The sequence below is a fragment of the Nipponia nippon genome, unplaced genomic scaffold, assembly GCF_047370975.1.
Source record: "Nipponia nippon isolate SJK-2023a ecotype South Korea unplaced genomic scaffold, ASM4737097v1 scaffold_3, whole genome shotgun sequence".
Classification (NCBI taxonomy): domain Eukaryota; kingdom Metazoa; phylum Chordata; class Aves; order Pelecaniformes; family Threskiornithidae; genus Nipponia; species Nipponia nippon.
Window position 1 is genome coordinate 4,184,536 of NW_028262347.1, and position 144,179 is coordinate 4,328,714.

At 43.6% G+C, this 144,179-nt stretch overlaps 1 protein-coding gene across 8 annotated transcripts; it reads right to left on the bottom strand.

Annotated features, from left to right (window-relative positions):
- Window positions 1-4,620: 4,620 nt before the first annotated feature.
- MKLN1 (muskelin 1) lies at window positions 4,621-104,612 on the bottom strand. 8 transcript variants are annotated; one of them, XM_087766955.1, is made up of 18 exons: window positions 104,499-104,611; window positions 90,330-90,399; window positions 82,945-83,087; window positions 81,439-81,527; window positions 75,320-75,429; window positions 70,993-71,185; window positions 63,321-63,398; window positions 62,030-62,095; window positions 53,693-53,805; window positions 37,172-37,384; window positions 35,109-35,330; window positions 32,976-33,105; window positions 21,616-21,763; window positions 20,419-20,533; window positions 17,613-17,752; window positions 14,878-14,980; window positions 6,696-6,750; window positions 4,621-4,936 (listed from the first exon to the last, which is right to left on the bottom strand). In XM_087766955.1, exons 1-18 carry the CDS (start codon window positions 104,588-104,590, stop codon window positions 4,815-4,817), a joined length of 2,202 nt encoding a protein of 733 aa, XP_087623081.1. In that variant the 5' UTR covers window positions 104,591-104,611; the 3' UTR covers window positions 4,621-4,814. The 8 variants fall into 8 exon arrangements, with proteins under 8 accessions (XP_087623081.1, XP_087623085.1, XP_087623083.1 ...); XM_087766959.1 differs by lacking the exon at window positions 104,499-104,611 and adding an exon at window positions 104,285-104,303; XM_087766957.1 differs by lacking the exon at window positions 104,499-104,611 and adding an exon at window positions 97,623-97,696.
- Window positions 104,613-144,179: the final 39,567 nt, after the last annotated feature.

Below are 144,179 nucleotides of genomic sequence, written 5' to 3' on the forward strand. Positions count from 1 at the left end.
GCCACCCTCCTGCATTTGAAACAAGCAGCATTAATGCTAATCTTTCTTACAGTAAGAGCAGCAAACAAGTTTCAAGTGTTTCTCAGAACACTGCTCTCAATTTATCACTCGTTGCCTGCAGCACTCACGAGTGCAAGCTTGCACAGCAGGGCAAGAGCGGTGTACAATTTTGTGACAAAGACGACTCCCTTCTACAAATTTGCACGCATCAGGAAAATGATTCAGAAAACAGCTGTTCCACAAAGCCCTATGGAAAACACTCTTCCAGAGTCATTACTCTGCTTTGGAAGGAGTCTCTTCTGGAAGAAGAAACCGTTAATGGAGACCCTGACACTTACGACTGCTGATTAAAGAAAAACACAGATAAAGCTATCGCGATCCCTTGCCAGTAGCCCCAACGCCTCTACAAAGAGCCCACTCTCCTCCAAATAAGTGATCCAACTCATTTGCTCACCGACTCCTCAGTCATTAAATTTTCAGGCTAGGCTATTATAATCGATGATCAAAACATGTCAGCCATCTAATTTAAGCCTCTCGCTGCATCCTTACTCCAGTACCATCTTCATGCAGGCAAGCTTTAGTATGTTCTTTGGGAAAGTTCTCTAATTTCACTCTAGTTGCCACTGCACAAGGCAAATACCTTAGAAAAGCCTTTCCAATCGGGTCTTCTCAGACTGATCTTCCAAAATGAGAGCACAATTTTGCTAATCGATCTTCTGGTAGGAACCTCCAGCTTGACCCCTGAGCTAGCGTGTACCAGGTGTGCACCCAGAGCCATCCTGGGCAAACAGAACCAAATCCCAGATATTTATTTACACGACTGGATATCGCTACCTAAATGACACATATGGGATGCTGTCCAGAAAAAAGGGGAAACTAAACTTTTCCGAGACAAAGTTCTCCTTCCTCATTCTACTCAGCAAAAGGATGAGATGTTTAAGAATAAATACCTCACAAATGTTATCTTTCAAAGAGCCAGAAGAGAAAAGCTGCGACTAATTTCAACAGCTACTTTGCATCACCCTTCGAGTCTCCCCTGGAGCAATATCAATTAATGGGACCCTCAAAAAAAAAGGGCAAGGAGGTGGCTATAGTCTCCTCATGTGTAACAACAACATCTAAGTAGGTTCTTCTGCCAGCTGCCACGTGAAAATGTGTTAGGTCACACTGCAATAGCAGTACTTGCTCGGAGAAGTCATTTTGGAAGAACTCTTAAGGACTTGTGCCTCATGACTCCTGTGAGGGCCTGTACGAGACAAACATTAGGAAACTCACTTAATTCTGCCTAATCCAAGTGACCAAAAATCAAATCCGAAGAGTTTTATTTCTCTAGGAAAATGTGTCACTTCATAGGAACGACTTTACTTAAAAAGTAATTTCATGTTTTCCAAAGAGATGATCTACTGAATAATATTGTAAGGGCAACTATGCTGAAGGCCAGTGTCAGCGAAGAACCAAACTCATGGATCTCAAAAGGATTTTTTAAAAAAAGCTAAATCAGGACTGAAGTCTTGATGGCTATATCAAGTTTATTCCACTCTGACTTCCTACAGCTTTAAAAAACATACCAGAACCTTGTAACTTTGGCTTTAAAGACCCTGGTCATCATAAATGAATCCCCTCTGACAAGTAACGATGCTTTCTTTTGCAATACCTTATTTACAAGTTAACACATAATTTAGCAATAAACTACTGTAGCACAAAGATTATGCGGTGTTAAATCCATACAGAAAGTCACCTTATAATATAAGGTAAAGGCAAATATAGTATTTTTGTCTTGTCTAAGCTAAAAAGCCGTCTCTGCTACAGCCTGCAAGTAAGGGTGAGGCTCAAAGACTTCTCACGTACAGCTTGTGTATTTGTAACATGGCAGGCACATTTTCAGGTGGCCTTTTTCAGATCAAGGGGGTCTCTCTTCTGTTTGTACTTCAGTATTTCTGTAATGCTCACATCTAACGCTTTCCTGGAATATCACCAGTATCTTTAAAGATCTGCATGTAATTAAATTCAATCTCTCCCTGTAACTGCTTGTCTATAACCGGCTTATTTTGAAAGGAAATTTATACTTCACTGCTCAGAATTTTTAATTAGTTTTTAAATCAGGTAGTGTAGCATACATCAATGCAAAGAAATCATTTAATTTTGAATCCTAGCTTTAAGGACACAGAACCAGGCAAAGCCACAAGAAACCTTCACTTTGGATTAACCTCTCTGGCCACAGGGTGCCTCTGCTGCTCAACAAATACTCCGAAGCCGAGCGAAGTTTCTGCTGGTTAATCACCAGCTGTAATCCATAAACTGTACTCGTGCGAGCTGAAATCGATCTGCTCAGGATAAAGCTAGGTCAATATTTGATCATCCTGAAGTGCTCTCATTAGCTGGGATTGTCAGTCCTGCAGAAGCAATGTTCACCTCGCTCAGACAAATCATCCATTTACGCTATGCTACGAAAAAAAAAAAAACCAACAAAACGCCAGGCTGTCAGGCTTTGCATGCACCCCCGACGCAGAGGACAATGAGTTTTGATCAAATTTCTATAACACAAACCAAGCCTGGCACGATGCACTGCTCACCAGCAACACCATCCACAAAGCTACTGGCATTCCTGAACTGCCCCTGTGTGCTTGCGAGGCTCGTCCGTCTGGTTGCGTCTTTTGGGTTCAGCCTGACATGTTGTCATCAAAGGTGTATGCCTAAAAGTTTACAATGAGCGTGGTTGATTTAGAAAACTGTCAGAAAAGGCAATTAATCATCCGACTGAAGCTGGAGATACACAGGCAATGAGATCAAGTGATAAGGGAGCACAACAGCACTAAAATTTTAAGTACTGGAGGGCTGCAGCATTTTGGCTGGTTGCATTAAAAGTGCTCACTTCAATCTCAATGGGAACAACGCCTCAACTGGAATACTCCCCTGGTAGAGCACTGTCGGTATCTACATTTGTACCATACGAGCTCTACTTTAACTAGTTAACAAAGCGCCAACAAAGGTAGCACATTGTAAAGCCCAGCAGTGACGTAAAATTTTCCATGTCACTGGAAAAAAAAAAAAAAATTGCAATGTTTCAAGGAAACAATTTCATCAGATTTCATTTACTGCACTATGTACTGAGTGGATTCTTCCACAGACATCTGGTTTGCCATCCACTGAAGTATACAATGTCTAAACAGTCTCAAGTTCCAGGTTACTTAAAAACACTGTATTTGTATAGTCCTCCCTGAAGACAAAGAAAAGCCTAGCCTCTAACATATTGTTCCTTTCTAAGTGATTAAACACTAGTATGAATTTTTAAATTTATTTCTAACGTACCAGGACTACAAAAGTCACACAAAGAACGTGATAAAGAGGCAATACAATGCAATCAAAGCGAGCAGACACTCGAGCTCTGAAAAAGACACTTCACTAACTCTTTATTTCAAGAGTTCAGATCATCTTTGCACACACAAGACTGCCATCAAGTTCAACAGGAGTCGTGCAGCCACAGCGGGCGCAGCAATGATACCCGACTGCCATGAACACTTCTGGACGTAAAGCTTTGCAGTCTCATATAAATATTTACATCTGCCAGTTTGTACTGAATGCTCACTGACACAGAATGCGAAAAGTTTCTAATGCTGGGTATGCGTATCCTTCGTTCCACCTCATAGTGCAGCACCGAGCCCTTACCTTATTTATAAAGAAGGCTTTCAGCGAGGAAGCATATATTTTCTATACATATGCATCAGCTTGCTTTCAAATAGATTTATGCTAAAAAGGCCTCCCTCACATTCAGACTGAGGTCAAAAATGCATTTAAAAGTGAATGAGCTGCACTACACAGGAAGGAGACAAGCTGTTCGGAGCAATCCTCTTTACATTTACACATCGACAAACACACACAGAAGCATAGGTGCATGTAAATGAAGACAATCTGCTTCAGAAATCCTACACCCAACCCGGAGTCAGGTTGCAGAGGTTGGGCGTGCGTCTGGTGGAAGACCCAGTTCTGCTGGGCTCTGCGAGGACCTGCGTGGTTTCTCGTCGAAAGAGCACAGCAGTGAAAACAGAACGAACCCTGAAAAGGGGCCTGTGCAGATGATGGCTGCACTCCCGTTTTCCAGGGGTTTCTCTGAGGTTCCCACTTGCCTCTCAGGTCTAAGTGGAAGGCTCCAGAGAACGGAAGATAGGCTTTTAGGTTTAGACCAGATATCAGATGCAATTAGACACTACTGTCAGCCCAGTTCTGGGACGACGAGACAGGTAATTTGTAACATGTGCTCCCCTTCACATGACACACTGCGATTACAAGACTCAAGACACATACGCTACTATTACCTCAACGCGTGCCAGTGTCCTGCCGCCAAGTTATTCAGCTGCTGAGGATGGAGTTGTAGGATAAAGCAATATATCGTGACTAGCTACAAATGAGCAAAGAACAACCTCCTCCCCTTTCTCACGAAACCCAAAATAAAACCCATCATCTTTAATTCCAGACAACCCGCAAATCTCAATTTTCCCCTACAGGCAAAAACGATCACCGCATGATTGGGTTTTATTTGGTTTTTTCTTTCCCCCACCTTTTCATCTTACATTTGCTAACTCAAAATCCAAAGTCAGAAAAAATATATATATTTAGTCGGAAGTACGTCAGTTACGTTTTATTAACCTACTCCAAGGGAAAAGCTTCAGGGATTCACCATACAAGTATAAAACCCCTTTCAAACACCTAGGGGTTACTATATTACTTCATCCCAGCAGTCAACCAATGCAGTAAAAAAATTAAAATACTGAAAATGGATGCTTTTCCCCTCTTCCACGTGTCCAGTGATTGCTCCGTTACAGCGTGATGAGGTCTACCAAGTTGCCTTTAGGAGGGGTCATGTTGTCTGGAAAGAAGTTGACTAGCGTATCAAACAGCTGAGTTCTCTGCGCATACGTGTGGTCAACATCTGAAAATCCTGGGGGAGAAAGAAAAGGGGAAAGCAAGTCAGCGCTCACTACTTTAAATGCTCAGTTGAGCTGTGGAGTATGCCAGTTGTCCATTTTGGATTGATGTTAACTATTTGCTACTGCTGCCTCAACTAACTAACAAGGCTGCCAGCTCCCTGTCCCACTACTATGTGCTTATACACACAGAGATCACATCATCCCAAGCCAACGCTGCAATCAAAATGCCATAAAAAGTAACAAGCAAAACGGCTGTCAAGCTCATTGACAGTCCTGAAGAAGTGGGGGAAGCAAGAGTCCTCAGGGGACTCGCTCTGATGTCCCAGAAAACAAAATCCGTGTAGCTATTTTTATTTGGTGCCTCATTTCTTCTGTCCTCAGGCTTTCCTCATTATCTTCACTACTGTCTTAACCAGAACTGGTACTTGGATTGCTTGCAGTTTTTCTTGAGACAAGCTCTGCTGATGGTGGGAGTCCCAAGTCAGAGTTGCTATTTAATGACTGGACTTGTACCGAAGACCCAGGCTGCACCTTGGCACAAGGGTGCTCTGCAAACCAGTTTTGTGAAGTGCAGCCTCCCAACAGGGGAGGGTTTAGTCTGCAGCAGAAGCATTGTTTCTCCAAATCCCCATACTTAAACCATCAACAGCAAGAACAATAGAGCGGGCATACAACGATTTCCTCTGCTTTGCATTACTTCAATCACTGGTATCTCAAAGGAATGCTTTTTAATTCAGTCAACTCACTCTTCAGTTAATCAAAGTCAACCAAGTTAATCAAATCAAGGAGGGGGTGCTTTTTTTTGTTTTCTTTTAGAAGCACCACTTGACATATGTATCCTCCTATCTGTAAAGCCAACCTCTGAATAAAGTATTGTATTGTGTCAAGAAGTAATTCATCTTTTAGAACACTTAAAACGAGGGAAAAAACAACTTTCTGAAACTTGGGTTTTCTTCCTTTAAAAAATTCCTCTTACAGCATGAACTAGGTAACACCTTCCAAACCACACAAGCTCAGCAGAGCTTCCTCATCCAGCAGGGCAGACAGTGCAGGGGGCTTTTCCTTCCCTCTATTCCTTAGGTTGGGAATTACGCGTCCGTCAAAAACTGAAGTCATCCATGCCCCTAGCGAGAGCTCGGTAACTTGAGGACAAGACATCATTACAAGAATCTAAGTTATGCCTATAGCCTTCCTATAGCTTGCCCAGGATTAATCTCTCAACTGTTTAAAAGAGTTAACTGGACAGAATAGTGAAACAAATTATGGCTTTGGCTCAGACCTCCTGTTTCCAGCCCTCCATGCCACTGTTTTCTTCGCTCTTGACATTCTGCCCAAAGAACTAGTTTTGCAAAGAACAGAGCGAACCAAACTACTCCAGGAATTGCAGTTATCACAGCAAACAGAGCCGTAGCCATGCTGTGAGATTCCAAAGTGACATGACAGGAGGTGCTTTTTTCTGACCAAAGCTTCTGTTTATTTGGGTAACAGTGAAGCATCAGATGTAATAAGAGACAGAAAATGATCCCGGGAGGCATGGGTTTAAAACCACTGGTGACAGATGTTTTAAATATGGACTTGAGGCATTGGACACTGGTCATTATAAATAATCTCTCAAATGTCTAAGTAGTGGCACTTTGCACATTCAAACCAAAAAGGGCCTACAACACTCATACGAATTATAACATTTGATATAAAAAAACAGTAGAAACTACTAGTAATGATCTTTATCGGAGAGAACATAGTATAATTCTTCTGATACACAATACTCACCAAGAGTGGTGAAATCCGAGCCAGACTTAAATAATGCTGAGGCAAGAAGCTGAAACTGCAGAAGAGGAGGTGGAGAGACAAAAAGAAAGGAGAAAAAAAAAGTGTTAATAACTGCACAGGGAAAAAAACCCAAAAGATTCATAGAGGTCCAAGTGGCTTTAGAGTTCCTGGGTTTTCTTTGCACAATCCTTCAGAACTACTGTGCCATACGTATGAATAACAGCAGCAGACACTTTCATACCAGCAATGCAATTTGTCACCTTGGCAGAGCAAGCTGGGTAGTTGTTCCTAGAATTAGAGCAGCGTTGATGCAATGAAAGGTACTTGACTGGGAGCCCTAAAACCCAATTTTTTTACATATACTTTTTTGCCTCTCTGGCAGATATCACAGTGCAGAAGTAAGGTAGAGCCTCTTCCACACAACAGCATTCCCAGGGATGAACATGGTATGGTCTCAGCGAGCAAGGATTAGGTGGCACGAAAACAGGGTAACTGCTACAGAACAGCATGAACTTCTTGAAGGCAGAGAAAGCTTTAAATGGCAACAACCTTTCTGAACTGCCAGAGAAGCTCATATCACAAGTTTAAGGCAATGTCTTTTTTAACTAAAAAAAAAAAAGTTCTTTGCTTGGGAACGTCAGAATCATGACTAAAAACGTTTTAAGTAACACATTCACAGTCTTATTCTCCCTTAACGTCTTACTGATAGACAGTGAACGCAGTATCTTCCTCTGCTCCCGGCTGCTGTTTTCAGTTCCCCACGTCGTAGCAAGGCTCAGTGCTTTGTCATGTTTCCTTCAAGAATTAGTGGATCCCTTAAAGGCTTGTAATCTTTTGTCTCCTGTCTGTGTCTCTTTACAGCACACAGCCCGAAGGAAATAAGGGGGGGACCGAAGAGAAGCAAATATGTTCAGGGAAGGAGTGGGAAGAACAGCCAGGAATTACATGCCCATCAGTTTAATTTCAATTTCAAGAAAAAATGGGAACACAGACAATTTGCAGGCATCTAGGAGTGGAGAAGGTGATGAGCAGCAGCCAATGGGGATTTGGCAACAACAAGTTGTATCACATCAATCTGATTTCTTCCCTAACAGGGCACCAGGCCCTATGGATGGGACCTGGCAACAGACATTGTCCATTTTGACTTTCATAGGATTTCTGATACTTTTACATGATATTTAAGGCAAATTATCGAGGCATCACCTAGATTAAGCCAACAGGGAGTGGCAAATAGGTCAAATAACTTTAGTGTGGGTAGCCATCAATGGTTTGACATCAAAATGGAGCCATGCATCAGAAATGATTCATCTGTGCCCCAGGGTCAGCATCATTCTGGGTTTTCAGTGAAAACCTGCTTGACAGAACAGGACACGTTCACTGAGTCCACAGACCTTATTACACCACGCTCAGACAGACTGCCAGCTTGCTAGCAGACAGGCTTCAGACTGTTTTTCCGTTTCATCCAGCTTATAATGACGGATCAAGGCACAATTCACTAGGGCCAAGTGCAAATCAAGATAAAGAGGAAAAGTCAGCTATACAGAACAGGTCGGGGTACATAGGCCCTGTGAAAACGCATTTAGGAGTTGTAACAGCTCAGTATCATCCTATTGCAAAAATGACAAATGCATAGAAAATGCATGAAAAGGAGTAGGATCTTCAAATAAATCAAGTACACCTGCTGTTATCAAGGCTCCTAAGTCTCATCTACAATAAGGCAACCACTTTTGGATGCCCTTTATCAATTAGCCACATATGAGGAAAGCACTAGAAAAAAATCAAGTGGTCTGAAAATCAAGCTTTATAAAGAAAGTTCAAAGGAGTCAGGGTCGCAGAGCCTCCACAGAAGAATACCCAAGGATGAAACTGCAAAAAGTCACAAACGTAAAGGCTGCTACAAATAGGTAAATCTACAACTAAGTGCAAGAAGCCACAAAAACACTTCAGCAAGATCAATTTCAACATGATATCAAGGGGTAAAAGGGGGGGGGGGGGGGCGGACACAATCTAAAATAAGGACTGTAGTGCACTGCAATAAGTTCGCATCTTTTGGGGAGGCTAGCATGGGAAGCTAGCACGGGAGGTATTTAAGAACAGGTTAGAAAGATCAGGATTGACAGACTGCAGAACAAGAGGAAGAGGTTGATTAAGTACCCTCTTGAGTGAGTGGTCTGGTTATATGAAATCAAAAGGGACTGCAATGCTATATGTGTTATTTCACCGCTAACGCAACTTGTAAGGGTTGTTTGGCTCCGAATCATCAACGTACTTAAACAGATGCCCAGCACAAATAGCTCCAAAAATTCCAATAAAACCGGTGGCTAAATCCATGCTGCTCCTGATCGCGAATGCCATGTCCTGGCCATCTTTCCCTCACACACAACTGCCTTACAGGCCTGCTGCCGACTGCCTGGTAGCACATGAAGCCGGCTATGCCGGGACAAAGCGGATGCCATGTGCTTCGAGGGGTTCCCTTGCCTCCCCCAGCAATACCAGCAGCCATCCTGCTGTAAACAAAGCAAGCTGTGCTTGAGGCTGGGTCTCAGGATGCTCAATTAAGAGACCATATTAAGCAGGATCCAGCAAGTAACTTGCTGAACTGAGACCAAAACAGCATTGAAAAGATCCTCTGCCAAGTATTCCAGCCTCACCTGCACTACGCATGATGGATTTTCATGGCTACAAGTTTCTTACCAGCTTTGTGGGGAAGGAGTATCTTCTCTCCTTCTTCACAGATGACAGTGCACTTCAGCTAACCTTGAGGTTTGTTGTTTGTTTTGAAATGATATTTTATGTATCATCTCACATTTAAAAAGCACTTTCTGATAGAAAATCAAGCACATCTGTTACAGACAGCACTGCGCCCAAGCTGGTTCACTCTGCATTTGCATTACAATGCCAGCTAACCCTACGATGTTCTCCCAAAGGACCCCTACTTTTTTCCCAATGCATAGGACAGTTACTGCTTACTCAAGAGCAGGTCTCCTACACCCCATTCACAGCATATATCCAATGCAGTATTTTATTCATGAAGTTCAAACTCTGCTCTAAAGGAGGAATTAATTTCTTCATTAGTTTTTTCTATCATAGTAATTGTTACCACAACACATAGCACTTCAAATTCTGATTAATTTTGGGTCCCCTATTTGAAACTACCAGAATCTGATTTTTCAAAATACTTAGTATTATGCAGCTTCTCCTGAATTCACTTGCAGCCAGAAGAGCAAAGCCCTGAAGCAAATCACACCTCAGATCTCTCCCATCAGGCACCAGAATGAAAGACCCAATTAATGACCATCTAGGAAAAACAATTTGCTTAAGGTGACATAGCAACTTCATTACAGAGGCAGGACCAGAATTCAATTATCCAGCAGAAGCACCCAATTGCTTTAATCACACCACCACCCATTTTCTTCTGACAATCCCTCTGGCTCACTGGCTTCATCCACTCCAAATTAAGCCTCCATTCAGAAGACAACAGTTCCCTTCGTTATACAATTAACTTCTCTCTTGGAGATCCAATCCACCTTCTGAACTGAGGCAGGGGCTCCTTAGAGATATATTTATCTGGTTAACTAATATAAGGCTGTATTAGTTGTATATCTGGTGCATTAGTTACATATATCTGGTTAACTAATATAATCAACCACATTCAGGGAGAGGCCAAATTAAGACTACATGGGTATTATTAATTCTGGCATTTTCCAACTTATGACCTTCATGTTTCCAACATTATTGTTCTTCTATTGGTTGTGTGTACTTCACCTAGGTTTCTACCTACAGCAAAAAAGCAATTCTGCCATGTGGCAACCCATACAAATTTTAGTATATTTGCTGCACGCCTCTGCCTTTTGCACAAATGAAACAGTTAAGACTAAGGGGGAACGTGTAACTCCTGTTTGGGACACCCGGCAGGTTGTATGAATCAGACGTAGCTCCTCCTTGGTAATGTCTGCACAGCCAGTGCTCAGATCACGGCATAAAACAGTTTCTCAGCTTTGACCAGTTCTGTTGGGATGGTGCCTTGTAGTGTAGGCTCAAAGCAGCAACAAGAGGCTCAAATTCTTTGAGGACAGAGCCGTCACTAGCTGAAGTTGGGAAGGCTGAACGCTGTTTTTGTAAAGGCTCCTTAGCTCCAAAGCCTCTGCTCCTGCAGCACTCAGACTCTGAGGCTTTACAAAGAATCACAGCAGGACACGAAGAAGAGAAGCATGCTTTTCTTAGCTCCTTCCTAGAACTATTTTTCCCATTTGGGCTTCAATTTTCCCAGAAATATCAGCCTAATGCAGACTCAAACAATACTTTTGGGCCCCGCTGGCTTTATCTGGCAAATTTATTAAAGACAAGGTCTTAATAATGGAAAGTATGAAGCAGCCTTGAACAGGGGCCTCCAGCCTCAGTCTATAAACCAGTCAGGCCTCAAATTGGCCTCCAGATCCTTGCTCTTTCTCCTACCATGCTCCAAGAAAAACATACTGGAAGTTTTACTTGCATGTTGTATCTGTTTTACAGCAATCATGGGATTGAGCTTCACCAGTAGTTGAATCTCAAACTCAATGTACAAAATCATCTTACTCTCCTCTTCTTGGGCAGCACTGGCCATTTTTTGTATTGTCTTGATTTCTTCCGTAGCCTGTTGAGCAGCTGCAAAGTTCTGGGTATGATTACTCCAGCCTTCAAAGAACAACACCTTTAGCCTTATCTGTGATCTACTGATGTTTTGATGCTTTAATAGCACCTGTCTTTTCCTTGATGTAAGTATAAAACTTGGAATTCATTTTGAATTTTCTATTTTGACCATTCTTTTATCTTTAAAAGCCTCTACTTCCAAACTACTGCCAAATGCACATCTGTGTGTATATGACATAAAACACCCACGTCACCAGAAATGGTTATACCAACAAATGCCAGTCTTTTATACAACTTTACTTTCTCCATGAACTAGAATACACGGACAAACTTCCATGTGCTCTGGGGATCTACCTTCCTCTACGTACAGTGTCAGAGCTATGAATCCACAGCCAGTAAAAAAAGATTCACTGATCTGGAAACACTGAACTAACTTCAGAGGTTTAAGCGACTTCAAGCAGAATCACAGTTGGAGAGAACTGGATCTGCATTTGTGGGCAACAGCAAAGACAGAGCTGGCATATAGCTTGTGGCTACTAAAACAAGCACCCATGCAATAGCTGTTACTTGCAAGCATCTACTTCACTTTAGAACAATAAAAAAGAAAATAAAACTATAATCCTATTAACATCCCTAAAATTCACAACAAATGTATGAAAATCTGGGGGTATATTCCTACTGTCAGTCATTCATGCTACTTTAAACAAAATTGGTTACTAAGGACAAAGTAAGTTTCGAGAACAGTCTGTTTATTTTCTTTGGCATCCAACTCAAAACAGCTGAAGAGACTTGCCTAACAAAGTTAGAAGAAATTACTTCTATTATAAAGCGAGTAAGCCTTACCTCAAAGTGAAATTCTGTTTGTAATATTATAACACTACCCATATCTCAATCCATAAAACATGAAACCATATAGATAAGTCTCTAAGAGAACTGTAGCACAAAGCCGGCGATAAATCTATTCGGCTTGGTCCTTCCCAAATTTAACAGTCACCCTGGAGAGAGGGAAAAGAACAGGGAAAAACCAATTCCCTTAAGATTTGCCACACTAAGAAGCCTTACAACATTCAGTGGCTGTAGCCAGCACAGAGCAAACGGATCAGATACGTAGCCTTTGATGTTAAGACGATCTCAACTACAAATAAAGACAGAGTATGTAGGTGTCTGGGCCGAGATACACAATCAAACTGGTGGTTGATATCTGATATGGAATCCAAAAGCCTGCATCAGTCCTTTGGAAAGCACAAGAGCTATTTGAAGATGTAATGCCAGAGCGGAAAGCCAAGTCAATGTGATAACCAGAAGGTAAACTGACGTCAACTGGAAATACACCCAGTCAGTACCAGCGCAGTAGCTGGCTCTGTACCATATACCTGGCAGACTGTTCCAGTGTAAGCGGCTTTGGAAGTTCAAGCTTTTTGAGCAGCACAATTTGGAAAAAAAAACAAGCCAAACAAAAAAACCCCACCCAACCCACAAATAAAAAAGCCTCCCAGAAATTGTTAAATGATTTTAGGAGAGTATTAGAACAAAGCTTTAATTCAGCTGAATGGTATCCATTGATCCGATGGACCAGCACGACGGACAGAAGCTACTGAATTTTGTTGGGATCAGGCATTAGGCTTGCAGAGAAAGGATTCACAATATTCACAGCTCAGTCGGCCCAAGCCTACCTAAGCTCATACACTAGATCTTTAACCTGCAGAACAGCAGTACGCTCTGTGAAAAGGGCTATTTTTTTTTTTTAAACATTTTATTCTATTTCTAGCTTGTATGATAAAGCTACTACTTTTCCCCAAAAATCTCAGAGAAGTCCATGCAGTCAGGTAAATTCTTCATTCTTACAAGGTGGACAAGTTAAATACTACACACTGAACTGGGAATATCAAATGTAGAATATTAAATGATTTCCTCTGCCAGATGTGCAAAATGTGCAGCCTTTATGGCAGTTCCTTTGGTCTGCTGGTGACAGGAGGCAGCAAGACCTAAAAGGAGAGGTGCTTGCTGATCACACCACAGATGTTTTCTCTTCAAGCAGTAAAAAGGCACAGCCAGCCATGAGATACAAGATCTCTTCAGGAGTAACTGGCCAAGGAGAGACACGGCCTTCACAGGCATGATGGGGCTACCAGCACACAGGTATGACACGGAGAAAAAGGGAGATCAGAGAACACAGGACACGGTCTTACAGTGTGTGGGAGGGAAAAGGGGAGAAGAGAGCACCAGAATGGTTGTTGCATGTTACAGGTTATTACAGGTTCAGTTCGGAAGAGGAAAGTGCTACCACACTGGTAAGATGGGGTATCATTGGGCTGAGCCCCCTTGAAGCACACTGCATGGGAGAAATCTCCTCTTCCAGCTGAAGAAAAGCAGGATTATCTGTTATTTGTCTTTCCTATGGTAGAAATGGCTAGAATGGGCTTGATATGGGACAATTTCAGTGATAAACCATCTAACGGAGAACTTACAGGCAGAGCACTTAAATGTTTTATTGGACCAGATGTTTATAAAAGGCTAACCAGAATTTATGACAAATGTGATCAGTTCCAAGATCCAGATATCAGTAAATATTTTTTCTTAGTTCCGCTAACCCTACAATTCTATACTGCGCATATGCAAGAAGGATATTCCCCCCCAAAAGCTTTTAGTGCCTGTATAATGATCTTTTCTTTATCTAAAGTAATGAGTTAAAACGAACAGATTAAGTGATTTAACCCAGAGACTCAGCATGGAATAACAGCGCCCATTCTCCTATCGCAGTTTTATAAAAGGAGCTGTCGAACCGCTTCCAAAGTCATTAACTCAAGAAGAGAGCAAGAACCACAGTCTCCTCTTCCTCAGCCACCCGTCAGGAGCTGAACACTTGTACATCCAGCTGGCTGCCCCAAGTTCCACGTGAAAATTAATGGCAGAGTCAAATCAACCACCTTATCTGACACTTTTCACTATGACTTTAATCCTTTTTGCAAAGTGAGATGTACTGCGGTAATGGAATCAAAACAGGAAATGGGGACAAATTCCTGGAACAAACACAAGAACATGCCTACTGGATAGTATTCAAAACGCAGAGGAAATAAGAGTTTAAGGTTAGCAAGCAATGTATATATACAATCTTCTTTCAGAAATACTTATCACCTAGAGAAAAACCTCTTTCCCTCCCCCAGAGCTATTTAATATTGACAAGCGAAAAGGCAGCGTGAATAAGAGTTTCTATTCACTTTCTATCACCCAACCAACTACAGACTTGTGACATTTCAGAGAGTTTACATTTCAATTAAAGCTCCCAAAATACACACAGGTACGGTGGAATTAAAACAAAGGCCTAGTCTTCACTATTACAAGTACAAAAACTGTTTTACCTGGAACTGCAGTTGTAAAATGACTGTTTCTAAAGCACTATGATCTTTAGTGCAGAGAAATAGATGATATAGCAAAGTGTCATGCACTGTAGAGCTTTTTCAAACTGAATAAAAACAAGGTTTAAGAGGTTTAAAGCTTCTACGTGAGAACACAGGTTACATTTCTTTGTAAGAGAAAGATCATTCATCGCTACCTCTTTTGTCTCCTCGGGGTCTGAATGATCCACAGTTACATACAAATCATTCTGCAGGTACTTCAGTGCACTAAGAGGGTCAGTCTGAGCTTTTTCTTCAAACCTGCAAAGAAGAGACAGAAGACATGAGTGCGACCATTTCATTCAGGACTAAGTACTACTATGTCTACAAAGAGCAAAACCTATCAAGCGAAACTTGCAGTGAAATATTTCCAAATAAAACAATGGTAATGGCAGCTCGGCCTCATATTTGCTGGACTATGTGCTTTCAAGCCAGACTGAAACACAGAGGAGGGTTTTTTGGGGGCGTACAGGAGTTACAAGGGCAAAGTACTATGCTCTTACTAAAAATGTTCAAAAGCATCTGTACAGCAACTTTGTAATACATAAATATAAAACATTCAGTACTGTTGATTTTCCACAAATAAAGTAAGGTATGAGTAGCACCTCATGTGAGGAGCACGGTTCAGATACAGGGAAGCCTTGAGCACTCCAGTCCCAGGGCTATTTACATTCCTGACTGCGCAGAAGCGTAACTGGGAGTACAGGGATGGAGAATGCTCCCTGCTTCTCCCAGACAACAGAAAAAGGGACGATGGGGGTGAAACCCCCTGGATTCAATGAATACTGTGCCTTAATATCGCACCTTTGGAAAGAGCACATGTATGTAAAAATCCTGTGTGCCACCACCACTATTTTCTCGTTTTCTTATAGCGAACAGAAACTGTAACTTCTGTGAATTCCCTGGAGAAGTTAATATAGCCCTCAGAAAATGATTCTGGGCTCAGCAACCTCAGTGAGCAGAGCTACTTCCCTGCAGCACTGAGTCAGGTGCAGAAGCCTAGAAAGGATGAGGTTTAAAATAATCTATTTTTCCCCCCTATCACCTATCCGCCAAGTGCAGTATCACACTGTTTGTCATCTTCTGAATCACCAATACACAGTATTAAGCCTCCCCACGAAAACAGCTCAGACAGCTCTGGATTCCAGACAAGAGGACCCTAAAAAACATGTCCACAGTTACTTAACTGCCTTGTATCAACTGCCTTGCAGGAACACAAGATATTTTATTCATAATAGATTTCAGTTACTTTTAACAGGGTGTAGCTTGTCAAACCAAAAGAAGCCACACTGAATAGATTTAATCATATTGTTATTTTTTTATTTGGGTCATCTACGTGGTTATTTATACTGTAGTGGACATTTGTAGCCCAAATTTTGAAACTGTCTAAAGATGCAAGTCATTGAGCCAGCACGTGGAGCACAAAGACTATGTCTGTTACCTGATGTGCACAACATTTTGGTAATTAGGCATGATTTCTTCCAAGCATTCATGTAGATTTTCTTAGATAATATTGCCATCGTCCAGAGAACTGAAGTACCTTAAATAAGTGGCACCATCGATACCTTGCTCTTCTATGCTTGGCCAGCGTGGCTCTGCTACGGCTGACGGGTACTAAACAAGTTAATAGGCCAAACAGGACTCCAGCTGATGCAGTGGATTTGCTGTGTATGCAAGCCAAGTACCTGTTCTGGTACCTAGAGCTGGAGGGAGTGCAGATAATGGGCAGCCAAGCGACTCCACAGCAGTTCAGCTCCAGCCCTAAGAGGCATGTGAACTCCAGCAAAGCACCCATCATACCAGTCCCTGGCTGGTCACGTTCGGCTCCTTATAATGGACCCCAATAAATGGGAGCATGGCGCATAAACCCCAGACCTCTGCCAGACGATATGCAGCAATATTTCCTTTGAGTGCAATTTAAGCAAGTAAAAGCAATCCAGAGCTGTCTCTGGAGGCTGTACAGCTGCATTTGCATACAACCACACATGGGTTTAACAAGCCTCCCAGATTACTGGGCAAGACCTTTATTCGTTCCTGTAGGTGTTCACATCTATCGCATGGCTAATCTGCAAAAGGCCTCATCCAACCACAGTGATTGTGAGTTAAGCACAGCAATTTGCTGCCTCAGAAGTAAAATACCATCAGTAAAAAAACTACCTCCAGCTCTTGGCAGAACCTGATAACAAAGTATTCTCACCAAGAATGGAGAAGGAGTTATTTATTGGCTTCAAATAATTTGCTGGGTCTTGAAAGGCTGCCTCACTGCTGCAATTTCTTGCCTAAGGCAACACCATAAGCTTGATTTTGAAAATCTCTTGCCCTAAATAGCAAATACAAGGCAGCTCTGAAACATCCAGAGTGCAAGAAGCATCACAGTGTAGCTGAATTCTGCATAAGTGAGATCTTTTCAAGTGATTCTGAATGAGAAACTCTGATGACCTCACCACGGTTGAGTCTCAGATGTGCAAAGGAATCCAGCCCCCAGACTTCATTAGCATCCTTGCGAGCTGTTACTATCTCCTACCACAGTGTTTCAGAAACATACTCCATTTCCTTGGGAGGTGACAGTACCAAAACACATGCTGATGAGCAGCAAGAGTGAAAAGGGAATCTAAAAATTCCCCATGACTCCCCACACAATAGCCAGATTTTCCTAGTTTTAGAATAACATAGTAAAACCAGAATGAAGTTAATTTTGTAGTTTAGCCCTGCCCCACTGCTTTTTATTATTATTTTTTTTTTAAATTAAAAATAATCAAGAAACACGCAGACCATCATATAACCAACAAAGTGACATTTCCCAAAACAGTTTACAAGATATTCAAGTTCTAGCAACTTAAAAAAAAAGGACACTTTGGAAAAGAAAATTGCAAAACATCTTTTGTTTCTATACCTGTGCTTTCGTATGAGGTATTTGCAGTGTCTTAGCAGGTATTCCTTTGAAGGTCGACAGAGCTTCAGAGACCAGAAATCGTCTAATCTCATCTTTGGAGAGCAGGACTTACCAGGATTCCCTCCAAATAAGTAATGAACCTAAGCAAATGAGAGGCAGGTCAAAAAGTTGATTGTTTGTGTACATCCACTAAACAAAGACTAGTTACTATGTCAGCATCTTTGGAGAGGTTTATTCTGGAGGGAGAAAACTCTGCCTTTTAGACAAGCTGCTGCTTCTTATTAATAGCCTTACTTTGTCCCCCAGGAGATGAAGAAAGTTCTCTTAAACTGCTTACATTTTAAGATAATAAAAAAAGCTGCAGTGTTAGAACCTCTCTCTAGCAGATTCCCGAGATATTTATAAACAAACATCCACAAACCATGTGATCTTTTTCTTTAGGAAAAACCTATGAACATGATAAATCCTTAAGCATGTAAGATACAAGCAGAAAAGAAAGATCTGAGCCAACTCTTGCTGCCCTGTTCAAAATACTTGATGCAAACAATACTCAAACTGATGGATTACCAACCTCTTCTCCAATCTTGTCCTCAAAGACTCCAAATTCTCACTGTCATGAGAGATGCTAAATTAAGGCACCTGTATTAAGCCCTTCTCTAATTTGGGGATGAGCAATTATACCCATATAATTGTGAGATGACTCCATCAATCACACATTTTCTTTGAAGAAGAAACATTTATGCTTGTAAGGAAGACTCGGGAAAAGGGACTTTGTAGACTAATGCTCTGGCACTGTCAGACCACTGTTGGTGAAGCTGCACTACTAAAGCACCACAGTTCAGATGCGCAGCCTTTTCCTTGAGACGGTGAAGACCATTATCTTCCCCAAAGACAAGGGCCACTGGCAAAGTAAGTGGAGAAGTCTTAAAGATGCTCAGAGTGACAACAAGCCCGGTCCAGCATAATCTTGGGAGATGACCAACAGGCCTGAGTCCCCACATGTCCCATAAACTTTATAAGGCCTTAATTTGACTTGCAGAGAAAAATATTTCCATGGTCTTCAGAAGGGCAGATTTGTCTCACCTCAATACAGCAGCCTACCTGCAAGACACTCAATACACTACCTGGGCACAAAGGAAAGAGCTAATTGAATACAGAGTAAAACAAAAAGCCAAAACTGTAATCCTAAGAAGAACTGAGAAAGAAAACACCAATCTTATTTAGAATCAGAAGTCACAACCATTACTGTGATTGTCTTCAGAAAAGAGTTCTAGCAATCCTGAGATGCCAGGCATGGAAATACTGAATATACCTGTATGCAAAGGTCTTTTTTTTTGCTCAAGGTAGCTCAAATGAAGTAGTCTTTAACAGCCATTTTAACAGCTAATTTCAGGATAAAACACCTTTGAAATGCAAGGCTAGACTTACAGAGAGAGGCAAATCTCAAGAAAAGTGGAAGTGTTAAAAAAAGGACTGTTTGTTTCTTCACTTTTTTTTCTTCACATCGTTTGGCATTTCAGACTCTGAACTGTTGATATTTAACACATCACAAAGGGTCTTCAAATACTGAGGTTCAAGAATTCCAACAGGCTACCTTTCTCCACAGCTTTAAAAATAATCACTCAAAACAACGTATTCTGCATCCCACTGATGTAGGCTCTCCTTATTTATATCAGAGGAGTTTAGAAAGGTCGTTTGAACAGAGGTTTCTAAAAATAAGACTCTTCAAAACAAGTACATCAAACGGCTCTTCAGATAAAGCTGGGCAACTGCCATGACTTAGCAACCTTCACAGTAACTTCTAAAATACTACTCTCGGTCTCATGGTACCTTACACTTAGAAGAAAGCCATTAAAGGCAGAACAGTATTTACTATCCAACATTAATGTCCATGATGAAAACAAACCATGCGAGTTCTCCATACGGAAGTTACACCTATTCCTCCTTAAAATCCCCCTTATCCCCAAACTTTTGGGCCAGTTGTGTTTCCCAAATATGATTAACATCCCATGGAATGATAACACTAAAGTATATTTGTCTTTTTCAGTTCAGGCTGTTTCAGACGAAAAATTTTTAGAAAAAGTTTATTTTAATTGCAAAATATCCATGAAAGGTTAAATAAGTGTGCCACAGTAATTTAAATTCATTGGTTAATGAAGGTATGGTAACCTAATCAATGGGTTTGTGCTCTATTGTTTAATATGCACAAAGCCCTAAGTTTACTGAGCAGTCATGTATGCTACAAACAATTTTAAGTATATTTAAGCATGAACGTATCCATTAAAGTCAGATAGTGCTAAAGAATGACAGCTGCTTCTGACATGCAGGGCAAAGTAAGGCATCTCTGTCAGAGCAGATTCTCTGTTAGGCATCTCTGTTAGAGCAGAGTGATTAGTCCATTCAAACACACTTTCTCCTAGAAATGTTTATAACTATCTGTGACCATTTAGTCACTAACGAGTTGTGAGATTAAGTCCCAGAAGGCAATAAACAAAGCTTCAAGTTTTCTCAAGTATGAGAACAGCTAGGAGCTAGCCGCTTGACAACTTTGTAGAGGTTTAGTATATCCCATTGTCTGCATTTTGATTTCATCTAGGAGTTACCATGTCTACTTCACATTGACACAAAAAGTAGTTAGCACCTTATTTCAAAAGATGATAATAAGTTAAATGAAAGTTACTCATTAACCCAACATTAACACTATACAAAAAGCTATATTCATTGTACCATCTTTGAAGAAGCAACTACACTGGAAGAGCAATACGGCTAAATAAAAATCACCGTATATGTATCTGGACCCTCATACCTTGTGCAACTCATCGTACACCAGTTGATGAGCAAACCTTGGGCAGGGCTCCTCTTCCTGAAGACTTTTACCTGGATTCTCTTTTGCTGCTTGGTCATTCTTGTAGACACAAGACCTGAAATACAAGTCAGTAAGTAATGATTAGTAGTACCTACAGGAAGTAGAAAAAGTTACTGAAAGGCTATAAGGTACAAATGACAATTTTGAACTGTTTGGCATATAAAACCAAAGATATATATTGTCCTCCATTACCCCATCCCCATTCTCAGCTCTACAAAGAAACGCATCAAACAATCAGGGAAGGTATCTTGGCTGAACACAGTCCTCAATGACAAGCCAAACAGGAAAATATTCTAGAAAATTTTATGTCATGAGCTTTGGAGGTATCTTTAGATGTTGCAGTATTTGCTAGTAGAATTGTCAGCGTGAAGTATTTTTTCATTATGGAGAATACCACCTTGGACACAGTAGAACTATAGGCCAGAAACTTAAGCAAAGCTAGTATTTCAATCACTGATTTCCAAGCAGACTTAAGTTGTTTCTTCCACCTGAAACCCCATTTTCAAAAAACAGCATTCATACCCTTCAAAGTGATTGGCCCCACATTAGAAGAGACCTTGAACACAAAAATGCAGCCAGCTCCGGGAAGGGGCAGTGGCCACCAGCTACCAAATACCGTACAGCAAATAGATGAGGAGATATTTTCTCAGAATACTGGCTCCAGCAGCTACCTCAAGTACCACTGCATGCAGCCTGGAAAGAGCTGATAGATCTAGCATGAAGCCTTCTTCATCACTGTTCATACAGCAGACCAGTTTCCTTAGTTTCTAATAACTAGTACCATGTACGCTGCTATTAACAACTTCTATTTGACTGAATTTGCTGCAGTGATGATGAATCCTGGTCTTGAACATTTCCTACAAGAAAAACTTCTTATAATGGCTTACTTACCCTCATCCCCTCCACCTGCCTCCAATCAAGAAGGTCACATGATTTCTCTCATTTGGCTTATTGCCGTGGTGTCTTTAAAGACTATGGGAAAAAAGAGGTGCCTCAAGGGAACTCAGTTGTCTTCAACATTACCATTCCATGGTTATAAGAGGTTACAGAGTTACCTGGGAGACAGGATTGTGTAGGATTGCTTTCTAAAGAAAGTCAGTGTGGATGTTAGAAATAGTACCCCTTTCATCGACTTACCAGCTGTTCCTCACAATGTCATAAATCCAGAAGGAATTCCTTACATTCTCTTCCCGCTTCTCTTTGTCTTTACTGAGCCCTGACAAGACATGGATTTCATTCAGTTCTGGATCAATGGTAGCCCTTTGAGTGAAACCTGTCATTGGAACTGACAAAAAAAAAAAAAAGTTACACACTGAACACAACAGAGCATACAGAAAGGGATCCAAGCATCAGACAAATGCATTTCCCTTGCCTAGCAATTCATCAGGTTTTCTACTATCCACGGTACAAGCATGAGATTTCACATAACTACCTCTTAAGTAGTCTCGGATAAAGAGCGCCTTAAGTTCAACATCCCTACCCAGTTTGCCCATTTTCTTCCTTTTAATTACTTTCACCTCTTCATTTTTCATATAAACCCAAAACTTGGGACTGAGTGATCCCAAACTGGTATTTTCTGTGACCTCTCCTCCACAGCGATCCCGTTATTTACCACAACTTAAAACTGAAATGGCACATCTCAAAACAGGAGGCGTGCAGAAGTCACCAAGCAATTTCCTTCTTGCACGTGCCATCCAAAGCAGGGTGAGAGGGAGGAGGAGAAGACACATCACCCAGAGGCTGACTCTTTCCCTGCTACGGACAAGTCCAATGCAAATTCTCTTCTTCCCTTCCGATTTGTGACTTCTGGAAAGCACAAAAACCATTCTGAGACCCACTGTTGCCTAGGGAAAGGCACGGGCAGAGCTGTTTGGGAGACCACCAGCTCAGAAATGAGGATTAAACTGGCTCAAGATAGAGTTAGATGATCCTTGTAGACATGAATGGAGTGATTTCGTTATTATCTCATCCGTAAAAGGAAGCACCAATTCCAGAAAGCTTAATTGCAGAAGCTGGGAAACTCAAAAAGATTCAAGATGAACTCAAGATTACATAGCTCACAATCTTGCATTGCTGCCTTTAGGACAAAGACGTCAAGGAAGTTTTTTGTATTTCCTAAATAGTTGTGGTGTAATTACCAAGCTATTCTTCTGTTCCACCTTCAGATTTAGAAATATGGTGAAATACTGAGGATTCCAGCAGTTTTCATCATAATTCCCCGAAAAAAGGTCAGCAAATTTGTTTGGCAGCCCTTTTTGTTTGTTGTATAATTCCCCATTTCCTGTTTCCCTAGGCAACCATCCTTCCAAAATGTATTTGTGAAGAGCACGTGATCTTTGTTTACAGATCCTGTTTGTCTCATTTCTCTTTCTGGGTCAGTTCACAAAGGCTGGTAAAGGTTCCTGGCCTTCGATCAAGATTTTGGCATGAAAAATTCTCAGAACTCTTCTATTTTGCAAATTCTTCCCTGCAATTAACTATGAACTGCACACACGGCCTAGAAAACAAGCCCTACACTAATAAACCATTTAATATTACTCTTTAAGAACACCCAAAACGTTATTTTGCAAGCCCACTCTGTAATAGGTTTCAGTCTCCTACTTCAATCTTCTCATTTGGTAGGCCAGGAAAGTAATATATATCAAGTAAAAAATTCTAGGCAGCATTTAGTTTTCTACAGTTTAAGCCCTTACCGTAATGTTTAGCAACACCAAAAGAACCAAACATTTCTTAAAAAAAAAAAAAAAGTTAAATTCTTACATAAACTTAAGTAGAAACTGAAATATATTCAGACAATTCTCAGAGTCCTGTCGACAATGGTTTTACGGAAAAGCAGGAGATGACAATATGGTTTTACGGAAAAGCAGGAGGCGATAATATGGTTTTACGGAAAAGCAGGATTTGGAGCCCTCATCAGCATAGCCTTTGGAGCCCTCATCAGCATAAGCCCACCTATTTTGACCTCCAATTTTGCCACAGAGTTTCAAATGAAAATTAATCCAGTTTATAAGCAAATGGGTGGCAGAGCAGAGAAAAAAAAGCAGGGAACAATGCTGGCACAACAACTACATAGCTCGTCTTAGCTGCAAACCACAAGGAAGTTTTTAAATAAGACTAATGAGTACTGTGAAAGTCACCCAATAAGGAAACTGAGAACAAAAAGACAATTGTATACTAAATATCATTAATTTTTTAAAAGTATCGTGTAATTTGTGTGCTTGCATAGTTAGGGACTGAATCATTGACTCAAAAGGATTAAATTCAAGGCATATTTGAGACATTTCTGGCAGGAGAGCCATCTAAATTTGATCAGCAATGCTAATGTACGTGGAAAATGTCTTCGCAACCCTATCTGCTGCTTTGAACATTCGAGACCATGCCGGGTTTTTAGAAAAAAAGCATGCAAATCTTCAGAGCATTAATACCTCAGGCTCATTGAAATGAAAATTATTATAATCATGAGGAATACAGTTGCTATATTACCACTGATACAGAAAGCGTATGAAACTTGTCTATGGAAGTCCCATCCCTCCTCCTGAAATGTTGTTAAATAAATGAATTTTGTATCTAGTTTATGCTCAATTTCCTGAAGCTGAAATTATTATTTAAATAATGAAGGAGGGAAAAGCTGCCAAAGTTCAGTGCCTCTCTTTTTTTACTCTCGATAGTAAGAATAGGATTTAACCGCAGCAACTGCAATCAAAACCAAATTCCAGTCAAGTAATTTCAGGCTTCCCTCAGTGGTACATCAATCTCTTCTTGAGACTGTTTGAAATGCAGAATGCCTAGAAAAATAATATATCCAAAAATATATATCCCTACATTTAATAGGGGCCTAAGATGAGGAGCAACTTACATAACCTCTTCTACCTATCTAAGCAACTGTGTAGAAACCATATTTAAGCAGTGCCTTCGGCTAGACAAAGTTGACACCTAGTCTTTTGCAGAGGAAGACCAAACGAGAAAGTTAGATGTAATATGATTAAAAAAACCCACAAGACAACACAAATTTGGTAAACAAGTCCCTGAAAATAAAACAATGAGGAAATAAGGCAAGGCACTACACAGTAAGAGGGAGATGCTGTGATATGTTAAACACAAGAGAAACGTCAAAAAGATGTTTACCAAGGAAGTCTGACCCTTGACAGAGAAAAAGGCTACAAAAAATCCTCGTGACTGACAAACACTTCCACTAGGGGGTAAGAGAGCTTCATGATCTGCAAGTGCAGCAGACTTGCAGTAAATGTTGGATATAATTCAAATGATTGCGGTCAGCATATTAGAGAGGGACACAGGCTGTAAACTTGTGAAGAGTACTTGTGATATTTACCTAACAAAATGTACATTGGGAAGGAAATTTAATTCTCCATGGGAGACAAAATTGAACCTGTGACAGTAACCGATTACTTAGGATGTATTTTTTAAAATTTTAAGACTCAGGAGTAAAAAGTCATAAACAACAAAGGGTCAGAATCAGACATGGTAACACCAGTGCACTTCAAGAACTATTATTTGCAATGTAGTAGATCCAAGGGGTGCATAAAGTAGTAAGGATGGCTCCATGGAAGTTCCCTTGCTCTTCTGCTTCTTTGCATAAATGTAGATGTAGATCAGCTTTGGAGCAAATCACCGATTTCACACCATTCAGGGTGCCTCTCAGGCCCGGCGATCGCTCAGGGCAGCTGTGGGCAGCCAGCTCGAAGGACATAAAGCAGCGACTGAGGACTTAGCCCTGGTTGTTTTGAACACGGCACTGGCCTGTCGCTATGCAATATTAACTTGGCAAAGGGAGGGTCCCCTCTACACACCACGCAACTGATGCTACATGGAGTAAGTGGGTCACACTGATCACGCAACAGGCTCCAATAGGAAAGCCCAGTCGCCCAGGAATCTTGGAAGCGATCATGGACTGGCCAGAAGGCAAAGATTTTGGAACATCACCAGAGGAGGAGGTGACGCGTGCTGAGGAGGCCCCACTGTATAATAAACTGCCAGAAAATGAGAAGCAATATGCCCTGTTCACTGATGGGTCCTGTTGTCTTATAGGGAAGCATCAGAGGTGGAAAGCTGCTGTATGGAACCCTGTACCACAAGTTGCAGAAACTGCTGAAGGAGAAGGTGAATCAAGTCAGTTTGCAAAGGTGAAAGCCATCCAGCTGGCTTTAGATACTGCTGAACGAGAAAAACGGCCAATGCTCTGTCTCTATACTGACTCATGGATGATGGTAAATGCCCTGTGGGGGTGGTTGCAGCAATGGAAGCAGAGCAACTGGCAGCGCAGAGGCAAACCCATCTGGGCTGCCACTTTGTGGCAAGATATTGCTGCCCGGGCAGGGAACCTAGTTGTAAAAGTACGTCACGCAGATGCTCACGTACCCAAGAGCCGGGCCACTGAAGAACATCAAAGCAATCAGCAGGTGGATCAGGCTGCTAAGACCGAAGTGGCTCAGGTGCATCTGGACTGGCAACCTAAGGGTGAATTATTTCTAGCTCCGTGGGCCCATGACACCTCAGGCCATCGAGGAAGAGCTGCAACATACAGATGGGCTTGTGACCGAGGGGTGGACTTGACCATGGACACTACTGCACAGGTTATCCATGAATGTGAAACATGTGCTGCAATCAAATAGACCAAGCGGTTCAAGCCTCTCTGGCATGGAGGACAATGGCTGAAATATCAATATGGGGCGGCCTGGCAGATTGATGGTATCACACACCCGCAAACCCGCCAAGGCAAGTGCCATGTGCTTACAATGGTGGAAGCAACCACCAGATGGCTGGAAACATATCCCGTGCCCCATGCCAGCGCCTGGAACACTATCCTGGGCCTTGAAAAGCAAGTCCTGTGGCGACATGGCACCCCAGAAAGAATTGAGCCAGATAACGGGACTCATTTCCTAACAGCCTCATAGACACCTGGGCCAAAGAGCATGGCATTGACTGGGTGTATCACATCCCTATCACGCACCAGCCTCCGGGAAAATTCAACAATACAACGGACTGTTAAAGACTACACTGAGAGGAACGGGTGGTGGGTCATTCAAACATTGGGATACACATTTGCTAGGCCACCCAGTTAGTCAACACTAGGTGATCCGCCAGTCTAGCTGGCCCTGCCCATTGAAAACTCTCACATACTGTAGAGGGGGATGAAGTCGCTGTAGAGCACATAGAAAATATGGTGGGGAAGACAGTCTGGGTTATTCCTGCCTCAGACAAAGGCAAACCCATCTGTGGGATTGCTTTTGCTCAAGGACCTGGGTGCACTTGGTCGGTAATGCGGAAGGATGGGGAAGTCCAATGCGTACCTCAAGGGGATTTGATTTTGGGTGGGAATAGGCAATGATTTGAACTGTATAACGTTAATTGCTACGTAATACTGTATGTCATCACTACTGTAGTTGTTACGTACCATATAATGGTGTTACAGCACGAATCACCCAGATTAATGAAGAATGAACTTTGAGGAAACTGAGCAAAGTGCAGCGGTGATGGAACCAGAACTGGCTTCAGCATGCAACAATCCAACACCACACACCATCTCTCCTGCCCTGAAAGACTGTTGAGACAGATGGAGCCCAAAGTCATGGATAAATGAACTCAACAGACACTCTAGAGGGATGGCTCATGGAATAAGGGAACTATATCTGTGTGTATGTATGTAAAGACAGGAAAAGTGGTGGTGATTAACTGGGATGTATTGGAAAGTGTGGGACCTGGGCATGATGTAGATGATATAGAGTAAGGGGTGGATATTGTCCTGGTTTCGGGTGGGACAGAGTTAATTTTCCTCCTAGTAGCTGGTATAGTGCTGTGTTTTGGATTTAGCATGAGAATAATGTGATAACACATGTTTTAGTTGTGGCTAAGCAGTGCTTATACTAAGCCAAGGATTTATCAGCTTCCCATGCTCTGCCAGCGAGGTACACCAGCAGCTGGGAGGAGCACAGCCAGGACAGCTGACCCAAACTGGCCAAAGGGATATTCCATATCATATGATGTCATGATCAGCATATAAAACTGGGGGGAGATGGTCAGGGGATAGTGATCACTGCTCGGGGACTGGCTGGATGTCAGTCGGCAGGCGGTGAGCAGTTGCATCGCTTGTTTTTCCTGGGTTTTGTTCCTCTCTCTTTGTTGTTGTTGTTATTATTGTTGTTGTTATTATTATTATTATTTCAATCATTAAACTGTTCTTATCTCAACCCATGAGTTTGCTTTCTTTTGCCCTTCCGATTCTCTCCCCCATCCCACCGGGAAAGGAGGGTAAGCAAGCGGCTGTGTGGTCCTCGGTTGCTGGCTGGGGTTAAACCACAACAGCTCCTGTGACGATACATTACTGATTGAAGAGGAAAAGCTGTACAGAGACATTACTAAACACAATACAATCCCAAAATGTCTAGTAGATGGTGAATGCTTTTCTTGTGCCACTGAGTTTTTTCCCCCCATAGTCTCATTAACCAGTCCAAGGTAGAAGGGCAGTAACTAATTGAAAATAAGAGGTCTGAATCCTCTCTCCAGAACTTAACATTTTCATTTATTTTTATATAGCAGAAATGAAAAGCTCATGGCCTCAACATCTGAAAACAATATTCAGCCGCACAGGCCTTGAGTTAGCAGCCAGTTACATAAACAAGTAGTAATTCCCGAGAAAGCTTCGATAAGATGCTGTGTAACCCTGTACAATATAATTTCCATTTAAATATAATGCATGGGAAAAGCTTTTGTAGAAAAGTGACACCTAATCGTGGAACAGGTATGTTCCTGCTACGACAGTCCCTACTTACAGTCATTTATTTGATCATAGTGATCATTCCAGCAAGCTGAATATTTTCTGGCTTGTATGTGCAAACAGCTACAGTTGTTTCAAGCGCAACAGTGGCTGCTGCCAATATCTAAGCAAGAAAACAGAGCTTTTACACAGAGGCAGAGTTTGCAAAGCAGTAAATCAGGAGTTCACAGATATGGTTCTCATAGTACTAGACAGAAGTTTGGAAATTAAATCTCGTCTCTCTCACTTGAGGGGATACTATAGCATGTTTTTAAACACGCTTTGAACCACAGCATTGGCAAAACGATAACAAAACTTGTAGTCTGCAGACCACTTCTGAAGGATTCATGAAGGATAATTACAGGAAGCAAGTTCATTGACAACCTTTTAGTGCCACCTAAGTTACGAAACCCTCAGAACACGTTACTGCTAATCCTACTACAAGTGACTTGCAAGTATCCTCCCTCCTTGAGATGCCTCGTGATTAAAAAAAATAGGAGAAAGCTACATCACATGGGTATTGCTGTTCACCAGAACCTGGCACCTCCCTGATGGGTTAATTTTTTAAAAAGCGGTAGGTCAGCAAGTTACTCCATACCACTACTTGTAATCCATATCAAACTGAAGCAGCACCTCCCCTGAACTTTAATGGAGCAAACCTTGATGAGTGATAGAGATAGCATGCAGGCCAGCTGTTGACACAGCAAGATAATGATTATCCTCTTGGATTTTTCATGATGAGACTGCGTTTGGCAGTCAGCCAAGAATGAACTAAGGAAACCATTCGAACAGTTTGGTTGTCATGTTGAAAAAGCAACAACGTGATGTCCAACACTCAGTTCTCTCCCAAGCAACATGAGATTTTGGAAAAACCAGGTCAGTTGATATATCTCAATGGAATTCTGCTGCTATGACATCTCTGTAAAGCATCCTTAGGATTTGGTGACTGCCTACTGCCCTCTTCACCTTCATCGTAGGAGGAAAGGATTTTGATATTCGCTCAGAGAAGCGCCTCACAAGATGAAGAGCACTTAAAGTCTCTCACAAAACAAAGTGCTTCCATGGCAAGAGACACACTGGCCACTGGCAAGGCAGACCTTAAACTGAACAAGGTCAAAACATGTCAGGTGTCACAAACAGACGATCAAAACGGGACATTCAGACTGCTTGCCTGAGCTGGATCCTGGCCATGTTGGGCTAGCTGTGCTTTCTATTTTGATTACTGTTTTTCCAACATCATCTTGTTTGAAATCAGGATTTCCTGGACTGGGCTGTGTCGCCTCTGTCCGTGGTACTTATCCATGAAACCTCCGGTCTGTCAGGTGCACAGTTCTGTATCTGGAAGGAGCACCGGCCCCAGCAAGAGACCCGGGAACTTTACTGGTAGCTAAAAAAATATTTGCAGTTCGCCCATAAGAACTACTTCACCACTAAAAGGAGCCACAAGAACATGTAAGGCTCGTTCTCATTCGACTTTGGAAGTTACTCAATGCCAAGGGATACAAGATGATCTTGATTCTCTTGCAGAAGGAAATCCTCCTTCTGATCAACAGCTCTGACACACCACCTGAATCAGGGCCAAAAAGGATTATCACAGGAACCTTGACCACAAGTGTTCCCGTTACCTCCCTCAGACCCGAAATGACCGCCCGTGATTAGTCATGGATTGTGTGCTAAGCAAGCCAGGCAAGCTGTCAGCATAGCCTTTTGAAGACATCTGATACCAGTGGCATCTCTAGACCACGTGTATGCTTGAGAGAGATGCTCTGGCATATGCATGTTGGGTTTGGGTTTTGGGTTTTTTTTGTTTGTGTGTTGTTGTTTTTATAAAAAGTAATTAAAAGTATACGATTGCTCTAAAAGGGTATGTCCATCAACATACACACTTCTGCCTCCCCTCCAACCACAGGCTCTCTTCAACTGTGCTACACGTCCTCCAATTTGTACCACTGTCGCCTTTCTTCATATCCAACTCATGATCACAGTTGCCTTCTCTTTTCCTCAGTCCCATTTTGTCCATTCTCCAGCTGAACTAACAAATTTCTTGCTCTTAACAGTTATCACGCAGCAGAAAGATAACAAACCCTAATGGCCTAAATTCACTGCAGTGCCCTCGTTTGACAGCAAAGAGAAAGCACCAGGTTTTTTGATGCAATGAGCTGGAGAAAGCACCCATGCTCACTGGCAAATGGCATTTGCCAGACGTGAAGAGCCGCAAGGTTTACCCACATTCAAAGCAGATCGAGTCAGGAGACATTTTTAGAGGGAAAGCTGTGTGCAAACCCATCCTTTAGGAAACGTACCTTGATCAAATTTGAACTTTTCCCAGGAATGAAAAAAACACATCTAAACTTGCCAAAATTATTGCTCTTTACTTCCAACTGAGAAAATTGAAGTGATACTTATCACCCAATACTCTCTCAAACACATCACCTATACAAGGAACTGGTTCCAAGATCAACATCAAAAGCACAGCTAAGAGCAAAGAAACACTAAACAGTATAAAGATCTCATCCAGAAGATGAGAGCAGCAAAACCAACATGTCATTACCATAGTTTTCTAGCATTGCAACAACTCCATATTACTGATAATCCTTAACTATCTATTTTACTACTTTTTTTAAAGCCTTCTCACTACTCGAATGGAAATTTTAAATAAAGGCACAATTAAGTTTTTACAAAGGGTAAAAATCAAAATAGCTCAACTAAGAATAGAACTAAATGCCACATGCGAGCCAGGAACAAAATGTAATCATGGGACTTTATAGGAACATTTAGGTCAGGCATCCTCAACTTGACTCATCACACCGAGCAGCTTAAAACTTCACAGCGACCAGTCAGGGAATCACTTTGTTCGTACAGATCAAAATGGTGTATCACCACCTAAGAAGAGCACAATAAAGACTTGCTTTTTTTGGGTGAAAATAGTGCTGTCAGCATTTGCTGTCTGGATGTAACAAGCATTTGTTCTCCTCCTGTTAAAATGCAAATAATCCTAGCATTTTCTTTCAAAAGCAAGAGAAACGTTCAAATCTGTTTGTTTACCTTCTATACACAGGAGAACAGTAAACTGAAAATCTACTCGCAAATTATTTCCAATGAGTCATTTTCTTACAAAGTCTACTATTCACCGCTTCAGGGCCTGAGGGAATGGGGAGGAGGGCTAAATATTATAGCCTTATTTGCTTAACCAAACCTTGCAGTGAATGTACTTGCTGAGAAGCAGAGCTCTGTCTTCTCCAGCTGTAAGGCAAGCTCGGTATCTTTAAACCTCAAGTAGACACAGGTGTCAGCTTAAGGCCACATGTTTTAAAGCTTCTGGCTATAAAGTAATGTAGTTTTAAAAAAGCAAAATGGCAGAATGCTAGCAATTTCACAGGAAAAAAAGAAATCAATTCTTTAAAAGCTCTAAGGACAACAAACAGCGCGTAGGTTTGTGTAGAGCAGCATCAGGCAACATGCAGGCACCTTAATAAAGGAGATTGTCAACAATACAAGCTGGATCTTTCTTGGAAGCACTCAAGTAAATAAATGAGTCCAGAAAATAAGAGCTTGGGTACTCTTCTCCCTCATTGGCATAACTAAATTAATGAGCAAACAATAACTCATAACCATCAGTAATTCACTCCAAAAGTTCAGCAAAATTGCTCACTAAAAATTAAGCCTGCTCAAAATAAGGAAGGCAGCCTAAATTCAAGGTAAATCAGCTTCCTGGGATTTCGGTAACTGGAAGAAGAGAAAACAAGATTGGGACTAAATATACACAATATGAGAAATATCCATAACTTCTCTCCTATAGTAGTACACACTGCAACACAAATTTCCACTTCTGAGCTGTATGCTGAAAATCAGGATATATGCAACACAGGAAAATGATGTGCTTATACGTGCACAAATCCTTTCTGGAAAAAAGGAACATTCTTCTCTATGTCACTTGAGGAGAAGAGGTATAAAATAAGTTCTTTATGGTTCTGTTACGATGCCTTTTGGGTGTTTTTAAAGGTTTATGGTATACAGAACTATGCCTGGTGTATATAGCTCCAGTGGTATGAACCAAACAGGACTGAAGCCTTACTCCCCTCCTACCTTTTTCTGCCCCTCCCTGATAATTTAGTACAAGAATAACAGGACAACGGGTCTCACCCTTCTAGTCAGCTCCTGCCAGGCAAAATAACCTCTGTCCCTCCACTCCAATTCTCTGCCTCTGAGCATCTTGCCTGCCTTTCTGCATCTCAAACCAAGCAGATTATTTCTATTTTATGTCATCTTTCACTTGGTGAAAACTAGGAAAAAAAAAAAAAAGGCTCTCTCCTTTCCTGGTTTAAAGAAAATGATTTTTTCAGCCTTTTTTTTTCTTCTTTGCTGGAGTTTCAAAGGAGATATTTTTAGTTCTTATTTTGCTGATTTTTTTTCTTTTGAGGGGCTATATGGTTTCATGCATCAATTATTTGTATCGTGCTGAAGACGGTGAGAGTCAAATGACAGGAAGGACAAAAGAGCTGGCATAAGTTTAACCTATATACTGTGGAGTTTACTTGGGTACGTAGGGCTGGTTAAGGATGCTAACCTGATACCATAGGACACTGAAGCTGGCCTTTCACCTACTTAACAATATATTTCTCGTTTGTACCAATGAGAAGAAATGAGTATGTTAATAGTAATGTAATAATATTATTATAATTAATATGTTAATAAAGAATATGTTAATAAGAAATTAATATCTTACCCATCCCTGAATCCTTCTTAGTGCCGTCTGATATGATATCCACATGATCGCTGTCTACATCGTAACTGAAGAAGTCATTCAAATAAGTCTTCGATCTCTGGCCACCAAATACATATAAGCAGCGGTTTTTCTAGAATGGAAAACAACAAATATGTCTTTACCAAGCTCAAGAAACTATGTTGGCCATCTGTGACCATTAACAAAAACATGGATGAATCAAAGAGTAATAGATATGTTTCTTCTAAGCTTAAAATCATTCCTTAACTATGAGGTCCACTAATCTTTATTTGGTAAATAACTCACCTCCATCTCTGCAAAGATTCACACAGAACAATTATGCAGAACAGTTTATTATTCTCGAACTCAAGAAAAACTTGAGAGTTCTTGATTGGATTCTTGATCTTCTGGGTTCTTGAATTAATGTTTTCTCAGTTTCAAGAGCTAAACCATTAAGGGCTCACAGTTTCTCCACCCTGAAAAACCTCTTACAAATGCAATTTTAAAGACTTCTTTTTCATGATGCGTATGAGACCACAAACCTGGATCCAACACAGAGTTTATGCTCGAGAGCAACCAGGTAGATTTTACATAGTTAACTACTGTAACCTTGCCTGATCAAGCTATAACTTCAGAACATTAAAACAGCAATTCATTTTTCAAGTTTAAAGAATTAAGTCTCCACATCTAAAACCCATTAGATCATAACTTTGCTGTTAAAAAAAAAAAACAAAAAAAAAAACAGAATAAAAGACAAATTGTAAGAGAAACCATCCAGGTACCAGCACATTACTAAACTCAGAACAAGCAAATGGCAAGCAGCAAGCCAAGAATAACAGGTTTATTACTTCTTTCAAGTTTGCCAAGTGGAAAGTCCGTAAGAAGCAGATTATTTTTCTTTCAAATGGTTGAGAAAACAAAGGACCTAAACTTCCATGACCTGTGCTTACAGAAACCTGTATTCTTACGTTTACCACGGATACATACTTGAAAAATCTTCTGGTACCTGTGCCGAATTGTGTGTTGCAATATGTTTTTGACCACATTTTAGAGAGCCACTCAAAACAAAAATGAAATTGGAAGCTCTGAAAGCACAGTACTCACTATAAAAATTCTGATCTTTCAATTGAAAGGGAAAGAAAGATAAACTCAGCAAATTGTTCAAATTGGCTGGTTTTCAGTGGGTGGTATCAGTACACACTTGAATGCCACAATATTAATTTTAATTCTCTTCCTCCCACCCCCAAGTCGGAGTTTAATGTCAGCAAAACTCTACAAACTCCGCTTACTACCACTAAGAAGTTGCCATGTAAATTCAGTGCAGAACTGCCACTGCACCACACCTACGTATGCAAGAGTTCCTACTTGATGCTAATCCCCTCTGTACTGTGCTATTCCAGGGAAAACACCTACGTGGAAAGCTAGTCCAGAACATGTATGACACTAACTGTCCTCCCTTTACCACCCTCACGCTGCAGTTCCACTTAAGCAAACGTCTGGTTGGTGAGCACAACTGGAAAGGCAATGGAAGGTGTTTTTTTAATACCCAATACTAAATAAATTGCTGCACGCCCTCCACCCCCTCACCCCTCAGCCTTTCCATCAGTGTCTGGATGAAGTGCCTATAATGCCGCCTGTGCCCAGCTGTTAACAGCTGCTCAAGACAAGCAGCAGCCAAGTGCTCAGCACAGAGGAATACGAGGGCTGTGCATCTCAGTACATGCCCAGTAAGCCCCTGCACTAGCCAAGTTTACCATTCCAGTAACCACATAGAAGCTTCTGGTCTAGTAAATACCCTAAGATGCTCTACCAACTCTAAAAGAAAAACTCTCTTTAGATCAAATTTTAACATGGCTTCTGGGTCTATTTACCATTATTTGATTAAAATCAACTATTTAAAATTCACCATGCTTTTTACTTGAACTTTTATTCAGTTGAAGTCATGAAAGCTCCAAGACTTGAATTAATACCACCTGCACTTACCAAAGAAGCATCAGAATGTTAGCGAACACAAAATCAAGTGAGACAACACACCACTTGGGAGATGAAAGAGTTTCAAACTTGCAAGAAAAATCAAAACCAGATGTTCTCCTTAAAGTCAGGCATCATGCATCAAAGTATGGTGCAGATACTTACAGAATGGAACAACATACAGTGTCCTATTCGGGACTGGATATCCTCAGGTCCAGCGTTACAGGAATCCTCTCTCAAAAGTTTCCATGTCTGACACTGGCAGTCAAAAGCAAACAATCCACTGAACTGCGGTTCGCTGGCTCTGCTGTCATCAACGCTGCCATTGCAGGTCAGAATTCTGCCTCCAAAGGTGTATATCATGTGTTTTTCAGAATCCATACACATCTGTAAGAACAAAAGAAGTAGTTTTAAGCCAGCACGTTAACACTTGAGCACGCTAAGATTTAAGATTAAACATCCCTTCCCTGCACGTGATACCTAGTAAGGCAGTACTCTGCACATCTCCTGAACCTGTAATGAACAGAAATGAATACCCGTGTCTTCACAGTTGACAGGTATTAAGCTCAGAAAACAGTCCCTCATTTAAAATGTGAGACTAATTTTAACTTGCTTATTTAATAAGAAAAAAAAAAAAAGAGCCTACATGCACCCTTCATCACATAGAAAACTTGCCTCTAGCTGCTGATTTTAGGGAAAAACATTTTAGAGTTTTTCACCAGGATCCATAGCCAATTCTGTCAAAGTTAACAGAGTATCGCCTTTGGCAACAGTATGCAAGGGAAAAATTCAAAATCACTGCTAATTTACTGACTGCCGCTCAACCGATCCAAAACCAGCCTGCGATTTGTTACTCAGATGCCATCCCAAGCACGTATTTACTGTTAACCCCCATTACTTCTACATAAAGCAGGGCCATAACCTGGGCAAGGATTTTTGATGAGGCTGCAGCAGAAATGCGTTTATCCCCAAAGCCTGAATTCAGGTTATGGCACAAGAGATGCATCGCAATACAAATCAAACAAAACACCCTGACTCCAGGTGATATTTTCAGACATAGCGCAACATACAGGGTTACAAAACACCAGCCAGAAGGGGGGAAAAAAAAAAAACCACCACCAAAACCAGACAAGATTACAGTAAGATAGAGATGCTACTCAGCAAAACCTACACAAAACACTTCCAGTGCAGCACATTTTTGTGAAGGTTAAACAAAACGCCCTATCGCAGTAGGTACTGAGGGAGAGAAGAGAAAGAGCTGCAGATTGATAAAGAACTCGGGGAGGACATTCTTTCCTAAGAGACAGAAGAGGAAAAAAGAAACTATTTCAGAAGCAGGCAAACAAGGTACCCAGAGTAGCCTTGCCAGCTGACAATTTACTTTTGCCTTTTCCCCAACACCTGGGAGACTGGTATTTGTTATTAATAGAACAGAAAGACTGATTGGGTTTTGTTCTGCAGACAACACGTATCTTTAATTTCAGTGTCAGCAGAAACACATATTGTGCTGGCAAACAACAGCTTTAGTTACAAAACAGCTAGTGTACCAATAAAAGCGGTTCTTGGGCTGCTTTAAAAATGAGTACAGACGTGCTGTTTCTTGGCCATGCTTTATAGCAATCAATTAAGAACAAAATACCTTTTTCAAGTACACAAAAGCCATTAAACACACAATATAAGTAAAAAAAGGATTCAGTTTGAACACGTGGACAGGTGTGGCTTTTTAAAAGATTAGTTGCCCCTCCTCTGAGGTGTTTCAATCTCTACAAAGCAAGCACATTCTACACATTTTAAAAGATAACCAACTTTGAAAGAATCCTGATCCTGTTGGCCTCATTTCAGCAGCTTGCTTACAGCATTCTTCTGAAGGTTCCATACACAGCTTTGCAAGTTGTTCCCCAGTGCCCTCTGAGTAGGCAGATCTGCAAACCCAGCTCAATAAGACTGATTAAAAACAGATGAAATGTGCTTTGAGCTTTAATAAAATGTGTCTTAATAGAATGAATTAGTTTGCAAAGGTTTTTATGATTCTTCTGACTCGATTTGACTAGAATACCAGTAGTCAGCGGCATTAGACAAAAATGCTATTAGAATTTAACTGAGTGCAGATCAGCCTTCCTCGTCACTGCTGCGTTACCTGGTACAGCACCTCTCAATCGCAGGAGGCTACGATCAAAATTGATTCGCAAACACTGAGAACTTGCACTAAGAGCATCACTGTAGCTGACCTGATGATCAAACACCAGCTTTGGCCCTCCATCCGCCGCAGTGTCTTCACTTAGTAACATCCATGTGTTTGTGTCAATGTCATAGCGATAGAAGTCACTTTTCAGAGATTTGCTGTTCCTCACGGAGGAATCCAGATAGCGTCCCAGCGTGTAGATCTGCCTTCGCTGAATGTCAATGCACATCTTGTGACAAGATCTGGCACTAGGACCACTCTAATAAAGAAAATGACCACAAAAACAAAGAGAACGATGCATTTAATATTGCTTCAGGTAGGTCATTGCACACTCACTAAAGACAAGTAAGTACTATCAGCAACTGGAAATCCTTTGAGAATTCAAGAAAATGTGCTTGTAATCAGAGAAATGCAGGATTAATAGAGAAATATGTATATAACGGGACATTCCATAACTTCTTTGTCCTCTGAAAAGACCCCAGCGAAAACCTCAACACATTTTTTACAACAAACTTATGACTTGAAGTCTTTTTGTAAGATTCCTTAGAAAACAGACTGTTTCCTCCAGAAGTGACTCTCGGAGGCGCGTGAAAGCTACTTGATCTTTTAAAATAAGAGAACTTGATGCACATGAGAGGCAAATTAAGATGTTGCAGCCTATAAATAACTACATAGGAAGAAGATTAAGAAGTGCTCTATTACAAGAGCTTCTGTTTTATTAATAGGCTGTTTTCTAACAGATCACAACCAGACACTCCCACAAGCAATCATATCCCGTAATGGGTCTTTGAAGGTAACAAAAGCACTCCCTTGCCCTTCACAAATAGATATGGCCATTCCAATCGCCAACTACCAGAAAGTTTCCCACGGTAAGCAAAACTGCCGTGAGTTATGATCTTCAAGAGAAACACAGAGGCCCCTGTCAAATTATTATGTGCTTATCCATCCAGGAGTGCTCAACTAACATCATAGAGTAACTTATTCAATGACATTACCACGATGCTACATAGTACTGGGCAGTATCCTTTCTGCTTCCCAAATCTAATTTTAAGAGCCTTCATACACTCATCTTGAAGCATGAGAGTGATATTCCTGTACTCCAAAACAACAGAAATCAAGATGTGCAAAGCCTTATTTGCAAAAGATCAGGCAAAAGAAAAAGAAAAAACTGGCATCATGTTTATAGATAAATTATGTGGTTCATTTGGCCTTAGTTTGTATAATTTTGGCACTTCATAAACGAGGATGCCAGAACAAGGCTGGCTAGCTAACTTTGAGAGCCTGGAAACCAACATGAAAACTGGTAAGATTTCAAGTGACAAAAAAAAGGTAAGATGTACAAAAGACCGAAGTATGAAAGACAAAAAAAAAAAAATCTATTCAAATCTATCGAAAAATAAAGATGATACAATTAGGCAAAGAGGTAACATAAGTCACCATTTATTAGAAGACAAAGAAAAGTAGTCATGACCCACCAAATAATCAGCACGATATTTGCTCCATGTGCTACCAAATCCCACCTTTACAGAAAACAAATCTTCATATTTGTACCATTTCATGTAAAAAACTATACTGAAATTATTACTGAAACTTAAAATACACTGTTGGAATACATTTCACTAAGTTGGATAAAATATGAAAGGAAACATTACATTTTTGTAGTCAAAACTTTACTACTCATGTTACAGAATTCAGTTTCTTGATTAAAGAGCAGTTACAGCAAACTGTTTACAGTAACTCAAAACAACAATCTGAAGAGGTGAACAGAATTGTTCGTATTTTGTAAATATGAAGCATTATGTTAGCAATGATTACAGCTTTGAGGATTAGTTACTTCATGGTAATTAAGATCATTTTCTTTTCTGAAAAAAATACTGATGGAAGTGAAACATTAGCATAAAATCCCGAAATGCAGCAAAAGTTCATTCATTGCCTTTGGTCACATGGAAGAAGCTGACAGAGAAGGAGGCAACACACTTTGTCTTGTTCCTAGAAAATACAAACCAGTATCTTCCAAAGGACCCTGTTCCAAACACAAAGGGTAGTTTCTTAGCATGATAAGTACCGATTTGAGTATTCCCAAAGGTTGCCCCTGATTCGTAAGAAAGTAACCCCAGCAGACAAAATCCACCTCTACTTATGCAGCTGGGACACTTAACGATATGCCACCATTCCCCTGCCAAAGAGCACATACTTGCCTTGGCACAGCTGTCATTTACACGAAATGTTAAGACCTCCCTGTGCTTCCTGACTCTCCCCTCTTTGTCAGGTCATTGCAGTTTTTTAATTGAACCTGCTCATTTCAGTATCTTCCCCCACTCCTTCACCTCTCTATGCTCTATGGGTTAAAGCAGATCCTACCAAGTTTGCTCAAATAATGTCTTTGGTACGTCCAATTTAGCAGTTTCCAGACCTGCCTTGCCTTGAAGAGCCACATCGTCAACTGGAATTTGAGTACAGACACGAGGCTGAGACACTCAGCACCTACAATACCAGTTTCAAGCCATTGGCATCAGCAGCACAGGTACTACACTGGCTAAGTATACAACATACAAATTTCAAATCCTAAGACTATGTTAAAATGGGAAAAGAATTCAGGAAAAATATCTTCTTTCTGGAATTATATACTGGTCACGTCTCACACAGCAATACCTGCCTTTTTAAAGAGCTACTAACGGTGTTAAGTTTGACCACTTTATCTCTACAGACCACAAGCACAAACTTCATCACCTCAAGTTCACTTCAGAACTTTAACTTCACCAATTCACAGAACCTGCCATAGCACAGACTCTCTTTCAATACAGAAAACTTCACCCAATTCATAATCTTTTCTCAAAGAAAACTGCAGTTATTCCTGCATATCACTTACAAGATCACATGGAATCTGCCAAAAGTTTCCAATTTAGTCTCCATGTTTACGAATATGGGTAAATAACTCCATTAAACAGTGGTACACATTGGTTTGACATTTGAGGCAGAAGAGGAGAAAGGCCTAAATCCCTGTGCGCTTGAGCGCTACTCAATTGGACTACAGAAGTCATTGTAGTATGTATATACTTCAAAGGGGGACACAAAGTCCATTTACAAAGACAGATATGGGCAGGCACTGAAAAACGAATAAAACACTTGAAGGCACATGTGGTTAAGTGAATCAAGAGCCCGTGGGCGGTTGTGAATGTTCATCCAAAGACGTGTACTTCATGCGGTTACAATAGCAAGCCTGTTGTTCAGACAAAGAACGTGCTGCCACAACTTGTCATGGAGAAAGTGACCCACCAAATTCAAACGGCAAAGAGTTTGTTGATTCCAGAAGCGTTCAAAGAACTTGACCTCTTAGAAGCAACAAGCGAGAAAAATTGACCATAATAGACATGACTCTTTTTAACCTACAGCTGAAGAGATCAAATATGGTTAGAGAGCAGAACAACCTTTTGTCCCCTCCTGCCAGGACGCAGGCTGTTGACGATCCATGAGTTAATGTCCTAAGGTGACTGGATCTCACTACACATCTCAACACACTTACTCGAATCTGTGCCTTATCACCAAAGATAAGCTACAGACACACAAAAAGTATCTATTGTACTTGCTACTCCTCTAAACATACTAACTGCCGTTCCCAAACGTATCTGCAGCTAAGACAGTTTCACCTGCCCACTGATAACCAGAAAAGAAGATTAAACAAGCCCAAGTCTTCTTGAGCAGAGCAGAAGGCAAATAATAGTTTTGACCAGTTTGCATTGATCTTCTCCTGTGGTTATCTGAAGTCACAACAAATCAATGCAGGACTTCTCATTAAGTGCTTGTTCTTTAGATCTAGTTTCATTGAACTGTCTTCAAAGTTGTTAGCATGTGGGATCTACATTTTTGCAGATGAAGCTTCAACAACTGATTGACTGATTTAGTAGAGGTATTACCTCCAAAACGGAGCGCATCTTAGTTAAAACAGACTCTAGTAAGTCACATCCAGCAACAGCGCCCAAACAATCTGAACAAACACCGGCTTTGGAGACTCTTTCCAATTCTCATCGGGAAGGTCCTGGCACGCACACTGCAGAAACCACACGTGAAAGAAGCTTGTGACTAGGCTAAGTTCTTATTCAGATGGCAAGCAACGTGTTACGCTGCTTTGGCCAGCCCCTCCGCTCATGCCAAGGCCGCGGTGGCAATAGTAAAGCATTAGCATATCACATTTCTAACCTACAGGACACCAAACAATACCAAAGATTACTAAGCATGGGCACCGCTCGGTTTCTGTGGAACTCAATAAGTGCCCACAAGGAGCTAAGACGAACCTGAACAAAATGGCTCTCTGCCACCCAGCACCACCGTACAATTAGCACAGCATAATAACAGCTAAACCAGATTAAACAGTATGTGCCACGGCCCCGTTTTAAAGCGCTACAAAATACCAAGCTCCTATGCCCTACTCTAACATCTTTCCTCAAGCAGGCTGGTCTTGATGCAACTCCTCCGGTCTCTAAAATACAGACAAACGCCCTGATGAGGGTGGGATGGCAGGGGAAGGAAGAGAGTACGTATAGCTAGGAGTACCTAAGACAGGCTTTCAATCCTTTAAGTGCCCAGGAGCGACCAAGGCTAAATAGGATTTTTTTTGTTTCATCAGCGCTACACGAAATTCAATTGTGCAACGCCAAGTGAATACACAGTATACTTTATGAAAAGCCTTCTCAACATGCTAAGCCACTTTATAAAATCTAATTAGAGCTTTCTTCATTTAACTTGCAAATGCTGAAAGCAATTATCCCACTTAAGGACTAACTTACAAAACGTTTTCAAAAAGCAACACAACAGCACCAAGAGACAACACTGCCTCCTTAGAATAATTGATTTGTTCCTATACAGGAGAGAAAGGACTGGGACTCAACTCCTTAGGGTAGGGTCTGCTCAAGTAACTATTTATGCCAGAATCAGCATGCATCATCTTAGCAACAGCATCCTGGCATGCTCCGCTAAGGCACAAACATGATAGCTTTCATTTTTTGTTTTGTATTTAAATAAATGTCCTACGAACCCGCCTTAATGCGAACAGGACTGCAGGAAGCCAGTTCCCCTCCCCATCCCACCTCCCAAACAAAAACTGGGGGAGCTTGGCTTCTTTGGGTTATCATAACCTTTTGCAAATAAAGGTGTTTCAGTTGCAAGAAAATCTGTTTTATTCAGATTGATCCAGATGAAAAACCTCAGGAGCAAGCCTGGACCCTGTTCAAGAGTCAGGGAAATAAAAACAAAGAACAGCTGACTAATTCTCCCTTCTTGGTGCTGTAATGGAATGTGAACACTGCCTCCAGTATAAAGTTCAAAAATAAGCGTCATGAGGTAAATGCTCTTGTCCTAAAGCAAACTAGGACGAGGACATAAAAAGACACAAACAACCTACTTTGTTTCCAGTTCTGAGAGCAGGCTGTCATGCAACAAATAGGCCCTCCTGCCTACACACAACTGCAGAGATTAATTGCTCACATTTCCCAGTTCCAGAGTATAATCCATTTCCCCCTCCGCCCCACCCCCCCAAAAAAGGGAAAGTTCTCCACAATCCTGAAAATGAAAGGAAATGCATATTATTCTTGGCGTTCATTCAGGTCTATATGCTTTTTAAGATTAGAGACTGTTAGTGATTTATCAATGCCAGGCTTCAGCTAATGCGTAGTCCCAAAATGTTAATCTAAGCTGTAGCTCAAAACGATTTGTTTTACTGTAGATGAGTACTAAATTCAGCAAAAGAAACAACTACAGCCAAGGGATCCCAGCTACTTTTTCCTACTCTGTACGATGGCAGAAATCAGTGCTTCAGGCGTCATTTGACATCCAAGACTTGACAGATCTAGCACTAGACTTAAAAACCTTTGAATGCCACATGGGGTAGACGTAGCAAGGACTAAACTGGGATCTCAAATGTTTCTAGGAGCACGAGATGGGAGTCTAGCTCCAAAAAAAAAAAAATATTCTGGATGCTGAATGTACACTCCACTCATTCAATTACTCTGCGAGTTTGCTTAAGTAAAAGCTTGAAGCAGCATACAAAGCTAACAGTCACACTAGGTCAGCAGCCACACATTTCCACTCTAAGATATTCTTGCCACTATTTATGGAAGATAACAGATATTCCAACTTACTTTTACAGCTGCTGTACCAGCTATAAAGAATATGCTTTGAGAGTATACCAGTTAAAGATGTTCTGCCAACAAATATTTTGGGAAGTCTATTAAATAGATCAGAACCTGGCTAAGCATCACGACGCTTTAAACTCCCCCAGGACCAGTACTGCAAAGCCATGGGTCTACACAATTTTTCACACAAAACAGTTCAATGCCTCACGACAAATATTAGGTTCAGATATCAAAAAATTTCTGACAAGTATTTGCAAATAATGGACTATTAAGTCTGGCCACAGCTAGGACAAGGAAGATATCCTTCGGTCAGGCAGCTGACATAGTATTTGAGGTATGGTTAATCTGCTTACAAGTACCCTCCTATAGCAATGCAACTAAACAGATTTAGTTGCAAAGGCCTGTCTGGGCATCTGACTCAGACATGATGAAGCAGATTAAAGTCAGAGGCAGCTTTGAGCACACGGTTTTGATTCACCTCTTTAAGGTGGGAAAACAAAAAAATTAAACAGGATGAAGCTTTTTTCTTCCTAAAAACAGGCACGTATTTGGGATAGTCCTAATTTCTCAGTCTTGATACTTCACTGCCTCAAGCTGAGCCTTAGACAAAGAGACTTTCCCTGCTTAGACTAGACGTAAAAAATAAATGGCCCAGTGTTGTATTTTTGAAAGACTGTTCAATGAGCTTCTAAGTCAAACAATTAAGCTCAGAGATCGTACGACACGATCCTTATGACAGCAGTGGACTGGATTTGACAACCCATGAGGGGCCCATCCCTTCCAGCCCTATGTAAGACTTGACTCGGACAGTTTGCCCCATCCTTAAGGGATCAGCGCGGGTTCATCACAGCACGGATGAGAACAGACTCAGTGCAGCACATGAACACTGCTATGAAAATGAATAAATGCTTAATGTTCTATTCCCATGAGATTACCCATTAAAAATTAGTCTCCCAGCAGGCCTGCTTGGAGAAGCAACTAATTTCAGAGTATTTTCATAAAAGAATGAACCAGCACGTGACCTATTGGCTTCTGATGAACCCTGATAAACGCACCTCTAAAGAAATAAAGTGCACCCATGAACTTTCCAAAGCACCAATATTCTGCTTTTGACAGCTGTGTTGCATGAGTTTACCTACAGTGCAGAAACAACGTTGGCAACCGATGCCTGCGTTACTGCCAGTGCAGGGAGCCACGTTCCTGGGTCATTTTTGAGCTACGTGCTCTCACTTGGCTTGCTCTCACGCCAAGGTATCATCAAGGCCTTCCAGCAATGCATAACACCATGGAGCTCATGTTGCAGTAAACCAAGGCATCCTATGACCAAGAGAATTTCCAGGCAAGCGAGTGGAAAGGGGAAAAAACTCACAGAGCTTCAAGCACACGAACAGCGCGAAATAATTCTTTCATTTATGTGAAGCAGGTTGCAGGAACACGTATGAAGGTCTTGTCTAGGCTTTAGTTTACGGTCAAAACTAAGTCATCCAGCCTACAGGATTCAGCTTACAAATGCAAACAAGAGAAGCACTGAAGTAATACCCTAGTACAAGACAACCTTGAAGCAAAAGGACATCAATACTGCGCTATTTCTAACAGGCGCAATTTACCTGCAAACCAAGTGCTACTCACACGGATGAGATGTGAATAAAATCGTAGCTTCTGAAATTTTAACAAGTAAATTGTTGCTTTGGTACACATCAACTGCTCAGCTTTGCTTTCAGTAACACTGATGAAATATAACAGACGACCCACCGCAGAACCAGAGCTTTCACCAGCTCCGAGAGATGGGCCCTCAGGACAACATCCCTCGTGTGCCGAATTTAACCAACCCCGTTAACAATTGCAGGATGTCGAATGAGGTCATTTTTGCATGCATCATAAGTTCACACTGTCCTCTCATTACCAGTAACAATGGCTAGCGAAGGTTCAGCCAAGAGAGATTTTTCCATACATGCAAACTATTCGGCTTCACTACAGTCGCACTTGCAGACCAACAGGCTAGCAGGCTGAAAAAAAAAAATTAACTAGTCATTTATGGAGTGTTTAGCCACAAACATGAAGATCCAAGGCTAGAATTTTTGAAGGGTTTTTTTGGTTGTTTTTTTTTTTTAATTAATTGTCCTTGAAAAGCTGGTAATAGATGAACATGAAATTATGAAGTCTAAATACTTTGACAGCCACGGGCTCTCAGATGTTTCTGAGAAAGCGAAGACAGTCTCAAACAGATGACAAAGGAGTAGTTTGTACTCAGAGGTGTTCGAAAGTCATAAAAGTGGCTGTATAATTTTTCCCCTCAGGCTAACCCATGGCTATGAGATTGCCATCTCAGGGATACAGATACTGAGTACAGTTTAATGCAGGCTTCCTCTGTTAGCTATTATAGCAACATGGCAAGAGAAAAAAATATATATATATCAGAACAGAATATTTTCAGCATTGAAAAAAACAGAACTGTGGAGACTGCCATGCCTTCTTTTGAACTAAGTGACAGATGAGGAAAGATGTAGCTTCTGAATTTTTTGTTTATATCACCCTTCAGCTATTCTCAGAATGTAATTTAGTTATCCAGCTGCAGGAACTGCATCAATTACCACTGGAAGCGCAGCACACAGGTAGCCTCTGCTGTGTCATAGTTTCAGAAACAAAGCACCTTCAGTTTTGCAATAACCTACACAGAGGAAAATCAGCCAAGAAACAGTGCAAGTATTTTCACCGGAGGTCTGGGAAGCACCATGCTAAACCCTTCTCTTCCATATATTAAGAAGAGTAAGCATAACGCATGGCAGCAAGCACACGTGGAGGAGCTTTTAAAAGACAGAGCACTGAAAACAAAGCACGCATGGGGCAATGCGAGGACTAGAACCCAAGATTTCCTGAGTCCCAATATCAATAAAATCTCCATCACATACATGCCCTGGAAAATTCACGATTAAGTCCTATTAAACATACTACACTCTTCCAGGTCTGAGAACTCAACATATCAATGCGCTATCCACTCTGCCAGTATATGCTCTCAAGACAGTCCGAAAAGCTTAAGTCCTAATTACCTCCAAAACCCAGTGGCAGAAATACATTATTAGCAGTAAGGTCCACAAAAACTTACTATACATTCAAGCATGTAATTATCCAGACAAGTTAGCTAAGGATTTGTCTATGATACTACTTGAGAATGCTTCCCCTGTGTTACCATATTAGGATAACTGATATTTCTTCAGGGATTTCTGTATTTGTACAGCTTGAGGAGCATTAACGTAACAGAAGTCTTTCACAGTCTAGCTGAAATAAGAGACTACTCTACTCCCAAGGCAAAGTTGACTGGTGTGTGAAGCTACTTTCACCTTGCTGGCAAGAGAATAAGCTTTCCTTCCACCTTCTACCCCCACATACTCTCCTGCTTCCTTAAAATCCTTTTTCCCCATCCATTAAGTGTGAAATGCAGGGTCCCAGGGACACCAGCTGGCTCTTGTCTTACAGGTGCCTATTTCTGTGTCTTTAAAACCCAAAAGGATATAAATCAGTGCTCCTTATACCAATATCCATCACTTCACTAAATCCTTACCTGAAAATTGTGTAATACTAAGCAGCTGAATAATGTGTCATCTTCCTTGAGATGCATTCACAGCCACCCTAGCGTGTCTCTGGATACTGCCTCATCTGCAATTTACAGGCAACTGGATGATGCAATAACTTCCTAACAAAGTCCTAATAAGTAAAATAAAGCTGCATTCCAGATCTGAGATCGGAGCAGTAAACTCATCATAAGCTAGAGTTCACGTGGTGATTTTTATCGGAACATAAACACCACAAATCAACTATGCGTGATGCATTACCTCAAGGTGTAAACGCAGTTTACAAGCTGCACCCTTTGCAACTGAAGGTTTTATGATGGTTTGGAAATCCACATATAATCTGAAGACTGGCACACACGAACTCCAGGACTGCCAAAGTTTTGCAGCCTTCAGAACACCGTGCATAATGCATTTATTTAAGTATTCCCTTCTCTGTGAGACTGACTTCAATACCAATGTGTGGAGGAAAGGGACCTCCACACACTGAAACATCTGGTGTTAGGAGTAACTGAAGTTTGGCTGGTTTTCTACGCTTTTTTTCATGCTGGAAGCAAGAACTACAGGCACCTAGTGATGGAATTGAATAACTTAAGACCCAGAGCCGTTTTAAAATATCGATCCTCTTTTCTTTAAAAAAAAAATGTCAAAGTTAAAAAAGACAAATAAACAAGGGTTAAGAGGACAGAGCTCCTTAGGCACACAAGGTAGCATAAGCAAATAAGAAGTTACCTTTAAAAGCTGAAAACCTTTTCAAAAAAGTTTATTAAAAAAAAAAGAGGTACTTCTCCCTCAATAGGGTCTTTTTGTTTTAGGCTGCCTCTGTGGAAATCACTGGAGAAGCTAGTCAGGCATATCTGAAAGTCTCTCTCTAACGTTTTGGAGAAAGAGTACTGGCTAGAACATTTTTAAATCATTATGCTACTAAGCAGGGAGGAAAAGAAAACATTAGCATGCGATATTTAGGATCAGCCTAGAATACTTTTCATTTGGTTCACTTCAGCATCTGCCTTCTTTGTCCCTACTTTCGTAGGCATTTACACTATTTAGGAAGTTGGCTCAGAGGTGTATCTGCAGTATCCAAGTTTCTATTGCAGGCTTTTGGGGACAGCTGCTTTCTCCCTATGTGCTTTTGTGGCACCAGGCATCTTGTACAACTGAGCATCTGTACAACTGGAACTACTCAGAAGTAGGACATGGCAGGCTCAGTGTATTAGATCAAGTCCATAAACATCACAGTATTTGAAACAAAAAACCCTCAAGTTACTCAAAGCGTCTTCCAAACTACATCACCATCTGTGGGAAGGAGTCAATATTTGAGACTCGTTCAGTTCCTACACTTAGAACAGCATAGGGTATAATCTTTACATAGATAAGCTTACGTATTTCTGCATCACAACCAAAAAAAAAAAAATCAGTCATAGGTGTCAAACACTTACAAACACATAAAATGCTTGTGTGCTAATATGACATTGGAAGCTTTGTGTAAATTCATCCGTGTCAACAAACGTCAAGAAATGCATGCTGACACTGTAGAAAATCTAACTGGAAATACAACAGCAGACGAAATTCACCCTGGCTCTCACTATTACGAGTTCTGCATTTGTCAGCTTTTACTTTCAGTAACCTGGAAAAGCACTTGGTGTTAGCAGCAAACTGTCACCTTACAATACACAGGTTTTCTACACCATTTTGAACCTACTGAACAGCGGGCACTTTTGACCTACGCTTTCCTTCATTGGGAGAAATGATTTATCCTCTCAACCAGTTAACCCATGACCAGACCTTCACTTCTACCTTTGGCAAGAAATGCTTAAAAACTTTGAGAAACACAGTGTCACCTAAACCTAACCCATTTACACAATTCCACGTCCTTCACAGAACTGCTTTACGAGCAGAATCTTCCTCTAAAAAAGCCCGAATGAGGATGAGTCAACATACCATATTTACAAACGTACTACAGAAGCTACCAATTCATGCAGTAACACTCTGTTTGAAGGGAGATCCTGTATCTCTCCTCATGTCTCTAGGAAATACTGAAACAAGGTACAGGAATACTAGTGACATACAAAATATGCCAACTACCACGATTCTTTATTTTCATTTATCAAATCTCCAGAGGCATCAACATCCTTCAGCATTTTGATGCTATTTAAAAACCCACATAACTATCAATTTACACCAAGCAAAGTCTTTCCTACAGTTCACTTAAACTGTCCTCCTGTACCGAATTTCACTAAATTAGCCTTCAAAAGAGAAAGTTGCTGCTTGGAAACTAGAAATATTAGACACCAAAACATACACATTAAGTTTCTCTATTAATTGACACTGGCCTAGGATCAAAATGCCCAAGGAATGACAAGGTTTATTTTTTCAGAACTATTTATTCCCAATTCCTGAAAAGGTCTACTGATCTACAACCACTAATAAACCCTGGAGACAACAGCATTTGTCAGAACATTCCACTTGGTTCAGGGTAAAACCTCTTAAAGGCTCTTACACTTCACATGTTTTGGCTGTGTCTCATGCCAGCTGATGCAGAGAGCTCTCGCGTACTCGAGCGCTCCAAAGAGGAGAAAGAAGGACGGGAGTTGTAGGTACAGCTGAGAGGTCATGAGCGGCTCCATGGTGCATCTCCTTGGAAGGACGCAGGCTTGGAGGAGGAGGAGGATTTGACACGCACTGCAGAAGCCTTGCAGGATCCATACACTGAAGGGACGGCGGAGAAGCTCTAATTCAGGTTTGTTTGCCCATCAGCAGCTGTGGTACGTACACCAGAGGTTCAGCCCAACACCACAAGCAGGTCCTCTAGACCCCCTTTTTAAGACTGTAAGTGACAAGGTGACCCGCTTAGTGGATGAGGGGAAGGCTGTGGATGTTGTCTACTTGGACTTTAGTAAGGCCTTTGACACAGTCTCCCACAGCATTCTCCTGGAGAAGCCGGCTGCTCACTGCTTGGATGGGTGCACTCTGCGCTGGGTTAAAAACTGGCTGGACGGCTGAGCCCAGAGAGTGGTGGTGAATGGAGTCAAATCCAGTTGGTGGCTGGTCACAAGTGGTGTTCCCCAGGGCTCAGTACTGGGGCCGGTCCTGTTCAACATCTTCATTGATGATCTGGATGAGGGGATGGAGTGCACCCTCAGTCAGTTTGCAGATGACACCAAGTTGGGTGGAAGTGTCGATCTGCTGGAGGGTAGGAAGGCCCTGCAGAGGGACCTGGACAGGCTGGATTGTTGGGCCGGGGCCAACTGTATGAGATTCAACAAGGCTCAGTGCTGGGTCCTGCACTTGGGTCACAACAACCCCATGCAATGCTGCAGGCTGGGGGAGGAGTGGCTGGAGAGCTCCTGGCAGAAAAGGACCTGGGGGTGTTGGCTGACAGCCACCTGAACATGAGCCAGCAGTGTGCTCAGGTGGCCAAGAGGGCCAATGGCATCCTGCCTTGTATCAGGAATGGTGTGGCCAGCAGGACCAGGGAGGTGATCGTGCCCCTGTACTGGGCACTGGTGAGGCCGCCCCTTGAGTACTGTGTTCAGTGTTGGGCCCCTCACTACAAGAAGGACATCGAGGTGCTGGAGCGTGGCCAGAGGAGGGCAACGAAGCTGGTGAAGGGTCTGGAGCACAAGTCTTATGAGGAGTGGCTGAGGGAACTGGGGTTGTTTAGTCTGGAGAAGAGGAGGCTGAGGGGAGACCTTATTGCTCTCTACAACTGCCTGAAAGGAGGTTGTAGCCAGGTGGGGGTCGGTCTCTTCTCCCTAGTAACAAGTGATAGGACGAGAGGAAACGGCCTCAAGCTGCGCCAGGGGAGGTTTAGGTTAGACATTAGGAAAAACTTCTTCACCGAAAGGGCTGTCAAGATTGGCACAGGTTGCCCAGGGAAGTGGCTGAGTCTCCATCCCTGGAGGTATTTAAAGAACGGATAGATATGGTGCTCGAGGACATGGTATAGATGGACTTGGCAGTGCTAGGTTAACGGTTGGACTCGATCTTAAGGGTCTTTTCCAACCTTGACGATTCTATGATCAGCTACTCCAGCAGTGCTGGGAGTATTTTTTCCTGATGTAAAAAGTGCTATGGAAAATTAGCTTTGGTAGTCTAACTGTTAACAACCACAAATGCAACTTCAGGTGAACAAAGAGACATTTCTCCAGCTCACTGGCAAATTTTGAAAAACAGCAGCAGAGTTTACTAAAAAGGTCACACAGCCTTTTCATAACACATTGCAACAGAAGCTACCAGTACCTTTATCCCAAAAGCGTTACTGTGTGTTACCCCTACGGTAACATTGGATAAGATGCAACTTTCACCACATTCCGCTCTTGTCCAAGCTTAATTATTGAGTAGCTAATTTAACCACTGTCACCGATTAATTAGAACAAAGGAGATACACGCAGAACAAGCACAATACAACACAAAACCAAGACTAAGTTCTACTGGAATCTACTCTGAATACTTTTTAAAATTTCATGTCAACAGACATTTCCTTTTAGCAAACTGTTTGTGAACAGTTGATGTCCCTATTAGAGAAACATCTGGAGTCTTTGTTTTTGAATTTACTTCTCAACATTTGAGATTGACCTTTTCATTTCTAAATCAGGTTTTATCCAGATCTCTCTAAGGAAAAAAAGAAAACAAAACACCACACAACACTGCTGGTTTGCAAGTATGGCAGCTGCCAGTTCACTGTACCTCAGTAAGTCACCAGAACCCTGGACTATGCCTCAGCAGGCCTTCTTCTGAACTCCACTGCAGACTATACCAACGCAGAGAGTCCTCCTAGAATATCACTTCTAAAGCCACATGCATTTCTTTGTACTTTTCTCTATTACGTATGTCTCTTCTTCAAAATTCCCCATACGTTCAACTCATTCTCTTTTTTTTTTTTTTTAAATTCCCCTATCTTGCTTCCTCTCAGCCCAAGACCCTTCCCATCTTCCATTTGCATTTCCTGACCTTCCATTGCACCCTGTATTTTTTTTTTCTTCTAAAATCCCTTTGCAGCCACTTTATTGTGTCAACTCATCTCTTCTCCCGTCTCTCCCATGGAGCCATCCTTTGCGTATCCCTTCTTTCTCCCATCCCAGTGTTACTCTGCTGGAGTCAGGCATGAGGAACTTGAAGAGAAAACATATGCTGCTCCTGGCCCTACTGCAGCCTTGCATGCCAGCCAGGCCTCCCAAGCTCTACAGAAGCTCAACTGGATGAGGCAGGATCCCAGCAAGAAAGGAAATTAATCCCTTAAACACCAGAACTACCCACACTGGTTTGTGCAGGAAGAAAACCCAATAATTCCTTTTTGGTAGGAAGGCCCTATTTCACTGCATCCTGAGCTAGACAAATGTACGCACTAAGCAGCTACAAAGCAAGAAAAGTGAAAGGAGGGACAATTAAAACTGTTGTGCCTTCTTTTCTATCGTGTTTCTTCACTTTCCCAACCTCCTTATAAAGGGAGACAAAGGAAAGGAAGGTCTAGCTGTTTATCTTTACCATACAGTCGATAAAAGAGCCGAGTCCCAATTTCCCCTTGGTATTATGTCACACACACCCCTCCTTATCTCAAGGAGGTTACCTGTTGGGTAAACAGGGAGAAAAACAGTAAAACCCAAGGTTCAAGACAAACAGAAGCAACACAAGCCCAGCCTACAGGACTGGACCCTGGAAGACTAAATCTGGCTTCGGTATCCTATCAGTAAACATACAAGCAGCCACGAGCAGTGATTGAAAGGACTATGAGTAGAAAAAACAACCTACAATAACAGTAAAAACAGCTTACAAGAATATAAAATGTAAGGACGATTTTACCTTTATACAGCTATATTATGATAGAAACCAGAATATCACGTTCAGTTTTGTTATTGCTGATTTTATAAAGGATGTTAGCAACGGTAAGTGCATGACACGCACAGAGATTTGAAGGCTATGGGAAGTGCCTTACTGTGAGATTTTTTTTCAGCTCAGGCTGTTTGTCCTACTTGATTACAACCTCTTCACACCTTGCCAGGAAAAAATGGCAATATTAAAGTGTTATTTAATCTGGTATGAAGCTCACAAAATAAATATGACAAGAAACTGGAAAAACACAAATGGAAATGAGACAGCTTTATACTTTTTTCAAATAGTTGGGGAAATCAACTCCTAAATTCACCAAAAAGTGATGAAATCTTAAACTTTTCATACCTTCAAGAAGAGGCTGCATGAATTTCCTGAAGTTATGCTCTGACAAACAAGTAACGAACTCAAAACAATAACCACATGGAACTTTAACGTTTCACAGCATACAGTAAAATGAATTATGGAAGCCAAAGGTCTTGGACTTTTTTTGTTACCTCCTATAACCCAAGCTACTTTCATTTCAGAGGTTTCATATGTCAAATACTGAGCAAAACAGGCCAAGGAAAATGGCTCAAATGAAGACCACGAAAGCTCTCGGGATTGCGCGGCCTCTGGCAGCTACCCATCCTCTAGATTTCTGTCTGTTAGCCGTCCATTTCTACTCACATTTTTGACAGAAGCTGAAAAAATAAATTTGTTTCTGAAGCTCAACACCAGCATCAGGCGTGAAATGTTTATTAGGCAGCCTGGGTGTTCAGTCCTATCAAATTATTTAACTCATGTTCTACTCACTGATTTGATTTTTGGCTGATCAGTCTGCTCTTGAGAAATAAACCTTTCCCCTCCAGTAATCTTAACACTTCAAGTTCACATCCATCTCGCATTTTCCCAATGTAAGCATTTCAAAAGCCTTCAGAACTTGAAGGTCTAAATTTTGTGGCTCTCACTGCACATGATACATCAATACACGCACTTCAGACGCATGGCATTTTTCTGTGCAACAATTCATATATTATTAATATGGACGTTTGCAGAACTTACCTCTTTCTCGGTATCCCTGGATATACAGGTCCACTGGTTTTCCTTCACACTGTATGCCCAGAAGTCAGCCAGATCCTGAGTTCCATCCCAGCCACCAAACAAATAAACAGTTTCTATTAAAAAAAAGGAAGAACATGTTAATTTTATTTTAAAAAGAGAGTGCCTTTAAATGGGCTAGTACCTACAAAATACCTGTGACAAACAGACTATCAGAAGCGAAATTGAAACCAATTCTTACTTAAAGCACTGCTCCTCTTTGAATGGAACCAGTCACCAAGACAAAGAAATGTGGTTTGGTAATGGAAGTTTTTAGGATTGATAGACAGCCAACTCTCGAGAAGTCACTTTCTATTTCTACATTTACATAGGAGGCAATCAAATCCACAGCCTTCTGATTAAAATTCAAGACAGACAAATGAACAATATTTAACATTTTGGATACCGTGCATTTTGGTCTATCAATGACATCTCAGCCTGTACCCCAGTTGGTGCAAGATCTATAGGTTAGAAAGACTTCTGAGATAGCAGCGACAAAGCTTTTCTGTTTAGTTCATCCCTTACAAAGGAAAACTCACTTCAACGATGAAATCCTCTTCAACGGAAACACCTGGCATAAAGCAACTTAGCTGATTCCACAAAAGCAAGCAAGTAGAAGAGTTACAGATTTAAGTGTTTCAGGCTCATCTTTAGAGCCTGTTGCCTTAAACTCACAACCGCTCTGTGCACAGCAAGTTCAAACGCTTCTCAGACTTGCTGATAAAACGAGATGAAGCCTCTGAACATGGGAAGCTTTTAAGGACGAAGTCTCTGTTCTGACATGGATAGATAACTAAGCTGCTCCCATTATAGAAACACCACTATCTGGTCTCAAATGCTAAAAATACTTCATTTTTAGACTGCATTAAAACACAACACAAAGGCAAGTCCAAGAAGAACAAGCCACCGAAGACTTGCAGAGCTTTGAAAAACTCCTTTAAAATCCACAAACCAGTTCTATTATGGAGGTAACGGCTAATTTTTAATCCAAGACCAATTAGAGAGCAGAGTTAGAAGCGCGATTATAAAATGGGAATAGTCCCTGACCCTTACCTACCATCAGGATAGTGGTCATCACCATGGAAAGGTTACCCTGGTTCATTAACTTTAATTACCCTTCCTCCTGGACTCAGGGCTCCCAGTGTTCCCTGCAAAGAGCAGGTCCCTTTGTGCGCATAAATTCTCACAGCTCACAAAACCCACATTACCACAACAGCTTCATTGATAGCTGAGAAAAATAAAAGATTTGGCACCAGCTAAGTATCCTATTGGGGCCTTGCCAAAACGTCATGCCTGCCTGTAAAGGCTTTGTTGTCTCAGATGAAATTTAATAGCAAACCTGAATGAATCTGATGAAAACTCAGATTTTGAAAGTTACCTAAATCAAGCTGACAGAATTAAATGGCATGTAAGCACTGAAAGAGGGGTACAATCATACAGCTAGTGCGAACCGTGAGCATCCCCAGAGTCCGAGAGCAACCGTGATAACACGAGTGCACATGAACAGTGTGCCAAATTTATTTTTCATCTTGATGTTAAACTGTAGCTTGGATGAAAGAAAGGCTCCATCACTATCTAGCTTCAGAATGACTATCATTTTTTAGTCTTATGAGTTATTACAGAACTATATACATATTTTTATAGGAAGTTCTGTATTTTTAAAGGAACATTTCGTAATGCATAAATGCATCTGTTGCTGGTAATGTCAAGAAAATAATTTTTCATAGTTCTTCTGAAGTTTGCAATTGTTCTCCCATGGTATAAGGAAAAATTAGTTGCCTGGGGTTTGGGGTTTCTTTGTTTGGTTTTGGGGGTTTTGTTTGGTTTTGGTTTGGTTTGTTTTTTTTTTTTTAAAAAGTCAAACTTCACTCTGTTCCCCAACCAGTATCACACCTTCTGCTCTATTTGTCAATTCAGATCTTGTGGGGAGGGTTATTTTTTCCACCCTGCATGCAGAGATCCAGCCAGGAGAGACCCAGGTTGCACGCCCAGCACTCCCAGGCGTCGCCACCTAAACAACATATCGGCAAATACTCAAAAGAAGAGGGCAGACACAAAGAAGAGACCACAAACTTCCAGGCAGCAGGAGTAGGGAAGCATGAGGGGAGCACAGCAGTCTCCCATAAATATAATTATTTCTACTTTAGTAGCACTAGGGAACTCAAGGTGCAAGCAGAGCATCTTGCTCTGGCAGAGGGAAGGATTCTTCCTTTCTATCTGAGCAATACGTAAATGCAGCAATATTGATGCTCCCTTATTAAAGCAAGCCTCTGTTCTGCTTTAGGGACAAGCAGAAGAATTTTCACACCTACCTGCAAGGCAACAAGAAAAACATGAAAGTGGTTAAATTTACCCAAAGCTTTCACCAGCTACCTTTTGGAAGTCAAATTTCTCCTCCAGCACCTTATCTCCTCTACATTTATTTTTGAATACAAATTCAACACTTTGAATTAAATATGTTCTGTGAATATTTCTAAACTGCTTGCTCAGTCAAAAATGTTTCTATAGTGTCTGAATTCTTTTCTTCCCTTACTCTCTGGAAGACTAGAAGGTGCCAGAGCATTCCTATAATTATTAGAGAACGTATGTTCCCCAAAATTAACATTTCCTGTCAACCTCTCTATTTTTCAGAAGAGTATGCAAAGCAGCCTTCTCCAATCCCTGTTAAATACCAAAAATCTTGAAGTAGTTTCAGTCTAGGTTCATGTATGTTCTCCAAGTCAGCTTTTCTAACTTCTATTAACTCCATCTTCTCTGTGTGGTGAAATCCTTCGTGGGATTCTGCTACAATGGGTCTTCCTCATCCGATTGGGATGTTACATGGCAAACTGCTAAAGCCAGGCTGACCAAAGATGCTTGGTATGCCTGAGCATCCGTGTTTTTACCTTCTAACAGGCAGAGAGAATACATTCCAATCCTGGTGACATATTTAACACTTTGGTCAAAGAACAGTTCTCCTTAGAATATGAAAGAATTATGGACCTAAAGCACCTCTGCAAGTCATCCGGTCCATCGGTCATCTCCCAAACCCCTCCCAGGAGGGCTACCTTCAGCAACAGACCAGGTTGCACAGGGAAGTATTCAGTTACATTTTTAATATCTCCAAACATGGATATTTAGGACTGTCTGGACCCCTGCTCGAATGACCGATCATCTTCATTATGATTTTTTTTTTCCCTAATATCTAACTGGAATTTCCCTTGCTGCAAGGTGTCCATTGCCCTTCATCCTATCCCCCTGCACCCCCAAAATGAGTCTGGCTCTATCTTCTTCATGCTTTCCCACCAGCTGGTTGAAGACAGCTCTAAGATCCTCCCATGAGCCTTTTCTTCTGCAAGCTGAACAAAACCAGCTCCCTAAGCATCTCCTCATGCACCACGTGCTCCAGCCCCCAGTCACCTTGGCAGCCCTTCCCTGGGCTCACTTTCAGATTGTCACCATCCTTACCGTACCAGAGAGCCCAAACTGGGCACAGTACTCCAGATGTGGCCTCACAAGTACCAAATAGAGGGACATCATCACTCCCCTTAACCTGCTGGCCGTACTTCTGCTAATATGGCCTAGCAGGAGGCTGGCCTTCATCGCTACAAGGACACATTGCTGACGCACGTTCAGCTGCCTACCCACCTTGCAAATCTTCTTTTCATGCAGTCCGTCCCCAGCCTATACTATTGCACACAGCTGTTACATCCCAGGTTCAGGACTCTGGATTTGTCTTGGCTGAACCTCACAAGGCTCTCCCTGAGGCCGTCAGGGTCCCTTTGACTCACAGCCCTATTCTCTAGTTCATCAGCCACTGCCCTCTCCATCTGCTACCAGCCCAAACTTGCCAAGGGTGTATTTGAGAATCTAGAACTAAGAAGGACTCATCTCAGAGGTAAAAAAAATTCAGGCGTAAGATATCTCAAAAGCCTTCTGTGAAAGGACGTCCCTTCCCTATGTAGTAACCATAGATTTAGTTATCTGCAAGCAGCATTGTCCACTTTGTAAGGAGCACTTGGAGCACAACTATAAAGCCAGACCTTAAATTTTCTTCAAGTATCATACCACTCAGTTTTTGAATCACAGTCGTCAGTGTAGATGGTGGCTGGATGTTAAGTTTTTTCAGGCTAGGGCTGGTCTGGGTAGGCATACAGCCATCCTCTCAAATGTGAAAGCACTGTGAAGTTGAGCAACCTCCAGGATTCAGCAGCTGTTTGTGTTTCGGAGCTTAGAAGCCATCTGTGTTTTGTTTTAGAGATCTCTTGATCTTGTACACAAGTCCTGTCTTTAAATATCTTATGGATAGCAATGTTTTCCTCAGGCAAAACAGCATCCTTCATGTCTCCTGCTCTCCCTTCATCTTTTTCATCTTTCCATGCTGCTTTTGAGCCTCAGTTTCCACTGTGTTGCCCACAGATGCTATGGGTACACTGGGGCCACCGCTCTGAATCTCCCACTGTTCCCAACCTACAGATTTGTTCTCACTTATCTAACAGAATGAAGTAAGCAGAATTCCTTCCTATGAAAGGAAAAGCAAAATAATATACAACCAAAATTACAGAGCAGTTTCACTTCAGTGCAAAAGCATAGGTAACACATCAACAAAGACCATTTCACTAATATTTTCCTTCAAAAAATGTTTCACTTGCCAAAGAGAAGAGAAATGCAGACAAAAAAATTGTCCTGGTTGCTTAGCTATTATGTCTAAAACAGGCTTGTCAGAAAACTTCAGAAGGCTTTATCTAAATGAAATAAAAGATGAACGTTTAAACAAACAGGATATATCGCAAAAGATTCTTTTTTTAATAGAATGATTTCTATATAGTCTATTCTATTTCTATATAGCCTATTCTGTTACTAAAATAAATTATATGGCTTTATGGACTACACTGTCATTCACATAAAATTGTGTCTGCTCTATAAAAGCGGAGGAGATCAGTTCCACCTTAACTATGGAATTATAAACCGAATCTCCAAAACACAGTACACATATTCCTCTTAAGTACAGACGTTATTCCCCAAAACTTGAATTAGGAAATTCACTTACCCATTCCTACTTTCTTCCAGAATAAGCATTGGTATTCAAAATGCATGCCATATCTGAATTATAAAAAGGCCTGAGAGGGCATAATCCAAGTTATGTTAATCAAGGTACCAGTGCTAGATGCCTATATCCTTGTCCAAAACTGCATTAGGGCTTCCGAGAACACAGTATTATAATACAAGCCTGAGTTTTACTGCCTCAGTATTTCACCAGGGCCTACATAAATAGAAGTGTAGCTTTTCATGCCTGACATTCAGCGCACTTAACACAGTATGATCTTGTGTAGTTCTGGGGTTGTTGTTTTCACTTTTGGGTTTTAAATCTATGCACCTGGGTTGCGACTACCCAAATACTTCCCCTTCCCTGTAGAAAAGGGCAGAAAACTCTCCAGCCTCCCATATGGGGAGCTACATAAGACATGCACCTTGCACAAAAAAGCAGAAATAACATAAGCCTTCTGTTTTCATTTACAGTCTAAAGCTTTAAAGTACATAACAGTGGTTTCCAACTATAACCAGGAATGCGTCTTCGTAAATGCTTCTGCATATGCATACCAAAAACAACTTCCTAATTCTGCGAGTCAATCCAGTCTGAGTGTCAATGATTACAAGCATGAAAGACATTGTGAGAATCAGTAACTCCCAATTTTTTTTTTTTTTATATAGGAAGGTATCAGGCGGCATTCTCAGTTCTGTATCTCAAAATGCCTGCACTTTCATTTCAAACTGCTTTAAGAGATTTTCAAAGCACAAAGAACACTACACTTATCCTAAGACAGCTGCAGCTGGTATTAAAACTGCGAACATCAGATGGAAACCAGCTACAGCACAAGTTACTGGTTGCCAGCAGAGATGCCAGAATTGCTCTTTCAGTTACTTTCAGCCTAACCTAACTGGAAGATAAAACACACTAAAAGGCAATTTAGACCAAGTTAAACTATATTCTACCTGAAACTTAGAGCATAAACAGAGTCTCAGTGGCTCAACGTACTATCAGTGACTTGAGATCTAGCTCAGCAGCTTACCAACCTCTATCCTAACACTAAGACATGTGCATCCAGCAGGCTCGGTACCATTACAAAACTTATTAAAAATAAACTTACATTTTTGTAGTCAGTAATAACTGGTTAATATTTCCTTGAGGTTAATCAAAAAGCAGAATCGTTTATAGTTCAGTTATAGCTACAGCAGGTCTGGACATCAGAGATTAAAATTTGCTTCCAACACCTATTCTAGGCAATATGAAACTTCAGAATCTCCTTATATGTACGATTTTGGTGTTTCACATCATTTCTAAAAGATTAAAGTTGAAGAAAATATTCATTTTTGAAAAGGACCTCTAACAAGGAGTGCAAAGTGACCTTGTTTTTTTCAGTTGCCGAAGACTTCTGGAAAAAAAAAAAAAAAAAAAACAACTCCTCAACAAGTGTATGGGTGAGGAAGGGAGGATGTCTTTGCAGGACAGATTATGCCGCTGCTCCTTTTTCCATTAACGCTAGATTTGCTCAAGGTTAGCCAGGGAGCTTTACAGCTCCGGTCTGTAAAACACATCCTGACATAACTGGCTAAATTCCCACAGTCTCATTAAACACCACCTATATTCAAAAGGAAAATTCAAGTAATCAGCAACAGCTGTTTTTAAGAATAACAGCACCAATAACTTCCCCTGGCCTGCTCATGAGCCGAATTAAATGGCAAAGCTGATAATCTCAATAATATTTAGCCTTTTACAAGCCTCGGTGGGCCTGGAAGCAAAACTAAGGGCAACTTCCCAAATATCGCACAGTGAAACTTTCTGAAAGTATCCCACCACCACTGGCTAGAGCTGCAGCAAGAAAGGACTAGCACGACAGGGGGAGATCCAGTTCTCCCACACTGGGACTCTACCTCCAGAGGCGCTCCCCAGTCAGCTTTGTGCAAGTTAAAAAAAAAAAAAGATATCAATGCTTTTTACTGCCTCGTTAAAGCGGAGTGAAAACTTAAGTCAAAGGTAGAGATAGTAAGCTTACTAGGACTTAAGAAAACCAACAGGAATGGAAACGAAGACTCACATTACCATGAATATATTATTTTCAGGAGGTCTAAAGGACTATCACTTCCAAGTTGACAAGCCTCATGTTTCTTCAGCGTGCTTGTGAAACAGTCCCTGCCTATTTATTCACCGAGGCCACTAGGGAGCGTTCACAGCTTCTTTTGGAAGCAAACACCAGCAACCCTCCAGCAGCGTTTTATTTTAATGAATCTCAAACCTCTTCCACCAAAAAACAAAAGTTTGCTTTCATATACAAAATAACTTGAGTGCTTCCTCTAGAGTGGTAACTACACCCTGAGTAAAAGCCAAAGATTGCAGCTACTACTGCATTTTTGCTTGTTCACTGTGACTTAGCAAATTACTCTTGAAGGTACTATCCTGTCACATGCTTCAGTTCCCATCCATATGACCACAACAGATACGGCCATGGGAATTTTTTTGCCAACTCCCCCAATGCCATCCTATATTTCTCTCTGCTACTCATACCCCAATCTTGTTTCTCGTTTCCTAAGAACAACCCTTTTACTCATACAAATCATTAACTTAGCAAAGATGCAGGCAGATGCATTCCTTATTTTAGTAAGGAATGACTACCATCGAAATCTGGTTAAATAAAAGCAAGACAAAGATATAGAAAATTATGGAGAACAACAACCACCAGAACTCTTACTTATACCCCCCCCCTTCCTTTTCTCTGCAGGCTCTTTGAAACAGAGACTGAACCATTCTTTAAACTGCTATTTGAAACATTTTTGCAAAAAACGTCTAACAAATTGTATTTAACAGGAGTTTATTGCACACTATGGAAATAAGAAGCCACTCCCAACAAAATACAAGGAATGTTTCAACGCATCAGATCTATTGCTTGAGTACTATTCCAAAGAGCACAGTATGTAGCAGATAAGGGAAATTATCATCCCTAATTTCTCTTCTCTTGTTTAAGCTCCTGCTCAAAGACGGTAGGAGGAACAAACAATTAAAAACAATTGTTCTTGGTTTCTTAGTTAAGACAAGACAACAGCTAAGGCGTAACAGAGAACTAATAGCAAAGAAGCGCGGTGGGAAAGGCAGTTGGAGTACAGTTCCACAGAAAAAGCAGAATATTTAATCCAACTATTAGAGTGCAATTTCTGCCTCAAAGCCTGAAGTTAAGACAGTCTCTGAAGAAAAACACATTTGCATATTTATCTGAAAAATATCCGATTAAATAATTAAGTTGGTTAAGAAATTTAGCAACTACTCACCTGTCTGAACGTCTATGACCATCTGATGGCCACCTCTCATCCCTGGTCGGCTGTCTTCCCCGTCACCTTTTAAAAAAGGGGGAGAGGAGAGTTTTAAAGATTTTTAAACCAAAGGAAGACACCGCCTCAACATATGGCCTAAATACTATACAGAAGCAGAGCAACTTAGTAACTCACCATTCTTTAAACATTAGCACAACACTTTTTCCAGATAGTATTCTTCTGTGCATAATAAAACTGTAGAGCTTTATATTTAATTATCTGGTGGCTGATAGTACAGATAGCTAAAGTGAATACAGTACTCTACTGCAATTCTGAGAGCCTTGGAAAGGAGCTTGAGAGTTCCTGAAGCATGCAGGTCCACACAAATGAGGTCTGAGCTTTCTTTGCAGCTCTCCAGCAGTGAGGACACAGACAACCTTCTGCTCCCCTTCCATCTCTCCCCACCTGAAGGCTGAGCAGTGAGAACAGATACTCAAATGACAGGGCAACGTACCCATGGGATGGAAGCAAAAGGTAATGGCAGAGATACAGCATAGCTAGCTTTGCACCAATTACTTATTCTCACATACGAGGGAATTCCGACTGTCCAATTAAAGCAGTTTTCCAACCACTTTAGATATCTTACACATTCAGGACAGATGTCATCTATGGGAAGCAACATTAGAAAGATAACCTGCATTCTGCCGGAAGAGAAATCTGCCTGTATTCATAGATAACCCTCCCCAAGAGGTTTGGGTACGGTGCTCCACATTTGGCAATTGTCACGCTGAATCCTACATTTGCTGTATGACAGAGATGTTTGTACTTTGTAGTCAAGGCTGCCACTACGTGTCTCCTCTCAAGGCAGAACGCAATAGAAAGATTCTGCAGTTGAGATTCACTGTATAACAGACCAAGACATCAAAAGGTTCATCTAAAATTTAAAATACTCCCTGTTAAGATAATGTATGTATTTGTCACTCTTTGCTGTACATTTAGGTTGACTCCATGCATTAAATCCAGTCATACAGGTAACTGCTCTCATGCTTAACCTACATTGAGATTTGTTTCTGAACTGATCAGCTATCCTTGAAGTTACAGCTAGTTCCTGTAGCGTTCCTTACTCAACCAGAAAGCAGGCTGCATTTCACTGACTTTGCAGACAAATGCAAATTTTTCATAGACGAAGCCATTCCCTAGAACAACTGTCCTAGAGGAGGCTTTCTGGCATCGGTTTCTTGCTCAATATCCTCAAAGGAACAAGATAGAACTGACAGTACATGGGTTATATCTTAAGAAATGTCCTTACCTTTGGTGCTTTTGGGGATGATCTGCCCCCAGCGAGGTTTGTATTCTTGTTGACTGATATACTGATTGAATAAGCCATCTGCAAAACAAAAATTTTGCTGTATAAAATGTTTATACTTCCATTATAGCAAAATCACTTTTAATGCAGGTAACTTCAGCCTCACTCATTCCAGTATGCTACTCCAAAGCCTTAACTTCAAGTAAATTCTCTATTATGTCAGTTAGTTTGTTAAACTTGTTAATGAACTAAATGCGTAAGCATGAAAAATACTCATTACTAGATCAATCAAGAATTACCCAGCTTTCTGCCAGGTCATGCCAATTGTCTATAAATCTCCAGTGTGGTGTATTTAATTAAGAATAGAATCCCTCCCCCTTATTTAAGCAAAAGGAAAGTTGCCAGTGCATGTAAAATTCAACCATTTTATTGCATGTTAAGTTAAAACTAGGTCAGGCAGCATCTCTGGAGCTTCATCTAAGAGGAAAAGGGAAGAAAAGCGGATTGTTTAAATGCTCCAATATGGGACAACCAAGCACTGGATGAAAAACAAAATAATAGTTTACGTTCTCTTCAGAGTTCAGCAAGAAGAGAAACAGAAGACGCATTAGGTCACTGGCCAGATATGCCAACTGCAGCATTTCTGGAAGAAGTATTAACTCCAGCACTCTATCCAAGCTCCCCTTGCGCCTTTCTCTCTCCCTCTGTACACCTACCATATTTCATCTCTTCAGCGTCGAGAGGTCAGTTCCTAATTCTGGTTACATATCTACCACAAACATTTCTTTTTAAAAGGAGATTCATAACACCCACGCTCTCTGGGACCGCTCTTCAGTCCGGGAAGGGCTTAGCAAGCGTTTGGGGAACTTGTTGCTATCATTCTTCAAATATTTCCTCTCAAAAAACCTACCTTCCCTTCTGCAGGCACAACAAACTCTCAGACCACTATCGGCCAGCCTCTTGACCGCTGCTCACCTGGCTACATCCCACCCATCACCCCATCTCAAGATGCAAGCTCTTCACAGCAAGCATTTGTTCTGCATTTATGCGTTTCCTGAAAAAAATGGGAGCTCAGACAGGCAGTTTACATCACTAGTACAGTGATAACTACCACAGGCAGATTGAGGACTCTAATGATAGATTTCATAGAATCATAGATTCACACGGTTTTGTATTGAAACAGTACATTGCACATACACCACTCAGATGCAGGATGCAGTCAAGGGTCCTTAATCATGTAATACCCAACAGCTTTGCTCTTTGGTAGAATGGTACCCAGCAAACTTGCTCAGGAATCAGTTTTACATTCCCCAGCAGAGAAAGGAAAAATTAAATGACTAAGTTGCATCTAAGACTTTTTAGTTCTCCAACCCCAGTAATTGTGGCTTTGAGGTAAGAATTTAACAGATTATGAATGCCTCCGTTTATTTATAGAAAAATCCCTTGGTAGGCATACCGCGAAAAAAGAATAATCCTTACTGCACACATCCCTATTTATTTACAAAAAGGTAAAAATCTTTGTTAAGCATGACAAAATGTTCAGAGAATATTTTAAAGCATTTCCTGGCATCCTGTAGTTTGTCATGACTGAAATCCAGGTTTTAATTAAAACCCAAGCCAGCAAGTACTTCCTGGGAGAAGATGAATACTCTATTTAGAGGCCATCTAATAGGAAAATAAGGGCACTCAAGAGCTCCTGAAAGGTGCTGAATTTGGTCTTAAAATACAAAACTGCTTTCAACTTTCATAAACTCAGCTCTTCCAATTTTTCAAATTAAATACTCTGTGAAAGCAGGGCAGATTTTGCTTTCACCCATCTTAGAGCCAAAAAATCAGCTCTTTCCTCGCACTAGGTAATTGAGGAAAGCCAAAAGTTTGCTAAACATATGTAGAAAAGTGGTTTATTTTGGTTTTAAGAGTAGGGTTCATAAATCCCACTTCTTTAGCATTTATGAAGTTGGGACAAGACGCGAGCTGCTTTAAGCTTGAGATTTCATGAATTCTGATTCAGAAAAGCCAACTTCCAACAGAATAAATGCATGCGCTGTAAGAAATCCCACACTGACTCAGGCAGATTTTTCTAGCCACAAACCTAGACAGAAATCCAGCCTTTTGGTTATCATTACAGCATTCGGTCTTCAAGACAGAATGCAAAAGCGTATTTATCCCTATGGCAGCCAATAGATAATTGGACATAAATAGCTCAAGAGGATGAATTGCACCACATATGATCTGAAAGGGTGATTTAACCTCTCTCCCATGCTCAACACCCACAGGCTGCACTTGTCAAGATATGGCACTTCTCCCCTACTGTGCCTTCAGCCTCTTTTAATAATGCTTCTTGTCTTCCATGGGACATTGGTTTGGAAATACTCCAGCTTGCTTCCCAGAAATGTTTCTTTCTGCTGGGAGCAGTTCCACATTCATTCTACTTGCACTGCAAACCAGCAGCAGCTTGTTTTGGAAGCTGAATCACCACCTGTCTGACACCACCAGGGAAAAAAAGGAGGATTTCTAGGTGGATTCTGTATCCAATGCCAGACCTATTCTAGTGCACTCCTTATGTTTCTTGCCAGGATAGCACTGCTGACCAAAAGGTCTCCAAAGCTTCTGTGAGGCACTGGAGATCAGACCTAGGCCTGCTCAGGTTTGTCAGCTGCTTCCAATGAATCAGTAGTCTAAAATAAATTTCAAGACTCCTGTAAAAAAAAAAAAGTGTTAAGTGGAAGTTTTTAAAGGAAGCCTTTTCCTTCGCTCCGGAGGCCTCTCATTTCAATGTCCATGTTTACTCTCTAAAATTACGGCCAAAACCAGTACTTTTATTTTGTACTATTTTCAAGCCCTTCACAGCAAGTTGTGACGCATTTTGGATGTAACAACATGAAGTTCACAGTGGTTAAAGCTTAGTAAATTCTACCTCCCTGATAACCGAAGCCTTTATTTTGTCAGCCAATTACAGGTTACCTAGAAGGGATTAGGACAAACATTGCAGACAAAAATATTTATTAACTTGCTGAAGCCAATCAGGAACAAGTAAAAGTTGTGTTAAGTTTCTTTTTAAGACAACACACATCTCTAGATAGGATTACTAAAATCTATTCACTCCACTGCCACATTTAGCCCATAATTTCTCGGTGTTGGGGTCTGGGTTGGTTTATGGTTTTTGGGGGGGGGGGGGGGGGTTTCTTGGGTTTTTCTTTTTTTTTGTGTGTGTGTTTTTGTTTGTTTGTTTGTTTTGTTTTTAAGATTTTTCTTGAACCAAAGAAAAGTACCCAAAGCACCTAAACAGATTGAGGTTTTTGTAGCCACAAAAATCCTTCTAAAGAAAAGCTGAAGCAGAAAACAAAGATGACACCAGATAAAAAGCCAGCCATTACTCAACGATTTCCTCAAGACGTGGGAGCAACAAGGAAACGCACAATTTTTTCCCAGCCTCAAAGCTGTAATATTCTCTTGCTCTTTCTTCATAACAAAAGTGAAATGAGGTTTGCTTTCAAATCCCTACAAGATATGCTGCTTCTACACAAACCCTACCATCTAATTACCATAGGCTTTGGATCCCTAGCAAGCCTCTCCCCTCCATATATCCCAGTACTACAGAGCAGCAAGCCAGCATCTATACTTTCTCAGAACCGAATCCAAACATATTTGATGGTAAAATTAAGGTATACGTGTCTGTCTAGAGCTTCCAGGAAAATACAACCATTCCCGTGCATCCCAAGTTTTGGAAGGCATTCGAGCCTGCAGGCTGTGCATCACAACTTCTTGTTTGTCGTACGGGGCCGACTTGTCAACAGATAAACACGTATCACATACTGACACAAGAACTGCCAGAAGGAACACCTCGGTCCCCAGAATACTAATACGAAACTAGCAGATCTTCAGTCCATTTCAAGCAGCTTTCTATGTCTACAGTAGCTGCAAACAGTTCAACTAAGTAATTTGTACCCTGCATACTCTCTGTAGGAATATTAAGCAGATTTTTTTCTTCAATAATATAGGCCGTCTGAAAGCTATAGGAACGAATCCAAATGTGAAGCATTTGAACCAAGTCTGTGAACCAGCTGAGATTTAGGGAACCTTTTATTTTTGAGAGGAAGTCAGGCAGCTGCCAGAGTTTCCATTTGCCCATTTTCTAAGTGTAATGCACAAGTCAAAAGAATCTGCGGGAAAAGTGTGGCTGCCTGCCACTGAGCTCTCAAAAGAAATCATCTGGTGATGTGAGGTGGAAGACAGCGTTCATCATTAGCAATGCAAAAGAACAAGAGTTAGCTCTGCTAGCACTAATTCTTGACCACCTACTCTTTTTCTACATGACTAAGCCTATGGAAATAGCCTGCAAGAGATGCATTGCATTTCACTCTTTAAATACCTATCGCTGCAAATATTAGCCTCTACAGAAGACATTTTAGGCTGAATCGAGTGTGCAGTATCTCTGTCAACCTCACTGCACTTCTGTTTGTTTCTTTAAGGCAATGAACTCTCAAGAGGTCAGGGGTTCACATATTCATGTTCAGTCTGTTACAGAACAGTTTGCTCTTTGAACAATTTCAGGGATAATTTAAGGATCTGTGTATCTCAATTAACTCTACACTTCAGCTACGCTACACGGACCATACACAGGACTGAAGTTAATCAGCTTTTATTTGGAAAAACAACACATCAGAGAGATCAGTCGTAAGAACACCCACACCTTAGAGACTAAGCAGCAAGCTATGGAGGCTTCACAACAAAGCTGCTAAGAAAGTAAAATGGTAAAATGCTGGGTGCTAACAAGCCTCTTTCAAACAGAGGAGCTTGAGAGATGCAGAACTGAGTAAGGACAGGTAACCGTGGAGGGCCACGGGCAGCAGATGGTAGCAATACTATAGGAGAACGTGCTGAAGGCTGAAAACATCTCTTCCCACCCTACCAAGAAGAAGGATCCAGCTGTTAAATACTAGCTACATTCAACACCCCGACGTAACTGTCATCTTGTACAACTCCGAACAAACTATTCCAGCCGCAGTTTCAGGTTTTTTGTGGCTGTCAGAAGAGGTTTGTCCCGTCCTCCCCCCCCCCATCAGCTCCCTGACCTGCTTTGCCATGTGGCAGCACGAGCACCAGTGCCAGCAATCGAGGGGCCAGGGGACACGCGGTCCTGAGCAAGGGCAGGATTGACCCAATTAGTAAAAACCCACAGTTGTGTCAGCTTAAAAGCAAATATGGGATACGATACAGCCACAATGTCTCGGGATAGACAGCACTTTTCTCTGAAGGGTGCTGGGAGGCACCAGAGCTTTATATGGGTACAAAAGCTTAAGACAGCATAAAGAATTGCAGAAGGATGGGGCAAGGAAGGTTAATGTCTTCAAAGACAAGCAAAATCATTAAGGATGAGCAACGGAGCAATGGGAGATGCGTACACTGACATTTAACTTCAGCTAGCCAGGTGCCGGATTAAAAGGAAGCAATATAAACATCCTCATGCACATTATTCCATCCCTTGAAGGGACTTGAAGACTTTGCTGCTAAGTTATCCACAGTCTGTTACCAGAAATACTTGCTTCTGTACTTGCTGGAACAAACAAGAAAGACTGATAAAACAAGCTACAGCATATTTCTCTAGTTTGCTTCAGTAACACTGAGTTCCCCAGCCTCTAAAAGGGACATGATTATAAGAACCAGGGAAGCAGGATCATTCACATCAAATCTGACAAGAAGCAAGTGTCCGTTTGTCAGGCAGTACAACACCAGACCCACAGTCTTCTACCAGGCAAGTCCTTTGCCGGTACTTCCACACCTGGCAAAGCTGAGCACTGCAGACAGCAACCTCACTTCCAACGTACAAGGGGAAACAGAAGCACCACCCCAGCTCAAATCCTAGGGGAAAACTGCTGGATGGCATAAATGCAGTATGTTAAATGTTAAGTAGTAAAAGAAATCAACATATAACACCTCAAAAAAAAAATGAGGCCACAAACATTCACTTCATTAGTGTCCAAGAAAAAAACAAAAGTCAATTTTTGAGAGAACTTATTCAGCACATTCTAGACCTCTAGTGAAACTCCATTCAAGAAATAGTTTCTACTACAGCCTGCAATGAAGTGGAAAGAGGGCAGCCTCTAGGCACCGATGAGATTAAGCCACGGCCAAGGCAGCAGACCAATGCATTGGCAAAATCATCACCATCAGCATATAGGACCCCTCTGGCTCTCAGCAGATCCTGCCTCATATCGGTGGGCTCATCAGCTCCCCCCAGGCACTCGTGTCTTTGAGAAACACTGCAAAGACAGGAACAGTCAGCCACAGCTCCCTGCTGCTTTCTCATCCTGCAACCCTCGCTTGCCTTTACGATTCAGGAGGAAGCTGCCAGTTGCAAAATGTCCCTGCATTGCAGGAAGCTGTTCGTGCTCTCATCCCAGCCAACAACACTCCGTTGTCTCAGGAGGGCAGGCAACACTCAGGAGGGCGAGGATGAACACCAACAATTCTCAGTCTCAACACTTGTAGCTGCTCAGGGAGCTCAGCACAGGGCAAGGCTCAGCTGTCCTATCTATATAGTCGAGAAACCTTGAGCCAAAACTCATAGAAAGCCATTTACTGCACTTTTTGACAACCTGTTGCAATAAGCTCCCTAATGTTGTGCTTAGTTGAACAGCTCATTCACAAAAAGATGGTGGATTTTCATGGAAGACAAACCTTGATTTTAAAGCTATCATTTCTGTCATATCCTGAGAACCACTTCCAACTTTAGTGGTACAAACCACACTGATGGAGTCAAGCAGGTACGCTGGCATCCATCCAAAAGGTATTACAAAATGATTGATTAGCCCAGAATTAGGAAAAAAAAAAAAAACACACACAAAAACACATTTCTGGTGCCAGACATCCATGAATTTGATCTACTGAGCCCCTAACTCTACTGGCATCAGACACAGGTTTCTCCTCTTATGCCAGTACAAGTTTCCCATTAAAAACAACTGCACATAGTCAAAAAGCGCTACACCCCCAGCCAAGAGCACCTCTGTTTTATCAGACCGTTATCCAAAACCACTGCACAGGTCTTGGAAAACACTTGAGTGCAATAGCCCAACTTTTTCTGTATCCCATTCTATCAACAGAAAGTACATCTCCCCCATTTTAGGAGTTGGAGAGCTGTTTACACACAATGCTTCCAAGTTGAAAGTTTCCAAGTGAAAAATCAATAGTAGTTACGATGAATCCGGCTGCCAATGTCCTGCTCTGAGAGGGAAAACAGGCTCTGCCTCCAGCCACTGTCACTTCTACACCATTCTTCGAGGTCTATTTTCCCCATAAGCAAAGACAGTATTCTCATTCAAATACAGCTGAAAATCTCTGCTGATACGCCAACTAGGTGGTAAGCTCTAACCAGAAACCATGATACAGATCGCTACTGAGAACTCAAATTTTATGCTTCCCTGCTCACCACTCCAGTGACTTTTCTGATAGTTAAAGCCCACCTTCAGCTTGCCAGCCACTTACATGAAAAAACTTTGTAAAATTTGTGAATCACAAGTCCAAAAAGCTGACAGTACACCGCACTGGATAGGAAATAGCACATGAACTAGGCAATTCTACTACTAAGTACATTAACATTCAAAGCAGTAACATTTCAATGCTTTTTGTTTTGTTTTTTTTTAATTAATATACCAGAGCCCTCTGATTCTCTTACCGTTCACAGCTTTTTCTATCAGTTCTTCACAAGCATCGAAGTCTCCCTTCAATACCAGTTTGTCATGCAGGTCTGTCAGCATAGGGTGCTCCAGAGCAATCTTGGTTTTCTTCTGCAGTGACTCAAAAGCTTCGGTGTAGTTGTGCTGACGAAAATGCTTTAGGCAAAGGCGAATGGCTTCCTGTTCACGGTACTACTGGAACACAAGAAAACCTATGAGACATGTAGATTTTTCTTTTACCAGCACTGCTGGGAGCTACCTGTGAACCTGCCTGGAGACAGAAGCAGGATTTCTTACACACCCTGCACATAAGTTGCTCACGAGCTTGCAGAAGAATGCTATGTAACAGACATTACAAGCTGTGCAGGCATTTACTTTCCAACAGTATAGAAATTATACAACTTGGTATCATCCAATTTAATAAGCATACAAGAAGAGAGCGCACAGCGGCCCAGATCTCTGGAGTGACCATTTTTTATCCCCCCCATCTGCTTGGCCCTGCTGTTTGAGGCCTACACCAAGTGCAGAGCAGGAAAAAGCCTTCGCTATCAGCATTACATAATTTGATTGTATGACTCTTACATAACAAAATAATGTAGAAGAGTAAGTAGGTCACAGCTTTTCTAGAAGCAGAAGGGGAAAAAAAAAAAAATCAAAACACATAAAAAACCCCACGAGAACAGGAATACTTGCAATGACCACTGCTCCTGCAACGGAAAGGCAGAGGGCAGGGCTGACCCCAAATCCCGCGGGTTCGCGAGGGTTTCTGATCATCAGCAGCAAGGATTTACGTGCACGCCAAAGTTTTATCTTCAAAATACTCCCAGGCATCTTGAAGCGGAACCCCTGCTTTCACACTGCAGGCGAGCCAAAGCTGCCCAATGCCCCACTCAGCGGTGGGAAGGGGTAGGAAAGGCTGGGGAAACCCAGGCAGGGTCAAACACCCAGGCACAGAAACGTGAGGGAATAGTAAACTCTGAGTAAGAACTACAGCTCGTGCTGTTAACCTACCAAATCATCCACTGGGTTTTCAAAGCTGCTAACAATATGCATAAATAACACAGATTTTTAAGTTGGTAAGTAGCAGAACCACTTATTTTAAATAGACTCTTCAAACCTAAATTCTAAGGCACTCAAGAAAAAAAAAAAGTCTCAATTTCCATCTTTAACACATATCTGCTGTGGTAAAAAGCAAATGTAACTTATGCATCTATAAGACTTATCTAATTACAGACAAAAGATTTTACTCCTAAATGGACACCACTGCTAAAAGTGAAGTTTATGGTATTTAAATGAACAGAACCTTTCTGAAAACATGGAACTAACACTAACATTCAACAAAAATTAGCGCTCTCAAAATAATGGCTCTGTAGCAAGAATCTCAAACTGAAGCAGCTAAAAAGAAACACGGCCATGTGCTATATTTTTAGTTCTTAATCCATCAGTATTTCACAGCTGCAAATAGCCAGAACTATGCATTTTTAGAAAATCAGTTCCCAGCCCACATGAAAAAGGCCAAGGACACGTACCGATAAAAATGCAAGACTGTGGCAAAAGAGTATTAAAGCTAAAACAGAGTTTTACAGCACAAGTGGAAAAAAAAAAAAAACAACTCTTTTTTTTCCTTAAGAGATACCTAAGACCCTGTCTTTACACAAACGTTCACTTATATCAGTCAAGGCCAAAACCACATTAGATTCTTGGGTGCTCAGAGGGACAGCAAGCAAGAGGATAGCTGCACACCAGTAAGAACCAGCTTCTGCACTTTCAGCAGCTCTAGTTTAGGCATTAGAAAAAATTCAGACTTGGCCTATTTTCACTGAGCCTCTCATGACTGATAGACTTGACTCATAAACCATCAAATGACTGTTGGATGCAGGTTGGCCACTCGATACAATATAAAAGTTTGTGTTTAAGTGACAACATAGTAGTACTTCAGAAGTTAAATGTAAAAACTTTTTTAATGCTTTAAAAAGTTGTATAAAAAGTATATAAAAGGCTCCTTTTTAAATGCAGTCATACAGGTTTAACTGTATGACAACCCAAATAATAGCTTTGATCTGAAGCTGTAAGTAATTCCTATGGCTAAAAATATAACAAGATTAAAATATTAACACTGTCAAATACACTAGTAGAATTAAAAATATTTAAGTCTTCATTATCAAAAACAAAACTGCCACTTCTTTGTTAGAATCATAGAATCACTTAGGTTGGAAAAGACCTTGAAGATCATCGAGTCCAACTGTAAACCTAACACTGCCAAGTCCACCACTAAACCATGTCCCTAAGCACCACATCTCCCTGGCTTTTAAATACCTCCAGGGATGGGGACTCAACCACTGCCCTGGGCAGCCTGGGCCAGTGCTTGAACTAGTTGCTAAAGTATTCCCACCCTTCAGTAAAAGCAAAACGGTAAGGCTTTCAGGAGGCAGAAGGCTGAGCTGGACAGCACAGAGAAAGCAGTAAGGAGGGAACCGAGGAGCGTGCTTGCTGCTTTGAGTCCTTATCTGTTACCCCCACCTCCCCTCCCTTGAGGAAAGGGAGGTTTTGCTGGTTGAAGCACACACAACAAAAAGGATGGGCAACTTTGTGTAAAACCTTCTTCTCAGCTGATGTCTCAGGCAGTAAAGAATTATTACATTTCAAAGTCTTTGAGACTTCCAAGAACATGCATGAAAATATTCACACTATCTCAAAGAACTGGAAGAAACAGGTCAACCTTTCTGCCTTTCCGCAAATATGGGTCAGCACATATATCATCCTACGTGGATCCGGCAACAGCGGCCTCTCAGGACTGTGAGAAAGGAGATCATCAGTGAGACATGCACTCGTCACCAAAAACTTGGCAGCTGATCCTAGTAAAGCCCAAACAATTATGACTAAGTCTTTGCCTTGCTGCTTTAGGGCTCTAAGCTTTAGAAGAACAATGCTGGCACCCCTTGAAGAAGCTGTCGCTACATACAAGCTGACCATGAAAAGTGTCAATTCCATGGGATAAGATGGAACAAAACAGATGTTGACATCATCATCAGATGGCTCCTGACCAAAAAAAATAAACATCAGAGCTTCCTGATTGCAGCAATTCTTCAAAAAAGCCAGAGACACCACCACATGCACAGGCAGCAGAAAAACACAGAAAACCATCAGCAGCTTCTGCCAACTGGACTTTTCAGAATTGGACACCAGTAATCAGCGGACTAACAACCACAATATCCCTTTAATCATAAAGCAGCTACAGACAACTTCCACTGTGACTGTTAGTGCTGTTTTTAAATGCTCCATGAAGAAGCTTGTCATGTTGGTATAAACACACATGAGCCAGACAGCACGGCCACAAGGTTTCTTCACCATACTGGCAACACCATAAACTGGTGAGGGAGCCTCAGTACTACAATGCACAATCTTTATCTCTTTCCAAGTTTTTCCTTCTGGAAGTAGAGATATGCTGCTCCACTACCCAGTCTTATTCAGCTGGGAAGGACGTCTTCTCTGTAACACAATATGAATTTCATGAAGTGTTCCAGAAGATCTACGCATAAAAAGCAACAACAAAATGAATTCTGGTTGTCAGTGTGCACTTCTCTCCCACAGGAGAGGCATCTGTTGTACTCAATTAAATACAGTTTATACAAATAATGTTTAGAACCCTTTGAACTTTCTGTCTGTCAAAGTGACAAATGGCATAAATCATCTCATCTCACAGTCCAGTGGCATCAGCTCCCCTCTGTTCCAGAGTATTCAGCAAAAAGACAGTAAGAGGGAGACGTCAGAAGACACCAACATGGATTCTCTTTAAAGCAAGCTCATTTTTATGCTCTGTAACAAAAGCCGCATATGTAACCCAAAAGGCTCTAGGCTCACATAGAGCTCTACAGAAGGACTGGTGTGGTAAAAGAATGACTCATCAAAAGGCAAGAAGATGGAGAAATGGAATCTGTTTTTGTTAAGATTCTAATACAAGTACTATTTTACTAATATTGTCCCCTTTGATTCAATGTTCCTTTCTTTTATGTTTTTCTTGCGACGTCTACCAAGAAGGGTTCTTTTTGTAGGGTTCGGGGGGTTTTTTTGTGGTGGTGGTGGGTTTGGGTTTTTTGGGGGGTGTTTGTTTTTTTTTTTTTTTTTAAAGGGAACAAGCAGATACAATTCAAAAAGATTCACTTAAGAGCCAAAGTCATCCATGTGGTTTGAGTTTTAACTATGCGTGTTTGTTGTTTTAATAGCTGATATTCAAGGAATGAAAAGGTCACGTAATTCCAGTAAAAGAAGTTTCACAAGATTCTGAGACTACAGATCTTCAAACAGGCACCTAAAATGCAGGCCTACCTTGCTGTACCAGTTGAGGCACGGTTGGACCACATCTGGATCATCAATGCCATTAAGTTCAACATACCAGATACTAAAATTGAAGCTAGGTCCCCAGGATAAGAGTGGAACTGGAGAAAAAAGGAAAAGGAGAAAAAGGACGCATAAACATCAAAAAGCCACTACATCAGTCTCACCAGACTATACATAGTACTATTTCAACAGAATGCTTTTAAAGGTTACACAAAATTCAGTATTTCTGATTTGACATAAGTTCTAGTTAGTTTAAGTAAGCTTAGGAAAATTACCAAATAAGTCACATTAAAGTTGTCATTTAAAGCAACCTGTGCCGAGCAACATTAACACAGCAGATCATTACAAAGCAGAAGCTTGCTTTAAGCAAAAGAGTAAAAATACTATCATTTAAAACAGCTCAAAGAGGCAACAAGCTTTGACATGGATGGGAATCACGAGCATACTAGCGACAGTATTTGCTCCTCATAGTACATTTATTTCCACATTTGTCAGCAACAATTATTTTCCCTAATGGTGAAGACAAGAAGCTTAGGTATTTTAAATTTTACAAAATTAGTAACGTCTGCAAGTTGTGGAGGAGGGAGGGAGGGAAAACTGTCAGTTTCCAATTTAAAAACTGTATCTAATTTTTTTTTTTTTTTTTAAGCTTAAAACTGTGAAGCTTTTTGGCTAATGCTGTTTTACCTGCATATTAGAACAAACATACTTAATACTTTAAGTGACCTGTGAAACCACTGCAGCCTTTCACCTAAGGCTTCTCTACCACTCCGTGTTAACATCTATGGTCTTGTGCTGATCTATTGATTAACCTGCAGGTTAAGGCTCTGTTTCGCTTTTCAGAGCATCTCCAATCCCCCAAAAACTTTTGTGGGAATTCCTTAAAACTGCAGTAAAATCAAGTCGTTTCATTTCAAATACTTTTGCTTCCTTTTTAGTTGACCGTAACTGATAAATGGGAAAAGATAGTATTAAGAGATGAATGAGTAGTTACCAGCAACAGCATGGAGTCCACTACTTTCTCCCTTCCACAGAAACTATTTTTGCCACAGAGAAATTGCTTGTTGACTTTCAAACCACTATGAAATACCACTGAGATTAACTTGTTGAACTAAGGGTTTTCTGACCTAACTCCTTGAGGGAATAAAAACCAAAATTTGTCTTAAACTTGTTCCTGAGCTCTTAAAGGTACTTAAGTATTTATACTTCAAACAAGCTACATCTATCATTTTCTGCAATGTGTTTGGGAACAAAGCATATGTTCAAACACATGATTTTCTAAATTTTAAAGGGTGTTTCTACAAAACTCTTGCTAAAGACTCATGACAACTTCTGGGAACAGTCATCAAGAGAAGAGATTTTTTAGAAAAGACCCGAAGAGACTTCAAATATGCAATTCTTAACTGATTTTAATACCCCTAAGTAGGTACTTTACATGTCACAGCTCTCAAATCATCCTGTTCAGTTTCTTTCTACTTGATTGTTCAGCATGCAAAGCGAGATGCTTTCAGAGCAGTTCCTAGTAGGTGCATGATTGTGGGGACAGAAGAGGAGTGAACTGGTCAGAAAAACCAAGAGTCACCTGTCTTCTGTCCACATTGCATACACTCTGCCCAAGAAACTTCTTTCTTGCTTACTTTTGTCCTCTGCACAAGATGAGCGCTGCCAATATGGTACCTCAATATCATAAAACGTTACTACTTTTAAATCCAAGTCCACTGATAAATTTTATCCCGGATATCCCACCTATTAAGGCAGCAGATTCACATAATACCACATGTAAGGTTAACACCTTTGATCTGTCTTCAGACCTGAATACACAGACCAAGACCAAACTGAAGTTAAATTTGGCATTTGCTCAGCTATAAAGAATCAAAACCTATCCATCAGCTTCTTGCACCAAAACACTGAACCAAACCACAGACCACCTGAAATGGACCAAGACGATAAATTTCCTGATGGTGAACCTGAGGCCAATTTCATAATACTGAGTTTACTGGGTGAAAAACCAAACCCAACTGTTACCACCTTCTCACTTCATTCCAGAAAAAATGATGAGCTATCCACCTCTATCTCTTTTCAGAACTTATATGAACTTCTCCCAGGAAAATTTAACAATTCACCCTCTTACCTTGGTAGCGAACTACAGCACGAAAGACATTATCGGGACATGCCTAAGAATCTAGCTACCACTATAAAAAAAAATGCAAAGCCATCAATTTGCTAACACTTCCCCCTGCCAGTTAACTCTGAGCTTTCAACAGTCTTGTTTACAAGAAGGTAACAAAATACCAGAAACAGTGATTTAAACATCGAGATTTTCATGGTGCAATCATCTACTTTAACGAAAACACAGGCGTTAAGTTGTACAGGGAACGCAGTGCTGCACGGGCAGAGAAAACTCAATTGCATCTTTTTAAACTACTCCACAGGAGCAGGAAAAGAAACAAAGCATAAGAGTTGAAACTGTAACGTGATTTCTATTCCCTTAGCAAAGACCAAGTGTTCTGCTGGATCATCTCCCCATTTTTGAACCTCTTCCCTGGCTCCCAGGCCACACGAAGGAGGCACCTCTCATCCTTTCCTCTGCCCTCTCCTTGTTGAAGCCTCCACGGGTGAGCTTTGCTCTTTAGACAATCTAACTTAGACCTGGAACACGGAGACCCTAAGTGCAGCATGGAAGTAGCAATATTCTCACAAACAGCAATAAGCATTACTTGTCAGTGTGACAGACAAATCTCTTATTTTCACACAAGGTTTGGAGATACCAGCAGTCTAGGATGCTGTGTGCAGATATAAGCCCTCCCGGGTCCAACTGCATTTCTTTTCTCACATCTCCCAATGACTGGTTTTCATTTGTCCTCTCCCTCACATCTCATGCTACCCACTGTTGGCTATATTGCTTTTTTCCCCCCCACACACACACCTCTGAGGTAAAAATACACTACGATTAAAGGTGTTGAATCTGAAGCCTAAAGCTACAGTTATTGCTCCAGTTTTTACCATAAAGCCACCTCAGCATGTTTTTTTGCTGCCTGTACTACAGCAATCCACCCTGAAATGCATATAACTGTTCAGACCAGCTGAACTGTCACTCTGCAGTGAGGTGCCCAGCAGAAGAAAAAAAAAAAAATCAATATCCCTTCAACAGAAGCAGAAGGTATTTAGGTCACTTAAACAGTTCTTTACCCCCACAAGCATGATTTTAGGGGATATTTCTCAATAATCGAATGCTATGCCTAGACAAGGACTGCAGCCCTGTATACTAGAGAGGGCAGTAGCTCAGGCATTAAACACAGTACAATAATTTCAAATACCTCTCTCAAGCTGATTTCCATGTCCCTCATCTACAGGCAGCAGAGACAGAAACAGCGTATATTTGGAAAAACGCAGGTAAAGATGTAGTCAATACATTTAACATAGGAAACATCCATAAAAATATGCTCATTTCTATTACACCAAAGCTTAAAAAGCTTGAAGGCTAGTTAGTAACTGCCATGCTAGTAATAAACTAGCATGAGAATTACACCCAGCATTTCTTCAAGCTCTCTCACAGCAACCAGTCTTTACACCACCTTCTGCTTTCAAGGAAGCTGTACAAAAAAAACCTCTGCTTGGAGTAACCACAAAAACAGAGCCTGAAACAAAAGCTCACAGACACTAAAAAGATTATTCGTCAATATTTTGTCCTGATAAATATCTTCTTCCCCCTCCCAAGTTCTTTAATGAGGTGCTACATGAAATGTAAAAATTACTTGTCAAGTAGGTCAAAAGCCTGCACAACTGGGCATTTCAGAGCTACGGAACTGAAGTTGAACTAATTAAACTAAAAGAAGTGCAAGTTTTTTCTTGACAAAAGGAGAGAGAAGTTATTTTTTCCTGCTTTCTATGAGTCTGAAACCTCCTCTAATACGTGAGCAATGGAAGCTGTAGAAAGTATTTTCCCCTCTCACAGATCTACCCATGTCATGTTCCTCCCGCCCTGTCCTCCCCTATAAATCTCATGGTTGTGATATTTACAGTGGTGTTTAGGTCAGTATGCTTATCTGCAGAATTATAAAGCAAATGCCTGCTGCAAGTCGCTGCCGAACGGCCTAATGCCTTCCCCAAATACGCAAACCTCACTGATAGCAGTAACTTTTGCGGTGTCAGTCTCTAAGAGTCCAAAAGGGCAGATTTTGGCCTCGTGTTTACTGGCAGCATTACAAGGAACACAGCACGGTATTTCAAATTTTGAGTTACTTTGGCTAGCAGCTTGGAAATTTTAACAAACTGAAAACATATTCAAGCTGTAAATCTGAAAAATAACAGAATTTCGTAACATCATTCTGCAGTTGTTTCACAGCAAAAAAACACTCCCACAACTTCATAAACAAAATGACGCTAGCCATCAACTAGAGGCTTTAATAGGTTTTGGTGAAAAGATCATTTTAATTTTTGTCCTAGCATAGGAATTTCTTTATAGAAGATGCTTCAAGAAACAAAAGGCTATAGATATAACTAAAAAGGAAAACTCATCTCAAACCGTAACTAGTGAGCAAGTGACAGTTAAATACAAATCTAATATTAATGCATTAACACAGAATGCTTATTGCTACGTGAGGAACCCATCCCAACAAAACAAGCCATGTAACCATTAATACTACTCATGTCATGTCAGAGAAAAAAATCCTGGTTGTAGAAATTAGTCAGCATTTCACTTTCCTAACAAGTTTCAACTTACTGCTGCACTTCATAACATCAGAACACGTTTTGCTGGAATACAATTTGCACATCCAAAGAAGTAGCTAGTAATCTTTCCATTCGCCCCCTTAGCCCTCCAGTAACTACTTACTGGTTTTTAGCCACTGAAAAATAACATTTCCCAAAAACCTAATGCAGGAAGTTTCAGAATATATTAAAAAAAATCAATTTAACTTTCCTGATGTAGTTAACCTTTAATTCTAACTATTCCTCTGCTCCTCTTGAGGCTTCCTAAAGCCAAGTGTTACAGATGCTTCCAAAAGTAGCAGCCAAAAACAAACCCAATGAGCAACCAATTTCTCTACTTCTCTAAGAATGGGAAATATCACCGTTTATGGCATACAAATGATTGCTCGATTCCCAGCCCAAAGCTTTCAATTCCTCAGGCAAACATGAGAGGAGATTCAGAAAGCTGTGTAGAAGACAAGAGCAAAGGGCTCCAAGAGGAGCCCCTCCACAGCCACTGTCATTCAAGTCTTGGCAAAGGAATTACCCAACACTTCAAAACACTCCTAGATTCATCTAAATTAGCCAACAGGATCTTATCTCATTTTTCAGCAACTACCTCCTTCCTCTATTTTTAACCTTAAACAGCTAGTTTCAAACCAGTCATTCTTTTACTATCTCAGTAGGTAGGAAGGGGAAGATAAATTTACTGAGCTACAAAGAGCTGCAAGGCTCTAAATTCTTGGATTAAATCCAACCAGTATCACTGACGGCCACTGTAAGGCACTTGGTCTCTCTGGTCTGCATGAAGCAAGGAAGAGAGATCCTGACCTGCTCCCACCACGAGTCACAGTAACCAACCTTCGTTAGCACCCCCTTTAGCAAGCTTCACCAGAGAAACACGACTAGACATATGACAGGGGTATAATTCTTCTTTGCCCCTGGATGTCACCTTTAGCCAGAGATGAGACATGGTTAGTGTAGCAGGAAGAGAACAAGGAAGGCTTCTGCTGTTGCTCTGTGTTGCAAGCGTGTTTGAGAACAAAAGACTCCAACCTTTTTCAAGCTCTAGGGATGTCAACACTGAAACTTTTACCAGTATTTAGCTTCATGATTTTTTTAAAGCTCTATATAGCAATTTATAGTAGGACAGTAAGCAGCTTCTCCAGCAATTAGTTGACTCAACAACTGTATTTCTGAAAATTACTCGCTTTCATTCCCCAGGATTTAAATTATGAAGCTATTATTTCTTAGTAACAGGATTCACTGTGTTCCAATCTAACCAGCCTAAAAGATCATGAAATGGAACAGCTATTGTGGATACTTTGCCTGAGTACAATCAAGCCACAAGTGCCAAGACTGGCACAAGTATAAGAAGAGATTATTTTCTACTCAGAATGCTGAAAAAATGCATTTACCTATCTTAATGAATCGACAGGGGAACATCTGTTCATCAATTTTATGCTTCAAGGTGAATGTTTCTTTGTTATAATCATTCTTTAAGCCACTGTGGGAAAAAATAAATAAGGTTACTAAATCTTACCTTGTATTTTAGGACTAGCTAATAAACGCAATCTAGGTCACGCCTGAAATGCGAAGCTTATTTCATATTACTATGAATCATAAGTACGCATGCTGGACCAATGCCTGGACTGCTATCCACCATCTTATATCTCCCTGGGAGGCAGGACTGGCTACTGGTTTCAGGAGGGAACTGACATCGGATCAATGCTGCTCGTCTGCCTGTGACCCTGCGACTTCAGCAAGCGATCTGCCTGAACCGCACTTTTCTGTTTTTAAGAGGGAGATGGACCAGCTCTCAGAACTATCACACTGCCAAAGTGCTTTGTGATCCATTTACGGGTATTACTTTATTAAAATATCAAATATTTAGTATAATTTATCAAAAATCTTAAGTCCATTTTTACTGAAGATGCAAGTACAGGTCCCAAAATAAGGATTTTTATTAAACATCAGTACAAGTGAAATGACATTAAAGATCAATAATTACTATGCTACTAAGACCTCTTCCCCTGCAATTCCGGCAGCAATGAAGTCAAATTGCAAGACTGGTCTATCTAAAGAGGGCGAAAGGGTGGGAACGGTTGTGGCTAGTTTCTATATGGTCTTGAAGGGTACCTGCAGAAAGAACTTCCCATGTTTCTCCACGGCTATTCTGCTTGACTACAGATGATGTACACCCATATATTCCCTGGAGGTGGACTTTCCTTCTGTAGGCCTCCAAAAATAGACTAGCTCTTGCTACTCATTTCTCTTGTACTCCTAGACATTTAAATATCATTTCCCTTTCTGAAACAGATGACTCCTTAAAAGGCCCTTGCAAATTTACATTACCAACTACTTGGAAGCTCTGGATAGCTTGAACAGCCAAAAGGCTCTTTCTTTAGTCCCTATCAGAACAATTACCAAATCAAACTAAACAAAGGAAAACATGGGTTTCCATCTGCTTGTTTGATTTATTTACCCATTTGAAGAAAGGCAGAGCAGCTGACTAGTTCAGACCTTACAGCTGCAATGAGGTTCTTGACACAGGCAGGTTATTTGGGCTTTTAAAAGCTACTTTAAGTTACCCACACCTGAGGAATCGTTTCTCTCGTGCCTCAAGCACACAGAAGAAAGGAATCGCAATCCAGCAACATTGCGCCCTGCTCTCAGCTCTTCCAAATCTCCAAGAGTTCGCTCTCCACAAATTCTCTGTGGTTAGAGCAGAATAAGGAAGGCTTCCTGGAGCAAGTGTTGGGATTGCTGCTCTCTGACCTGACCATAAACACATGGGCAGCTAATTGCAGGATCACAACCACAGCTCTATGACACTGGTAGCCATGAGTCCGCTTGGGGGTGAAGGGGAAGAGCATTTTGGTCCAGCCTTTATGATTACCTTAGCTGATGAAATCACATCTTACCTGGATAAGAGATCTGTCATGTTTTCCTCGTTCATCCCACCGAAGACTTTAAACTTCTTTAAATTGCAGACGTGCGTTTTCTCATATTTGCCAAACGTGATACTCTGGACTATGGCAGGTCTTTCAAGTTTCAGAATCAAATACTGCGGAAGAGAGAATAGTGATTTTTAATAAAGCCAAGGCTGCAAAACATACCAAGGGAGAAGCATTACAGCCTTCAAAAATTCAGTTTACAAAGCCAAAGAATGAAAGTTAAGATGATCCCTCCCCATTATTATATTTTCTACTTTGTTCCTGGAATGAAGCAAAGGTTTTTTAGGAATATTACTTTAAAAGCAGTTTATCCAGGAAAAAAGATTTGGTTGAACTACCTATTCCTAGCATTTCTATTCAGGGCTTACATACATTCCTTCAAGTTGGATGCAAGACTTCCTGAAATCTGGCAAATAGGATCAAACTACAGAGAGCGATGATTCAAACGCCCACTACAGCCTGAAATGAAACCTAAACTGAATGCACAATTAGATAAATACAGTATGTTCCACATGCTAAGAGAACATCAAATTACTTTTCCTCTCTGGGCTGACACTATTTAACCACTGAACGCAGACTAAGTTTCATGTGTGGCTAACATAGGAACCAACTGCTTATTAACCACACCAAATAAAACTAAGCCACTTAACTGACAATAAAGGGGCTTTACACATAAAACGATGAAAATGTTCTCCCTTGGGAACATGCGCTCCCCCCTTACACAGATGTCCTCCCCACCATGTGTGAATAGTCAGATTATTTATTTTCAGGCCCCAGCTACCAGCTTCACCAGCACTGCTGGAGGAAAAGATCTGTTCCACTTGAAAAGCGTATGCAGAGAAGCACTTGCAGCATCCATTGGGGACCATCGAGCACCAAGTTTATTTAACCTTCCCCTACAAAACAGGTCTTGGAGGGAGTCTGAAGACATCCTGTTTTGCAGAATATGTCGAGTTTATACCTCAAAACAGCACGTTTAATTCTCTTCCCTAACTTCTCAGAAATAAGCAGTACACAACAGAGAAAGAAGACGAAGCGCAGAATCAAAATTACTCATCCTGCTGGATTTTGTTACAAAACCCTGTGATCAAGGCTACAGTACAAGCAGATCGGTAGGGCGTTGTAGGACACCTCCCACTGCAGGCACTGCTGGTAGCCCTTTCCTCCAAGAAGCAGCACTGCCAAACCAGACATGACGCAGTATTTTGAGTCTTTCATCGACACCAAGCAGAGTATTTGCACGCATGTGGCCGGTTTCTATGGTTCCTGGGCAGAGACTAGTACCTCTCCATAAAGTGTCGTGGGCATCACTCTGTTTGTCCTATACAGCTCTATCTATGGGACAATCTTACTCTACAAGTGCCTCTTTTGGGTGAGAAGCCTAACAAATTTTCCCCTTCCATTTAGTTCTCAGTCTTTCTGTCGTGGCCCTATAAAGCAACTAATTCTGAATCGAGGAGCAGTACTGACATCGTTCTAGAGAGCGTCAGGATAAACGTGTGATCTCACCGGCTGGTTCTCACTACATTTACAAAAAGCTTAGCTTAAAAAAATACTCGTACATGTACCGGTTACAGTTGATAATGCAGACTGGATAGGTACCTATTTAGAATAAGGAGGATTTACCGCCAAAGATGTTTCCAGCAACTCAAAGTTTTTCAGAATGAAGAAAATAAACCAGTATCAGCAGTGCTAGGGTGCAACAGAAGAACGCTTTGGTGCTTTCCCAGATTTTTTTTTTTTTTGGATGAAACATTTCTAGTTTTGTGAAGAACACCATCCATCTAAATGTCAGAACCCGCTGTTATTTTAACTAGCGGTAAGCCACGCTTTTGTCTCAAAGTACATCCCAAACTTCAGAACAAAGTTCTATACAGAAAACAGATTGTCTGAAGCAGAGAAAAGGAAAGGATGAGCAAAAGGATGGTCCTGTAACGAGCAAGGCAGTACTTGATACATGGCACAGCCCACTGCCAAAATTCCCATGCAGAACAGACAGTACACAACAACGTCTAAGAACTCCTCCTACACCATTATATCTTCCCTGCAGATTTCTCCCAAAGCTGAAAAAGTGAAGCTAGCGCTACCAGCATCACCAACTGCAATTCTTAATCTTGCTGGAATCACAAACCTAAAGCTTAGGTCGTACTTTCTCAAGTACCACACAAGAGTTGCAAAAGCTTGGCACAAACTTCATCCCGCATTATTCAATTCTTACCCTCAATTAAGGGAGAGAAATCCAGGACTGCAGTTAAATCCTTTAACTTGGCATACATGCCTAGAAGGGAGCAAGGCACGGCGATTACCCCGCATGGCTAGCGGGGATTTCTTAAGCCTGCGGACAGGGAAGGAACTCTGCAGGCCTTCCCTCTGCTCCCACACACCCCATCACCTGCTGAGTCAGGCAGATGTTAGAGAAAACGTAAGCACAAAAGCTAAAGACAACCTTTTTGTGAATTTAGCTGCTGACTGAAACAAAAAACAGGTTTGCTTTAAAGCCTGTGGCTCAATACCTGTACCTACGTATGCATTTCTGTATTTTTTAATACCTATACACACATATATATACATACATAGACATACTTTTTGTTTTTACGTATAAACACAAACACATACTGCTGCCACTGTGAGTACAGGCTACAAATCTCACTGATGTTGAAAAAATACATTGCCTCAAGAGCTGCAAACAGCTGGCTGCATGGATATTTTTGGACTGCTACCAGGATTTTAGATGTGACAGACTATTCGCTACAGCTTTGAGAGATGTGATAGAAGCGTACGTAAGATCAAGTGATTTATTAAACCTGGAGAGAACAAGTCTATGAGATATCAGACAAATACATATACCAAGATATCTGACACTTTTCCATCCTATTGCTATAAGCAACATCAGTACATTTAATGTCCAAAGCATTCACAAAGTATTGCAAAAATCCCATTTATAAACTGAAGTGTTTGTTCATTAGAGGCATGGCACACAGACACTAATTAGAGTAACTGTGCAAAAACCTCAGCCTAACTGTTAAGCACCAAATTACAACACTTACAAAAAAGATGTTACAAAACACTAGAAGAGCAAAACTTCTGCTTTATGATTAAACACATTTGTAAGTGAAGATGCACAAAGAGCAGAGTAGAGTAAGTAGCACTTCAGCACCTCAACAGCTTGTTACAGTACACCCAAAAACAACCAAATCCAGACCCGTCACAATGGGAGCTGCAGCAAATTCCAAACTTTTTTGAAGCTCTGGTCTGTGCTACCATTTGATGACAACCATATGCATGCTTCTGCATCACACAACTGAGTGTAAATTTTATTAATGTACTTCAAATTAGTTCCTGATACAATCTACACAGCAGGATGGAAACCAAGAGAGGAAAACTGGTCTTCTCAGATGCAAAACTGAAACCAATTTTTGGACGGTGCCAACTAACTTTATACATATGCTTTTTAACTGTTCAGAATTTACATCTCCACATCAAATACACTGGACCAGATTCCAAACTGCACTACGCAAGCTGCCTGTGCAATTAGAGTCACACTGTATTTTATTAATTTCTTTCTTTTTAACCATTTCTGCTCAAGCATTTTTTATTAGGGAGTAGTGAAACTTGTACTGCATGTGAAAATAAAAGCACAAAATAACCAAGACACCCGACAGGGACTGCCCTTGTCCACCTACCCATTGCTTTTGCAATTAAACCTGTGGCTAAATAAAAATCTATCCTTTTGTTCTACACATTAATCAAGCCACTCAGGGGAATTAAGTCTTCTTCTACATGCAGTCTTCCAAGTCATACCATCGCTGGAGCCATCAGGATGAGCATTTATGACAGGGCCGTGGTCTTCAGCACTACCAGCCTTATTGCTTCACACTTCCTATGTAAGCCTAGAACTAGTTTAAAAATAGGACGATCAGCCCTCTTCTGCCTGAATAGGTTACTACATAACAGGTTTGTTATTGAATATATAATTTCTGGGTCATTCTGTTTCAAGACTCAAGAAAGATATCTAGTTTAATAAACAGAAAAAACAGCTGTCATATGTATTTCCTTTCACTGGCACTCATTCATAACCTACTGGTGGCTTTCATGGCCACAAGAATTATTTAACTCTACCATACCCATAAAGCTAGGAAAACCCTTTACTAAATATAGTCACATGGCAGCATTTCAAGTGTCTAGACTTCCACTTTCATTTTCTCTCCCTTTTCATAAAGGTTTCACATAGACTCCGGCACATTTACTGCAAAGCACGGATCTTCGGTGAGCACATCCTCACATTTTTACCCATGTTCTTCTGATTCATGCTCATCCTAGCAAGAGGAACGCTCTGAAAGAAAAGGTGCCTGGACAGGTTTTTTTATTTCCATCAAGAAGGGAAGGGAGTAATTCCACGTTTAGGGACTCACTCATTTTTACCGCTAAGCCAGCACAGCATCACCAGCTCGGCAGGGAATTACTAAACCCTTACATTAAGGTGAGACACTCTGATGAGACAAACGCTAGCAATTAGGGTTGCAGAGCCTATTAAAAATATTGCATGGCACATTCCAGTGAGCACGACTGACGTTAGTCCTTGTGTTGTCTTAGCCCTAGTTTCAGCCAGTGAAGTTTGAAACAAGGAAAGCTTTATTTTACTGAGTTTTTCCTGTCCCGGATTACTATGGCCGCTGCCATGGTTTAACAAGTGCGTCACCGCAAAAGCAACCAATTTTTAAACGAAGTGATGCCAATACACAAGCCATAAAATGCTTTGCAACTTCATTTTCCATAGGATACATGATGTTTATTTGGGGATTAAGTCGTGTATATATGATCATTCTTTGGAATATGAAATACCAAACTTCTAACATAAAGCATCTAATTTCCCCCCAACTTCTCTCCCCACCACACTTATAATTCAGTCCACCACTGTTTAGACTGAAATTTTCCAAGCTAAGAATCTGCCATAAGAACTTCTGCTTCCTCGTTCTTGCAGATGGCTGAAAACCTGTGTAAAAGCTTTACCTGCATTAAAATGTGGCAGTCTTTCAATGGGCCAGGTGCAAGAACTAGCTATTTTAAGCAAAATGCAAGCAAATCTTTAGTTCTTCTGTCAAGTATGAAACAACACAATTTGGAACTATTTCTCTCTACATACACAAAAATAACAGAAACTGCATTCTTTGCACACAGGCCTCTTCTGCAAATTTTAATTCCCCGTTCCCTCTTTCCAGTTAATTTTTCAACAGAGAAGTTACACTGCAAAAAATGCTTTACATGAATAATTAAACATTCAGGTTAGAAACACGAGAATTAGCTAAAGTACATATTAGAGACACTGCGAATACATTATCTCTCTCACTCGGCATTCAGGATTGGGCTTGCTGAATACTTGAGCCACTGAGCAGCATTTTATGTTCTCACTATCGGATACAGAGATTCAAGTAAGAGGAATCTAGCAGGATGGCCTTTTCCACTTAGGCAGCCAGGTTTTCTGTTGGTTTTGTCTTTAAATAACACAGAAGAAAACTCAGAATACTGTCTTGCCAATCCATCTCAGTTGCCACTACAAAGACTAACTTTTTGCAAGTCAGATCAAAGGACCTCAAATCTGGATACCTTATATAGATAGATACGAGAGATCACGTTAATTCATCTCTCTCCTTTCAAAAGTTTGGTTTAAATGACTCGCTTACCATGTGGGGCAGTGCCCAGTTCTCCAGGGTTAGATTCAGTAGTTCTGCAACACCATCTTCATTCAGGCCATGGTCAATACACATAAAATTGTTGGAAGACATCTCTAACAAGCTCACGTGGTTTGTACAGAAGTCACTCTAATTATTCCCTGCTTAATCTACATGCTTAAATGTAACTTGTATCACTGCTGGTCAGCTTTAAGCATAGGTTGGGAATATTCCAAAGCATCCAGTTACAAGAGATGTATTCCCATTCCAGAATCAAGTTTTTAAAAGCACAAAATATTCAGGATGGCTCAGAAAATGAAAGAGCAACTTTTCGCAACGGCTACGAGCACCTCAGGTGAAAAAGCCAGGCCAAAGCTACACCACGAGCCAACCTTGCCTTGTGAACAAGAGAGCCCTAAGAGAAACCTGTGCTTGCTGCGTGCAAGGAAGTCAAGGATGGCACAGACTGGGATACAATACATGCTCAATACCCATTACCTTGCAATCAATAGCTCCTAGATAGACTAAAACTGCTTCAAGGCTATGGATTAAATTCCTATGCTGTCTATCAAAATATATATATATGTAAAAAAATCAAATTAAAAGAGCGGTAGATACACAGAGGCATCAAGCGAATCAAAATTATTAGTCTTCACAAGCAGGTTTATGAAATGCGTTAATGGTATAAACAGAATACTTTTTCCCTCTCCTCCAAAAACAAAAAAAAAAAACCACCACACTTTTACAGACACAACAGTATAAAACACTTCATCATGAAAATCAAGATGAAAGCCTTTCAGCTGGATGGGATAACCTGCTGCTATAGGAAGCCGCCAGTCTAGACTACAGATTTTTAACATACCTTCAAAGCAAAGCAGCAGGATTTACCTAGAGAAAAATTCTGTGAAACTTAACTCATGAAGAATATTTGGATTAAATAAGTAGAAGAACTTTGTATGAGAGAGATACTGCGCAGCACACTGCTGTGCATCAGTGTTTTAAACAAAAGAAGTTAAAACAATCAGCATAAGAGATACAGAAGCTGATCAAACAGTAACAGAATAAGGTATAGATCTAGCATAAAGAGAAGGATAACACATTTACTGGAGAAAAAAATTAAGTAAAAGGATAAGCATATTTTTTCTGGATAATCTAACAATCTAATTAATAGTGAAAAAGCAAATTACATGCTAAAATCAATACAAATCTTATTTTAATAGGGTGATTAACCAGCAGAAGAGGTGACATTCATGTCTCTTTAAACAGAGTCTACGTTTCTAAATGCGCTATTAAGAGAAACAAATACAAGCTCCTTAGATCTAGGATTCAAGGCCAGCAATCTACAAGTTTCCAGTAGTGCTGACAAAGGGGGACCTGCATGCCTCATTAGCAGTTTAATCTAACCATAAGGTTAGATTATTTCCAGTACGACCGTGATTGTCAAGGATGAAACATGAAACTTCCCTGCAAAAAAAGCATTTCTTGAAACATCACAAATTAATTGCTGGAATCACGAACACCTAACATACCAACACAACAACCTGCATTTTACTGAGAGAAGGCAGCCTATAAAGGCTGTCAATAAAAATTTAATAAAAAAATTTTAAAAATTTAAAATAAAAACTCCAGTATATATTAAGTTGTACAACACAGCTATACAGTTGCAGAGATTCAGATGCTTACCTGGGGAGGATAATTGCTTTCTGAAGACCATCTTGAGGACTGATCATTGGGCTTGTCCACCAAGATATTCCTAAAAAATGAGAAGCCAGAAGTAATTTAAATAACAGCCACAATGTATTTCATATATCCAGTAAGATCTGCCATACTTGCACATCAATAACATCCTCATGCAACTACCCAAATCACTAGGCAAAGACTAAGGTTCTTCCCCTCTTATAAAAAAATTTTCTACATTGCTACTTTACAGAATCCATCAAAATATCCCTCCAAGCCTTGTGGTTGTGAAATGGAGCTCCAAGTTGCGAAATTAAAAAATTCAAATTGTGAAATAAATGTAAAACAGATGAATTTATGTAGGCCCAAGTCCACAATGAAGTGGAAAAAACAGTCTCACTCACCTCAACAGGGTAAGAACTTTTCAATAAGGTTAAAATGATGAGCAGTAGAACAGTTAGCAAGCCAAAAACTGTCCTTCACTAGACAGGAGATACTGGAATGGAGAGAGTGAGCTGCTAACCTACTTAAGCTTTCTTGGAGTGCGCAAGATGACCATCTAACTCATGCCAAATTTTAACAAGTATTTCTCATATGAGCTAGAAGCCTAGAACAACACACAGGAAAGCAGAAGTTCAACTCTTCAACTGGCAAAATTACCTCTGCGTCGCTTTCTTAGTTTGGAATAGTGCAGCACTTAGGTAATTAACATAAATTCAGAATAGATTTTTTTTGGCTAAAATGAAATGGATTAACCATGATAACCATATGAAGGATCTGCCTACCCCTCTCCTATAGCCACGCTGTAAAGCTCACCTCCCAAATTAAATTAAAACTATAAAAAAAAAAAATCCCTAAAATATATAATTATTGGCGAGGTAACGATGCACCACCTGCTGGACAGGGCTTACAAGCCCTACCACATCCAACTAACGAACTCACCAGCTCGTAAAACTTATGTAAAAAGAAGGAAGCAGTCATCAAAAGGCTTATGCCATCTCCATCTGCTGTGTAGGAGGAAAAGAACACGAGCATCTGGATTATTACAAAGGGCTGGAGGAAAAAGTGCTCATATAAAAGCTCAGAAGGGAAAGAGGTTAAATCAGAGGTTGAGCATTAACAGACTGAGAAATTAGCTCGCTCTTTCCACATTGGGCAGACCAAAATCACCACGCTAGCAACGGTATCCAAGCAGTCCTGCACCCTGACAAGGGAGACAGCAAGGAGCTAGACCAGGGTGGCCCCTTAAAATACATACATTCTAGAGAGCTGGACTAGTGGCTGCCCATCTGCAGGCTTTACAAGAGACATGTCATGATTTTTTACACAGCATAGGAAAAAAACTCAGGTTCCCTCTCCCTTTAGCTAGTTTCCGTCAGAGCATGGGATTTATTAACACAGCAATGCCAGCACCGGCCCAGGGCTGCAGCTGGTTTATTCACGCATCCCCAATGGGGAAAATGTGTTTGAACAGCATACGGACACGCACTACTCTCTTGCTCTAACCCCATCAAAATAGGAAAGGTCAAGCCATTGGTCTGCATAATTAAACATCCAACTAAATACATCTAGTTTGCAGCGCAAAGAGGCTCAACTCCAAGAGAAAACCCCGCTCTCGTCTCTCTCATTTACAACAGGGACAAAACGAACCAACCAAACCAAAGGGGAGAATTTGGGAACTGATGAGACACAGATTTCCATTAGAAGTTGCCAGTCTCAAAGCTAAGTCACCACTAGAAACCAAAACACTCTTGTTTCGAGAAGAATCATACCTGCGGTCTCCTATACCATGCCATAGGCAAGGCAAAAGGATATTTATGGATTTCTTAATGCCTTTTAATATCCGGAGAGAGAAAAAACACTGCTAAACTTGAAGGAGCTATGAATCTTATATTAAATACTTAAGGGACATGAAGGCAGATAAAACCAGATAACCCTGTAAGATTTTCTCCTTTATGCAACTTTATCCTAGCATGCAAGACGACAACTTACCCTACAGAATAAATTTTATTTATGATGCTATTACATTTGTTTAAACATTAGACAATAAGCCCTTCATACATTGAGCAACATTTACAGGAATTGGCACTGTTATGTGGCCAGATAATGCCCTGCTGGAAAGAGGCATTTTATAACTGGGATGGATCCCAAAGATCGTATTTTTAGAAGCAGATTTGTTTGCTTCTCCAGGTCAAAGATCAGTTTGCCACAACCAAAGAGGACCTCAATCAGTACATCTAGACAAGATAAAAATCCTTCTGCAGAGACAGAGACGAGGGACAGGCAGCTCACACAAAATTAAGGCTAAAAAGAAATTTAAAAGATAAAAGATAGCAGTGTCAATGGACTTATAGATATGTGTAAAAATACATGGGTTATTAATTTATTAAGATTAAACAAACATTGAAGACAGAAGTCCGTATGTACAAAGTCAATTTACCATAACGGTTTAGGAAAAATTATGGGCTTGGAAGAATTCAAGCATTCCAGCAGTCAGGAGACAGTAAGAAACAAACAGATGCATATCCTAAAGACAGATGCCTCTTTCCACGTAAAGCCCTTTTTCTGGGCATCACAAAACCCTTACACAGTACCTGGAGGCAGGCTTTTCAGATATGACACCTAGATTAAAATCTGAGAAACTTTAGAAGTGAAAATTCCATTAACTCAATGACTTTCCATGTAATTTTCACAAGGCATTAAAAAAAAAAAAAAGGTATTTGTAAGCCCTTGAGCTACCGCAAGTACCAAATAGTTTTACGCAAGCTTTTCCTGTGAAAAAAGCAACCCATTAAATGCGGTTTGAGATAACTCATAATCATAAACTGTAGATACAAAACCTAGTCTAGCATAAATCTACAACACTGCCAAGAGGGACCATTCCACCCACTCACGCCTGATCCTCCCCCTCCCTACACCAGCAGCTATAATAAAGATTAGCATAAATAACTGCTTTAGTCACATCAGTTCTCCAATTCTGCTTACTACTAGTGCCAGCGCAAAAGGAGGGAAAAAAAGATGAGCAGCTGGATCTGGACAACGGGTTCATACTGCAGTGAACTGCCAATACCACTCTCCCACTGGCAACTAACTACTAGAAAAAATTAGATGTCATGGTACCTCTGCTACTTTGTGGGCAATCCTACCCCACACTAAAAGCTAAACAGAAGGAGTCATTTTATTTGCACCACAAACAATAACATGTCCAGAGGCGGTACTGGTGTGTCTTAAATTCATAATCTAGCTTCCTTCATGGCTATTAGCATCTAAGCCTTTATTGTAAGCATTCCCATCGCTAAGTAAGAGAAGTAGACCGTTCTGGCTGCTTTATGTAGAAAGCCCTCTTGGCAGAACACAGTGGAAGTCTCTTTTTATTACCCATGCAGATGCTGGTCTTGCAACTGCTGGAAGTAGATAATTTTTCCTTGTACCAACCCAGAAACCGTCATATCCGTTGTACCAACTGCTGGCTGATCTCTGCTGGAATTAGAGATGTCCCCACGCTCGGTACTACCAGAGGACTTCCAAGTGCAAAAAGCTCTGTGGTTTTAGGCGTTACAATCACTAAGGGAGAGTTTTTCTTTGCTTCGAGGGGGAGGAAGGGAGAAATAAGATGACTTTGCAGAATATACTACGAATTAGGTTTAAGGCTGCTATAATTTGCATCTAACCTAAATATTTTCATGAAGCTGCTACTAAAGAAATCCATGACTTTAGGAACAAGTCCTTAAGAATAAACAAATCCAAAACACTGGCTTTGCTTGGCACATTCAAATGGCTCTTCAGAGAGCAGCTGTGCAGCAAAGGGCACACGCGTCTCCAAGAGGACTTGGAACTCAGACACAGCTCTTCCAGAAAACCGCTGAGGTACCACGCCATTACGCTGCAAAAAGCATTTGGAGTGCTACGAAAGCACAGCCTGACTGAAAACGGACAAAATACTTTCTTTGGGGTTGTCCACGTGATTTTTTTTTTTCCATTTTTTCCTACAACCATCCCAGAACAGACTAGCAAGAATACAGCAACTAGAATACACGGACTGAATTTTCTACTAAGTTCACTTTAGAGAGGACTGTAAGACGTGGTGGTCCAACTATTTCAAACACGTGGAACCACCACAGCAGCCAGGACAAAGCATCAGTGGAGATACTCTTGCCCAGCCTAGACACTGGAACATACACACAGTCTGAACCAAGAAAAGCAGAGGGGGGAAAAAAAAAATATATATATTCCATGGATCTGGAAAAGAGAAATTTTTCTTCCTCCCAGAAACTCACTGCAATTAATGCTGCTTTCAAACCACCTGGCTGCAATGTTTAAAAATCTATATGTACCTATGGCTCTCCCCTAAAGTAGCTTAAAAAAAAGCTTTTTAGATTTTCTTAGGAAGTTTCTCTCCTTTCCATTGGAAAAGTTCTCTGCTTAAAATGGCATAAGGACATGAAGACTTGAAAATTTCTTGGTTGAAACACAATAAAACATACACGATTATTAGGCAGCATGCAGATACATTCAGGAAACAAGGTTTTTTGGGTCTGGGTGTTGGTTTTTTGTTTCGCATTTTTTAAAACACAGGATTTCTTAACCCAACTGCTAAGAAGTACAAGAGGACCTCTTGCATAGTAAAACAAAGTTCAAGTTAAACACATACACAAGAGTGCAATTTTAAGTACTATACTGCCACAAGATTTGCTCAAATTTGCTTCCATCTCCTCAGCAGCAGAGTTTGACAGAAACATCCAATATATTATAAATTTACTTAGCTATTTTACTTTTGATAGAAGTAAGTGCCGCATACAAAAATAAACTGATGAATTTAGAAATCACCCTACAGAAATATACTTTTCAGTTCACAGCTGACTATACTGGACAACAAAACAGGTATCACTTAGCTCTGGCCTAGAAATAGTTCCACTAAAACCAGTTTCTCAATTATTTCTTTCAATGAACAGTTTACTTTTTTTTAAGCTGCCTCTCATCACTGCCAGCCCAACGATACACAAAGGCCTTTACCAGAAAACAAACCGCTCCTTAAACACGAAATGACACTGTTGCAGACATTTCCAGTAACGCAAGTTCAAAAGTACTCCTTTCCACTCCCCCCATCCAGTTAAGACTTCGTCAAACAAGATGTTTTTGATTCATCAGTGCTTCCTCCTGGCACGCCAGGAATTAAACGTTACCAATAGCGACTAAAACTGCAGCAGTATATATAGTGAATTCCCAGCAAGTTATCAGAGCCTGGTAAATAACTTCTATTCCGGTGACACTCAACAACCGTAAATCATGGATTAAACTTTTGACTGTATCACAGCACTGAGCCACCCAAATCCTTAGCGGCAAGAGCTCCCAGCTCCAGGTTGGTAATATCAGTATCAGCACAGCAGAAAAACAAATTGGAGAAAAAAAAAAAAAAAAGTCAGGCTTCTTTACGTATGTTGGTAACTTCACACAGCACAGAATATTACCAGCCTAATTGTCCCAATGTTTAGGGATTGTAGTTTAGATGCGATTTAACTGGTAAGTGATGCTGAACCTTTAAGCTTAAAAATTATCAAGGTTTGTTCTCGCCTCACCCTAGCTTTGGTTTTAAATCTAAGAATGGTTAGGTCACTGAAGGTGTACTTAAAGTCTACCTACTTTTTGAAAAGAAAATAACTTAAAATGCTGATGAAATCAGCAATTATAAAGGCTGCTTCACCTGATCATCTTAGTGAACCAATATTAGTAACATAAGATTATCTGGAACCTTTTCTTTTGCACATTTCTTTTCATACTCAGTGTTCATTTCTACATATCTAAGCCACAAGGATATTTGAAATCCAGCCTGTTAAGTGATCCACAAAGTACCATAGCCTATGAGAGGTTACAGGAGGTTCCCTGAGCAGAAATAAATCCCTCGCTTGATAAAAAGACCAAGAATAGGATGAATTCTTCCCTTCAATATTCAAGGAAAAAGACGACTATATTAGATTCTTCAGCTCACTGGATTTGTAGCCAATAAATAAAATATTGTAGTAAAATTTGCCAGAGTTTAAGACATCACCAGCCGCAGCCACTTTATAACAAAGTTCAGTTTTCATTAAAAAAAAAAAAAAACAACCTCTCAGATCTTGCTGGGAAAATAGTTTAGACGGTGTGCGAACATCGGGAGTTCTACTGCCAGCAATCAGCAGAAAAGCCACTGAACATAGACTTCCCAGATCTTCCACAATAGTGGTGCAGCAGCACGCTTCAGTACTGCATTGCTCTCGCTTGGCATTTCCAAAAGCGTTTTCTTGGAAAGGCACAGACCCTTCACAACAAGATTAGAGGAAAGCAATGTCTAGCACACATCAACGTAAATCCCCTATGCTGTGTTTTGGAAGCATCACAAACTTGGTGGAGTATTTTTGTTTGACTAATGCACATATGGAAAAATTTTACAAAGGCCAGGAAGTAGATTTAGGTCTTCCATGATTTCACAGCATTGCAACAATGCTCTTACATGCCACAATATTAGTAATATTTCCACTCAACAGAGGAATCCACAAAAACAGACTAAGTGATTACATGTAAAGATATAAATTCCTAATGTAAGCCATAAACACATCTTTAATATTCATCAGCACTGTAACTTCACACTTAGTAAAAAGTTCACCCAAAAAGCTGATGCCTGTGAAAGAATTTAAAGCAGACTACGTTCAACAAAACAGACTGAAGCCCCCTCATGCCCAAACTAACGTCAGGTATGGAGCTTTTTCACCAAAACTCTATGGAAGATGCCTCCTGGTTCCAGGTGGGACAACCTTTACTGTATTAGCTTTCCTTTCAAAATCAAGGTTCTCTCACTAACCATCTAACTCTACTCAGGGAATCCAGAAGACAAAATATTAACCTGGGACAATAAAGAAATATCGGCCTGTCGTTAAGTACTGGTTATTTGAGGTATTGCATTACAAGTCAGAAATATTTGCCCCTGGAGCTACATTATGGAATAATTCCTTATTTTGGAGCAATATACATAATTCATGCTAAAGGATACACCAGTTCCCAAGCCAACGTTACTTTCATATTTGGCAGCTTCCAAACCCTGTAGCAGAAAGCAGGTTTTTTAGGAGACAAAATGTGAAAGTTAGCAATAGCATGCTGTCATGAAAGAGCAGGGTGGGAACTCATTCAGCAATTCCTTACTCACAGGTCAATTTACCTAACCCCAATCTTTTTCCTCCATTTAAACACTCTGTGTTAAGAGCACCTCTTTACTAATACAACTTTCACATGAAAAATAGGCTAGGAAATTAATATTTAAATAGTTACCGTAAGAGCCAAATGCTGCTTAAAGTATGTACCTACAGAAAAGCATTCAAGAAAAATACAGGTAATATCCTAAGCAGGGTTTCACTGTTTTTCAGGCACCTTCCCAGAGCTTGAGAGTGACATAATGAACCCAGCAGCCAGTCTGGGGAGAAAAGGCAGAAAGGACCGAGGAAAACACCACCAAACTCAAAATTACCAGTGCGCAATTTTTCTCCATTATCAAGATCGTGTCATTTTCCAGGAACTGCAGAACACACCAGCAGAGGAGGAGCAAGCGCTATTAACCAGTTTGCTTTCGCGCTTCAAATTCAGACACGCAGGCTGCTACCCTCAACTTAAGTATACGGTTGTGTTCCTTGATTTAAATTGATCCGGGAAGTAATTTCTCCAAGATTATGCATACTGAGTTTCAAGTGATGACTAAAATAGCAACTACCTAAGGTAACAAACCACTCTACATCTTCAGCTCTCCTTCCTCCTCTTCCAGTAACTAGTATATTATTGAATTCAGACCCAGCTGAACTTACAGTCCACTATTCCTACAAAATTCAACAGGCTGTAGTCAAAAAAGCAAGACTACATTTGGGTTTAGAGGTTTATATTAACATGCAATTAAAGTAAGTCAAGCACTGGCTTCTTTTGGAAGTTTGGAACATGTTGACCTCTAGATAGCTGACTGAATCAATGCTGCACACACCATTTAACAGAAAAATCTTGATCACATCATAAAATCAATGGTGGTGATAAACCTAACCATGCATTCTAACAGCAATCTGCTAAAAAGATGATGAATGTGCAGAATAAGAAACTATATTCCTTGCCATGTAAAAAAATCAAACAGACTGTACACGCTGTCTCAGCAATAACAAGTTATTCCAAGGAAAATGCCCTGTTTGAAACAGTGTTTAAGTCTTTAAGCAAGTAATTAGTAATCAGTAGCTAGAAAACCTTTATTAAGCTTGCAGAATATAAAGCCACATACAGAACAAATGATCCATAATCTGACGATGTTAACACCGCCTATGAAAATTTTACATTCTTAATGTTCCCCAAAAATGCCATCCCAGAAAAGGCTGAACATCAGAGTAATACAGGTTCTGCCAGGTTAGTCACACCAGGGAACTAGAGCAATTAGCATTTCACCTTCATCCTTCTGCCAGTGAATAAAACTGATCTCCTAAATAATGGCTATATTTTAACTTGAGCTTAAAGAAATTTCTTCTCATACTACAGCATTTGTGCTTTTACCTGGGAAGCAAGAGTTATCAGACTTCCGATGCCAATGTAAGGAATGAGCAACTTCATAATTTTGTGATTTTTTTTTTTCACTACCTCCACCTCTCTGACCTTTTTCTTTCTCACCACTTCACCTTATCAGACAGTACAGAAGCACCTAATACTGATGTATTCAATCTGTAGGTAACTTTATTTTCTACAGAAATATTTTGATTTTGAAGTACTCAATTTCAGCTTTCAGAGAAAAATCCTAGGCTACAGAAACGATGTAAGCAAGGGGTAAAATGCCTGTCAGGACACGAGATTGTCTAGAAACATCCAGAAAATCTACACAAACAAGTGGAAAAAAAATACTTTCCACTGGACACTGAAAAGGACGAGAAGCAGAACTGAGAACATTTCTACACACAGAGTTCACCAGAGGGGAACGGAGTCAGCCAGCTCACTTCATTAGTCAGTGTTGGCATTCCCAGCTCAATTTAGGAAATGTTAAAAGTATCAATCAGTATCGCAAAGACACCACGAGGACGTAATTGCAGGCAGCTAGCAGGTGTGCCTGTTCATCTTCCCCTATCTAAAGGCAAAGCGAGGAAAACAAGGAAAGCGAATTGGCTACATTAAAATAGTCAAGTAAAGCTATAAATGCTAACAGTTTAAGCTGAACAAACTACATCCGTGCTTATTCATGCAAAAAAAAAAAAAACCCAAACCCAAAGTCACAGTTCTACAACTAGAATGGAAATCATCACTGCGATGTAACTGAACTTATTTAAGAAACCATGAGACATAAGCAATACCATTAAGACTTATAGCATATGGACGACCATAGTTCACCCTGCCAGAACAGCTCTAAAGCACACTTTGCTAGTCCACCGCTTTGGTCTGGTTTAGATAGCTTTAAACTGCCGAGACCTCCAGAGAAGGTATCTTCACCTCGTCAAGGAAACAGAACACAAAAAAAACCCTTTTCGTTAGTCATGACTGACCTCAGCTTTAACACAAGATTCTTCAAGACCTGGATGCATCTATAACAAGACGTACGAACGTATAAGGTACAGATCTGAATCATCAGTTTCACATGGTAGGAAGAGAAACTGAGAATCACGTTTCACTAGCCACAAATACATGGTTTTTCCTGTTACAGAAATCTCAGAACAGGGTAGCTGGAATTCAGGTTATTTTCTGGATTTTTTTTTTTTTTTAAATCCTTATGGACTTTACCTCAAAGTGTTTGTTACGCATGTTCTCAGTACCTTCTTGCTAATGCTTTGCAATACCCTAGATTTGAAAACACAGGAGAGTACATCTCTTTTTCAGGGTAAACACAATACAGCAGTAGAAGTTTGGTTAGACTGGGCAGGAACCTACGGTCACATCCTCTTAACTAAAAAAGCAAAAAAAAATTTGCATTCTCACTTTGGAAGGCTATGAGTCACTCATATTTTACTATCAAAGTATCTTTCACTTCGTTTACTTCCTCTGGTTTGATGAAAATACGGACAACCAGCAAAAATGCACACAATTATTTTAAGTGTATTGTAACAAATCAGCCGCATCTTTCTCTGTTCCAGTATGCTTTCTAGGAAAGCGACAACAGACCCATCCAGCCTTCAGCATTTGACGCAGTACCACATGAGGCGCCAAACTGGAAAAGACTGGAATTAGCAGAATAACTGAAGTCCACAGTGAAATAGATAAAAATGGGTTGCAATGAAAAAGCGACTACCAATTAGGAGGAGGTTACTAATGGTATTTAATTATCAGCTGAGAAACCAATCTTATTTTATATTCTTAATAACGACCTTAGCACAAGAAATAATTGAACGAAATACCAATAAAAATCTTCAAGTCAAATCTAGGAAATCTTCCTCTACAGAGATACCATACAGGAAAGTCTGAATGACTCTGAAGATCTGACCAACAGAAATGGGATTAAACTTCCTCACAAAGGTACATGACTAGCGTAACAGTAAAAAGCTCTTGATAGTCTCTGAAGTGGGATTTCAGCCATGGAAAACAGTGACAGAAGGACCTGAGTGCATCAGCCAACTACAGGATATCATCAGTCACAAGTCTGATGCAACCACTAGAAGTCATGGTCCTAGGATACAGTAATTTGGCATTTAGCAATAGAAAAGGGTAGGACTGCCATGGCACAGAGCACAATACTTCACCTCTCATTCACCTTAGCAGGCAGTTCAAACTGGAGCAGGCACAAAAACGGGCTATTAAAAAAATCAGGATATGAAGTGCTTCTCAGAATGCACTAGAGCAATAGCTTTTGGTTCTCCTCCTTACCAAAAAAAAAAAAAAAGTTTGAACAAGGGTTACATTACCTTCTACAAATTGTTTATTCCCTCCTTGACCAAAAAAAGAAGTGACTGAGCTCATCACTTTCTGCAGAAGGCCAGAGGAGAGAGGGGAAGAAAGTCCGGGTCTCTCTCAGGGTATGTCAAAAGACACGAGTACTCGTTTGTGTAGCTCGTGTGCAGTGACTGGTGGTGGTGGGGAAATCCCCAGGCCGGTCCTTTGCGAGACATCTGGGAGCAGCCTCCCACATGGCTCCACTCCTCCGGGAGGAACCGCGGACAGGCAAGGAAGGGATCGGATGGAGGACTCTCAGGTGACGTGCTGGGTTGAACATTTTCCAAGTTGGACATGCTGAAGCCTTCAACACACTGTTGCCTCTGCACAGGCAAGAGAGTCTCTGGAAACACCAGATGTTTCATGGACAAATTTCCTCTTGGATCAATTTTCTTCCCAAAGGCACAACCTCCCCTACAACACAGACCGAACTAGACACTATTACTAACCTAGCTCTTTCACTTCTACCCACATAGTTTTTAGAATAAATATCCAAGTCAGTCTGCCTGCTGGTAGCTACAAGCCAATGGAGGACAACTCCAGCAGTTTGAAAAACAGTAGAACTATTCTTTGGCAGACTCAAGAAGGACAATCTTAATTTAATGTTTGGAAAGGTCTTTGCAAACATGCAGGTAGCTGCAGCATTGGTCAAACAGCCAGACCGGATCCAGCAGCAACTAATCCCCTATTACCACCACCAAACACAACAGGAAAGATGCTGGCATTCACCACAGTAAACTTCTTTGTTATTGAAAGAAAACTGGTGTTTTTCAATAGACTACTGATCCTAAACTAGAACGTGACCAGAAAGGTCTTTGTAAAACACTTTTGTTTGGTTTTTTTGTTTAATTAAAAAGAGAAGTTATCAGGTGATTTCCGTGTTCTGAAAAGTTTCAGTATCACTTCAGCACCATAAACAGATGTGATATAAGTTACTAGACATCTAATTTCTTCCCTAGACAGCGGTGATGAAAGTTTTATATTTCATAGCTTTGTTTTATATCTAAAACCATACAACTATTCAAGAAGCATGTTTCAATCATACTCTGCTGCTGTTCCACGAGCACTTTGCTTGCCATACCACAGCTCCCAACAACAAGCAACATTATTAAATTGTAGTGTGTTCCTACATACTTTATGGCAGAGTCCCTCTTCTACTTCAAGGTTAAAGCGGTTTCTTCCTAGTTATATTAACAAACTTGCTTAAACTACCATATAATCAGAATTCCCAATATCCTTCCAGAAAAGCATCATTCTGTTCTGCATAAGACAACTTTTAGCTATCTGTATGTTCATCCCGCAGTATGTTATGTTCCTGTCCTAGCAATTTTAAAGTTTTCCATCTTCACTCCATCCCCAAAAACCCACCCTCCCATATGTTTCTTTACAAGCTTTCTCCGTTCGAGAATCTGATCTTAAATCGCAGGTCAAAGCCTCCCCTTTCCATTTCAGATCACATTTATGCTCTCTCCCAGATCACGGGAACCAAAAGTTCGCAGACAGCAAATAAAAACCAAAACTTTCATAGAAGACAGCACACAAGCATTAGGACCAGCATCCCTCAGACCAAGGTCAGCATGCCGGAGAACAGCCCCATCACTGGGATTATTGAGCACTGCTTAAAAGCCATTAAAACTGTTTTTACTGATGATAAGCACATTTAAACAACATCTTAAGAAACAGCCAAATGCAAGGTCATGCATTTGTAAAACACCAGCCCTACTACAGGGAAGGGAATTGTATCACGGAAGGCAATGACATTAAGGACTTTGGGCATCGCTGCAGATACCACGTGAACATTAATTCCTGACACAAGGCTGTAGCAAAAAGGACTAACGGGAGCCTTGGAAAGGAATATCAGGAGAAAGACCGTATTATTTTTTTATATTGCATCAGTGAGATCAATAGCAGACTGTCACCCTTCTATTCAGGGACCAACACTTTAATACAATGTTGAAAGCCAGAAATGCTAGTAGGAATAACTACAAGCATGATCACAGACCTGAAAGAAATACCTTAAAGTCAAGTCTTTTTAACAAAAAAGGTAAAGGGGTTACTCAATTATCACCAAAAATTATCCATTAGAAAAGAATCTAGTTCTTTTTAATATCTAACAAAGCAAATATACAGAAAGATACAATGACTAGCAGTTTAGTCAGAAAAACTTTTTTTAAAGATTCACTTTGTTTTGGAAAGTGGAGATAATACATGACATTAATAATTAACAAATAAGGCAACCCTGCCACTTGTTGATAGTGGGTGACTTAAAGGTATTTCAGTCAAAGGTTATTAAATTAAATTCAGCACCATCAATGATTAGACAAGACTCTACAGCCTGCAGCGACTGAGGTGTCCAAGCACTGCACTCCTAACAGTCCCCCCGGTCTCCAACACTGAAGCTAATTTATCGAAAAGGTGTATTGAAATAAATAGCACACCTAGACCAGGGTATAGTCACTCCAAATTTTACTTTCAGTAACTGAAGGGGTTTAGCAGGCCGTAGCTGGGCTGCCCCACAGCCAAGCCTCCCATTCAGGATGGGTTCACGTTTGTACACCAGCGCAAACTGAGGACTGTTAAAGCCATCGGTAGAACACAGCCCCAGTCTCCTTTTGCCAAACCAAAAGTTTGGCAGTTTTTTTTTAGTTAAAAAGTTAGCGGTTTTTTTGTTAAAAAGCAGAAGGCCAGGGCAGCAGGTGACCCCCTTCCCCCAGCCCCAGGCAGAACAGGTCAGGGCGGCCCAGCGAAGCCCCCAGCGCTCCCGCGGTCAGGGGCAGGAGAGGAGCCCCGGCTGCCAGCAACCACGGCCCGCAGGCACCCGGCACACCCGCACCTGCGGGGGGAAGGCTGACCTACCCTTCTCCCCACCTCTCCCCCACGCAGGGCCCCTTTCTCCCCTCAAATCTGCGGCCAGCTTCTCCTCCGGAGGTGCGTCCCTCCCCTCGCCCGCACCTGGGGATCACCCCCCGCCATGCCTTCCCTCCTCACGCCCGGTGCTCAGCCCCCCGCTCCCACCTACCCACCCCCACCCCCCCAAACCTGATGGCCGGGCCTCCCCTCACCAGCCGGGGGCTCAGGCCAGCCCGGGCCGCCCCAGCACCGCCCCACCAGCAGCAGCCGGGCCCGCTCCCCCTCACCGCGGCCGCCACCGCAGCGCCGCCCGCCGCGGCCTCCCGGCGCAGGCCACGGCGAGGGCCCAGCGCAGGCCCGGCAGCCCGGCGCGGCGCGGGGAGGCCCGGGGCCGGGGCCGAGGCCGGGGCCGAAGCCGGGACTCACTCGGGCAGGTAGGTGGAGGAGAAGCTGCTCCAGCGGTGCAGGGTGTAGCCCAGCACCCGGCTCTCGGGGCCCGCCGGCCCCGCCGCCGCCATCTTGTTGTCAGCAGCGGCAGCCGCGGCCCCGGCAGCGACCGCGGGGGGCGGGGCCGAGCTCTTAAAGGGGCCGCGCGGGCGGGGGGCGGTGGCGGGGCCTGAGGTGGGGCCTGGAGGGTGACACCCCATGGAGCTGCGGGGTTGAGCCACTGGGCTGTGGGGCTCAAGGAGGTGTCCCGTGGGGCTGCTGTGGGGCTCAGGGAGAGACCCCATGGAGCTGTTGTGGGCCTCAGAGGGATGCCCTGTGGGGCTCAGGGTGATGCCCCGTGGAGCTGCTGTGGGGCTTAGGGAGATGCCCCATGGGGCTGCATTGGGCTGTGGGGCTCAGGGAGAGACCCCATGGGGCTGCTGTGGGGCTCAGGGAGATGCCCTGTGGAGCTGCTGTGGGGCTCAGGGAGATGCCCCATGGGGCTGAGGTGGGTTATGGGGCTCAGGGGGACAGCCCATGGAGCTGGTGTGGGGCTCCAGGGGATGCCCCGTGGGGCTGAGGTGGGTTGTGGGGCTCAAGAGGATGCCCCATGGGGTTGCATTGGGCCGTGGGCCTCAGGGAGATGCCCCATGGAGCTGCTTTGGGGCTCAGGAGGATGCCCCATGGGGCTGCATTGGGCTGTGGGGCTCAGGGAGACACTCTATGGAGCTGCTATGGGGCTCAGGAGGATGCCCCGTGGGGCTGCGTTGGGCTGTGGGGCTCAGGGAGGTGTCCCATGGGGCTGAAGTGGGCTGTGTGGCTCAGGGGGAAGCACCTGTGGGACCAGAGTGGGGTGTTGATTGCCAAAGGGGATGTCTCCTTTCCCAGCCCCACAGCAGCATCGGCCATGGGTAGGTGCTTGGGAATGTGATGTAGGAAAATCCAAGTGGGATTTGATCCCGCGCCAGCTCCTGCACCAATCCCTGTCGTGGGTAGCGCAGTTTTCCTCCCTCGCTCCATTTTATCAGACGAATATTTGACCGTGTATTCTTACACTTCCCAAGAAGCTTGTTTTGACACTTCTGCCAATATGTAAATACTGGGTGGTATTTTTTTTTTCCCAAGGAGGAGTTAAAGCTATTAAAGTCACCATAAATAACAGTAAATAGATAAATAAAAGTAAATAACAAGTGAAATGAAAATGCGGATGATTGAGTGGTGCCCAGATTTAGCATTTGACCAACAGTCGTGTTTGAAAGCAATTGCAAATTGAGCACTGGTGCCAGAATTAATCAGTTTTTTTTTTTCCTTGGGTCATTTATTTGGTCCATACAATGGCTTGTCTACACGCTTCACAGAGAGGCAACCTGAAGGTCCGGGCTGTGGGAAGAAATTCAAGTGGTTTCCCGTGTCTTGTGCGCTGTTGTACTTAATACCTTCTTTTTTTCGTTTGCTGTGGATTCTAGGGAATAACTTGTATTTAATCACTTCCTCTTCTGCTGGTGATGCTGCTGAATCATTCACCGGCGGGACCAGTCCGTCTCCCGGTCTGCAGTGCCATGCTCAGTTTGAAGGGAAGGTCCTGTCGGGATATCCAGACCTGCACCAGGTTGTTCTTCAGTGCTTTGGCCCACTGCATGCCAAGAGGATGGCTCTGAAACCCCAAACACCTATGGGACTGTCACATAAGTTGGATATTCTTTGACATTTTTCTCTATTTGAGGTTGCTGTAGGATTTTTCCTGGAGAAGGGAGCTGTTTTCACCCAGAGCCCCCACCAAAGCAAGGGGGAGGCTTGGCACATCCCTGGGGCAGCTCTGGGCTGCTTGAGAAAGCAGAGGAGATATTTCAAGACCAGGGGGAAAACAAACAACCAAACAAATAAACAGCTGTCTGTTGGAAATGACAGATTGGAGGGATGTTATCAGGCAGGACAGCAAGATGCCTGGCTAGATTAAATTAGCACAGGGACTTCTTTTCCCCCCCTTTATTTTAGGAAAGCGAGTGAGAATGTGGCAGCAAAATCTGCCTGCAGATGAAGAACTCGTTCAGCAGCCTTGAAGGCTGAACATCAGCTGGGTATTTTAAAGGCAAGGGACAGCAATAAGCCCTTCATCTCAAGACCCCTTCCCAGGAGGGGCGTTCGCAGCATTTTCACTGGTATCAAAGCCACACAGCTCTGCAACAGCGCAACAAAGTCCGTGCACGAAGCGCAAACATCCACACCTCCCTCCACTGCTGCACTAACGAGGCTATTTGAAGTTTGTGGTCTTCCCGTGGCATTTCAGGCTTCGCTTATCCAAACTTCTGCCTGCGGGCATCCCCCTCCCAAAATTACCGCAGGAATATTAAAAGAAATAGTTTCCTAAGGATCTCGCTGATAATATACTCCCAACCCCAGAGGAAGAGACGCTGCCTCGGCGTTTGGAGCCTCACTGACAACCAGCCCAAGAGGAGCGATGCCATGTAAAACCTGTGACCTTCGAATATGAAACTTAGGGGCTTGTGAGTGAGTGGTGGGTGACAGCCCTGCAGCAGCCAGGAGGCGGAGGAGGAGGAGGGAGAGCCAGCAGCCCCTTGTTCACTGCTGCACAGCGCAAACCACCCCAGGACTTTCTCTGCCTGGTATCCTTTTACCACTTGAATCAAGATCTGGATGCCGAGCCAGCTTATTTTTAGCGCATTTTGGACTTAAAGTGAAGCAAATGCTGGTGAAATACGCAGTACTGACAGCCTTGGAAAATCTTTATTCATCTGCAGCATAGGCAGCAGGGAGGGCTGTGAGGAAGTAAAGCAATCCCGAGCTGCAAACCAAGTGCCCCGGTTTCTCGGGCTCAGCCTGCCCAGCGCTGTGCAGTTACCGGTGGTCGCTGGGAGAGCCTTTTTCCACACTCTGAGCGGACTGAGCACGGCGGGGAGGAGCGTGCTGTGCATGGGAGCGGCATGCTGCAGATTTGGACAGCCTGTGAGCGTCCAGCTGAGCTCTCTGCATCCCGATCAGGGCGGCTGCCGGAGCTCAACTGCGGTGGCGGTGGGGCCATAAAAATGGGAGAGACTCGGAAAACATGAGTATCTGAACCTCGCTTTGCTAGTCCCGGGCCATGCTGCGTTTGCTGTGCTAATGCAATGCCGGATCCATGCAACCTGGGGGGTCCGATGGCACCGACGCTGCCCTGTGCTGCCTCTGGCAGTGACTCAGACCCACTGCTTTAGGGAAAAACCCCAAAGGTGGCACTTATGAAGCAAACAGCCTGTTTCTGATCCCCGCGCTTGGGACCTTGCTGAAACCCTCCAGGATGACTTGGTGCCTGCTGGACCTGAGCTGGCCAGGTAGATCCATGCTGCCTGTGGCTGGCTGCTTTGTGAGGACGGGGCCACGAAGGGGAAGCGAGACCTTTCCTAGCAGCAAAAATGGGTCTCTGGTGTTTGGGGCACAGCCTGCCAGAGAGCCAGGAGGTCACTGGACGGGTGCCTTGGACAGTAGCTGGAGCTGCTGGGAGAGGCCAATGTCCCCTGCATCTCTTTGCCAGGAGGATGTGTGCATGGCGTTCACATGCTTGTCGTCAGTAAGCTTGAAGTCCAACCACGGGCAGCTCAGGGATTTGACAATTGTTTGTGTCTGCCTCGAGACAAATGTCTCATTCCCCTGTCACAAACTTGCTCCTCTACTGCGCGTGTGTTTCGAGTTCCCTCATGCAAAACCTGCGTGGGTGTTTGGATATGTAATGAGCACATAGTTCAGGATGAAAACAAGTTGCGTGGAAGAGCCAAGTAACGCCAAAAAAATGAAAGCAATACAAACAACAACATGGCATGCAGCCATACCAGCTAGATCGTGGGCCAGCCGGATCTCACGTACTCCCTGGAGCTGCAGAGCCGATCAGCTGTTGGAAAAAGAGACCTTTAAAGACAAGCGAGAGGAAATAGCATTGGCAGCGCAGGCCACAGCATGTTTCCTTCCAAAGCAGGACAGAGCCAAGGACATTAGGCAGAGCTGTAACATTTGGGGTCTCGTTGCTCAGCCGTGAAGTAAGGCAAAAACCTCAAGCGGGCTGCAGTTGTGTAAACTGCTATTGTTTTCTGAGCAGAAGCGGAGCGCTGGCCTGACGGGGTATTGTCGTACCAGATTTTGGCGATGCTCGCTCACCTAACTGAGCTCCCTCTGCAAAGCCCTCTCTCCCTCCCTCATTTTAACTCAGTACATGGTGCAGGGGGAATAAACCTGCCTGTCTGCACTGGACCCAGGCTGGAGAGCATCTTCCCAAGCCAGATGTGCTCCCTCCCATAGCGTCTTCAAAGAAAATTACCTCTAACCTGTGGGCAAGGCTGGAGCGAGACTAGAGGCAATTCCAAAAAACATCCCAAACTGGCCTCACTCATCATCATCTCTGATTTTGATGTCACAATGGGAGAAAAAGTGGCAAAGCTGATTAAGAGACTTGTTTTCTGCAGGGCCTCAATGCATTTCCACGCTGAAAAGGAGTAAGAGCAGGCCTCAAAGACAGGTTATTTCATTTTCCCCCGTTTGGGGAGAGGGATCATCTGTGCCTCCTTATAACGTAGTAAAACAATACCTCCTTCAACGTAACAAAATACCTCTCCTGATCTAGGCCCTGATCCAAGCATCTGCTCCTAGGCCATGCACTTAAATACCTGCTTGAGTCCTCTTCACCACCTCTTGCAGCATCCGTCCTTTGATTAAAGGCTTAAATCAGTGAAAGAGCTCACTGGCAATCCAGAAGATTGAAAGGGGCCTGAAATACCAGTGCCTCCACACACACATTGGCATAATTCTTTGCATAAAAGCCAGCTTTAAAAGGCTTGTTTTACAAAGCACAAGCGAGCATTTTTTTCAAATCAAGGTCAGTAACTCAGCTTCATTCACCAGTCTCCAGCTGCAAAACAACATGCCCCAGACAATGGAGGAGAGTGTATCTGAGTCAGAAGATGCCTTTTAAGGGAGGCAAGTGGCTCCAAGCCACGCTGAGGAAAAGATCTCCCTGGTACCCTTGCGTGCTCGGCCCCATCTGAACTGAAACAGGGCACCCGAGGGCAGGAAAAGCTGCTGAGATGGGAACGGCGGCACAAATCTTACTCGCACTCTCCGTGTTTTGGTAAAATGCACTTTTCGGATGTCACCCCCATGCCACCCTCTCGGTGCCCACCGGTGTGATGCGCCCCCGCACTCAGCTCCGCTCCACGATTCAGCGAGCTCTCGTAGGAAGCAGATGAGATGCTCGCAGCTGTGCCGTGGGCTAAAAATATTTGCTCGTCTCTTCCCCCCCAGGCAGGTGCGCTCATCCTGGGCAGGGCTGCTCCCACGGGGATGGCGCTTGCACACCAGAAGCGCGCTGCTCATCGCACACTGCAGTTCGGTGCTTCTTCCTTTTCTACGTGGAGTGCTTGCGTGTTGTGATTATTTCTCTGAATCACCCAAAGAGGATGCTCTGTCCTGTGTTTCAGATGCAAATTGTGTCTTGGAATTCAATAGTTGCTATAGTGCCATAATTACACATTTTATGGAGAACTTAGTCACAATGGCTAGAGCTCTTGTTATTAGGTTTGGACTCCTTCTGTTTCTTTATTTTAAAGACCTCTCTGCTAAACACTTTCTCTCTGCATTAAAAATAGTTTATTTCAGCATTTGCTCCCTCCAAAGATAGCCCCAATTCACGGCTGCGATGGAGCACTGGTCACCAAATTGATAGTAGGAAGGCTGGAGCTTGCAGCCTGCTTTCTGTCGCGGTGCTCCAAGATGCACATCAAAGTTGGCTTAAATGGCACCAGCGAAATATTTCCCAGGATCCAGGAACTCATGAGCACTGATCCTGGCAACATTGCTGTCTGCGGTTTGGAAACGACTCTGTCTGCTTGGGGCATCTGCACCTTCCCAGGTGCTCCCCTTCCCCTTGGCAGTTTGGAGGAGGTGGACTCCTTGGGTGCTTTTCCTAGAGGATGATTCAGCCCACCTCAATGGGACACATCTTGGGCAAGGACGAATCACTCTCCTGAGGTGCTGGTCTTTTTATGCCAACTCTAGAAGAAGCTCGGCTGTAGTGCAGACAGCTGAGATGGGTAAGACAAGCCCCATGCTCAACATTGCTCCTCGGAACGGCAGGGATGCTCTCCACCTTACACAGTAGGATTGGCCTTTCCCCTGTTAACCTCTTTTTGTGCCTGGTTTTCCCGTCTGGAGAATGGAGCTAAATACTTAATTGCCTACTTTCTAAGGAGTCAGGCAGGATAATTAGCCAATGTTTGGGTAATGCGTCATAGGGTAGGAGTGCTAAGTAGTATTGCTGTCAGCAGCACAGTGGGAAGTGAAGGACTCAATCTTGTTTTTCAATCAGGAATGTCACGGTCTCCCCTAAGTTCATTGTTCCCATTGACTAGTCTGCTGAGGGCAGGGGACTTGTGCAAAGTGTTTAAAGGAAGAGGATGCCAGGACAGCAGAGTTTGTGATCCAGGAGAAGAGCTGCGAGAATAACTGGGTGGATTTTGGAAAGAGAAAACTATCAATGAAGACAAAAGCAGGGAATATGCCTGGGGCTGCACAGAAAGGGCTTACGTCTAACTGCAGCGTACATGTTCAAGAGCAACATCCTCTGAGTAACAAAAGTACATCAGGGAAACTTTTCTTGCACTGCATTTATTGCATGCATGCGTGCAGCACAGCGGGAAGCATGATACAGAGACCCATCTAACTCACCCTGGGAACTGAAGTAGACTAGACCTAAGAGATTTCACATCTTTAATTTTTATTATTCTGCAAATTATGTTACAGATGAACTTCAAGTCCTTCTCATGTCCACTGATCATAATTGATGAGATTTCAATCGTGCCTCCTTGAAGTTAAACATCTGAGAGACACTTTGGTTAATAGTTTGCCTTTCAGAGCAGTGCATTAGCTCTCTTGTGCTCCTGTCTGCTTGACTTAGAGCGAGTGCCGGAGAGTGGTGCAATTAAGGAAGGAATCTTGGGCTGAAGCTCCCGACGCTTGCAAAGGACCAACAGACCCTTCAGCGCCAGCTTGTTTTTACAGTAGCTGGAACAAGACTTTCCGTGAGTCACTACTAATTATGCTCTGGGTTGACAAACAAATGTTTTTAACCTCTTCTTATTGTATTTGAAAATCATTAACCACCAGTGTTGTCCCAGTGCTCTCCTGGTAGCGCCGCTGTGATCTGCCGTCCCACCTCTGCAAGCCTGGCTCTTTTGCTTTCTGGCCATGCCAGGAAAGCACATTCTCCCTTTGCCTCTTTTCTAAATGAGCCGACATTTCTCACGCTCTCTATTTATTTTCTCGTCCTGGAGACAGTCTCATGCTTTGATCTGTGCAAAAGATGACTTTTCCAGTGAGGTTGCTGGGCTCTCCCTGTTTCCTGTTGAGTGTCCAGCCACAGGCCACGTGGAGATGATGCCAACTCCCTTCTCTTTTCCCCAGCAGTGGTTAGCCAGCTGCAGACCGTCTCAGCAGCTTCTGCCAACTGCTCTGCACCCTGCATGGGCATCTCGCTTGGGATCTCCTCAGCCAGGAGCCAGGAGAGGAGGAACACAGATAACCCAGATAACCTGAAACTGATCCTCTCCACCATGTGCATTCCCCGATTTTTGCAAAGAGGTCTGTAAGGAGGAGTGATGCCTGACCTCTGGAAAAGGAGAGCATCCTTTCACTTGCCGGGCCTCATGAAATGAAAATCCATGGACACGCTTCCACAGTGCATTGCCCGCCATCAGACAGCCGCCTGCCAAACCCAGCCCCCCATCCCAGCACTCCCTGGGGAAGCGTTGTGCCCAATCTCTCAGAAAGTCTCGGAAAGGCTGCTTTATTCTAGAGAATTGCTTCCTGTTGTGTCTGTTCCTGGTTTTGTACTAAGTAGGTGGAGATACTGGCAGCAGTTCTGGGAAGGGCAGGGCTTGGGGAAGGATATACCTATTCATTAAGATCACCCTCCACGCCATGGCTAGATGCTCCACTTAAGACCCCCTTTTGCCCTTGGGCTCAATTGGAAAATAAGTGGGACCCACTGCTTCCATGAAGAGGGACAAATTTTCCCTCTGCCAAAGAGAAAAATATTATTACGTGAAAGAATAAGCATTTTCTCTCAGTGCAGGTCATTTGGTGGGTCTCAAGTCATATTGTTTCTCTCCAGAGGTTGCAAACCCACCCAAATGGCCTCCCCTGCACTGTCCAGAGCCTGACTCTAAGGGCTGCCCCCCCCAGAAGGCTGTCTGGGGGGGTTGCGGGGATGACGCATGGGACAAAGCTGTTTTTTTCCTATAGATCCAGGAGCCTTAAGTCCATTGCAGGCCAGCATTTCTGTTTTCTGGGGGCACAGGAGAGTTGCCTACCCAGCAGGGGCTTCATTTCTCACCACGCTCAGCTTCTCCCGCCCCGTAGGAAGCAATTTCCTAGGAACCACAGATGGGCATGGACTGGTGCCTGAGCCAGTTCACACACTGCTAGTCTCTGCGGTTACATGGTTTTGCAGTCTGCTTCCTGGGAAGAGGAGGGAGACAACGGTCCTGTGACTGCTGAAGGCTTGGGATGGACTCGTGCTTACGGGCAGTCATCTGTGTGGGCTTGGCAGCCTGAGCTCAGAGGTTTGTGGGCTGCGTGAGTGCCATCTGTGCTGCTTTCCTGACCTGCTGTCACATCCATGGATTGGCTGTGGGGCTCAAGGGCCTCCCCACATAGCTGAGAATGAGGATTCCCACTCCAGATGTTCCAGAGGAGGAGGATACCCTACCCAAAGCTAGAGGAGAAGAGAGACACGTCCTTCAACACGGGCACCTGGAAAAGCATGGTGCAGAGAGTATCAGCCCAACACGTGCTAGAAGAAAACAAGCTTCCTCATAACCCCATCCAGCACGGGTTTTCCCTTGCTGGTTTAGACTGGGACACAGGACAACATTCAAATCGTGTCCTGAAGTGGTGCTGCATGCCACAAGCTAAGCAGGTCCCAGTTTCTCCTGGTCCTGGGTGTAACAGGATGGACACCTCAAAAGGCAGCTTGCCCTTCTCCAGTCTGGACGCCTAGCAAGGGACTTTGCTTCCTGCACAGGTCATCCTGCATTACCTGCTGATGTATTCGTGTCTTACGTGCAGGAAATTCAAGGTCCTTGGTTGCTGCAGGGAGAGAAGGAGTTTGCTTTGCATAAGCCCCAGGGTAAGAGCCTTTATGCAGGCACTTTGTTCCTGGGATTTGTCTCAATGGGGCCTAAGGCTGCCTGTGCCCTTCTGCAAGGTGAGGCTCTGAGCCCATGGGAGCCCTCCAGTTCACCCTCTTATCTTCCCCGAGACCCTTATTTCTGGCCTTTGACATGAATCCATTCATCTTTGTCAAAGATGAGGAATCTGGCTCCATGCAAAACTGGAAGAAGCTCGAGGGTGTGCTGTAACCTCACCAAATATGTCCCTACATGTAGCCCCAAAGCTATGGATTTGCTTGTGGTTCCCAACTCCCTGCTTGCCCTGGATGTCTGGGGAGCACCTACCACCCATGCCTGCTGTAGAGCCCTAAAAATGAGCGCAGGGAGGCAGAACAGCCCTGCCTCCTCTGGCAGGGCAGCAGCAGCAGACATGGCTCCCCCCGGGTATATACAGCTCCGAGGATAAAAATAACTTGTTCTGGAAGTGGAAAAGGGCAAAGCAAGCAAAGAAAGCATGAGTAAAGCCAGTTTTGCACAGGAGAAGGGAAGGTGGAGGGAAGAGCAACAACGAAATACTGACCTGGGGGATTGATGCTACAGACTAGTTAGAGGCGGGCAAAGCGTTTGCAAAAATGCCAGCCCAAGAAGTACCCGAGACAGGTCTATCTCTGGATGACAGGGGCTAGAAGATGTATACCTGCTCTGCCTGACATCTCCTGGGCAATGCTGGGGGGATGGCCACAAAAAGCACATCCCCAGTGATGCTCTGAGCCCCACGCAGGGCTTCCCCCTTGCAGCACTGGCCCCACCGAGCTCCCCCCCCCCAAGCACCTGCCCCAGCTCCCCATGCGCCTCCTTCACTGCCAACCCCACGGCCCTGAGGAAGGATTTCCTCCTCCTAAGCCGACTGAGTTGCCAACGTCCAGCCAACGGAGAAAGTGGCTGGGTAATGTCAGGAACCGATGGAGATCACAGCCACAGGCGACTGGAGGTGCCAAACCTGCCCACAGTGACTGCTGGGGTGTCTCATGTCAAGAGTAATTCAAGCCACCCACTGCTCCTGTCTGCTTAGACCTTGGCTTCCCCTGCTGCCAGCAAGAAGCAGTCACGTCTCGCTGTGTAGGCATCTAGAGTACATGACTGAATGCGAAACCAGTTAGCGATTAAAAAGAAGGTAATTCCAAGAAAATGCTTGCATGTATTAAGCAAGGACAGCATGTACTCCAGACTGCTGAGAGAGGAAAAGAAGCAACAGCGGTGACCTTTTTTAAGTGATGGAAAACTGGGGAGATAGCTGGGAACTTGGAAAAGAGGTCAGGAAATGGAAAGAAGAGCAATCTTGGAAATTTTTACCTGGCAATTCTGACTTTGGTCCTGAATATAGCATGGGAAAAGACAGGGTGCGACATAAATCTCTGACCATCTAAAGGATGATGGAATAATGAAAGTTAAGCCACAGGGCTATCAAGAACACATAGACAGAGAGATTTCTTATCAGTCTACAAGACAAGTGGTTGTGGGAGCATCATAAGGCAATATGTCAACTCATTTGTGAAGTTTGATGCAGTGTCTAACACCCTCCCCCCCTTTTTTTTTAATTAATTTCCCTTGGCTTGGATCTGACATCGACACACAGGCTGAACATCATTGCAATGTAGTGGTCCTTTCAGATGACCACATGGTATCTTGATTCCTCTCAGATAAAGTTTAAGCGCTTCTGTTAATGACCCCATCCCTCTGTTGAAGCCGTCACTCTGCAGACATGAAACCACTGCATTCATCTGCCTCCTCCAACCTCAGTGCAGAAAAGACTCGACAAAACACCGCATCCTCCAGGATGGAGGCGGGGAAGTAAGAAAGCCAGCAAATGAGTCATCCAAGCCTTACGGGCAAGATTTGCTTGGGATCTGCACTGTGCAGGAGGAGAAGAGCCATGCAGGGGGCTTGCAAGAAGCTGATGCTGGTCCTGCAGGGACCCTGGACCCTGCCCAAGGACCACCCTGTGTTATATCACTCATTATCAAGACTTTAATGAAAGTCTGCACCAGCCCTCGACATGTCCTCTTCTCCCTCTCTTGTCCTGCAGGTCCAGGAGCCATCTCTGCTGACTTTGCATCAGTGGAGAAGTGCCTTCTTCTGAGAGGATGCACCAGTTGTTTGTGGTCAAAATCCTAAGGGATGTAAATGTAGGCCATGATGCAAGAGAAACTGGCTTTCCAACTGTGCGTGGCAAGAATGGCCCCTCATTAACGAACCGAAACGCGATCCATCGAGGCCATCTCTTGCAACATGCCGAAGACCTGATTATGGTCATTTTCCTCCCTGCTTCCACTGCATGCCTGGGAAAGGGACACAGTAATTAAAGTCTGAATCTCATTAAAACCCAGAAAGTGCTTGGCTTTCTGAGAATCCAATTATCACAAATGCTACGTAACGCCAGTCAGGGCACGGCTTGTTTTTGGTGTTTGGAATTATTTTTGTTAAACATACAAATACAGTGTGAAATAGAATTTTCCAGAGGATGCTGAAAATCTGAAGAGGGCACGGTTACAAAAGCAATTCAAGGCCTGGAGAAAATGCCTTGGAGAGAGAGGAGGGGCTGCAAAGACTCCGCTCACCAGAAAGGGGAAGGAGGGAAACACAGCAATGCTGCAAAAGGGGGACAGAGCAGGGGTGCCCGGGCAGCAGGGACGATGCGCATCATGCCCAAAGCCCTCTAGGGCCAATCTGGCTGGGTCTGGACCGGCATCCCATCGATGTGGCAAGTCTCAACTCCTGGCTGGTGACCTTAGGCCCAGAGAGGTAGCCTGCTGTGGCTCAACCACATCCCGACCTGTGCTGGCTGACTGCATGGCTGCTTGGGTTTCGCAGGCAGAAAGTACTTGAGTTAACGGACAGCTTGGTCCAGTGTGTACCCATGGGATGGGAATGAGCTGGAAAATGGTGTGAGCCCGGCAACAAGAGATGAAGGTACCATTCCTCTCCCTCCTCAATGTAGCAAGCCCTACAAAAACACGTTGCTGGAAGCAAAAGCCTGCCACCTTCAAAGGAAATTGATCTTTCTAACAAGCGGTTGGCCATGGAGAGGGAAGAGATGGGCTCTCCATCCTTCATTTTTTCCACATCCAGGCTGGGAGTGTTTCTGAGGACGCAAGCCACTCGTCTCAGCACAACTACAACCAGCACCCATGGCTGTGCACCAACCCAGCAGTCCTTTCCCCAGGCTACGATGTCTGCAGAGCCCATCCAAAACATCCTCTCCCTCTGCAATTGCTCCCAGCTTGTCCCTGGGCTGTGATCCCAGGGTTTTGCTGACGGTGAATGCGGCAGCAGCCATGCGGCCAGGGGTTACGAAGCCCCAGCTCCGGGCAGGGAGCATCGCCCGTAGCCATAGCCGACGGTGGGACCTTGGATGCCTGGCTTTGCTGTGCCGCTCGGCTGCAGACTCACCAGGGGAATGGGGACAAGGCACTTAACTGCTCTGTGCCTCAGTTTTCTCAGCTGTAAACGCATATTAAAACAATAACCTAATTTGCCGGGGTGCTGACAACCTCCAGCAGCGATAGTGAGGAGCTCTGCCAACCTGGGGTAAAAGGTGCTAGTTAAGTGCAAAACAGTATTATGCTTTTTGTGGCACAGTGTGTCTGCCATACATTACACTTATGTAACATTACTTAGCACTTAGTCGGCACTTCACATCTTTAACTAATTACACACAATCGAGCCATTTACCAGCGTGAACAGAAAAACATACAGTAATGACTGATCTGGAAGCGTTGGACTGATTTCCAGACTCCTTCAAGAGTGAGAATTGCAGAAGATGGGAAATAGGATTTTGAAAAAGAAAGGCCAAACAAACAAACAGATGCATTGAAAGAGAAAAAAAAAAATCAAACCGTGTGTCTGCAGCAAAGGACTTGCAGGGTGGAAAAGCCCACTGCATTTTCTCGTGGAAGCAACCAGCCAGAGCTCAGACTGCAGCTTCTCCAAAGTACATTTCAAATTCATCTCCTCCTTCTTTTTGCAATTAAACACATATTCTTATGCACCTCGACTTTTAAAATAAATAATGACAATTTTTAGCGCTGGCAATTAAAAGCGACACTGTTTACATTTTAATTAGCTCCTTCAATGTGACTAGCTCAGCTTCTTTCAATCAGAAATGGATGTATTTAGAAACAAGACAGCTTTAAATGCTCTTCGGTTTTGTGTAAACAGTAGCCCTGCTCTGCTTTCAGGTTCTCAGGGTAGAGGGAACAGAGAGGCAATCTGCTGGATAGAAAACTCTGCACAGCTTTTCTTCCCAGTGGCGATTCTCTGTGGGAGTGCAGAAAAGGAAGTTTATTTTGGAAGTGAGAAAAATAAAGCAAGGTTTTGTTCCAGGAGAACACAAAGATAAGTAGCATCTGTGCAGCTGGAAGTGCTGTATGTGGCTGTGAAGTCTGTATTTACAGCTGCAAAATGCCAGGTACATTTTCACATCCTGGTAAGACTTCAGAAGGCATCAAAGTGCTACCAAGCCAGTTTCCAAGATGCATTTTCCACCCACCTTTGGCTTGCGCTTGCAAAATCATCAATCATATTTCAGCTCGGTGCCATCTGTAGGCCTTGATTTAGCGTAGTGAGAGTCGACGAAAACTTTACCACTGATTTCAGTACAAATAACAGCGTTGGTACAGCCTGGAGAATACAGGTGGGGTACATTGGGCCCTAGGGCTCTACATATCAAAACTGTTTTGTCTGAACCTCCTTTGACGATTTGCAGGCAGCAGGTTGTAGCCGGCACATCTGCATCTCAGATGCGAACCTCTTGGAGAAGAGACAGGTGTCAAAACACCGCTAGGAAAGCTTTTGCTGCTAAATAATTCTGCCAAATAAACAGCAACCGTGAACGTGTTGATACAGCGCGTGGTGGAGAAGTGGGTTCAGAAATCCACGGTTAATAGGAGCGTGGTAGGGTTTTAGCGCTGCTAAGCAATATTCTCCTTTCTGCGCCCTCACGCTGCTAAGTGAAGAGGTGTCATTATTTCTGACTCACAAATAAACTCGGTGGCTTGCCCAGGGCAGCGGAAGGAAGTCTTTGGAGGTAGGATGAGGATTTAACGCTTGTTTAGGGAAAGCTCTGCCCAAATATCTCTGTTTTCTGTTTCCAAGTGATTTCAGCCCTGGCAGGCTGATGGGGGAGAAGATCCAGAGCAGCCACAACTCCTGAGAGCTCTAGAACTGAAAAATGCATTTACCTTGTCTCTCTGCCTCGGTTTCCCTCTGTATAAACCACTAGAAATAGAGCTCCTTGGCATGGCGTAAATATAGGGAAACTGCCCTGTAAGGACCAGCTACTGTTATGGAGTTGGGAGAGGAGAGGGAAATTACTGTGATTTGAAAGATAATAGAGCATCCCTGCCATGGCTGAGTTTGTAAGGAGAACAGATAAGGTGTTTGGGGTTTGTCTGGGGTATTTCCATGGGAAATGACTCCCTTGTTCAGGAGAAAAAGGATGTCGGGATCCTGCCTCGGGCCATCTCTGGTGTTTCCCCCCAGGGATGGCTTCTGCAGAGCTGCGGCCAGGGTGGCGGTGAGCAAACCTCCAGGCTTGTCCCTACCAGCCCCAGGATCGCCTAAGCCTGTGACCTTCTCTCACTGCTTAGTCTCCTCTAGCTACATAATAAGCAGATAAAATAGTAAGACCTTCAAGGACTTTGCATTAGCTTGTGCACGTCATGTACCAGGATCCACTGGGTGCCTGCAGTCAAAATCACACCCAGTTTAACAGTTGGACTCAATGATCTTAAAGGTCTTTTCCAACCTAAATAATTCTATGATTCTGAGTTGCTTTCAGAGGAATCCATTCACAGCCTGGTGCTGGAGAAGAGGAAAGATCTGAAAGCTAAAATACACGAGAACCATCCTGTAAGAGAATGCAGGCTTGCAGGCTGACATCGCCGCTCCCGTTTGCCCCACAAGGTGATGACCATCGAGTCCGTGTGATTTAGTGATTATTCCCCATGGCAGGGCTGCAACCTGATACTAAATCACCGTGGGTTCTCGGTTTAATCACGACAGTGATTAAAGTGGGATGTTTTTTCCATTTTTTGTGCTGTCCGTGTAACTGGGGTGGTGCTTCGTGCATGAGATGGGGCCCCCCAAAATGCTTCTGCACTTGAAACGCTCCTCCTTTCTCCCTTCCACAGATGCACATCTGGATGGTGAGTACAGAAATTCTGGCACAAGGTGCATCCCTCACAAAAAGGCCAGCGCAGGGGACGTCTGACCCAAAGCCAGCAGCCTCCCTGCTATTTCAGGAGCAGCCCTCACCAGTGTCTCTCGTTGGGGAACAGAGCTTCAGGCAGCCCAAGGTGACGAAGCTGTCAGCAAGGTCCGATTCCTCCGGGTGGTGTAGCAGAGCCTGGAGGCAGCACGGCAAGCGCAGGCAAAATCAAAGCTGTCACGGCTGGTTACAGCTGCGTGGCGTGAGGTTGAGTCACCAGTTCCTTGGAGCCAGAGGATGGCATGATGCTTTGAAAAGGAGCCCATGGCTAATCGGCACCATCCGTTGCAGCGTCAGCCCTAGGCAGCTCCTGCTGTAAGCCCGAAGGACCACCCCAGCCTCCCTAAAACTACTGGGTCGTGCTGTCTTGCTGCTTCGAGACTGCACTGAGCTTTTCTATTTTTCCAGCCAATCCTCCACCCCCTCGCCACTTCTCTCCAACTCGGCTGCTCATCCCAATGCAAGAGTCTGCCGCATGCCCTCGTGAGATGAGTTACGCTTTGGAAGACCTTCCTAAACCTGCTTCTTACAGACTGGGAATGGATGGGAAACCTTGGACGTGCAGCTTGTGAATGGAGTTCAGCAGGGCCATGGAAAGGATTGCATAGGGCTAGAAATCAAAACAGGGATTTCGGGGTTTTTAAATCTATGCTTGAAGGGAGAGTAAAAGTCAGTAGTGAGGGAGAAGGCTGGAAAATCCCATGCAAGGCTCTACCCAGGGCTGAAGGCCAGGAGATTGTCCAACGTAAAAGCTGGCCAAAGCTGAGTCTCAAGAGGCTCCTCAGGGATGGGGAGTCGTGGACAGATGTGCGCTCCTGGATCCAGCTATGCCACTGGATATGCTCCCCCTCCAGCCCCTCCTCCCTGCCCACCAGCTGCTCCAGCCCATTTAGCACGAAGCAGCATCGCTCATTGGAGCGGATGCAGCAGATTTGGGGTCAGAATGATACTTGCCATTGACAGCGTGGTGCAGACTGTCCTTTCCAGCTGAGGACCACAACAATTAGCTGGGGCACGGTGACATTTCCAGCTGGCCCAGCCCTCTGCGGGGTGAACATCTGCCCGTGGCTGGAGAATAGAGGGAGGTAACCAAGCACGAGCCGTCTGAGACAGTTAAGGATTGCTGGGAGGAGGACAGCGAGCCATGCAGCAAAACTACTTGGACTTTGTTGAAGGTTTAAGAAGCGCTTTTACACCCAAAAAGGTAGCAGGGAGGTGAGTGAGGAGGAAAACAACACTACTGACAAGCCAAAAGGGCCAGTACTCTGAACCCTCCTTAAAACCCTGTCCTCCAAGTGCAGGGAGAAACGAAAGGGGAATGATAAAGAGGAAAAATGGGTTCTTGAGAAATTTTATATTTAAGAAATCAGTCTGTGTAGGTTGCAGACATCATCCGGTATTCATTCTCAGCTGCTAATAACAGGATTAGTTAATGAACATATTGATCGTTGGGTGGCTATATTTTAAAATCTTTGGACAATATGATCCTGACAGGCAGAAGAAAGGAAATGCAGTGCTGATTTAGAATAAAAAGGAGAGAATATAATTCTGGCAATCACCAGCCTATAAAAATAATAGAACGAATATTTAAGAAAAAATCATGATGAAATATTTAGAGCTTGGTTCTGTCCACACAATAGTGTCAATGGGGAGAAACTTTGCAGAAGCCAGATGCTGAATAAAATTGCCATGAGGCAAGAGTCAGACTCAAGGGATGATAGGCACAGAAACTGCCAGGTTTTCTTCTTTTCCAGCTCTTTTTGGTGCAAAAAGGAATGCTGTCAGAGAATGGCACAGCCAGAGGATGAAGACAGCACAGCCTTTATGAACATGTGGTTTTATTTTGGCTAATGTATTTTTGCTTCTTTGTCTTAGGAAATAAAAAAATTAGAAAAAAATGCATTGGTCTGAAATGTGGTTTGTACAAACTGAAAACACATTGAAATGCAGTACGTAATCCTAAGCAAGAGTGTGCTACATTGAGCAAGGCACATGTATCGCGGTAGAACAAGAGTCAGGGCTAAAGATCAAGTTTCATTAACATCTTTGCTAATGATCTGAAAGAATGATGCCATCCAGTATAAAATGAGATACACAGATGACAGTAAATTTGAAGCAGTTTGGTAAATAATAAAGAGTTTTCTCTGGTTTAGATCCACTTTTGTTCCAAACACCTGGAAATTTCCATCCAATATAAAGCGGCGTTCAATACACTGAAAGATCTCATCTTGTTGAGTGACATCTTCATTACTCACTGCTTAGCCCACTCAGTCTCTCTTTTTAACCCGCTGAATATACTTATGGATGTCTTCCACAGGTCCTTCTGCATCTCCAGCCCTCCTCATCCTTAGCTTTGAAATTTAGAGATACATTTCTGGAGCAAACAGGGCAGCTGTGTGTCCTGGTGCACACAGCCACCTTCTCCAGGTTTACTACCTGCCTCGCTTCCCCACCTGCAATGAAAACCTCATGAAACGCTGGCGATGAGCAGCCTATCAGCCCATCCAAGAACAGCGTTGCGCCTTCAAACACATCTCCCATCTCCACGTCGCTTTCAGTGCTCCGACACGCTAGCACGGCTTAAACTGATTCCACCAGAAGCCTCCCAGGTCTGTGCCTGCCTATGCGCTCCCCTGGCACCTAAAATGCTCCCTGACTGCCTTCTCTTTATGCTACTTGGGCGATTCACGGCTGTTGCTCAAGACCTTTCCATCCGTGAGGTCTTGAGCAACAGCCGTGAATTGCTCGAGTAGCACAAGCCGTGTCCCTGGAGCAATGAGCTGAGCTCTCCTAGCCGTCAGGAGAGAGGGAGCAGCGGAGGACAGAGACCTGGGAGCATTCGTGCCTTCTCTCAGCAGGCTAAAAGGACACAGGCTGTTGCTGGGGCTGATTTCATGACTTTTTGTCTTTCCTCGCAGATAAAGCTCAATGGTGCAAGGAAATCAGGCTGGCTATGGGAAGAGCATTACCCTCAAGGAGGGAGCCAGGAGCCACAATGGGAAGGGAGACCTTCATCTGTCAGCCTTCTCAGTATCTGCTGGGGATGGAGGGTGGAGGAAGAGGAGGAAGATCTGGAGAAGGCAGGATATGTGCTGTTTTCACCTGCCGTTTCTACAGCAGGTCCCAGCACCCCGTCCTCTCTCCTGGCTGCGTCTGCCCATAGCAGATGCCCTGGTCAGGACATCACCAGTTGTCCTTCAGGCTGCAACACCACGATGCTGGTGTCTGAGACACCAGCACCACACTGGGAAAAGGAGGCCTGAAGAGGGGAGGTAAATACAGCTGTGACGCCCAAGAGGTCTGGAGATGTGGTGGGATCCTGTCCTCAAATGGCACATTGTCTAATTCCCAGAGCTTTTGTAAAGCCTTAAATGGCAGGTAGGGGTCAGAAACTGCAGGACCCTCCATCATCACCCAATGGAAGTCCTTCCCAGGAGGTCTAGAGAACCCCTGAGATGTCTGCTGGAGCAGGAAGGAACCTGGAGAGAGCAGAAGGGATAGATGCAGCGACTGATGAGGGGACAACGAGCAAAATTATCAGGGATGGGGTCTGGCTGGGTCAACCATGGAGGGCGTACAACGTGAGGGGCAGGAGCAGGCAGTGTGGGGTAAAGCCTTCCCGAGAGAGACAATATTTATCCAGTTTGGTTTGTGGCTGCTTGAAGCCTGCTGGAGAATTTGCTCCCAAACAACCAAACAAACAGAGGAAAAAGAAATGCATGTGAATGGATCCAAATGTCTCCTTATGGCGTGTTTTTTTTTCTTAATGAAATGTGTTGATTTTGCATTTGCAGCGCGTCAGGGCTAATTTTAGGAATGTGCAATTATTTTCTTTAAAAAAAACAAGGGGTTGCAAAAACCCCATAGAAGATAATATGTGGTCTTCAGCCCAAAAGGCTGAACCTTTTGCTTTCCTGCCAGAAAAGCAGCAATCCCCGGGGTGGAAGGGCAAGCTGTCTGCAAGGCCTTTCAACCAAACCGTGATCCTCGAGCAGGGCAGGAGACCAAAGAAAACTGCTGCCTCCCAGCACGGGAAGCAAACGCAGGGTGGCCTGCCTGGCGAAAGCAGCTCCAGGACCACTGGGAGCCAGCGGGACCTGCTGTCTGATACTTCCTCGTCCCTTCTAGCCTCCAAGGGACCTCCCGGGTTAGGGGGGGACAGCACGAGCCACAGCTGACCCTGTCCCCTCCCTTTAAGCCGCTCTTTCAGGCCATGCTGGAATTGGCCGCGGCCGTCTCGTTCTCTGACTCAGCCGTTATATCTGGGGAATTTATGGCCTTTCCTTCCTGCCAGCCTTAGTAAATAACCCTGTCATCTGACTGGGTTTTGGGAACCGACCAGGAGCGGGAGCCTCGCAAGAGGGCTGAGATGAGGACCTGCGTCAGAGCAGCAAGCAGCATTGCCAGGGCCAGGGGGGTCCTCAGCAGGACCCTTGCCAATGGCATCACCGTCCCCACCGGGACCCTCACCCATGGCATTGCCATCCCCAGCAGTACGCTTGCCCATGGCATCACCAGCCCCAGTGGGACCCTTGCCTGTGGCATCGTCATCCCCAGCAGGACCCGGAGCCAGGACCAGGCGGGCTAAGCCAAAGCTTGTCCCCACTCAGGAAAGCAAATGCCGGGTGCATCAGTGCTCCCACACCTGCCATGCATGGCTGGGATCTGGCTTTTATTTTCCTTTTTGTTGGAAGATCATCCATGAAACTGGGAGGGGGGTGGATTGAGGCCACCAAAACCCCAGGTCTCCATCAGCAACGTGCTTCAGCACTGCTGTTACCTCCTCTATTTGCTTATTTACTCAGTGGGAGATGGCCAGGTAGGGAGATGCTTTCTCCCAGGGCACCCCATGGAGCCGGTGGCTCTGGTGGGCTAGGCAGAGCAGGGACACTTGGTCTCTGCTGGGGATACCTCGCCGGTCCTAGACAGACTGAAGTCACCTATACAGGTTCCCTATAGCTAATTTAGGCATCCTGGCTTGCCCCCTGGAGGCAGCCCCACGCACCGTTGATGGAGGTAATAACGACAATAGTAGCAAGAAGTGTGAGGATGAGCTGATGGAGAAGTTTAAGCACATCTGAAGGGCTGCAGGGAGAAATCTGCCCTTTCGGGATATGTTGAAGCAGCTCTTTCAGGTAGATGGGACCATGCTGCACTGGGGATGGGATAAAGCAGAGCCTAAATCCGGTGTCTAAGCTAAGGCACATCCCACTCCTCCTGTGCTCGTCCATCCCAGGAGCACTTTCTCCTATTAGGCATCGCTTGGGTACCACAAGGATAACAGGCTTCGTGAGCAGGTATATTAGATAGGTATTTTAGTTTCCCGTGGTTAGGGAGGTCAGGCTGAGCCTCAAGGACTGCCATGGAAACTGCCACCTCTGTGCCAGGAATTATGTGCTGCGTCCTCCTGGCATGGGCACAGGGAAGTGCCTCTTCCTTCCTGGCTTTCCTCTTCCCCGTCATCACCTCTGCAGGCTTTGAGGACTGCTCCGAGACAGGGTCTCCGCTCCCCGTGGCATTTCTGGAGCCCAGATGCCCACGAAATGCCATCAGGGGACGAGTGCCATCTCTGTGCCCCCCATCCAGGAGCTTACCCTTATGGAGGGTCTTCCAAGCAGCCCCTCCTCACAAGAAGACTTCTCCCTGATGCCTCCTGCACCAGTTGGTGGCCCCATCCTCACATTACCTGTCACTAAGGCTGCAGTTCCTGATTTAACGGCTCCACAGCCCCCAAATCCCTCACCTCACTGCCACGGGGCTGTGCAATGATCTGAGCTGGGGAACTGATCCAGCATGAAATAACCTTGCAAAGAAAAACCCTCCCCAGGCTGTGCTCGGACAGCATAGCCACTGGAGAAATGCTTCTGGAGCCATTAAGAGTGGGGCTGGTTTGGTGACCAGGCACAACATCCCTGCATCCATGCATTGATCCTAGAAGGCTTCAGCATGTGGTAAATTGGAGAAGCGCTGAGGAATAACATTAAACCACATGAGAGCCAATCTCCAGGTCGTGGGGTACATGCATGTACGTGTACTCTTGGGAGCCAGGCTGCAAAAGGTGTAAAGTATCCTCTGTCTTGTGGCCAAGCAGTAATTTACCTTCTCGTGAACGGCTGGCTGCAGATAGTATATAATTAGTTTCATGTCCAGTGTGCACTTATCTCGTCTGTGTGTTCGGCGCATTTGGTGGCAAGTTCATAAATCAAAAGCTGTCTAGAAGTCTTCTGCCCTGAAGCATTTTCTTGGGCAAGCAATCCCTGAGCAGCCCCATAGCAGTGATTAATAACACCCATCTCTGTTTGGGCTGGTTTAGGGCAGTGTGAATTACCGTTCTCACTAGATCGTGGAGAAATTTGTAGGTTGGCACAACTTCTCATCCCCAGAAAGCACAAGGCAGCGAATCCAAACCCTGAGAAACGTCAGAATCAAAAATAAATGAAGAAATGAATAAATAAAAAGGACTTCTGGAAGCCTGGCAAAGACCCCACAAGACAAAAATCATAAAGACAATCAGTAAATTGCCACTCCGGACAAAGACGCAGAGGCAGTCTCTAATCACCATCCTGATGTAGGGATGCCTTAGTCATGCTTTATTGATTCCCTTTTCTGTGGACATGAATCATCAGCTCCTCGTGGGGAAGAGCTCTCCAGCTCCCCGGCTCGGAGAGACACAAATTACCAGCATGCACGTAAGCAGGCACAGGAGAGCTAAGATGCCGAAGGAGATGCTCTCGGTCACATGCCCAGCAATTTGGAAAGGTGATTAGTGCTGCTAAATGATGAGACCAAAACAAAATAACTGGTGGCAAAATGAGCCAGCTGAAAGGCAGTGGAGACACGGAGGAGGCTGCTGGTCTTCTCCAGGAATCATAGAACCATAGAATGGTTTAGGTTGGAAGGGACCTTAAACATCATGATCTTTAACCAGATGATCTTTAAGGTCCCTTCCAGCCCAAACCATTCTATGATTCTATAATTCTATGATCATTGAGTTCCAACCCCCCTGCCATGGTCAGGGACACCTTCCACTAGACCACGTTGCTCAAAGCCCCATCCAACCTGGCCTTGAGCACTTCCAGAGATGGGGCATCCACAGCTTCTCTGGGCAACCTGTTCCAGTGCCTCACCACCCTCATAATGAAGAATTTCTTCTGTATATCTAATCTAAATCTACCCTTTTTCAGTTTAAAGCCATTACCCGTTGTCCTGTCACTACACACCCTTGTAAAAAGTCCCTCTCCAGCTTTCTTGTAGGCCCCCTTCAGGTACTGGAAGGCTGCTACAAGGTCTCCCCGCAGCCTTCTCTTCTCCAGACTGAACAACCCCAAGTCTCTCAGCCCGTGCTCATAGGAGAGGTGCTCCAGCCCTCTGATCATCTTTGTGGCCCTCAGCTGGACTCTCTCCAACAGGTCCATGTCCTTCTTATGCTGGGGACCCCAAAGCTGAACCCAGTACTCCAGGTGGGGCCTGAGGAGAGCGGGGTAGACGGGGAGAGCCACCTCCCTCGACCTGCTGGTTACGCTTCTTTTGATGCAGCCCAGGACAAAGTCATTTTCTGTTCAGCTTCAAGGGAGCAGCAGGGAAGGGGTTTCTCCCTCTGGCCGAGCACCCTCCACTCTTATTTGATCAGGCAAGAGGTTCCTTGGGTCTTCACCCACGCTGAAGCAGCCGGGAGCACGTCAGGAGCAGTGGCCTGAGGTCATCTGCATCGCTCCGACTTATTTTAAAAGCCTTTAAACCACCCGTGCCCTTTCACACCTGACCCGTACCCTCTCCTGCTCTTCCCCTGAGATTATCCGTTCAGTCACAAGGGCTGAAATTTCCTCCCCTCGCCACGTGGCCATCCCTGCTCTCACTGGGAAGTCTGTGCATGGAGTCAGGGGGAAAAAGCAGAGAAAGCCGCTAATGAAGGATTTGGACCTTCTGGAGAGGACTGCAAGGAGACCGGTCCTCGAGGCAGCTCTCATCGGGCTCCGCTGGCAGCTGGCTATGAGTACAACCAGCTTCACGAGCGGCTGCAGAACGTCCTTGTTGCTTTGCAAACACAAACTGCAGCAATAACAGAGGCAGTGGGTGGAAGAACGGGGGCCGAGCGCCAGTCGAAAACCTGGGGGGCTTCCTAAATGGTCAGGGCTGCCTCCTAGCAATTAACCCCCGGGGCACGGGAAGGCACGCATGGGCTGAAAGCCATCCCTGCTCCCCTCTGATTTTATTAGCGTGCCTTAGCCGGGGAGACAGATGCCGCTGCAAGAGCAATGCAGGCGGTTCCTCTGCAATCCAGAGCAGAGCGAAGGCAAGCAGGCGCTTCCGCTGCCAGGGAACGAGCTTGAAAGGGATCCAGCGGATAAAGAGATATTCAAAGTTCAGCTAATGAGCGAGATGACTCACTGGCTCAACGAGACAAAGGTTAGGCTGGAAAATAAAAATCCTCGCTGCAAGGAGCGGGGTTGGTGGGGATGCAAAAGCAGAGAATGAGGCATAACCGAAGGCAGGCAGCGCTGTTAGGGGCAGAGGGGCAAAGCAATGGCTGCGGCTTGGATGTGACCCCAGGTTTGCACTGGATTTGTCCCAGGCCAGGTACGTGAGGGTTTCAGCAATGGCCGTGGATGTTCGGGTACATGGCAGCTGTACCTGCCTGCTCCCTCCGGCAGGCAGGCAGCCCTTCTGCAGCCCTAACAGCCCCTCTCTTGGATAAAGTTCATTTATCTTGATGGCCCAAGTAGATGCCGCTTGCAAACGAAGCAAAATGGCCCTTCCTTCACCTCCTTCACCAACCTGCACTGCTGAGGATGGTCAGACCTCAAAAACATAATAATTAGTCACTAGGAAACATCAGCCTACTTCCAACGCTCTCGTTACCACTGTGCCTGAGGAAGAGAAATACTGTGGTAAACGTGGGTCCTGCTCCAAAGGATCCTGAAAATGAGGGCCAGAAAACCATCACCTACCTGCTCATCGGGAATGCTGGCTGGCTTGGGGATGCCCAAAACTTCTGTTAGAGTATCCCTGTGTCAAGGGTGAGCAAAACAGAGGAAAAGGTCTTCTCTCCCCCTGGTCTTTATAGTCCAGAAGGAGCTTATAGCTCTTATAGAATGGTTTGGGTTGAAAGGGACCTTAAACATCATGATCTTTAACCAGTTGATCTTTAACCAGTTGATCTTTAAGGTCCCCTTACAGCTTATAGCCTTGAAGCCTATAGAGAGCACAGCATGGGCACACGTGGCACAGAGTAGGTGCCGTGTGTTAGTTAGGGGTTTTGCTAGTGATCTTGGGACTTCATTTTCAGATGTGCTTTTCTTTCCTTCACTACTGGGTTCATCCTGAGCCAGCTGAGATGCCACCTGAACTGCTAAGCTGAAAAAAACATTCCCCTCCTCCTCAAGAAGCTGAGAAAAAGAGAGATGGAAAGGGATGGAGCAGCTTGCAGAGAAAGCAGAGCAGGGGGTCAAAAAGGAAAGTGGGGCATGGGTGGGGAAAGGAGGGATGCAGCAAGGCATCACCACACGCAGGGCTAAAAGAGCTCAGAAATACAGATGCGGGATCCAGCCAGGCGTTGCTGCCCGGCTGACCAAGGTGGACGCCACCATCCCTCACAGCCCCACAGGAGCTGTCACGCAGTTATTGGGGGTGCCACAGCAGAGCAGATGATGTCTCATCACCCACACTCAGGCCAGGGTTTTAGCTCCATAGGGGGTGGAGATGCTCTGCAGCACTGGATGCTTATGGGTGATGGTGGGAGCGTGCCAAGCAGGGGCACGGACACAAGGAAGAAGTGAGGTAGAGGTTGAGATGTGGGGCTGGAGGGCAGAAACCACCTGCCCTGTTTTTCTCAGACACATTTTTTTCCTTGCCTTCATAGTCTCCTCTGTGCAGCTTTATAAGCAGCAAAGTCTATCAGTACTGGGAGACCTGCTGGGGAGCTGGAGCTTCACTTCTGAGCAAGGTGCAGGCAAGGAGGCAGCTCGGCTTGAGGGACTGGCAAGCAGGATGCTCACCCTCTCCCACAGCTCCTTTCTTTCTCTCCAGCTGCGTTTAATTTCCATGGCTGAGGGTTGGCTCCCCAGGCACGGGCAGAGGTAAAGGGAAGAAAACCAAAGGCAGCATGATCGGCTAGAGATGCTGAGAGAGGACAGCGAGCCTATTTGTTTGCTCATTTCCCATATCCACCCATGTATGTCCATGTTGAGAAGCGGGCTTGGTTATGGTCCCCCAAATCCTCATGCTATCCTTTAATGAATTATTTATGGAGCTGCACTGGAAAATGAACAGCACAGGAGGGAAGAGAGAGGCGCAGCAGATCCAATGTGCTCCAGCTCCTCTCCTCTCAGGGGTGGCACGGCACAGCCCAGGCTTTCCTGAGCTGGCTGCACCAAACCCCTGGAGTTCAGGAGCTCAGGCACAGCATCCAAGAAATGGTGTTTCCAGAGTGAGCAGGATGGGCTGGATCCCACACCTGGACCCTGTGTGCCTGCTCTGTATTGGGTGCTAATGTCACCGTCCCCGAGGGGAGGAGGCAACAAGCCGGTTCCTTAAAGTGTGAGGTTGCTTGTAGTTTATTACAACATGGGACTATTTTGAGGGAAGCAAGACATCATGCAAATATTAAATTGACTGCACTCGCAGACTTTTATGCTCTTCAACGTGCTTTGCAAGCCTTAATTAATCAAATACTAGTTTTGCACATTCACACTGGCTCTGCTCTAACAGGTAGTTCTGCCAGCCTACTGGCCCTCTGTCCACCGAGACCTGTAGGACAGGCTAGAAACAGCGGGATGTGCATACAAATCCTTCATCCTGGGCAGTAGTCAGCTAATACCAGACTCAGGGGCTGGGATGTGACCCAGGAGGGTCTTGAGTGCTTGTGACAAGGGACATTGCCTTGTCCTGGTTTCGTGCAGCACCACGGGGGTCTTGTTCCTTTGTGTTGCTGCCTCTTCACAAATCATAAACCAGAATAAAATGGCAGGCAGGACAGCAAGGGAGGCTTTGGATGACAGAGCAGATTGCCAAGCCTGTCTTCTTCTTCATTGAGGTGGGCTGCTGTACTGCTAATTGCCGATGCTCAGAGCTGGAGCATTAGCGAGACTCCAGGATCCCTCCTGCCCTTTGCGTTCAGCGCTCAGGACAAATCAATACAAGAGCCTGTGCTCTTCAACAGCAACCGACTGCAAAAATTACCCAGCTAAGCAACACAGCCTGGATTAAAACCTTAAATAGCAACAGTCACTGTCAGATCGACCGATGGGCAGAATATCGCTTCAGATGGAGGAACAGAGCAAACAGCCACACTGGTCCACGGGATGTCTTTCTATTTGGCTTGCATGGCCACAGACAAGGGCCAAAGTCAGCTTGGACTTGCAAAAGGGCAGCTTTCAGTGAAGGCAAGAGAAGTTGCACGGTTGAATTGAATTTAGAGCTTGGCTGAAGAATGTAATTTCAGAGGTAAATGTGCAATCGGGGAATGAATGTCTGAGCTGGGCTTCCCAAAATGCCACACCTGCATTGGCAGTGTTAGAAAAGCCAACTCAAAGAGGTCCTACAGCCTCATCCAGCCCCAGATGCCGTCATTGCCAGGAGCTGGACCTGCTGCTGTCACCAGAGCTGATGGAAATCCCTTGCAAGATGTGAGGGAATGGGTGGGTTGAATAGCGGCAAATGGAACAAGTCATCAGGGAGTTCAAAGAAAACGGTGACAAATCAAATTGTTTCTAAATTTTTTTTTTCCAGTTTAGCGGTCAAAGACTGCCACGGATTTCTCTCAAAAGCTCTACTGAAGGAGAGTGACTCAAAATAATGCTTTCTGGTAATAAAAGTGTCAGCATTTCTAAGGCTGCACAAAGAGGTCCACCCTGCCATGAAAAGATTTTGATTAAAATAAAACAACCCCATGACTGATTGATGTTTACAAAATAGAAACGTGGCTAAAAGGGAGCGGCAGGAGCACAGCTGGGCTCCTCGCACCAAAAATCCTCGGAGCACATTCACACCTTCAACATCGCCAAATGGCACACAGGGGAACCCAGCCTACAGCATGGAGCAAGCCATGTGGTGCTTAGGGACATGGTTTAGTGGTGGACTTGGCAGTGCTGGTTAACGGTTGGACTCAATGATCTTAAAGGTCTTTTCCAACCTAAATGATTCGATGATTCTGTATTACACCAGGCTCAAATCCTGCCCCCACCTCTGGTCCTGTGCCCCCCGCGACTGCAATCAAAGCCCATCTAACAGCTGCAATGGTTTGGCTATTTTGGTAACAGTCCTACCCAGGGCTTAAACAAAGTAGTAGCTGGCAGAAATACACACGCAGATGGGGCTTGGAGAAAGATTTCCTTGCAACAAGAAGTTTTGCCTGTGCGTATATTCTTGTGCATTTTGAGCTAATGCTTTCCCAGGGTGGTGCTGAGGAGCTTATTAAATTTACAAGAGTGAGAAGCTACCGAAATATCCTCTTTGCTTTCATCTATTGGCCTGAGATGCACATCATTAAAGTGAAAGTAAAGGAACTTCTGCATAAAAGCAATGCAGTGAAGTCCTCAGCAGCTCATGGTGCTTGAACAGCATCATCTCATCTGCTGAAGCCAGAAGCCCCCCAGGGACACCACGAACAAAAAACACCTTATGAAAGCTTTGAATAAAATGCCACTTGTAAAGACATGAAATAGAAATGGGTTTGTGTCTGTACAGAGTAAAAATGAGATGAGAAGGCAAATGAAAATAAACAGATTGAGTTTAAGAGCAATTTATGCCCAAGGGACCTGGCCGCTGAGGTGAGGGCTCGACTTTGAGAAGTCAGCGCCATGTTTTTGCCATGGGCTTCCAGGCAGCAAGCATTTCAGCAAACATTTACCCTTTGCATGCGTTTATCACACTTTTTCCACCTTCAAGCCTAACCCGGAGGAGACTGGCCTCATCCAACGATGGGTGAAAACCCTAGATGCGTGCCCTGGCCAAGCAGAGAGGTGTGAGGAAGGAGGGGACCTCATGTGAGGATTCTGCTCTGCATCAGCTCAGGCACCTGGGAGCATTTAATTTACCCAGGCGATGGTCCCAGGCCAAACAGAGGTATTAGCACAGTCATCCCTTTAACGTGACATTATCTCATTGCTGCTGTTAACTCCCCTGTTATTAGCTTGGAAACAAGCTTTATGATGGATTGCCAAGGGGATAAATGGGAATAAAGGGGTGAAATGAAGAGAGCAAGTGTTTAGGTTAAATGCTGAATTTTCTCCTGGTGGAAGTACTGGAAGTTGCTCACAGCACATACGCTTTGACAAGGCTGAAGACCAGTAAATGCACAGAGCAACCCTACGCAGGGATGAGACCTGGGTGACGTGTTATATCTTTCCTATCTCTACATTCAGAGCAAAAAGTTTCCTTTAATTGGCTTTAAACCATCTATCTAAGTCACTTCTACAGATCCCAGTACTCTAGGACCTGAACGACATCCAAGCTTTTAATGTACTTATTCTCATGCTGCTCTGTAGAGGTAGGAAAATACCAAGACCTGTTTTGCACATGGGAAACTGAGGCAAAGAGAGACTAAGAGCCTTAGCCACAGCTTCCAAGGTAGGACTGCTTCACTGTCAGGTGGGATACAGTGTCCCCGCCAGAGAAATGGCCAAAAAAGTTTCACACCCCTGGGAGATGGGGAAAGTGGGCAGAGAATGGCACCAACTGTGGCCAGCCTGAGAGAGGTGCTGGACCACTTTGTAGCAAGGAGAGCGTTACATCCCCAGCCATCCTTGGAATAGAAAACAAGCTACCCTGGTGCATTATAAAGGCAAAGCATGAGGGCACCTCACTCTGCAGGAAGGTTGGGGCTGTGAACATGGATTGAGTGAAGCCCCAAGAGCTCCTCTGTCAAGCTAGCTGCTTGGACCCTTCTGAGATACTTTGCTCTTCCCCGTCATCATAGCAGGCTCCAAAGCATATTTGTCAGGCTTGGAGGACCTACTGTGGGCCCAACAACCATGATGGAGCTCGACTTCGCAGCACTGCTTCCCAGAGGGCACCCAGGCAGCCTGTAGCAGAGGAGGGAACTGAACCTGCATGTTCTCAAAGTATGGATACACGTGCCAACCACCAGATCAGCAGCCTCCCTCTGACCATGACTTACCCCTGACACAACCTTCTGCTGGGGCTATGGGCACGTTGCTTAAATGGTCTCCACCTCAGGTTCTTTATTTGTTGATTAAGTAAGTGCGCTATGTACACCCTCATCGCTGAGATCTGGCTGTGGTGGCCAGATCCATGTGGCCATGGTGCAGCCTCCATGCATGGCCTTGGCTCAGATCTCTGACTGGCGGAGGTGATGCCTTGGTGACCTCCCGTTTTTGGAATCCGGCACATGCAAGGTTGAACATGGTTTCTCGACTAGGTTGGGTCTGGCCCGGCCAGGTGTCAGTGGTGAATTTTAAGGTGTTGTCTACTATGTGGGTTCACCCAAACATGCCACATGTGCAAGAGTGTGAATCATTGCTCCAACGCCTCCATAACGCTGCCTTCTTCCAAATCCTGAAATGTGCTTGGCTTCACACAATTAACCAATCATATTCTAGCACAGGAGAAAAATAATGTTGGCAACTTATGTGAAATACCTTGAGCACCTGTGAGCTGCTTCAGTAGCATCTCTCTCTTGGAGATATATAGTAGCACAGTTGGATGCAGGTCTATTACTGCTGGATTTCATGTCAAGTTACAGCTTGTATTATCCCCATACCCTCCTCAGCAAGCCCATCAAGGACATTGCTCTACGGCACATCCACAAACACCTGCCTGGAGAGCTCTGCTCTGAGCTGAGATAAATACATTCTTCAACTCCCTCAACAGAGCAGCTCTTCACTTAGATGTTCTGCATGACTTGTCCTGCTGCCAGATTTTGAGCTTTGGTCTTCATCCAGGAGAAACAGAGACCAAGTTTGGCGGCTTTTGCCTCAAAGCGTCCAAGCGCAGATCCCAGGTGTTGTGCTGACTAACTGACGGGAGCCACATCATCCACAGAGCCAAGGTTGGTGAAGGTCGCTCTGCCGCCGACAGTGACTCCTGAGCGATGCGTCAGCTCTTCTCGAGCCAATGGCACAGCAGAGCGGCACGGGGGATGCCAGTTTTCCAGGCGCCTGCTGTATTGCGGATCCACTGCCCCTTGTCCCCAGTGGCCTCTTCCCTTGTAGTCGCATGAAGGCAACTTCTCAGTGAGATCCCAAGGCGATGGAGTCACACCAAGGGGGAGGACTTTACTCCTGCCCTGTCTTTGCAACTAGACCAGGACAAGGTTCAGTGTCCAGACGTGACTGACTGGCAACGAAACAGGATTATTCTGGGCAGTCTTTGCAAGTCAGCAGTGGCTGAGTTTTGGCAAAGGCAACGGGGGTGAAGCCTGGCGCAGGAGCAGTCGGCGACGCGGTTGGTCAGCATCCGCTGCAGCCTGACGGTTGACCTTTTCCTTTGCGCAATGAGGAAGCAATGTCCTTCCTCCATCCCAAGAGAACTACACCAGACCCCAGGCAAAGGGGTAGCACTCCTCTCCCCTAACTTTGGGTGTCAACAGCAGGCATCTACTGTGCTCATCACCCTCAGCTCCCTTTAGTCACCCGCTAATGGAGAGACGCAGGTGCATTTGGAGATTGGTCTGTCATTTTTGATGCCAACCTTATAATGAAGCAAATCAAGCCCTACTACTGCGATTGGCATTTATAATGCTATGATCTTTGTTTCTTGTGAATTATAAAGGTGCTTCAGTGAGACACTCCACAGCCCAGCCATGAAACCTGACCTTTTGCATAAATGGTCCTACTCGTCTTATAAACATGTCCAGGTCTTTTAACGTGTCAAAGCCTGGAATCCATTTAAGAGGTACCATGTGTCTGTCAAGTTCAAGGGTGAGTACCAAGTTAACCCCTAAAACAGCCTTTCATTGCTGGGGGAAGTACCTCCACTTATATATTATGACAATGGCCAGTTCAAAATCTGTTGGTATGGTACCATAAATCAGAAAGTCCATGAGCCAGTCCTACCCTGGCTCACCAGAGAGCTCTGTGCAAAGCAAAGCTCATGGCCTCATTTATGTTTTGCCCCATATATTTCTTATGGATCTTGAATATCCTTCAGGGCTTTGGTTTCTGCCTCTGGCACAGTGGACATGATGTTGGTCAACCTGCACTGTGCAGTGGAGGCTCACAAGAAAGATGTTTTTGTTGGCAGATGTTCTACTGGCATCTCTCAAGTTGGCCAAGGCATCTTCTGTATTGCAGTGATGTTGCTTCTGCATCACATGGGGGAGGAACAGGGTTGTGTTGAATGAGGGAGCCCAGCAGGACTCTCATGGGCCACATCCGACATCCCGGGAAGTGCGCGAAGATGATAGCTTGTATTATCAAGTTTTAGAGTCATTGATGACATGGTAGGATCTAAAGGCTTTATTCAAGCAAGCTGTAACACATCAGTTGCCCTTTTCATTCAGTTTTCTTTTTCTCAGCTAATGTCTTGATGAAAGCCTTGCCTTCTGAACTAAGACCCTGCGCTGGTGGAATCGTAAGGGGTACGGAAAGACACAAACTGTTTCTGTACTTACAGTAGGTATTTCTAATTTCAGTATTTCCTCATTGCCCTTCATCTCATCAGGCTGAGGTCATGATTTATTGGTATTTCTGTAGTTATTTTCATCTCCTGAACTCTTCAGAGACCCTAAACCAAATGAATGCTATGATTTTCTGGTATCTTTGATGGGTTGTTTGTTTAAAAGAGCTTTTGGGGGAGAACAAGGGAAACATCCCTGAGTCTAATCTGGAAATTGGATCTTTTGAAGTGTTCCTCTTTCTGTTTGGCAGTAAGCTGAGCTAAGCTTCTCTCTCCTTTGGCGCAGTTAAGGCTATTGAGTGATGGAGATGTATGGTTTTTAACTGCTAGTTGGAACTTCAGGATGGGTTAGTAAATCACCCAAAACTTCCCATTAGAAGATGCATCGTCTTGCTTTTAATGTTGCAAACTCTGAAAAATACAGGTAGAAGTTTTCTACACTGTTTTGTACTACTTCTGCTTAACCTTCAGCCTTTTCTAAGAACAGGGGTAGGGAAACATAAGATGTTTCTCCCTTTTAAGAAAATATCTGTGGATTGGAGCTTTGGAGTAGGATTGTGCTTTGGATTCCTGTGAATATCTGCCTGAACGCAATCATTTTAAAAAACGGCCATTGGCCAGCGTTCAGGCGAGATGTCTTCAATGACAGCAGCTGAACCCTCGGCAGACTCAAAACACACCAGGTGCCCTCCCTCCACCTGGAGACGGAGCAGGACTATCCCTGTACCGTCAGGGCTGTCAGGTCCGTCAGCCAGCTCTGCGGGGTTCGGCAGCAAGCAGCCAAAGAACAACACTGATTAGCTGCTCATTAACTGAGCACGGCACAACCTGAGCACTGAACAAGGCAGCAGCTCGGTGCAAAAAATAGCATGGGAGTGCGTAATTAAGGGCTATCAGGACTCACCCACACAAGATGGATCGTTGCGGGTTGCACGGATATTTTTAAGCCAGGGTCTTCCCACCTTGTGTTTGCTTATCTTTACTTGGCTAGGGTGCTCCACCATAAACCTGCCTGCGTGCAAGCTTCTGAGTTTATGATCTGCTGAGTTTTACATATCATTTTTGAAAAAAGTACTAAAATTAAGGGAATAGAGGTGTCTGTTATTAGCAGGTATCAACAGCAGGGATTTCTTCTTCCCCATGCCCCAAAAGGACCTTGTATCACCCAGACACACCTTACAGAGCATGGTAGAGCAGAGGTTTTGTGCTGCCAACCCAAGAACAACCACACTCCTTACTCCCAGTCTGCAGCAAGAGAGAGCAAATGTCCCAGCAGCACGTCACAAGCACCTGCCCCATCCCACCAAATATTTGTCACAGGTCCATCCGTGGTGGCAGGACTAATGTGACCCTGCCCTCACTCCCCAGGGCCCCCTGTGTCACCCCATGCCAAGCCACTGCTCCAGTTTCAGGGTGGCCTCATGGTGCTTACTCAGAGGGGATGAGGTAACATCCCTGTCAGCAGTGACGCCATCACCTTCCCTGCAAAGCACCCTTCTTATCGCCCTCTCAGTCATGTTTTCCTGGCAGGCAGCCCAGCCAAGGGCTATGGTAATCTCCCAAATGGTATCAGACAGGGCGATCAGCTGAGGCTGGAATATCTCACTGCAATGTTTAGGGTGATAACATCCATCACATGGACAGATGAAGGCCAGCAAGACAAGACAGAGATTTCTGGCTCCCTCTCCCTTCTCCCTCGCACCTCCCCTCGTTCCCTGCCTGCTGTCCCCATGGCTCTGTCCTTGGCCAGTAGGCTCTGTCCCTGCCTGGTCTTTGGTCCCTGCCGTGGGCAGAGCCCTGCAAGGCAGCACGTCCCTCCTGAGCTTCCTCCGCTCCTGAGGACCTGAAGAAATGCCAAGTCTCTCTTTGGATGGTTTTTGGTCTTGTGGTGTTTAAAAGGAATAAAATATTGGCCAGCAATACCAGAAAGTTTCGGGTTTGCCTTGATCAAGCCTGGGTTTGATGTGGTTCCCTTCTCCCAGACCAACACCACATGGAGGATCCTTGCTTTTAGACCTTTCAGAGTTAATGGGATCAGCCTGGTGCTCCCTGCTGGGTGATACAGCATACAGGTGGTCTCCATAGTGTCCTTCATGTGGAAAGGGACTGTGATCCTAGGTAGCAAGTGTGGATGCCACATGGGGACACTGGGAGAGCAAAAATTCATCCTACAAGTCCTGCCAAGAGACCAGAGGGATCAGTGGGTCTTGCTGGGCTGCTTGACCTTCTTTAGCCCCAGGTGGGAGATGGATGCTCTCTTGAGATGCAGAAGACACCAGCGCCTCTTCACCGGAGATCACTGCCCCATCGTGAAGACCACCGTGGTGGGATCATGTTTTGGGTGAAATCGGCTCTCACAAAGCATCCAGCTGTGGTGAGGCAGCACCCACCCCCACCACTGGCAGCTTGGCCCCGTCCTCCAACGCAACAGCTGGATGGAGAAGAGGACGTGGTCTGCAGCCCACCGGGCTGCCCTGGCATGGACCCCACCTTGCTCAGGTGGGAAGCATGGCGAGAGTAGACACTTACTTTGCAGATGAACCCCTTTGCTTCCAATACACAGCGGAACAAAATTGGGTTGCTCTAATGCGCAACCCGGCACAGCTTTTAAAAAACAGGCTTGTTTTTTTCTGCAGGTGGCGTACTCGTTTCTCATGGTAGGTTTCGATGTTGCTGACTCGTGTAATTTTATTATCAATCTTGTGATATTTCATGCTGTCTTTGACGCAAGGGTGCCTGGAGTCACGTGGCTGTGTGACGAGGAGCTTTTATTAGGGGCAAAAATAGACTGGTATATTTGTGGTCCTCACACGATGAGGAAATCAGGAAAATATGCCCCCTAAAGGTTCAGAAAGCAGGCACAGAAATAAAAAAAAAAAAAACAACAAAATACAACCCAAATCTGTATGATCATTTTATAAAACCCCATGATTTTTAACCTGCTGTGATTTTTCCTGATGCCGGTTCACATCTCCTGCTCTCCCGAGGGCAGCCGCTGCGATGGCTTCCAAGCTGTTCCCTGAAATGTGGAAATCCCCCTTACACAAACAATGGCACTGTTAGTCTTGCTGATTTTCTGGAAGCACAAAAACATGTTTGTTTTCAGCCGTGATCTACTGAGGGAATTTCCTCACTGATTTGGAGTTTGGGAATTTTTTTTATTCCTCCGAAAGCCATTTTGCCGGTTTCCAAGAACCTTAATAAACTACAGTTACCAAGATTAAGAGCATTATGTGGTTGGCATCCGACACAGAAACAGACCCTGAATTGTGATCACTTTGGTGGAAACGGGCAGAAATAGCTGAGTGAAACGACCCCTTTTCCTGCACAGAGTCTGAGAGAGTGAAACCAATGTGCCCCTATTCGGGATAACACATCATTGCCGTTGGCAGGGGCTTTGTGTCGATGAAAGTGCAGGCAGCTGCCCAAAGTGCTGCGCTGTGGCTGATGGGCAGGGGAGACCTGCTTGCACCATAAAAAGGTGCTGCTGGGAGGTTAGCAGGTCCATGGGTGTGCTGGTTTTGGCTGGAACAGAGTTAATTTTCTTCACAGTAGCTATTATGGGGCTATGCTTTATATTTGTGCTGGAAACAGTGTTGATAACACAGGGATGTTTTCATTATTGCTGAGCAGTGCTGACACAGGGTCAAGACCTTTTCTACTTCTCACCCCACCCCACCAGTGAGGAGGCTGGGGGGCAGAAGGAGTTGGGAGGGGACACAGCTGGGACAGCTGACCCCAGCTGACCAAAGGGATATCGCATACCATACGACATCATGCTCAGCACATAAAGCTGGGGGAAGAAGAAGGAAGGGGGGATGTTCGGAGTGATGGTGTTTTTTGTCTCCCCAAGTAACCGTTACGTGTGATGGAGCCCTGCTTTCCTGGAGATGGCTGAACATCTGCCCACCGATGGGAAGCGGTGAATGAATTCCTTGTTTTGCTTTGCTTGTGTGCGCAGCTTTTGCTTTATCTATTAAACTGTCTTTATCTCAGCCCATGAGTTTTCTCACTTTTACCCTTCCGATTCTCTCCCCCATCCCACCGGGAGGAGTGAGCGAGTGGCTGGGTGGGGCTTAGTTGCTGGCTGGGGTTAGACCAGGACAATGGGAAGGAGGTTCAAGGGCATTTCCCAATAGATAAACACACTGTGAGCCCTCACGTACCAGCGGGTAGAGTGGTTGAGCCTCCAAGGGCCCAGCATCTCGTTTATCAAGGGGATAAGCACACTGGAGTCCCAGTCTCCATCCAACATGCCCTAGATGTTGCTGCTGGCCATCATGTCCCATATGTCCTCTCCCCACTGCAACACTGTGCATGGCTCTCAGCGTGAAGTCAATGGAGGGATGGGTGAAGAGGACGGGAAAGGACTCAGGTCACCACCTGGATGGATGATAGGGAGGGACATGCTGTCCTTGTGAGGAGCGTGGTCACGTCACTCCTGGAGCTGGTGATGGGTTTGAGGGCATGGAGTTTGTGATTCATCTGAAAGACGATCTGTCCTGGCATGTGGAGGCTGGAAGAAGAGCTGCTCCCCAGGAAGAACATCTCCAACTGCCTCACTGGCAAATAGCCTTGCGGTTCCTAGAGCTTCCTTGCAGTTCTTGCTCCAGCTGCTTATGTGCCCTTGTCCAGAGAAATATGGGCAATATCGAATCACGCCCAGACCTAGCAGGGATGGCGGTGTGCCACCAGCGGATAACAAATACTGACCCATCTCATTGAGACTTTTTGGAGCCAGACAAGCTGTAACACTTGGAGCTCCCAGTGCCGCCCTTCCTTCCTTTTGTGTTTTACTGACAACCGCGGCCACACTCTCCCCGTGCTGCGAGCTTCGATGGGACGTCGAACTCTTTGATGCCTGCCATGTAACCGAACAGTGTCAGCATGCAGAGCATGCCGTCCAAGCCACGTAGACACAGAGCAGCCAGCGAGTCGGCTTTCGGAGAGCACTGGGTGCCTCAGCAGAGGGATCTTTGCAGCATGGAAGATCTGAAGTGAGGTCTGATCCTCCCAGGAGCTGAAGAGGTGGGGAGTACCACGAAGGCTCCATGCACATCCCTCCTGTGGGAGAAAGAAGCTCCTCTGCCAGTTATACATACAGATCTTCCCAGCAGGGGAGATGGCAGCTATTCAAGAAGGAAGTCTTTGAAACCATACTGTGCTGCAAGTAACTCAGAGACATCCTGAATGACCCCAGGATGAATACGTAAGGAGGTTTTTTTCCTAGAATAGGTTAAAGGATACATGGAATTTCCTAAAATCATCAGCAAGGGACACATTCATATTCCTTTGTGTGGCCACGTAGCTTTGATTCCTGAGCTGTTGGGCACATTAGCAGCTCAGCATGTCCATTGGAGGATGGCAACTGCTGCTGAGCACGGTGAGCCTTTTCACCCCAGATGCTCAGTGGAGACCCAGGAGATGTCAAAAATTCACCAACATCCATTCTCGTTCAGCCACCCACAACCATGCAGCTTTACAACAACATCCACATCCACCCTAAAAATTGTCCCAAGGGCAGTGCTCCCCTCTGGCTCCTGAGCTCCAGCAGCTCGACAGTGGGATTGCAGCCAGCGTAGGAGGACAAGGAGCCCTCACCCCCTTCCTGGCTGTCTGGGCTGACCCTGAGATATCCAGCACCCAAATACGTCCTGATGGGCTCAGAAGAGCATCCCACAGACGGACACGCTGCTTTTCCCATGGCAGGTTTCCTGCAACGCTCCACCAGCATAAAACTGCTTCGCCTGCGAGGGAGGCAGGACTTAATTAGAGGAATCTGGAGAAAGGCAGATTTTGTCATGTAAATGATTCCTGTCATAGGACATGATCTAAATTTGGATTCTGAGGCTGGGGCTGAGCAGAACAATCTCTGCCATAGCATGGCAGCTGTCAAAGGTAGGGAGAAGCTTTGAATGCCTACAGGAGTGATGGCTGGTGCCTTTTATTCCACTGCGGGGTACATTTCATCCTCTGAGCACATCGAGTGATTATATATTGCTGGACAGGAACGATCCTGTGAGACAGGCTCTGTTATCCCCACTTCTTTTAGCTAAGGTAGCCAAAAACCCCAAGTGCTTGTAGGTAATAAAAGGAGTTGTTATCAGGGGCATGATTCGATCCTGAGATTTCCAAACTCCCAGGCCTGTGCTCAGGCCCCGAGCCAATATCACAGCCTGTTTCTGTTTAATATTTTCTTTCTCTGTTGCTCAGTACCACACAGCATCACAACAGGAGGCAGTGCTTTCTGCTCAGCTCCACCTGGTAATGGTGTCTCTCACTGTGTTTTCCTTCTGATGCTGCACTGCAAGGTACCTACTCCTTTAAAATAACAACTTCTAAACAAAAAAAAAAAGCCAGTAGTTCTGTTAGCAACAAATAAGGTCCCCGATAAGGATGCATTTTGTGTGTGGATTCTCTGCTGCCTCGTACGGTGGAGGCTCAGGCTCACCTTGCTTGCAGGTGAAGATCTTACAAGACTTCATTTCTATCTGGATTCCCAGGGGAGCTGTGGTCAGTCTGCAACCTTTCTCTTCCTTGCTGCTCCCCTTTGCCTGCTTGCTTGCTTTCATTAAACTTCCAGAGATTTTGCACTTCTGAGTTCTCCATCTCTCTATCAAATTCAGCTGAAGATGCCCAACAGGTTGACCAGCTGTGAGAGGCATCGGAGAGGCAGGTACATAAGCATGAACCCCAACGCACGGCGCTCGAACGCATAAGCCTTGCTTCCTTGGGAAGCCAAGCTAACAGGGAACAGTGAAAATTCACTTTGGAAAATGGCTGGAACAAATCCTGTCGAATGTATAATGTGGTTAATCTTCCAGCGGCTGGGAGAAGTGCTAAGATAACCAGAGCGGAGCGATAAAGTGCATCATTCATAAGCACCAGCTTCTTTAACAAATGTGACTCCTTATTATGCTCATGAAATATGCATGGAGAAATCACAATTTCTGACGGTGTTCAGCATTCACAATCGCTCGGTTCAACTGTTTAACTCTGCACAGACCAGGCACTGGCACTGCTCTGGAGCTGATCCCATTTGGATGGGTTCATTTTGGCTGGCCAGAAAGTATGGCTGCTCCTTGACTGATTATTTAAACAGCTTCAGCCTCGATGTAAATCCCTCAGCTGTGAATATTCCGGTTGTAAATTTGACATACAGTTTCTATATGCCAGTAAAACTTGACCTAGACCAGTAAAGCTCTTAATGAGCTAAAAAAACCCCACCCACTCAAACACAAATCTAGCAAATCTCTTGGAACATGGAAGGAAATATGGGCAAAATACTGTTGGCAGCGTTTGCTGAAGGTCCTTCATCAGCTTTTACTTTTGTGACCCATAGAGCACTTCCATGGCATATTAAATCAAACAGGCTGTCCTAATAAATCATTTTCAGGAATAAAACCGCTGAGGAAGAGGTCCAAAAGTCAGACTGCTTGCTATGCCATCACGTATAGCAGCGATCCGCCCTTCCCCCGCCACCTCCGTCTGCGGCATGCGAGAAGTAGCAATTAGCCAGCCCGGGGGAGTACTGCTGCTTGGGCTGAACGACACCCCGAGCCCAAAAAGTTCAGGTGTGAGCCCCATTTCATAGGAAACCTGGCTTAGGTTCAGCCGGCCGGCGGTGAATTGAACTCTAAGGTCAAGCTGAGTTTGCAAAGTGGAGAAATCCGGCGAGCAGCAGGG

Excerpts from the sequence above, each read along its gene's own strand:
- MKLN1 (XM_087766955.1), bottom strand. The coding sequence starts at position 104,590 with ATGGCGGCGGCGGGGCCGGCGGGCCCCGAGAGCCGGGTGCTGGGCTAC. Across the intron at positions 71,186-75,319 it reads GCCTCAACTGGTACAGCAAG|TACCGTGAACAGGAAGCCAT; the intron begins GTAGGCCTGCAT and ends GTGTTCCAGTAG. Across the intron at positions 14,981-17,612 it reads TACCTCATACGAAAGCACAG|GTTTGAAGAAAAAGCTCAGA; the intron begins GTATAGAAACAA and ends TCTTCTTTGCAG.